This window comes from Bos taurus, chromosome 10 (assembly GCF_002263795.3).
Source record: "Bos taurus isolate L1 Dominette 01449 registration number 42190680 breed Hereford chromosome 10, ARS-UCD2.0, whole genome shotgun sequence".
Lineage (NCBI taxonomy): Eukaryota > Metazoa > Chordata > Mammalia > Artiodactyla > Bovidae > Bos > Bos taurus.
The window spans coordinates 25,195,819-25,339,997 of NC_037337.1; the positions used below are offsets into that span (position 1 = coordinate 25,195,819).

At 40.4% G+C, this 144,179-nt stretch overlaps 2 protein-coding genes, 2 long non-coding RNA genes and 6 gene segments (V, D, J or C); all 10 read right to left on the reverse strand.

Annotated features, from left to right (window-relative positions):
* Positions 1-6,595: 6,595 nt before the first annotated feature.
* LOC527810 (T cell receptor delta variable 1-like) lies at positions 6,596-7,172 on the reverse strand. The segment is given in 1 exon segment: positions 6,596-7,172. A coding segment is annotated over 1 exon segment (489 nt).
* A 5,955-nt stretch (positions 7,173-13,127) lies between these two features.
* LOC104973096 (T cell receptor alpha variable 22-like) lies at positions 13,128-14,004 on the reverse strand. The segment is given in 2 exon segments: positions 13,128-13,639; positions 13,829-14,004. Coding segments are annotated over 2 exon segments (408 nt in total).
* A 2,244-nt stretch (positions 14,005-16,248) lies between these two features.
* On the reverse strand, positions 16,249-17,316 carry LOC112448554 (T cell receptor alpha variable 26-1-like). The segment is given in 2 exon segments: positions 16,249-16,661; positions 17,104-17,316. Coding segments are annotated over 2 exon segments (453 nt in total).
* A 12,628-nt stretch (positions 17,317-29,944) lies between these two features.
* On the reverse strand, positions 29,945-30,814 carry LOC101909777 (T cell receptor alpha variable 25-like). The segment is given in 2 exon segments: positions 29,945-30,330; positions 30,598-30,814. Coding segments are annotated over 2 exon segments (432 nt in total).
* Positions 30,815-50,279: 19,465 nt separating this feature from the next.
* Positions 50,280-52,418, reverse strand: LOC132346350 (uncharacterized). The gene is made up of 2 exons (XM_059890788.1): positions 51,913-52,418; positions 50,280-51,698 (listed from the first exon to the last, which is right to left on the reverse strand). The coding sequence occupies exons 1-2, from the start codon at positions 52,097-52,099 to the stop codon at positions 51,169-51,171; spliced, it is 717 nt and encodes a 238-aa protein (XP_059746771.1). The 5' UTR covers positions 52,100-52,418; the 3' UTR covers positions 50,280-51,168.
* Positions 52,419-57,562: 5,144 nt separating this feature from the next.
* Positions 57,563-58,588, reverse strand: LOC112448574 (T cell receptor alpha variable 23/delta variable 6-like). The segment is given in 2 exon segments: positions 57,563-58,176; positions 58,320-58,588. Coding segments are annotated over 2 exon segments (480 nt in total).
* Positions 58,589-65,194: 6,606 nt separating this feature from the next.
* Positions 65,195-67,055, reverse strand: LOC107131340 (T cell receptor alpha variable 22-like). The segment is given in 2 exon segments: positions 65,195-66,667; positions 66,857-67,055. Coding segments are annotated over 2 exon segments (471 nt in total).
* Positions 67,056-78,479: 11,424 nt separating this feature from the next.
* Positions 78,480-79,984, reverse strand: LOC100296752 (T cell receptor alpha variable 21). The gene is made up of 2 exons (XM_002690588.5): positions 79,669-79,984; positions 78,480-79,471 (listed from the first exon to the last, which is right to left on the reverse strand). Exons 1-2 carry the CDS (start codon positions 79,712-79,714, stop codon positions 79,044-79,046), a joined length of 474 nt encoding a protein of 157 aa, XP_002690634.2. The 5' UTR covers positions 79,715-79,984; the 3' UTR covers positions 78,480-79,043.
* A 14,560-nt stretch (positions 79,985-94,544) lies between these two features.
* On the reverse strand, positions 94,545-96,322 carry LOC101903738 (uncharacterized). Its single transcript, XR_236068.3, has 2 exons — positions 96,034-96,322; positions 94,545-95,772 (listed from the first exon to the last, which is right to left on the reverse strand). It is a non-coding gene; the product is annotated as an uncharacterized lncRNA (long non-coding RNA).
* A 38,126-nt stretch (positions 96,323-134,448) lies between these two features.
* Positions 134,449-139,063, reverse strand: LOC104973098 (uncharacterized). Its single transcript, XR_003036792.2, has 3 exons — positions 138,398-139,063; positions 138,155-138,272; positions 134,449-136,100 (listed from the first exon to the last, which is right to left on the reverse strand). It is a non-coding gene; the product is annotated as an uncharacterized lncRNA (long non-coding RNA).
* Between the last annotated feature and the right edge of the window lie 5,116 nt (positions 139,064-144,179).

Below are 144,179 nucleotides of genomic sequence, written 5' to 3' on the forward strand. Positions count from 1 at the left end.
CAGATCAGGTGGTCTGGTATTCCCATGTCTTTCAGAATTTTCCACAGTTTATTGTGATCCACACAGTCAAAGGCTTTGGCATAGTCAGTAAAGCAGAAATAGATGTTTTTCTGGAACTCTCTTGCTTTTTCCATGATCCAGTGGATGTTGGCAATTTGATCTCTGGTTCCTCTGCCTTTTCTAAAACCAGCTTGAACATCAGGAAGTTCATGGTTCACATATTGCTGAAGCCTGGCTTGGAGAATTTTGACCATTACCTTACTAGCGTGTGAGATGAGTGCAATTGTGCGGTAGTTTGAGCATTCTTTGGCATTGCCTTTGGGATTGGAATGAAAACTGACCTTTTCCAGTCCTGTGGCCACTGCTGAGTTTTCCAAATTTGCTGGCATATTGAGTGCAGCACTTTCACAGCATCATCTTTCAGGATTTGGAATAGCTCAACTGGAATTCCATCACCTCCACTAGCTTTGTTCGTAGTGATGCTTTCTAAGGCCCACTTGACTTCACATTCCAGGATGTCTGGCTCTAGGTGAGTGATCACACCATCGTGATTATCTGGGTCGTGAAGATCTTATTTTGTACAGTTCTTCTGCGTATTCTTGCCATCTCTTCTTAAAATCTACTGCTTCTGTTAGGTCCATACCATTTCTGTCCTTTATTGAGCCCATCTTTGCATGAAATGTTCCCTTGGTATCTCTGATTTTCTTGAAGAATCTCTCGTCTTTCCCTTTCTGTTGTTTTCCTCTATTTCTTTGCATTGATCGCCGAGGAAGGCTTTCTTATCTCTTTTTGCTATTCTTTGGAACTCTGCATTCAGATGCTTATATCTTTCCTTTTCTCCTTTGCTTTTCGATTCTCTTCTTTTCACAGCTACTTGTAAGGCCTCCCCAGTCAGCCATTTCGCTTTTTTGCATTTCTTTTCCATGGGGATGGTCTTGATCCCTGTCTCCTGTACAGTATCATGAACCTCATTCCATAGCTCATCAGGCACTCTATCTATCAGATCTAGGCCCTTAAATTTATTTCTCACTTCTAATGTATAATCACAAGGGATTTGATTTAGGTCATACCTGAATGGTCTAGTGGTTTTCTCTACTTTCTTCAATTTAAGTCTGAATTTGGCAATAAGGAGTCCATGGTCTGAGCCACAATCAGCTCCTGGTCTTGTTTTTGTTGATTGTATAGAGCTTCTCCATCTTTGGCTGCAAAGAATATAATCAGTCTGATTTCGGTGTTGACCATCTGGTGATGTCCATGTGTACAGTCTTCTCTTGTGTTGTTGGAAGAGGGTGTTTGTTATGACCAGTGCATTTTCTTGGCAAAACTCTATTAGTCTTTGCCCTGCTTCATTCCGTATTCCAAGGCCAAATTTGCCTGTTACTCCAGATGCTTCTTGACTTCCTATTTTGTATTCCAGTCCCCTATAATGAAAAAGACATCTTTTTTGGGTGTTAGTTCTAAAAGGTCATGTCAGTCTTCATAGCACCATTCAACTTCAGCTTCTTCAGCGTTACTCGTTGGGGCATAGACTTGGATTACTGTGATATTGAATGGTTTGCCTTGGAAACGAACAGAGATCATTCTGTTGTTTTTGAGATTGCATCCAAGTACTGCATTTTGGACTCTTTTGTTCACCATGATGGCTACTCCATTTCTTCTGAGGGATTCCTGCCCACAGTAGTAGATATAATGGTCATCTGAGGTTAAATTCACCCATTCCAGGCCATTTCAGTTCGCTGATTCCTAGAATGTCGACTTTAAATCTTGCCATCTCTTGTTTTACCACTTCCAATTTGCCTTGATTCATGGACCTGACATTCCAGGTTCCTATGCAATATTGCTCTTTACAGCATCGGACCTTGCTTTTATCACCAGTCACATCCACAGCTGGGTATTGTTTTTGCTTTGGCTCTATCCCTTCATTCTTTCTGGAGTTATTTCTCCACTGATCTCCAGTAGCATATTGGGCACCTACTGACCTGGGGAGTTCCTCTTTCAGTATCCTATCATTTTGCCTTTTCATACTGTTCATGGGGTTCTCAAGGCAAGAATACTGAAGGGGTTTGCCATTCCCTCTCCATTGGACCACATTTTGTCAGATGTCTCCACCATGACCTGCCCATCTTGGGTTGCCCCAAGGGCATGGCTTAGTTTCACTGAGTTAGACAAGGCTGTGATCCTAGTGTGATTAGATTGACTAGTTTTCTGTGAGTATGGTTTCAGTGTGTCTGCCTTCTGATGCCCTCTTGCAACACCTACCATCTTACTTGGGTTTCTCTTACCTTGGGCGTGTGGTATCTGTTCACAGCTGCTCCAGCAGAGTGCAGCCAATGCTCCTTACCTTGGACGAGGGGTATCTCCTCAGCGCCAGCCTTCCTGACCTTCAACGTGGGATATCTCCTCTAGGCCCTCCTGTGCCTGCTCAGCCACGGCTTGGGGTTGGTCCTCCCTCCACCACCCCTGGACTTGGGCATGGGGTTGCTCCTCCTGGCTGCCACCCCTGGCCTCAGGCTTAAGGGCGTGGGGTATCTCGTCCCGGCTGCCGCCCCTGACCTCGGAAATGGGGTAGCTCCTCTCGGCCGTTCCTGCTCCGTCGCAGTCTGGCACTCTTGGCCGCTGCCCCTGACCTCAGACGTGGGGTAACTCCTCTTGGCTGCTGCCCTTTGGGCATGGGGTCCTCCCGGCTTCTGCCCCTGACTTTAGGCGTGGGGTAGCTATATATAGAAAACTATAAAACACTGGTGAAAGAAATCAAAGAGGACACTAATAGATGGAGAAATATACCATGTTCATGGATTGGAAGAATCAATATAGGGAAAATGAGTGTACTACCCAAAGCAATCTATAGATTCAGTGCAATCCCTAACAAGCTACCAATGGTATTCTTCACAGACCTAGAACAAATATTTTCACAATTTGTATGGAAATACAAAAAAAAAAAACTCGAATAGCCAAAGCAATCTTGAGAAAGAAGAATGGAACTGGAGGAATCAACCTGCCTGACTTCAGTCTCTACTACAAAGCCACATTCATCAAGACAGTATGGTACTGGCACAAAGACAGAAATATAGATCAATGGAACAAAATAGAAAGCCCAGAGATAAATCCACGCACATATGGAAACCTTATGTTTGACAAAGGAGGCAAGAATATACAATGGAGAAAAGACAATCTCTTTAACAAGTGGTGCTGGGAAAACTGGTCAACCACTTGTAAAAGAATGAAACTAGAACACTTTCTAACACCATACACAAAAATAAACTCAAAATAAATTAAAGATCTAAACATAAGACCAGAAACTATAAAACTCCTAGAGGAGAACATAGGCAAAACACTCTCCGACATACATCACAGCAGGATCCTCTATGACCCACCTCCCAGAATATTGGAAATAAAAGCAAAAATAAACAAATGGGACCTAATTAAACTTAAAAGCTTCTAAACAACTAAGGAAACTATAAGCAAGGTGAAAAGGCAGCCTTCAGAATGGGAGAAAATAATAGCAAATGAAGCAACTGACAAACAACTAATCTCAAAAGTATACAAGCAACTCCTACAGCTCAACTCCAGAAAAATAAATGACCCAATCAAAAAATGGGCCAAAGAACTAAACAGACGTTTCTCCAAAGAAGACATACAGATGGCTAACAAACACATGAAAAGATGCTCAACATCACTCATTATCAGAGAAATGCAAATCAAAACCACTCCTAGGTACCATTTCACGCCAGTCAGAATGGCTGCAGTCCAAAAGTCTATAAGCAATAAATGCTGGAGAGGGTGTGGAGGAAAGGGAATCCTCTTACACTGTTGGTGGGAATGCAAACTAGTATAGCCACTATGGAGAACAGTGTGGAGATTCCTTAAAAAACTGGAAATAGAACTGCCTTATGATCCAGCAATCCCACTGCTGGGCATACACACTGAGGAAACCAGAAGGGAAAGAGACACATATACCCCAGTGTTCATCACAGCACTGTTTATAATAGCCAGGACATGGAAGCAACCTAGATGTCCATCAGCAGATGAATGGATAAGAAAGCTATGGTACATATACACAATGGAGTATTACTCAGCCATTAAAAAGAATGCATTTGAGTCAGTTCTAATGAGGTGGATGAAACTTGAGCCTATTATACAGAGTGAAGTAAGCCAGAAAGAAAAACACCAATACAGTATACTAATGCATATATATGGAATTTAGAAAGATGGTAACAATAACCCTGTATACGAGACAGCAAAAGAGACACTGATGTATAGAACAGTCTTTTGGACTCTGTGGGAGTGGGAGAGGGTGGGATGATTTGGGAGAATGGCATTGAAACATGTATAATATCATATATGAAACGAGTCGCCAGTCCAGGTTTGATGCACGATACTGGATGCTTGGGGCTGGTGCACTGGGATGACCCAGAGGGATGGTATGGAGAGGGAGGTGAGAGGAGGGTTCAGGATGGGGAACACATGTATACCTGTGGAGGATTCATTTTGATATATGGCAAAACCAATACAATATTGTAAAGTTAAAAAATTAAATTAAATTTAAAAAAAATAAAAAATATTTTACCTTGGTGGCTTCTATTGCTTCTGATGTGAAGTTAGGTATCATTCTTAATGATGTTTCCCAGAATACAATATGGAAAGTGTCCATGGATATTGGCAAGCTTGTTTCCACTTAAATAGATTTTTGAATTTGCCTTCAATCATTGCAGTGAAAGTCGCAATCTTCTGCCAATACCAGAGTGGTGGACTTGCAGAATTTCTGACTCAAATTTATGGCTTTCCTCATAGCATTGCTCCTGAATAAGGAGATTGTTTTATAGGAAGTCAAGTATGGCAGTGAGTGGAAATACTTGCTATGAGCAAAGAGGTTATGGGATGTGTAATAGAAGAGGTAGTTATAAATACCAGCTATAATCATGTGGTCATTTTCAGGAATGAGAACAATAATACTTAGGTGAATTTGTTTTTCATTTTGATATAAATATATGTATGTACTACATTAACCAATTTTAATTCCCCTCTCCCATTTGCCTGCATGTAGTAACGTAAGATATGTTAATATAAGTCTATCTTATATCTTATTATAGCTTAGTAGTGAAGATAAAGGGTTCAATGGGAGAATGTGGCTTAGCTAGAAAAGAAAATAACTTCCCTCCCAAATGGATAAATGAACTTGCTATAATCTTTGCAGGATGAGGTTAAAATCTTTTGGGTTGAATGAGGAATTACTGCATTATATTAGCAAGAACTGTGGTGTTGGAAAAGACTCTTGAGAGTCTCTTGGACTACAAGGAGATCAGGCCAGCCAATCCTAAAGGAAATCAATCCTGAATATTCATTGGGAGGACTGATGCTGAAGCTGAAACTCCAGTAATTTGGCCACTTGATGAGAAGAGTCACTCATTGGGAAAGACCCTGATGCTTGGAAAGATTGAACACAAAAGGAGAAGGGGGCAGCAGAGGATGAGATGGTTAGATAGCATTACAAAATCAAAGGTAATGCTTTGAATTTGAGCAAACTCTGGAAGATGGTGGAGGATAGAGGAGCCTGGCATGCTGCAGTCCATGGGGTCACAAAAAGTCAGACATGACTTAGTGACTGAACAGCAACAACAACATTAGCAAGAAGCATAGTTTTACTTTCTTTATTCAAAAGTTGTTAAGAGAGTACAGATGGATGCCAGGTTAACAAAGAGGGTACTGTAGCAGCTTTGTACTATCTAAACTAACTGGAAATATCTTTCCCAGAAAGTGCTTCCTGTATTGTTCTTGGTTAGGGTTGGCCACAAAAGAAATTTATGTAACATTTGCAAGGTGATTGTGATGAAGTAGCCATAGGTTTTATGTTTTGGCGGTTGGTACAGGGCTCCAGGGACTATGGTTGTTCACTCATATTGCTGCTGATCTGATAGCTCAACTTATTGTTGGCTCACAACTCCTTCACTTCCCACCAAACCTCCTCCTTGTCTTCTCTGTTTTGGGCTGAGTATGCAGGTAGCATGACACCAAATGACACCCACTTCTCCTAAGGTCACCCACTACTGTGAGACTGAAGAAGGTGAAACAGACAAATTTTAGTGTGTCTTGGTGGTTTCCATTTACCTCATGGCTCTAGTTTGTCCTTATAAGTCATAGTTTGTCCAGGCTCTGGTCTATATCCAACTTTCTTCTTCAAATATTACTCTAGCTGACAATGAGTTCAGTCTCAACATCAGATATCAAGATAACAGTTTTGTATACACTCTTCCACCAGATCTAGCAATTACCTGAGTCCTAATCTTTATAACTAATTTCTTATTCCACACCACTGGTGGTTCTGCTTCTCTGATTGTACCTTCAGTGACACAAAACTAAGAATAATGGACTAAGGAAATTATTTTTATGATGATTCCAAGTAACTATACACAGATTTGTGATGCGAGTGTATTTTAGTGAAACTGTCACTTTAAATTATTTATGGAGCAAGTTTAGACAACTTTACACATGTTCTGTATGATTGATTTAAAGTCAAAAATTCAAGAGGAGAATGTTAACAGTAGAAAATTACTCTGGATGTCAAATAACAAGGAAGAAGCTTTTATTTAGAATTAAATTCTATGATCCAGACCACAGATGAAGCAACCACACGATTACCATTTCTTGCTGGGATCTGCAGGTGTGCATCTCAGCTGGAGTCCTGCAGCAGGGAGGCTCTCTGTTATTAAGCTCTGGGGTTTTTGTTCAGCTTTTCCCATTACTTCAACCACTTTGAGTTCACGGAGAGCACAGAAGTACTTTGCAGTATCTTCCAGCTGTAAGGCTGAAATGGTGAGGCTGATGGAGTTATCTGCTTTCTGGAAGTTTACAGAGTAACGACCGTCCCTTGCATTCCCATCTTCTGAATACTGACGAATGAGGTAAGTCATCTGTCCACTGGGAAGCTGCTTGTACCAAAAAATGTAGTGGGTATTTATGTACCAACTGACTTCATACTGACAGTTCAGAGTGACTGACTGCTCCACTTGACGGGTTATGTCTGGCTGGTCTTGAGTAACTTTCTGGGCCACACCAGATCCTGTGGAAAAAATCAGAAAACAGAGATGAAGCAGTGAATAAAATAGTGTAGGAATTAGACTCATTTAGGTCTCCAAAAAGAAAAACTACACTGAAATCTTAAGATGCTTGCTTTTCTCCAGTCCTCCTTTCCTCCCCAAGTCCCGGTGAATCACCACGTGTCTGTGTGCAGGCCTTTCACCCTGAACATGCGCACCCATGTTTGAGAGCATCCCTACCAGAGAAGGTGACGGCCAGGAGCACCCAGAACAGGCTGGAGAGCGGCATAAGGCATGGATTCCCCTACACAAATCTGTTTAATTCTGCCTCAAGCTGAGAGTTGAGTGTCTTTAAGTGCCTGAGAGTACATATACATAGTACCTGGGTTCCTTGTGACTCTCCCCCAAGACAGGAAGTGGGGTTTGTCATGTAGATAAACCACATGGTCTGTGCACAGATGGAAAAAGTCTCAGTTCAGTTCAGTTGCTCAGTCCTGTCCGACTCTTTGTGACCCCATGGACTGCAGCATGCCAGGCTTCCCTGTCTATCACCAATTCCAAGAATTTACTCAAAGTCATATCCATTGAGTCAATGATGCCATCCAACCATCTCATCCTCTGTCATCCTGTTCTCCTGCCTTCAATCTTCCCCAGCACCAGGGTCTTTTCAAATGAGTCAGTTTTTCGCATCAGGTGGTTAAAGTATTGTAGTTTCAGCTTCAGTATCAGTCCTTTCAATGAATATTCAGAACTGATTTCCTTTAGGAGGGACTGGTTTGATCTCCTTGCAGCCCTAGGGACTCTCAAGAGTTTTCTCCAATGCTACAGTTCAAAAGCATCAATTCTTTGGTACTCAGCTTTCTTTATGGTCCAACTCTCACATCCATACATGACTACTGGAAAAACCATAGCTTTAAGTATATGACTACTATCTGGCTCACCCCAAATCTTTACTTTGTCTACCTATTTTTCCCTGGTCATTACGTTCGGCAGATCCTGAAAAGGAGCATGAAGAAAGCAATTAATATTAAAGGTTGGAAGTGAAGGAAACTGAAGATTAAACAAGTTGGCATACATCAGTAATTTTCAGTAAAATGATTTTTCCATCCTGTTTAAGATATAATTTTGTATAGCCTATGAAACATTCTTGTAATCTACTGATTAGTCATTCATTAGCCTTTACTTACTTGTCTCCATCCAGAATCTAGTGACTGTTTTAAAATATTCACAGATCTTAGGCCTTCTGGGTGAAAAGCAATCTTATCCAAAATAATTAATGTATATCTCTCTCTCTATTTTTTTTTTACTGAGTTCCAGGGCTCTACTCAGATTTTTCAATAAATAAAATTACTTCAACATGAAATGATTTTTTAAAAAATCAGTCCATCTGAATTTCAGAGCCTATTCAGTGGTTTGTATTTAAATGAAATTTAACAGGAATAAAATATTCTTTTGAAATCTGATATTGCTTCTTACGTATTAGATTTTGAGGGGGATCAGGGTATTCAATCCTGTTACCTCTAAATGTAGAATTGTACTTATTAGATCATGTGTCCTAGAATTATCATGTCACATTTTCTGTCTCATCGGTCCAGAGTATTCAGTCTCACTTGTTAGTCACTCATTATTATTTCTCTTTGTAAAATAAAGTTAAGATAGACATGCTGGAGTTTTATCTGATGTAATGCTATAATGAACTCCTATGAAACTCAATATCTACAGATTGCAAACACTTAGTACCTGTCAACCCCACAGAAGCTGGTGACTGAAGTTTTGTAAACTGTTTCATGTTCATGTGGAATGCAGCTGTCAACCTTCCATTTGGTTTCATTGCTGTAATACATGAATTAATATAAAAGAACCAAAAGCAAATAGACAAGTAGAAAAGCAAATACAGACAAGTTCTAAAACAGTGCTAGTTCTCATAATTTAAGATCAAATAATTCATGAATAAGTGAAGCAGAAAGGAAAGGTTGTATTTATCTGAGGCATCTACTCTTCTGTCCCATTTCACTTCTGAGTGCTGATTGGCAATGAATGCCTGGACTTGAAATTATTTGTAACTAAGCAGAGGAGATCATGAATGACCACAGCAGCCTGTGCAGCAGCATGATATTATAAAATATAGATATATATTAATACAATAATTACATATATTTTAGGAAACTGATACTGATAAAATTTTTTATCAAAATACAGACCATAATATTATACATCAGTTTTTATATGTGCTCTTTGGTTTTGATATGAAGCTCTATGAAGTTTTATCTCATATATAGGTTCTTGTACCACCACTAAAATCATGACATAGAATTGTTCCATTTCTCTAAAGAAACCTCTTTGCATACCCTCCCTATCCCTGCAATTCTTTATAACCCCAGTAATTACTGATACCCTTTTCATCTCTGTATTTTGTCCTTTTGAGAATGTTGTATAAGTAGAATCATACTAGGTATATAATCATAATAATCCAATAAGTGTAATCATACACCATGTCGCCTCTGAGATTGACTTTTTTTTTCATTCACCATAGCATCCTGAGATCCATCTAGGCTATATTTGTTTAGTAGCTAAGTTCTGTCTGACTCTTTTATGACCCCATATACTGTAGCCCGCCGGGCTCCTTTGTCTATGGAATTTCCCAGGCAAAAATACTGGACTGAGTTGCCATTTCCTTCTCTAGGGAATCTTCCTAACCCACGGAAAAAAAACCCAGGTCTTCTGCATTTCAGGCAGATTCTTTACCACTGATCCACCTAGGAAGGCCCATCTAGGCTACTAAATGTATCAGTAGTCTGTTTCTTTTAATCGCTACAAACTGTCACCAACTTCTGGTATTGATTTCGGTTTTTTGACTTTCCAGTGGTAAGAAAGCGATACACATTCAGTAGAAACCATACTTGGAATTTTTAAATTTGATCTTTTCCCATCCTAGCAACATGTGGCGTATTTTCCAGAATGACTGGACCATTCTGGGTGACTCTGGGCAGCAGCAGTGAGCTGAGCTCCTGGCCAGCCCTGAAATCATGAGCGTAAACAACCGACACGCTTACATTCATTCTGTACTCATGCAACCATTCTGGTTTTCACTTTCAGTGTGTGTGTGCTAAGTCTCTGCTGTCATGTCCAACTCTTTGTGACACTCTGGACTGTAGCCCAGCAGGCTCCTCTGTCCATGGTATTCTCTAGGCAAGAATACTGCAGCGGGCTTCCATGTCCTCCTCCAGGGGATCTTCCCCGTCCAGGGATTGAACCTGTGTCTTTTATGTCTCTTTTATTGGCATGCAGGTTCTTTACCACTAGCATCACCTGGGAAGCCCCACTTTAAGTAAGGTACTCAATAAATTACATGAGATTTTCAATACTTTTGTATAAAATAGACTTTGTGTTAGATTATTTCTCCCATCTGTAGGCTAATGTAAATGTTGAGTACCTTCAGGAGAGGCTGGGTTACGTATATTAAATGCATTTTCCATCTATGATACTCTCAACTGAAAATGGTTTATTGAGGCACAACTCTATTGAAAGTTGAGAAAAATCTGTAAATAAGATGTTATTGTACAGATGTATTACAGTTGCATTTACCCAGTGAAAGATACTTGGCTGATTTCCAGTTTTTGGTGACCACAAATATAGCTGCCATGAATACTCACGTACAGATTTTTGTGTGAATGTTTTTCATTTTTTAAGCATAAATACCCAGGAGTGTGCTTTGCTGAGTTGTAAGGTAAGTGAGTATTTAAGCTTATGCAAAACTCTTGGAATGTTTTCCAGAATGACTGGACCATTCACCCACCAGCAATGTATGAGTGATCCAATTTCTCTGCATCTTTATTGCATCTGCAATATGCATCTGCATATTACATCTGCATCTGTATTGTCAATATTTTTAATTTTAGCATTTATGATAGATGTGAAGTGGTATTGCTTTGTGGTTCTGCTTTATTGACTACGCCAAAGCCTTTGACTATGTGGATCACAATAAACTGTGGAAAATTCTGAAAGAGATGGGAATACCAGACCACCTGACCTGCCTCTTGAGAAACCTGTATGCAGGCCAGGAAGCAACAGTTAGAACGGGACATGGAACAACAGACTGGTTCCAAATAGAAAAAGGAGTATGTCAAGGCTGTATAATTAACTTCTATGCAGAGTACATCATGAGAAATGCTGGGCTGGAAGAAGCACAAGCTGGAATCAAGATTGCTGGGAGAAATATCAATAACCCCAGATATGCAGATGACACCACCCTTATGGCAGAAAGTGAAGAGGAACTAAAAAGCCTCTTGATGAAAGTGAAAGAGGAGAGTGAAAAAGTTGGCTTAAAACTCAACATTCAGAAAACGAAGATCATGGCATCCGGTCCCATCACTTCATGGGAAATAGATGGGGAAACAGTGGAAACAGTGTCAGACTTTCTTTTTTTGGGCTCCAAAATCACTGCAGATGGTGACTGCAGCCATGAAATTAAAAGACACTTACTCCTTGGAAGGAAAGTCATGACCAACCCAGATAGCATATTCAAAAGCAGAGACATTACTTTGCCAACAAAGGTCCGTCTAGTCAAGGCTATGGTTTTTCCAGTAGTCATGTATGGATGTGAGAGTTGAACTGTGAAGAGGGCTGAGTGCCGAAGAATTGATGCTTTTGAACTGTGGTGTTGGAGAAGACTCTTGAGGGTTCCTTGGACTGCAAGGAGATCCAACCAGTCCATTCTAAAGGAGATCAGTCCTGGGGGTTCATTGGAAGGACTGATGCTGCAGCTCAATCTCTGGTACTTTGGCCACATCATGCAAAGAGTTAACTCATTGGAAAAGACTCTGATGCTGGGAGGGATTGGGGGCAGGAAGAGAAGTGGACAACAGAGGATGAGATGGCTGGATGGCACCACTGACTCGATGGACATGAGTTCACGTAAACTCCAGGAGTTGGTGATGGACAGGGAGGCCTGGCGCGCTGCGATTCATGCGGTAGCAAAGAGTCGGACACGACTGAGCGACTGAACTGAACTGAACTACTAACAACACTGACCATCTCTCTATATGCTTATTTCCTTACCACATAGCTCTTTGGTAAAGTGTCTGAATCTTTTGTCCAGTTTTCAACTGGATTGTTTGTTTCCTCCTGCTGAGTTTTGAACAGTTCATTGTATTCTAAGTACAGTTTTTTTATGAAAATGTATTTTGCAAATATTTCCGGCCATTTTGTGGTTTATCTTTTTTCTTCTCTTAACTGTGTCTTTCACAGAGCAAACATTTTTAATTTTGATGAAATCTAAGTTATTTATGTTGTATGGATTGTGTTTTGGTGTCATGTCAAAAATCTTTTTGTCTTACCCTAGGTCATGAAGATATTCTCTTATGTATTTCCTAAAAGATTTAATATTACATCTTATAGTTGGATGTATAGTTCATTGTGAGACTGTACACAATTTTTTGTATAAGATGTAATATTTAGGTCAATTTTCAATTATTTTCCAAGAATGTACAATCATCCCAACCTCATTTGCTCATAAGACTATGTTGTTACCTCTATTGAACTGTCTTTACATTTGTCAAAAAATAAGTTTTCCTGTGTGGATCTACTTCTACACATTTACTCAGTGACATAAACTTGTTAATGATATTCTTTCATTACATTTATAACATTATAGAGCTTGTAGAATGGTTCTCTTTTTTATTACTTATATTAATAATTTGTCTTTTTTCTTTTTTCCCTTGATAATTGTACCTAGGAATATATAGATTTTATTAATCATTTTAACAAAATTAAATTTGTGTTTCATGGTTATTGCTATAGTTTTATTTATATTTCACCAATTGAACATTTTATTATTACATCTTTCATTTTATGTTGGGTTTGCTTTGCTTTTCTATCATTTTTTGCGGAGTCTTCATAACATTGTTTCAACATCTTTCTTTAGTAATATAAGTACTTAAAAAGATAAATTTCCTTTTATGTATTATTTTAGCTCCATCTCATACATATTTATATAATGTGCTCTCACAATATTTACTTTCAAAATATTTTCTAGTAGCCATTGTAATTGCTTCTTTAACCTAGAGTTATTTTAAAGTTAGTGCATATAATCCAAATATTTTGGAGTTTCTAGAGACATCTCTTTGCACTTGATTTTCTATATCATTTCCTTGTTGGTCAAAGAATAAATTCTGTATAATTTCAGTTTTATTAAATATATTAAGACCTGTTATGCACGCACTGATGTGTGTGGGTGTGTTTGTATGTGTTTCATCTACACCGCAAAGTGTGGCTGGAGCCTCGGCTGCAGGTTTGAGTACAGGCTGCAGGTGCCTGGGGAGCACTGTGCTGCACAGCACAGAAGTAAGTGCCTGAGTCTGTGGTCTGCGAAGAGGAAATGTGCAGTGAGCTGCGGCGTTCTGTAGGGACTGTGGTGGCCGTTAATCTTCCATCCTGCTTTGTCCCTGAAGGAATGTAAAACAGCTGTATGATGTGGCCCCCAGAGTTCTGAAGATACCAAATCACACTCTGTGGGGAAGTGGAAAAATTACACAGAATTGTGTAGCTGGCTCCCTCCTGGAGACTCAGGGCTGGGGGACTCTGCTCCACATCCACCCCTCGCACACCTGATGAGGAAAGAGGAACAGTCACTGGTGAGGGTCACTGTAACTCCTACTAAACCCTGAAAGTGCCCTCCCCATCCCCATAGATGAGAAGGATAAAAAGTCTGCAGGACTTGTCAGCTCCTCTCCCTCCCCCAACAATAGAGCAGCGCCTCATTCCTTCAGATCCCCTGTGGGGCAGCCCCAACTCACAGCAAACCTGGGCAAACAGAAGCCCCAGCACATTGCCTGCTAGCCTCTTCATGATGCTTGCTCTTCTTGTTGGGACATTTTCACTGTAAGACACTTAACTAAACCCCGAGGGAGGGAGTGAGTGTCGTAAGTCGTTCCTGCTCCTGCAGCCAATCAGCTCACCCAACAAATCCTGCTCAGGTGACACTGACAGGACGCCCCACCCTCCCACCGCAGCCAACTCAGAATGTGCTGCCAGGGGTAGAGTGAGAGAAGGAAAGAGAAAGATCATTATTTTATGACTTAAGGGATACTTTCTGAGAACATACCTGAGAACGCAGACTCTGGTTTGGAATTTGGGTGAACTTTACGGAAAAGAAAGCAAAAATTAACTGCATAGCCCCATCCTCCTCTCACATGGCATGAATGCAGTAGATTCTTCCGTAATTAAATGCTTTTTCCCAGAAGTGCTAGGATCCAGCTTTTGCTTCTCTTATGCTCTCACTTCTGGTTCTAAAGGGTGCTCATGAATCAGCACAGTATCAGAAGTTGCTCCTATTGGCTTGAATACTTTGCTGTATTAAACAGTATTTTAAATTTTAATTAATTTATTTTTAATTGGAGGATAATTACTTTACAATGGTGTGTTGGCTTCTGCCATAAAATGATGTGAATCAGCCAGAAGTATACATACGTCCCCTCCCTTTGAACCTTCCCCCTATTCCTCTAGGTTGTCACAGAACACCGTGTTGAGCTCCCTGCATCATACAGCAACCTCCCACTAGCTGTCTCTTTTGCAAATGGTAATGTATATGTTTCAATGCTATTCTCAATTCATCCCACCCTCTCCTTCCCCTACTGTGTCCAAAGTCTGTTCTCTATATCTGCATCTCTATGTTTGTCCTACAAATAGGGTCCAGCAACAGATGAATGGATAAAGAAGTTGTGGTACCTATATACATGTGGTACCTATATACAATGGAATATTACTCAGCCATAAAAAAACACATTTGAGACAGTTCTAGTGAGGTGGATGAAACTAGAGCCTGTTAAACAAAGTGAAGTAAGTCAGAAAGAGAAAAACAAATATCGCATATTAATGCATATATATGGATTCTGTAAAAATGGTACTGATTACTTTAAAAGATATATATTTATTTTAGACTAGGGCTGCATAAAGAGCAATATTAGTTATCTTAACCACTAGCTGGACATTGAAAATTTAATTGTAATAGTTTTATTTTTATTAAAGCATCTATAATTTTAATTTTAAAATAAATTATTTTAAATAAAATTTCTATTGTAAATATATTTTTTACTGTTGATTACTAGTTTTGTATTCTGCTTGTTAATTTTAGTAAGCTATTTTAGAGAAAAATAAGTATTTTTGAAGCCATGTGAAGATAATTTTAGATGGTGCTCTTATCTCAGACTCTGTAAATAATATCGATTCTCTGTCAGTAGATTTGGGGGTAAAAAGGATGGAAGATGAGGACCTGTATATTTTCACTGCAGTGAAAGTGAAGTGATCTGCAGGCACTAACATTCAGATGGACAGTTCAAGGATGCTTCAGTAGTAGCAACACGTAAGCCTAGTTGCTCCAAGGCATGCGGGATCTTAGTTGTCCAACCAGGGGTTGAATCTGCATTGGCAGGAAGATTCTTTACCACTGAGCCACCAGGGTAAGCCCCACACGCTGCTTGCATGCCTGCATGCTAAGTCGCTTCAGTCATGTCCAACTCTTTGCAACTCTAGGGTCTGTAGTGTGCCAGGCTCTTGTGTCCATGGGATGCCCCAGGCAAGAATATTGGAGTGGATTGCCATGCCCTCCTCCAGGGGATTTTCCTAACCCTGGGATCGAACCCTCATCTCTCTCCTGCAGCCTCTGCAGCAGGCAGATTCTTTACTGCTGAGCCATGTGCTGCTTAGGGAATATCAAAAATGATGAAAACTCTTTATAGAAGCAGGGTTTCCAGACTTGCCTAGAAAGTGAAAACTTATTATTCACTTAATTTTTGTTTCTTTCAAAAAACTTCTTCATGGGAAATATGAATGTTCTAGACTAGAAACAATAACATTTCAGATTTTTCTCAGAGAAAGAGTAGTTTGTTTCTGGTAAGTGGAACAACTATAACACATCAGAGTCCGGACTTGGCCCTGGATCCAAATGAAAGAAGCCTTTGGTACAAGGAGAATTATTTATATGTTTCCCACTTCTTATGTTGGGACTAGCACACTGAAACCAACATTTGATTGACATGAGGAGGAGCCATAACAAATTATTAACACGTCTTTATTGCTATGCTAAAATTATGATTCTGACATTCCTCAAAATTCTTCTCAGGTACATCAATAAACTAGGTGCTTATCCCTTGTCCTCTTTCTCTTCTTTTCTTTATGTGTCTTCTTCCTTTTCCTTTCCCTTCGTTTTCCCCATCTCTTACTGCTCTCTGACTCTCCTTCTAGATGACTCTAGATTTGCTCTTGTGACTGCTCTCCCCACTCTGTCCTCACTTTTTCCCACCAGAGATACTGCACAGGTGCAGCCCCATCTGTCCCAGTGTGCCTCTCTCAGGGTGCAGTAGTACACAGCGGTGTCTCTCAGGGTGACCTGGGGCAGGACCAAGGTGCTGGACTTTCTGTCTGAAGCTATGTGCAGAGAGGCCATGCTGCTGTTCACTGTGCCTCGTAAGCCATGAATGACATACTGTGGACTCTGACTAGGATTTTGCCGATACCAATGTATATAGTCTTCTCCACCAATTGTAGAGTGGTTACAAGGCAGGTTTACATTTTCTCCTTCAGCACAATCCATGGAGTTGGGCTGTGTGGTCTTAGCATCAACCACAGTCCCTAAAGGGTCAAGAAAATAAAATTAGCCCCTGACCACAAATCAGTGTAATTCTGTGAATCAAGCGTATAATATTCCCATAACTGTCTGAACCTACCCCCTATTCCAGTGTTTTTATCTATGTCTTGCAAAATATCATTGGTGTTTATTATATAGAGACCAAAGACACATGGCAAGAATCTGAGACTCTATAGCCTTTATCTCAGGGTCCTTTGCTCAGTAAACCCAGGGATTTCTTGCAAACTGGTTACTGCTAAGTGCTCTTCTAGGACCATGGCTATGATTTAACCTGTCATGTAGAAGTTTGTGCTCCCTAGCAAATGCATAGATCAGTTCTCAATTCCATTGTTATAATGCTAAATAGAGCACAGGGAGAGCAGAGAGCAAATAACACTTCATGGCCTTTTGACCTCAGGTCATCCCTTATAGACACAGAACACTTACCCAAGGTCAGAAACACAGTTACTACAGTCACCAGCCTCATACTTCAAGGAGAAACCAGGATCATGGGCTCAGAGCTCAGACTTGTGTCTGCTCCTAGGCTTGTTTCCACAAAACAGAAAGAACAACAACTGGTAGAGACTTAGAACCAGAGCAGGTATCAGTGTGTTGTTGCCAGGATCTGTTAGCCAATGATCAAGCAGTTCCTTGTCTAGCTCTTCCTCCCCTGTTTTAGTCATGTCCTCCAAAGAAGGAGAGACATCCCCAACTCACATGGTGTCTGCTGCCATCCTCTGTGAAGTTTAAAGTCTGGCTCTGTAAAAGGAACAATGACTTTTACAATGACTTTTACCAATCACAATGATACGTCTATCCAGAGCCATTGTTGTATCATTTGGTTCCTTAAAGAAATTGGTGTTCTATGAAGCTTATGGAAAACATTAATTAATACCAGAAAACTGTACTGAGCTCTGTGTTTTAAGGAGATGAAAATTTCCATCCACATTCCAGAAAATGTATGTGAAACTCCAGAGCAGGCAGTGATGTTCTCTGGAGGACAGAAAATATTAATAACGTTGAGATGAAAGCTATACAACCTGGAGTTCTAGGCTGCTGTCAAGGTCCTTGAAATCACGTGTCTACCACCATCTAGGTAAACATTTCTCAGTGCATCTGTTCTTGATATAGTAACTGATGACTCAGATGGTGTTCACCTCATTCTTCTTGAAGAGTGATCTTTAATCCTCATGTTCTCTATGCCCTTGCTTGTAGGTGCTGTGCACCAAGGATGCTGAAGCAGAGAGAAAAGACAGGAAGGAATGCAAACAAAGTCGGGTGGAGTGTAGGGTGGATGTAAGTGGCAGAAAAACTCAGAGGAAGGGATAAAAGCATAAGTAGTAGGGAAGGGAAAAGATAATCAGAGGAGGCAAACAGAGAAAGTAGTGTTCAGGAAGGTACATGGAAAGAGCTTAGGCTGTTGGGCTAAGATGTCCAAAATCCTTGACCACAGACACTAAGCCAGGGATTATAAATTACAAGTTGTCAAAAGAGAATAAGATCTTCCCAATGTTGGAATGTTGGGACCACAGTAAAGTCTCTGTCAGGCAAGATCACTCATTCCAACTCCACTAACCACAGAGGGTGGTTCCATCTGAATCCTTCCTTCATCACCTATCTACTCTCATCAACTCAAAAACAGCCTCAGTTCTCCATTCTAGTCTCTGCAAATAGCAAGATAGGTGGTCTATAAACCCAACAACCATCTCCTCCCTCAAAATTGTACTATGTGTAATATATCGCATGTCACCCGTTATGTAAAGGAACAGTATGGGTGGTGGGAAAGTTATGCTCAAACATGGATAGCAGATATTTCTTGTATGCAATGTAGGCAATATACTAAAACACTGAAAGGTGTGTTGGAATAAATACCTTTTCAAATAAAAGCATGCAAAACTGTAGATTTTAAATGTAGAGACAGCCAGCTCAGAAATATCTAAATTGATGGTGGGAAACATAAGAACCTGATATCACAAAATGCACTGAATGAGAGATGCAGCCTTTAGAGGGAATGGCTTCTGCTGGGACTGTGGATGGAATCTACCAGAACATTTTGATCTTACTCTTCCTTACTTTTGGATTTCTATTTCCTTTTTTCTTTCTTTCTTTTTTTTTTTTTTTTTTTTTTTCTGGAACTGTTTCAGAAATAAAACTGACTTTGTAGTTCAGCATAAAGGTATTCTAACCACAGGGTAACTCGTTCTTTTTAACATGAAAATGAATATTTAAACATTCAAAAAAGAGAGAGAGAATGGAAGTATATAATTTTTCCTTTTGCTTTGTCACATCAATGGAAAACACTTTTCCCTTTCCTTCTCCCAGAAAGGACAGCTGTTTTCAGTTGAAGCAGCCCCCTCCAGTGACTGAGTAATTGAACTGCAGAACTAAACCCAGTCCAAAAGTCCGCAAGTATGGCTCAGTGGTAAAGAGTCTGCCTGCCAATGGAGAAGAAGCAGGAGATGCAGGTTTAGCCTCTGAGTCGGGAAGATCCCCTGGAGGAGGAAACGGCAATGCACTCTAGTATTCTTACCTGAAGAATGCCATGGACAGAGGAGCCTGGGAGTCTACAACAGTTCATGGGGTCTCAAAAAGTTGGACACGACTGAGCACTATAGTACTACTATATGATCTCTTAAAAGGGGGCTTCCCAGATGGCTTAGCAGTAAGAATCTGCCTGCCAGTGTAGGAGATGCAGGAGACATGGGTTCGATCCCTGGACGAGGAGGATACCCTGTAGAAGGAAATGACAACCCACTCCAGTATCCTTATGGACTGTAGACCACCAGGCTCCTTTGCCCATGGAATTTCTCAAACTCAAACCCTTCTGAGCATGCAATCTTTTGGAAAGCTCAAATTTGAAGGTGAAAGAAGTAACCTCATTGTTCATTAACAGAGGAGTGTATAAAGAAGATGTGGTGTATATATACAATGAAATATTGCCCAGCCATTAAAAAGAATGAAATAATGCCATCTGTAGCAACATGGATGGACCTAGAGCATTTCATACTGAGTGAAGTAAGTCAGACAGAGAAATATCATATGGCATCCCTTGTATGTGAGATCTAAAATGAAATGATACAAATGAACTTACTTACAAAACAGAATAAGACTCACAGACTTAGAAAACAGACTTATGGTTGTCATAAGGGGAAAAGGATAGTTAGGGAATTTGGGATGGTCATGTATACACTGCTATATTTAAAATAGATAACCAACAAGGACCTATTGTACTACATGGAACTCTGCTCAACATTACGTGGATTGGAGGGGAACCGGGGGAGAATGGATACATGTACATGTATGCCTGAGCCCCTCACTGTTCACCTGAAACTATCACAACATTGTTAATCGGCTCTCAGATCAGATCAGTTGCTCAGTCATGTCCGACTCTTTGCCACCCCATGAATCACAGCACGCCAGGCCTCCCTGTCCATCATCAACTCCCGGAGTTCACCCAGACTCATGTCCATTGAGTCAGTGGTGCCATCCAGCCATTTCATCCTCTGTCGTCCCCTTCTCCTCCTGCCCCTAATCCCTCCCAGCATCAGAGTCTTTTCCAATGAGTCTACTTTTCACATGAGGTGGCCAAAGTACTGGAGTTTCAGCTTTAGCATCAGTCCTTCCAAAGAAACCCCAGGGCTGATCTCCTTCAGAATGGACTGGTTGGATCTCCTTGCAGTCCAAGGGACTCTCAAGAGTCTTCTCCAAACCACAGTTCAAAAGCATCAGTTCTTCGGCACTCAGCCTTCTTCACAGTCCAACTCTCACATTCATACATGACCACAGGAAAAACCATAGCCTTGACTAGACGAACCTTTGTTGGCAAAGTAATGTCTCTGCTTTTCAATATGCTATCTAGGTTGGTCATAACTTTCCTTCCAAAGAGTAAGCGTCTTTTAATTTCATGGCTGCAGTCACCATCTGTAGTGATTCTGCAGCACAGAAAAATAAAATCTTCCACTGTTTCCACTGTTTCCCCATCTATTTCCCATGAAGTGGTGGGACCGGATGCCATGATCTTCGTTTTCTGAATGTTGAGCTTTAAGCCAAGTTTTTCTCTCTCCACTTTCATTTCATCAAGAGGCTTTTGAGTTCCTCTTCACTTTCTGCCATAAGGGTGGTGTCATCTGCATATCTGGGGTTATTGATATTTCTCCCAGCAATCTTGATTTCAGCTTGTGTTTCTTCCAGCCCAGCATTTCTCATGATGTACTCTGCATATAAGTTAAATAAACAGGGTGACAACATACAGCCTTGACGAACTCCTTTTCCTATTTGGAACCAGTCTGTTGTTTCATGTCCAGTTCTAACTGTTGCTTCCTGACCTGCATACAAATTTCTCAAGAGGCAGATCAGGTGTTCTGGTATTCCCATCTCTTTCAGAATTTTCCACAGTTTATTGTGATCCACACAGTCAAAGGCTTTGGCATAGTCAATAAGGCAGAAATAGATGTTTTTCTGGAACTCTCTTGCTTTTTCCATGATCCAGTGGATGTTGGCAATTTGATCTCTGGTTCCTCTGCCTTTTCTAAAACCAGCTTGAACATCTGGAAGTTCACGGTTCACATATTGCTGAAGCCTGCCTTGGAGAATTTTGAGCATTACTTTACTAGCGTGAGATGAGCGCAATTGTGCGGTAGTTTGAGCATTCTTTGGCATTGCCTTTCTTTGGGATTGGAATGAAAACTGACCTTTTCCAGTCCTGTGGCCACTGCTGAGTTTTCCAAATTTGCTGGCATATTGAGAGCAGCACTTTCACAGCATCATCTTTTAGGATTTGGAATAACTCAACTGGAATTCCATCACCTCCACTAGCTTTGTTCATAGTACAAAAGCAAAATTTCAAAAGAAAAAAAAAATCTTAGTTGTAAAACCTTTGTACTCACCTGTGTTTGCTTAGCCATAAATTATTTTTGACTGTTTTATTTCAGTAAAGCCCCTATTATGATTCTCCATTGTTGACATCGCTTTCATTTTTCCATTTGTCTTTAACCTTCCCATATTTAAAGGTTACTTCAAAAGTCCACATAATTCAAGCATTTATAAGAGAGGTTGTTACAGTCTGGAAACTCAAGAATGTTTCCTGAGTCAATAGTTGAATCTTTATTCATGAATTTAGTGAAAGAAAGAAATTGTGCTGAGCCACTATTCTGAAAACAATCTTCCAATTTATGGAAAGCATGTTAAATAAAAAGACTCTAACAGGATAAATAAAAGGTTATAATTATGGGCAAGTTCAACAAAAGGGAAAACACATTCAAAATCTAAGATGGAGGAAAATTATATTTAAGACATGGGAATAAACATCATGGTAATCATGCTTCATTCATTTAACAAATATTCATAAGTATTCACTGGGAGCCTGTTCTGTGGCAAATGACACACACACACAAACACACACACACACACACACATCAGCCAACAAGCACTACTAATGAAAATATAAGAACAAATAAAAATGAATTATTTAAAATAAGTATGAATGTATTTGGAGAAGGCAATGGCACCCCACTCTGGTACTCTTGCCTGGAAAATCTCATGGACGGAGGAGCCTGGTAGGCTGCAGACCATGGGGTCGCGAAGAGTCGGACACGATTGAGCGACTTCACTTTCACTTTTCCCTTTCATGCATTGGAGAAGGAAATGGCAACCCACTCCAGTGTTCTTGCCTGGAGAATCCCAGGGACCGGGGAGCCTGGTGGGCTGCCGTCTATGGGGTCGCACAGAGTCGGCCACAACTGAAGCGACTTAGCAGCAGCATGAATGTACTAGTTTAGTGTCTGCCTGGAATGCGGGAGACCCGGGTTCGATCCCTGGGTGGGGAAGATCCCCTGGAGAAGGAAAATGGCAACCCACTCCAGTACTCTTGCCTGGAGAATCCCATGGAGGGAGGAGCCTGGTAGGCTACAGTCCATGGGGTCGCAAAGAGTTGGACACGACTGAGCGACTTCACTTTCACTTTCATTATATTAGCAAAAAGCAGAAGAAAAGCAATTACTAGTACATTTTTTGTTTGTTGGGTTCTTCGCATTTGTTTTTTAGAAGATGGTAAAAACCACTACCAAACGTCCTTTGAAACAATACTGAAAAACAAAAATTACTCTGTATGACCACGAGGAATCTAAAAATGTATTCTTGCCTATTGGCTCTTTTCAGTTTTTTTTTTTTTTAAACTTTACAATATTGTATTAGTTTTGCCAAATATCGAAATGAATCCACCACAGGTATACCTGTGTTCCCCATCCTGAACCCTCCTCCCTCCTCCCTCCCCATACCCTCACTCTGGGTCGTCCCAGTGCACCAGCCCCAAGCATCCAGTATCGTGCATCGAACCTGGACTGGCGACTCGTTTCATACATGATATTATACATGTTTCACTGCTATTCTCCCAAATCTCCCCACCCTCTCCCTCTCCCACAGAGTCCATAGGACTGATCTATACATCAGTGTCTCTTTTGCTGTCTCGTACACAGGGTTATTGTTACCATCTTTCTAAATTCCATATATATGCATTAGTATACTGTATTGGTGTTTTTCTTTCTGGCTTACTTCACTCTGTATAATAGGTTCCAGTTTCATCCATCTCATGAGAACTGATTCAAATGTATTCTTTTTAATGGCTGAGTAATACTCCATTGTGTATATGTACCACTGCTTTCTTATCCATTCATCTGCTGATGGGCATCTAGGTTGCTTCCATGTCCTGGCTATTATAAACAGTGCTTCGATGAGCACTGGGGTACACGTGTCTCTTTCCCTTCTGGTTTCCTCAGTGTGTATGCCCAGCAGTGGGATTGCTGGATCATAAGGCAGTTCTATTTCCAGTTTTTTAAGGAATCTCCACACTGTTCTCCATAGTGGCTGTACTAGTTTGCATTCCCACCAACAGTGTAAGAGAGGACCCTTTTCTCCACACCCTCTCCAGCATTTATTGTTTGTAGACTTATGGATTGCAACCATTCTGACTGGCGTGAAATGGTACCTCATAGTGATTTTGATTTGCATTTCTCTGATAATGAGTGATGTTGAGCATCTTTTCATGTATTTGTTAGCCATCTGTATGTCCTCTTTGGAGAAATGTCTATTTAGTTCTTTGGCTCATTTTTTGATTGGGTCATTTATTTTTCTGGAGTTGAGCTGTAGCAGTTGCTTGTATATTTTTGAGATTAGTTGTTTGTCCATTGCTTCATTTGCTATTATTTTCTCCCATTCTGAAGGCTGCCTTTTCACCTTGCTAATAGTTTCCTTTGTTGTGCAGAAGCTTTTAAGTTTAATTATGTCCCATTTGTTTATTTTTAATTTTATAGGATTATATCTCTAAGACCATATGAGGTGAAGTTATCTTCCTTTGCTTGATGAAAACCAAAATAATGCCCGTAACTTACTTTCAGAAAATCCAGATGACTTGACAAAAGGCTAATACCTCTGTATGATGAATACTTTTAACAGTCCAGAAATGGAAGAGAAATTCCTGAATCTGATAAAGAGTATCAATGAAAATATCAAAAATCAATATTAGTCTCTAAAGGATCACAGACAAGACATTGCTTCTATTCACTGTCTTCCTGAAGGGCCTGGCATCAAACCAGGAAAGGCAATAAGATGTATTAAGGCTGAAAAGGGAGAAATAAACCATTTTTATTTATAGGTGCATGTAGAAGATGCAAAGGAGTCAATAAGCAAACTACAAGAGCTAGAACTAATAGGGGAATTAATACAGTCACTGCTGCTGCTGCTGCTGCTAAGTCGCTTCAGTCGTGTCCGACTCTGTGCGACCCCAGAGACGGCAGCCCACCAGGCTCCCCCGTCCCTGGGATTCTCCAGGCAAGAACACTGGAATGAGTTGCCATTTCCTTCTCCAATACATGAAAGTGAAAAGTGAAACTGAAGTTGCTCAGTCGTGTCCAACTCTTTTCGACCCCATGGACTGCAGCCCACCTGGCTCCTCCATCCACGGGATTTTCCAAGCAAGAGTACTGGAGTGGGTTGCCATTGCCTTCTCTGATACAGTCACTATAAACACAAATGTAAATTTTATTTCTAGATGCTAGTGAAATCATTAGAAAGTGAAATTTAAATTTCATTTATTAAATACATGGGAATTAATTTAACACAAGGTATACAGTCCTCTACCCCCCCCCAAAAAAATAGACAGGATCTACATAAAAGGGAATAACATAAGACTCCATATATCAAGATGTAAATTGTCCAAAATGAATCCATAAATTCAACACAAGCCCAATCTAACTATTAGCAATGTTTTTTGGTAGACATTGAGAAGCTAATTCTATAAGTTTGGTGGAAATTCAAAGACCTAAAATAAACCTTGAAAAAGAAGAAAGTTTGAATTGCATTTCCAGATATCAAAATGTATATGAAGCCCCACTAATTATGACAGAATGTTCTGTTGAAAAGAGGATAAAATAAAGATGAGTAAGCAGGATCAAATCCAAAAATAGGTCCATATGTACACATCATCAATTGATTTTCTCCAAAACTGTCTACGCAATTCTATGGGGAAAAAGATGGTCTTTCTGGGATAATAGCTAGTGTCAGTTGTTCAGTCATGTCTGAGTGTGTCTGATTCTTTGTGATGCTGTGAACTGTAACTAGTCAGCCTCTGTCCATGTGATTCTCCAAGCAAGAATACTGGAGTGGGTTGTCATGCCCTTCTCCAAGGGATCTTCCTGACCCAGGGATTGAACCCAGGTCTCCCACATAGCAGGTGGACTCTTTACCATCTCAGCCACCTGGGAAGCCCCCACTTGTGCTGCTACCACACAAACACTAGAATGTGCTCTCAGTGATATCTTATTGTGGTTTTAATTGCATTTCTGGCAACTGGCTATTTGCATCTTTTGAAAGAACCTTGACTCCTTCCTCATAACATAAAAAAATTAACTCTAGATGGATACAAGATCTAAATGTGATCAATGAAACTATAAAACTTCTTAAAAATACAGGAGAATTTCTTTATAAGTTTGACAGCTTAGATTCCTTCAAAAGCACACATACAAACTCAATCAGAAAAGGAAAAATATTAAATTTCACTCTTTCAAAATTAAATATATCTGTTCCCAAAACACACTACCTAGAGAATGAAAACACAAATTATAGACTGGGTTAAAATATTTGTGTTATAGTGCATAAATGCTTTGCAGTTTCTGATCTGTTAAAACATACACATTCCAGTCCAACGGGGTCCGTTTTTAGAGCCTGATTTGGTGTGGATAATGAACTAGAAAATTTATACTTGTATAATATGTAATTTGGAGAAGGCAATGGCACCCCACTCCAGTACTTTTGCCTGGAAAATCCCATGGATGGAGGAGCCTGGTAGGCTGCAATCCATGGGGTCGCTAAGAGTCAGACACGACTGAGCAACTTCACTTTCACTTTTCACTTTCATGCATTGGAGAAGGGGATGGCAACCCACTCCAGTGTTCTTGCCTGGAGAATCCCAGGGACGGGGGAGCCTGGTGGCTGCCGTCTATGGAGTCACACAGAGTCGGACACGACTGAAGTGACTTAGCATAGCATATCTGATAAAGGCTTCCCAGGTGGGTCAGTGGGTAAAGAATCTGCCTGAAATGCAGGAGATACAGGAGACGTGGGTTCAATCCCTGGCTTGGGAAGATCCCCTGGAGGAGGGCGTGACAACCCACTCCAGTATTCTTGCATGGAGAATCCCCATGGACACAGAAGCCTGGCAGGCTACTGTCCATAGGGTGGCAAAGAGTAGGATATGACTGAAGTGGACTGAGCGCGTATACATGCACGTATCTGACAAACAACTTGAATACAGAATAACAAACATGCCTATACATTTTAAAATGGTAAAAATAAATAATCTACAACCTAAAAATACATAAGCACATGATGCAAAGTGATACTTCTCAAAAGAAATCACCCAAATGGCCAATAAGCTTAGGAAAATGTGTTCAACACCATTCAGTTCAGTCTCTGTTGTGTCTGACTCTTTGCGATCCCATGAATTACACCATGCCAGGCCTCCCTGTCCATCACCAACTCCCGGAGTTCACTCAAACTCATGTCCATCAAGTCGGTGATGCCATCCAGCCATCTCATCCTCTGTTGTCCCCTTCTCCTCCTGCCCCCAATCCCTCCCAGCATCAGGATCTTTTCCAATGAGTCAACTCTTCGCATGAGGTGCCAAAGTATTGGAGTTTCAGCTTTAGCATCAGGCCTTCCAATGAATACCCAGGACTGATCTCCTTTAGGATGGACTGGTTGGACCGCCTTGCAGTCAAAGGGACTCTCAAGAGTCTTCTCCAACAACACACTTCAAAAGCATCAATTCTTCTGCATTCAGCTTTCTTCACAACCCAACTCTCACATCCATGCATGACCACTGGAAAAAACCATAGCCTTGTCTAGATGGACCTTTGTTGGCAAAGTAATGTCCCTGCTTTTGAATATGCTATCTAGGTTGGTCATAACTTCCCTTCCAAGGAATAAGCATCTTTTAATTTCATGGCTGCAATCACCATCTGCAGTGATTTTGGAGCCCAAAAAACTAAAGTCTGACACTATTTCCACTGTTTCCCCATCTATTTCCCATGAAGTGATGGGACCAGATGCCATGATCTTCGTTTTCTGAATGTTGAGCTTTAAGCCAACTTTTTCATTCTCCACTTTCACTTTCATCAAGAGGCTTTTTAGTTCCTCTTCACTTTCTGCCATAAGGGTGGTGTCATCTGCATATCTGATGTTATTGATATTTCTCCCAGCAATCTTGATTCCAGCCCAGCTTTTTTCATGATGCACTCTGCATATAAGTTAAATAAGCATGGTGACAATATACAGCCTTGACATACTCCTTTTTCTATTTGGAACCAGTCTGTTGTTCCATGTCCAGTTCTAACTGTTGCTTCCTGACCTGCATATAGGTTTCTCAAGAGGTAGGTCAGGTGGTCTGGTATTCCCATCTCTTTCAGAATTTTCCACAGTTTATTGTGATACACACAATCAAAGGCTTTGACATAGTCCATAAAGCAGAAATAGATGTTTTTTCTGCAACTCTCTTGCTTTTTCGATGATCCAGCAGATGTCAACACCATTACTCATCAACAAATGTAAATTAAATCCACCTTGTGCTCCTTCTCTCCTCCCTGAGTCACTCAGTTTTGTCCAACTCTTTGCAACCCCGTGGACTGTAGTTTGCCAGGCCCCTCTGTTCATGGAATTCTCCAGGTAAGAATACTGGAGTGGGTTGTCATTCCCTTCTCCAGAGGATCTTCCAGACCCAGGATCTAACTCAAGTCTCCCACACTGCAGGCAGAACCGTCTCAGCTACCTGGGAAGCCCCCACCTTGTGCTGCTACCACACACACACTAGACTGTGCTCTTAGTGATATCTTCTTGTGGTTTTAATTGTATTTCTCCAGTGATTTATGATGTTGAATATATTTTTATATGCTTATTTGCTATCTGTATACTTCTGTGGTGAAATAGCTCTTTGCCCATGGTCTAAGTGAAATGTTTGCCTTATTTAAATACTGTTTAGCTTTGAGAGTTGTTTATATATTCTAGATATTACTTCCTTGTGGAATATATGGTTTCCAAATAATAGTTTTTCACAGTTGGTAGCTTGTCTTTTCATGCTCTTACAGTTGTTTTGCAGGGCAAAAGATCTTAATTTTGAAGTCTAGCTTGTCATTTTTTAAAAATTTTATAGACTGTTGTTTTGTTGTCAAGTCCAAAGGCTCTTGGCCCATACACATATCAAACTTTTGTCCTGTATTTTTCCCTAAAATTTTTTTATAATTTAACGTTTTACATTTAAGTCTGTGATCCATTTTAAAGAATGTATGGGGGAAAAAAATAAATAAAGAATATATGTATGAAGTGTGAGACCTGAATCAAGGTTAATTTTTCCTACCAATGGATTTCAACTTTCTCCAACACTATCTGTTGAAAGGATTATCCTTCTTCTTTAGAATTTATTTGTCACTTTGCCAGAAAAGGTCAGTTGGGTATATTTGTGTGCATCTATTTATGGGTTCTCTGTTCATTTCCACTGAACTGTGTGTTTATCCCTGCACCAGTACCAAATAACCTCGATGACTCTAGCCTGAAATCAGATTGACCGATTGTTCTGACTTCTTATTTCTTCAAGATTTTAAAAATTATTCCAGTATCTCTTCCTGTTCATATAAATTTTAGAATAATCTTGCCTGTATTTGTTTTTTAAAATCCTGATGTATTTTAGCAGGAGTTTTATAACATGTGTATATAAATCTGGAGAGACTTGTCATGTTTACTGCTTTGAAACTTCCAGTTTGCAAACTCATGATGTCTCTTCATCTGTTTTCTTTAATTTCTTTCATCAGTGTTTTGTAGTTTTCAGCTTAACAATTCTGTACATGTTTTCTGTACAAAAAATACCACTCAGGGTCTTTTTTCAAGTCATTACAAATGGTATTATACTTTTAATTTTGAGGTCCACATGTCCATCGCTAATATGTAGAAATAAAATTGATTAGATACATTTATCTTATTTCCTATGGTGTTGAACTCAATAGGTCTGAGAGTTTTGTGGGGTATGTTCTTTGAGATTTTCTATATAGATAATCATATTGCCTGGCATTTTCACTTCTTTTCTGGTCCAAGACTGTCTTTACATCTGCTTTCTTTATTGCACTGGCTTTGACATTTAGCTCTGTGCTGAAGGAGAGGGATAAGAGTGGATGTACTTGCCTTGTTCCCAGTCTTAGGGAAACATATAAGGAAACATAAGTCTTTTGTTAGTAAGCATACTGCTAGCTATGGAGGAACTTCCCCACTATGCCTGTGTTTCTCAAAGTCTTCACCGTAGTTGACTGTCGAATTTTGGCAAAAGTTTATTCTACATAGATTAATATGATGTAATTTTTCTTCTTTTATCCTGTTAATATGGTGAATTTCATCAACTGATTTTCAATTTGAAGTAATTTGCATCCTTGAAAAAACTCCATTTGTGCTTGGTATATTACTCTTTTAATATAGATGAATTTTACTTGCTAATATTTTTAAGAAATTTTATGTCTGTATTCATGAATATGTTTCTCTGCAGTTTTCTGTTATGATCTTTGTCTGATTTTCATTTCAGGGTAACACTAGCTTCATAAAATGAGTGATGAATTTCTCCTTTTTTTCTGGAAGAAATAGTGTATAATTCATGCTAATACTTCAAAAGATTGGTAGAATTATCTAGTAATACTGTCTGAGTCCAGGGATTTCTTTTTGTTGTTGTTAAAAACTCAATTTCTTCATAGATATCGTGACTTCAGCTTTCTCTGGCCCCTGCCCTGAGGAGAGATGAAGAGGAGAGACCTCTGGAGCCCACAGTGAGGTTTGGGGACAGACAGCAGGTGCTTCCAGAGCACTGTGCCTCTGCACAGAAGTAGGTTCCTGCATCTGAGAGCTGGGCAGCCGCGAGGTGCAGGGAGCCGTGCTTTCTGGTCTCTCCAAATCGACCTGTCAGTCTCTGCTGCGTCTTCACATCCCCATCCTTAGCTAATATCATCAAGAAGACAGGGATTCCCCCAGGGCTCTGCTTATACCACTGTAACCTGTAAAAAGTGCTTGAGGAATTGCAGTACGTGGTGAAGTTCTCTCCTTCTTGTAGAGGCAAGAATTGGGGAATTTGACTTATCTGTTGTCCGTTCACTTCTGTTGAGAAAACAGTGAGAAGTATCAGAGAAAGTCGAATCAGATGTCTATTCTCTCAGCTCCAACGGTCTCTCTCATTCTTCTTGTGTATTTTTCTCCTTCTTTCCATGTCTCCCTGCCCATCTCCCTCCATCTTTCCACTTTTTAGTTTCAGAGTTTTTCCAAACATCCTGCTCTCTATCAGAAAATCTCATTCCTATAGTTTCCTGCAGATAATATTTCACTGTGCAGAATTCTCTGGAAGCAATCAGGGAAACCCCAACTCACGTGGTATTTGCATCCATAAGATCAACACTAGTGCTATGAGCAGCATTTCCCTCTTCTCCCTCGTCAGGAAGAGTTGCTGAATCTGCCTGCTCCTAAAGGGTTTCCCTTGTTCAAGCTTTTCCAGCCCCACACACGTTTCTGTGGTTTACACTGCCTTTTGCAAAGAAAAAAGAAAGGAGTGACTGCCATTTGAGACAGCCAATCAGACTTACCCCTATTTTACTCACACATCTTAAAAAACAGGGCGGGTTTGCGGATGCTGCCCCCCTGTGGCTGGATCTAAAATTGCTGACTTTATAACCAATTCTTCACAGAATGCTTTCTAGTTTACGTGGTATGTATGTTTGTCAAAGCTTGAAAAGAGTTTACTCAAGCTGATATTGTTTGGGGAGAAACAATTTGCCTTTTAAAATGGGATTTTTTTTAATTTAAAACTAGGGCATCAGGGGAAACAATGGAAACCGTGAGAGACTTATTTTAGGGGTCTCCAAAATCACTGCCGGAGAAGGCAATAGCACCCCACTTCAGTACTCTTGCCTGGAAAATGCCATGGATGGAGGAGCCTGGTAGGCTGCAATCCATGGGGTCGCTAAGGGTCAGAAACGACTGAGCGACTTCGCTTTCACTTTTCACTTTCATGTGCTGGAGAAGGAAATGGCAACCCACTTCAGTGTTCTTGCCTGGAGAATCACAGGGACGGGGGAGCCTGGTGGCTGCAGTCTATGGGGTCACACAGAGTCGGACACGACTGAAGTGACTTAACATAGCATAAATTCACTGAGATGGTGTCTGCAGCCATGAAATTAAAAGATCTTTGCTCCTTGGAAGCAAAGCTATGACCAACCTAGACAGCATATTAAAAAGCAGAGACATTACTTTGCCAACAAAGGTCCATCTAGTCAAAGCTATGGTTTTTCCAGTAGTCATGTATGGATGTGAGAGTTGAACAAAAAGAAAGCTGAGTGCCAAAGAATTGATGCTTTTGAACTGTGTTGTTGGAGAAGACTCTTGAGAGTCCCTTGTACTGCAAGAAGATCCAAACAGTCATCCTAAAGGAAATCAGTCCTGAATAGTCATTGGAAGGACTGATGCTGAAGCTGAAACTCCAATACTTTGGCCACCTGATGGGAAGAACTAACTTATTGCAAAAGACCTTGATGCTAGGAAAGATTGAAGGTGAGAAGAAAAGGAAATGACAGAGGATGAGATGGTTGGATGGCATCACCAACTCGATGGACATGAGTTTGAGTAAGCTCCAAGTGTTGCTGATGGACAGGGAAGACGGGCATGCTGCAGTCCTGGGGTCACAAAGAGTCGGACATGACTGAGCAACTGAACTGAACTGAACTGAGGGCATCAGGAGGAAATAAAATGTTTCATTTCGTATTTCCAGTTTCATCAGAATCATACATGTGTGTCTCTGCATGTACTAATAGAATGTATTAGATTATAGACAGTTGATAGAGGTATAGAAAAGACTCATAATTTATTGTTAATAACCTAAGACCATGAAATGGAAGATCAGATCAGTCGCTCAGTCGTGTCCGACTCTTTGCGACCCCATGAATCACAGCACACCAGGCCTCCCTGTCCATCACCAACTCCCGGAGTTCACCCAGACTCACATCCATTGAGTCAGTGATGCCATCCAGCCATCTCATCCTCTGTCGTCCCCTTCTCCTCCTGACCCCAATCCCTCCCAGCATGAGAGTCTTTTCCAGTGAGTCAACTCTTCGCATGAGGTGGCCAAAGGACTGGAGTCTCAGCTTTAGCATCATTCCTTCCAAAGAAATCCCAGGGCTGATCTCCTTCAGAATGGACTGGTTGGATCTCCTTGCAGTCCAAGGGACTCGCAAGAGTCTTCTCCAACACCACAGTTCAAAAGCACCAATTCTTCGGTGCTCAGCCTTCTTCACAGTCCAACTCTCACATCCATACATGACCACAGGAAAAACCATAGCCCTGACTAGACAAACCTTTGTTGGTAGAGTAATGTCTCTGCTTTTGAATATGCTATCTAGATTGGTCATAACTTTCCTTCCAAGGAGTAAGCATCTTTTAATTTCATGGCTGCAGTCACCATCTGCAGTGATTTTGGAGCCCAGAAAAATAAAGTCTGACACTGTTTCCACTGTTTCCCCATCTATTTCCCATGAAGTGGTGGGACCAGGTGCCATGATCTTCGTTTTCTGAATGTTGAGCTTTAAGCCAACTTTTTCACTCTCCACTTTCACTTTCATCAAGAGGCTTTTGAGTTCCTCTTCACTTTCTGCCATAAGGCTGGTGTCATCTGCATATCTGAGGTTATTGAGATTTCTCCTGGCAATCTTGATTCCAGTTTGTGTTTCTTCCAGCCCAGCATTTCTCATGATGTACTCTGCATATAAGTTAAATAAGCAGGGTGACAATATACAGCCTTGACGAACTCCTTTTCCTATTTGGAACCAGTCTGTTGTTCCATGTCTAGTTCTAACTGTTGCTTCCTGACCTGCATACAATAAGTACCTATTTTTCTGTTGTCATACAGATTATTCTGGTTGTGTATTATACAATTTGGAGCTCATATTTATTGTCCATCTGTGTTATTGTACCACCAAGCAGTGATTTTTAAAAATCAGTATAATTTGACAGGAATCCTTATCTATCAGATATGACTTTCTCTAAGACTTCTTTAAGCAAAATTCTCAGATAGAATACATTTGTATGGCTCCACAGAATTTCTCGCTTATCACAGCACTTACCAGCCCATAGTATGATCTGTTAAATGAGAGGGCTGGCCTCATGATCTAGAGGGTGTGTACTGGATCACCTGCAAGAACTGAGCTGTCCTATACAGCAGCTACTAGCCACATGAGGCTACTTAAATTTAAATTAATTGAATTTAAATAATATTAAAATTTTAATTCCTCAATCATACTGGCCATATAACAAGGACTAAGTACTCACACCTGACCAGAGGCTATTGAATAGTGCAGATATAGGGCATTTCCTCCATCTCATAAAGTTCCACTGAATGGTGATTCTCTACAATGTAGGGTCTATGAAAACAAGGAACTTTGCCTGTTTGGTGTCACAATTAAAGGCCTAGATATGTGGTATGCACTTAATAAGTGTTTGTATATTAACATCACCATGTTCCCAGAAACTACTTGAATACCTGATAAACAGTAGATATTCAAGTATTTGTAGTATAACAAATAAATGGATGTGTCTGCATGTGTGAGAGCTTGAACTCAAAATATTCCAAAGATCAGTTTAAAAACACCCTTCCATGACTTTAACCTGGAGTTGCTTGTAACTATTTAGAAATGTTGTTTTTGGAAAATTGTGTTAAAACTCCAGTTCTGTCATAACAATTTATCACAGATTTGATGGCTCTTAAAAAAAAAAAAAAAAGTTGTTCCCTTACAATCTGGAAGGGCTTTCTTGGTATCTCAGTTGGTAAAGAATCTGTCTGCAGTGCAGGAGGCCTGGGTTCCATCTCAGGGTTGGGAAGATTCCCTGGATAAGGAAATGGCAACCCACTCAGTATTCTTACCTGGAAAATCCCATGGACAGAGGAGCCTGGTGGGCTACAGTCCACGGGGCTGCGAGAGTTTTAGTTACTAAACCAATCTGGAGGCCAGAAGTCTGAGACAAGTGTCAACAGAAACATACTCCTTCCAAATGTTCTAGAAGGGAGTTCTTCAGTGCTTCTTCTAGCTTTAGGTGACTCCAAGTGTTCCTTCACTTGTGACTGTATACCTCCAACCTCATACTCCATCGAGAAGACCTCACAAGGCTTTCTCACCTGTGTATTTCTTAAAAGAAAAAATGTCACTGGATTTAGGCCCTACCTGAATAGTCCAGAATGACCTTATCTTTTTATCCTTAACTTTGTTTACTTTTACAAAGTCTCTTTGTCCAAAGAAGTCACTGTGGGAATTTTCTTCCCCGGGACTTGGAAAAGGCGAACCTAAAAGAACAACACTTGGACAGTCTCTGCAAGGACTGACAACTTTATTTCTGTAGTCAAGCCTTTTTATAGGAGCAAGGAACAAAGAGCTTTGAGCATACGGCCAGCAGAGCAGGTACAAGGCTAAGATATAATCAGTAAAAGATACTTCAAGGACCAGCGCATTCTTAACGACCCATGTGTTTATATTACCCATTTTCTCAAGCAACGTCTTTAATCACTAAATTTTGGTGCTGAGCATAGCCAAAGGCAGGAAATGTTTTTCAGCTATCAGTACACAATGCCTGGGTAAACTTCTGGCCCTTTGCCATTTCCCGGAGGACCTTCTCCTTCAAGGCTATTTTGCACTGTGCCTCCCAACATATCCTCCTTTTGTTTTTAGTTTAAGCATGGCAGCTGCTAGTTGGACCCCATTGTGGGAGGCAAGGAGTTTTGAGTAGAGACATCTGTATCCTACAAACAATGACAGAAAAAGCAGAGCAATTAATACATACATAAAAGGTTGCCTCCTGAAAACCAAGTCCTGGGATCCAGAGAGGATAATGTTTTGGTTAAAGTATCATAAAATTGGGTGCTATATAATTCCTTAGGTATTTTAACTTGAAAATTAGCAATTTGTCATTTTAGAAGGTTGATGTCCAAACTGTAGTTATCCGTGAGATCCTGCAAATGTGCTTTAACTTTATCCCAAGGATACTCAGTGCCATTATAGGGCATGTTAGTCAGACAGAAAGAAGTAAAATTTCAGTGACAATGTATATGTGTTTGGAAAGTAAGATGGTGTACTTGATCTCCTATATTAATTACCACTGTTTGAAATTCATTCAGAGAAGGCAATGGCACCCCACTCCAGTACTCTTGCCTGGAAAATCCCATGGATGGAGGAGCCTGGTAGGCTGCAGTCCATGGGGTCTCTAAGAGTCAGACATGACTGAGCGACTTCACTTCTACTTTTCACTTTCCTGCATTGGAGAAGGAAATAGCAACCCACTCCAGTGTTCTTGCTTGGAGAACCCCAGGGACAGGGGAGCCTGATGGGCTGCTGTCTATGGGGTTGCACAGAGTTGGACACGACTGAAGCGACTTAGCAGCAGCAGTATTAATTCGTGTTTGCAATTGCTGAACTATTTGAGCTTGTCAAGTCCAGAGGCCATGGGAATCTTTGTGCCAAGCAGTTATAAAATCATGATTCTGTATAGAATTGTGTAGTGCAATACCAGGATTCCTACTGTAACAATAGATATTAGACTAAGGATGCCAGCAATAATCCATCCTATTATGTGCTTTGACCTCCTTAAGCCATTTTTGAGTAAAACTGAGAGAAATACAGAGTCGGTCCATGGTTCTGTCAGGTTAACAGGAAGCCACAATTCAGATCTCTGCTTGACTATTTCAATGTTGACATTATGATATGAAATAGTATGGTTTAAACACGTATACAAGGCACATGCTATACAATTAACAATCTTAGCAGAAAGATCTATATCAAAGTTACCTACAATAAACATGTATGGAAGGTGCACACAAGATTGGATATAACCTGTACTATTATATAAAAAGGTATAGGTTTGAGGTTTTAAGACTTTCGCAGTCCCATACACACTGGCAAAGCGCTCCAATGCAGCAGGAATCTTCCACACATGCCATTGCTCAGGTCCCACGATAGGGACTATTACTCTGGGTGGAGGTGGAGACAATTCCCCATTATACCAATTTAACAGTATGTCCTTATGAGTCCAAAAGCTAGTATTGGTCTTATGAAATCCCCACACATTGGACTTATTATACCAGGAACAGTTACGGTTCTTTTCTTGTTCCTCAGAGCAGTTCACAAACAATCCGTGGGGCCCCCAGTCAATGAATTTAAATATAGATTGATTTTGCTGAATGATAGAGATTTTCCCAAACTGTCTCCAACAATCTGACCAATATAGAGATTGAATCGATTGCTTCCTTCTCCATGATACAGCATCACATATTGGTTCTTCAGGCCGGAAGAGTGAATTAGTATAGTTAACTATTTGTCCAGGATAATGCCTATCAGAGCCATTTAGCAGGAAGGATGCAGTTGCAAACATTCCTATACGATAGGCAGAAACATTGTGTGCTGAGTAAGCCCACCATTGTTGGAATATGATCATGCATAAAGGGTGAGATCTGAAACATATGGGTAAGGTTTTGAATCCAATAGAAATGTTTATTTTTCTTCCTTCATCTTCTTCATGAACTGGTCTTTGTGTCGACCATTGAGCTGGGAAGTGCAGGTTGTCACTGGTAAATACCATAGGGGCCTTGTCAACCCAATCCACTATGGATAACAAGGGTGGATTAGGTATGTATGCCCAGTAAACACATTCCGCACTTACCCCAGAAGAACAAGAGAGAACAGCTAGCATTGCCAGAAACAGCTTATCTGGAGTCATGGGAGTTCTAGTAATTTTCAGTGTTTGTTCAGCCTGACGAGTCATGTTTTTCACCTGAGCCCATGTCGGGTAGGGGTTCAGACGTTGACGTTTTCTGTTTGGCTCCTCTATGGTCATTGACGAGACCCTTCGCGTCAGCTGCATCACCTGTTGGGCAAGTCCGGTCTCAGGGTCCTTTTTGGTAATGGACATGGCGAAGTGGAACCCAGATTTCTTCTCCATCTGCAATGACAAGACCATAACCTTTGCCTAGGAGTCGTAAGATTCCTGGCAACCATTGATTAAACTGTTTATACCATATTGGTGTGTTGACTTCTAACAGTTTCTTACTTTTTTCCTCTGCAAAATGTCTGTCTGCAAGAGTATCAGAACTATCTTTTATTAAATTTAAAAAAATTTAAGGAATAAAGAGTTAAAGATAATAACACTTGAGGGTTTGTAGGATAAGAAGTGTATCTTCTCTTCCATATTCCCCCTTTCTGTTTTAATAAATGAGTTTTAAGAGTACAATGGGCTCTTTCGATAATTGCTTGACCCTGGGGATTATAGAGTATCCCCGTGATGTGTGTTATATTCCATTCCATAAGAAATGAACGAAACGAGTGAGAGGTAAATATAGGTCCATTACCTGTTTTTAAGACCGAAGGTATCCCAATAACAGGGAAGGTGAGTAAAAGCACAGAAATGGCGTGTTTGCTGGATTCTGAAGAGACAGGCACTGCCCATATAAAACCTGAAAATTTATCAACTGAGACAAGAAGCAAAGAGAACTTTCCTAAGGAGCAATGAGTGAAGTCAGATTGCCAAAGGGAGTTAGGCTGTTGCCCACAAGGATTAACTCCCGAAACTGTGATACGTAAGTGCAGAGGAGCGCAGACGTCACAGGATTTAATGATATGTCTCGCTTCAGTGAGGGGAATATGGTATTTAGAATGCAATCTTTTAGCATTGGTATGAAAATTAGCGTGTTCATCAATAGCAGACGTAAAGACAGGAGCTATGAACCTATCAACAGTACCATTTCCTGCTGCCAGGGGGCCAGGTAAACCTGAATGAGCACGTATATGTGCAGTGAAGAAAGGTTCCGTAAGTGATCGAATTAAGGCTTGAGTCCTTGAAAAGAGAATATATAATTCGTCATCTAGGTTGTATAAAAAGGCGGTAACAAAATTGGGGAAAAGCGAAGCAAGGTATTTGGAATCAGTATATACATTGAAAGATAATGGCTGAAGAGACAAAAGAGCATATAAAGCATACAATTCAACTCTTTGTACTGAAGAATAGGTAGAGGGTAAATTCTCTTTGATATCAGAGCCGACAATCCCAGCTATGCCTTTCTTGTTGCCATCAATGAAATAGGTAGGTGCATTTGAAATAGGCTGGGAGGCAATGATATTAGTTACTACAAATTTAGTAACTTGTAGGAAGTCCCACAATTTTCCTCTCGGCAAATGGAATGAGGTAATGTTCTGAAAATAACTTAATGCTATTTGCATGGTCATGTTATACTGTAAGGCAATTTGTAATTCCTTTTTTGTCAAGGGGACATGTACTGCATATGGATCAAATCCAGTTAAGGTTTGTACACGGCTCCTTCCTAATACAATTAGTTGCCCTATTTTCTCAATGTATGATACGATTTTCTTTGACTGTTTAGTATGTAGATATACCCATTCTATCAGGCTGTTTTGAGCTATGATTGCAGTAGGTGAATGTTTGGTGGGGAATATATATAAATAGACCAGTTGGGTATGATCCAGCCAAGTTGAGAAAGATTGTTGAATGCATTTTTCAACAAATTTTAATTCTTCTTCCGCTTCTTTTGTTAGCTGTCTAGGACTATTAGGGTCAGGAAGTTCCTCTAAAATTTTAAATAAATTTTGTAATGCATAGGTGAGAATGCCAATAGATGGCCAAAGCCAATTAATATCACCTATCAATTTTTGAAAATCATTTAATGTGCATAGAGAATGCACAGAGATTTGAGTTTTTTGAGGTTTTATCTTAGACTCTTCCATAACATGTCCTAAGTAATTAAAGGGTACTTTCAATTGAATCTTACCTGGTGCAACAAGCAGGCCATGATTTTGAAGAGTGGTAGTGACTTCGTCATATAACTGTTGTAAACAGAGTTCAGATTCCATGGAGAGGAGTATATCATCCATATAATGAATTATGAAAGCAGTAGGATATTTATCTCTAATGGATTCTAATAAAACATATGTGAGATATTGGCAAATGGTAGGAGAGTTCATCATTCCCTGAGGTAAAACCTTCCATTGAAATCTTTTAACAGGAGCCATGTGATTTATAGAAGGAACTAAAAAAGCAAAACGTTTTTTTTTATCTTTAGGATGCAAAGGTATAGTAAAAAAGAAGTCTTGTAAATCAATGATAATTACAGACCATCCTTTTGGCACCATGGAAGGGGAGGGCAAACCAGGTTGTAAGGGCCCCATAGGAATCATAGTATTATTAACATTTCTTAAATGTTATCAACATTTAAGATAACATTTCTTAAATGTTATCAGCATTCGCCATTTTCCTGATTTCTTATTTATTACAAAAATGGTAGAGTTCCATGAGGAAAATGAAGGCTCTATATGATTTTTCTGTAGTTGCTCATTTACTAATTGTGTGAGAGCTGCCAACTTTTCTTTAGTCAGGGGCCACTGAGGTGTCCATACTGGGGCATCAGATTCCTAGTAGAGAAGCAGTGGTGTTAACTCAATGGCCCCCATCAAAAAGGCTCATTTAGAGAAATTGTGGCTTTCATTTGTTTGAGAAAATCCCTTATCCACAAATTAATAGGGATACTGGTAATATATGGTTTGATGTAAGCTACAATTTGATCAGGACCATAAGCTTATAAATAGGATGCACTCACGAAAGTTTGTGTAGCATCAGCTTCACCTACCCCCTAACAGTCTGGAAGGAGCCACAGTCTTACACCATTCAAGGGGCTATTCTTCAATTCTAATAATGGAAATGTCAGCTCCTGTATCCAACATACCTGTGAAATTTCTTCCCCGTATCTTTAGAGTAAACATAGGCTTTTGATGTTCCTTTAATAAGGTAGATAGTGCGGAAGTAAGATTGGTGCTACCAAAACCCCCCTGCCTAATTTTATCAGATGCCCTCAATGGTCTGACATATGGCAAAAGTAATAATTGTGCAAAGCGCTCCCCTTTTTGTAAGTATACATTTCCTAATTTTACGACATTCACCATGACATGTATCTCTCCTTCATAATCTTCATCCACAACTCCAGTCAACACTACTAAACCTTTCATGGTACAACTGCTATGTACCAAAATTAGTCCCATTGTTCCGGATGGGATTGGACCGTAATATCCTGTGGGGATTTTATAAGGATTGTATAATTCTATTAACTCCATGTCATAAGGACTAGGTATATCAATGCAAGCACTCTTAGATGTGGCTGCTTGTAGTGTCATAATGTGGGGTCCTCCTTTTGTAGTGGGGCTAGAGGATAGCCCCTTTATTAGTTTCCCTGTTGTGTTTGTTGTGCCTCTGTAGTTAATGCATTTCCATCCTTATCGAATTTGGAATGACATTCATTCAACCAATGGAATCCCTTTTTTACATTTTGGGCAAACTCCTGAGGGTCTTTTTTGTATTAGAAGTAGCATTATTTTTAGCTGTTTGTACTGGCATGCGGCATTGTTTTTTCATATGGCCAGCCTTCCCGCAGTTAAAACATTTAGCATTGGCAGCCTTTTGCACATTAAAAGTTTCTAGTGCCACTAATTTTGCTCTATGGGACATAGATCCGATATCTCTACAAGCTTTCAAATATTCCATAAGAGAACCGGTTTCTCGAATTGGTCTAAGCACGGATTGACATTCCTCATTAGCATTTTCAAAGGCAAGTTGGTTTAAAATAATATTTTGTAAGGTTTCAACTTTGGTAGATTTTTTTATGGCATCCTTTAATTTTCCTATAAATTGGGAATATTCCTTGTCATGTCCTTGAGTAATTTTGACAAATGAACCATCAGAGTTAACACTATCAACCTTTTCCCAAACTCTGCAAGAAATTTCTTTAATGAAATACAACATCTGAGGGGTAATATTAGCTAATTGCGCAGTCATATGGGCCATGGCTCCTGTTCCAGTGACTATATCATAGGTTAAATTGGCAGGGTTACCACGAGATTGCTGGTCAATCATCATTTGTCAGGCCTCATCACCAATCCACATTTGCCACTGAAGTAATTGTTGAGGATTTAGAACCATCTTTGCTACTTGAAAAAAATCATATGGCATCCAATGATCAGAGGAATTCTACACAGTAAGGAGAAGCAGGTCCATACAGAGTGTATGCTTTCTTAAAGCTAGACAACATACCAAAATCTAAACCAGCCTAAGCATTCTGGCCTTGGGCAGGTTGATCAAACTGTATTGGGAAAGCAAAAGCGCAAGCAGGCATCTCCCAAGGAGGAGTGAAAGGGTTAGTACGAGCAAAGTTAGCAACTGCTGTTACAGACAGAGCAGAAGGGAAAACCTCAGATTTGGGCTGTCTGTTGAATGAAATGACCTCTGCTCTAAGTGGTTTCGGCTTCGACACATCCTGTATACATACGTCTCCAAGCTGTTTTTCCAGGGATTGTCTCTGATTGAGCATAACATTATTATATTTCAAAGCACCTTGCATATCTTGTTCCTCAAGCTCGTTTTCATGTAAACACTGAACATTCTCTACTTCCAAATCAACATTATGCCCTTCAATTTTTTCTATGACAGCCCGTATGAGTGACCATGTAACCCACCATTGAGGGGGAACACGGACTCCTTGCCGATATGTTCGCAAAACAGTATTCTTAACCCTTTTCCATATGTCTAGATCGAGCATCCCCTCCTCTGGGAACCACGGATTATGTTCCAGTAAAATACGATAGCAGTTGTTCAACTGATCTCTTGAAATATTAATCCATTTTGTTTAAAAAAGTGATGCATTATAGAAAGAAAGGAATCTTACTGCTATGTTGTCCCAGCCTGCTTACCTCTTTCTGCAGGGCTCGCGGCTTTGTTCAGTCTTCCTATCAAGTCCCTGTTCAGGCGCCACCTGTGGGAATTTTCTTCCCCAGGACTTGGAAACAGCGAACCTGAAAGAACAACACTCGGACAGTCTCTGCAAGTACTGACAACTTTATTTCTGTAGTCAAGCCTTTTTATAGGAGCAAGGAACAAAGAGCTTTGAGCATATGGCCAGCAGAGCACATACAAGGCTAAGATATAATCAGTAAAAGATACTTTAAGGACCAGCACGTTCTTAACGACCCATGTGTTTATCCATGACCCATTTTCTCAAGCAACGTCTTTAATGTTTAATCGCTAAATTTTGGTGCCGAGCATAGCCAAAGGCAGGAAATGTTTTTCAGCTATCAGTACACAATGCCTGGGTACTTCTGGCCCTTCGCCATTTCCCCAAGGACCCTCTCCTTCAAGGCTATTTTGCACTGCACCTCTCAACAGTCACATTCACAGTTTCTGGGATTAGGATGCGGGCATATCATTTGGGAACCCGCTTTCCATCCCACTATAGGGTTTTTAATGTCTTTGAAGAATTGTCATGAAAATATATGAATGACAGAAATCTTAACATTTCTTTCAAGGTCAAAAGTGAATCTGAATCTGAATTACTGCATAATATGGAAGCAGAGAGAGAAGCAAGTTTAGGATGGCTGGAAAATGAAAATACCATGAGATAACAAAGTTTTTTGAAATGCACACTGTTGGGACAACATTTTCTTCTCAGGCATGTGGAATTTGGACACCAAAATGAAGACAAATCTAGCAGGGCTATGTTAATGAAGGCTTCTGCCCGATCCTAAAAGAGTAAGGGGTCTGGAGAGCACTTGGGGTTGCTTTTAAAGTTCCCTGATCTTCGTGCAGATCACAAGCCCTGCTGCAGTTCACACAGAAGGATGCAAGCCAAGACAGAATAGTCACCCACTGGAGAAGGTTCCCCTTTCCCAACTCACACCATCATATTTACTATATGTGATCTCTGGATCTTGGGATGAGAAATAGAAATTTGCTAAATTAAGAGAAAGAGACCTAGCTTTGCTTTGGTTTATGGACAAAAAGTGATCTCAACATGCTTAGTAGGAAAATGACTCTGCAGAATACATGTATAAGATAGCCTTTATTCGCTAATATTCTTGTCAAAGCAATTTTAAAAGAGGACCAGATAGAAGAATATTTATAATAAACTGTTACAATTATTATCCTATGAGATTTTAGATAAGAAACAAATAATGCTGCCTGAACTGACCATGAATAATTAATACAGATGTTCATTTTCACAATTACATGAAAAATTCATTCTAGCCAAAGAGGATAGCATCTGTAAAGTCCCTGATTTAGGAAAGAGCTTAATATGTCTATAAATGGTTAGAATTTTAAAGTGGTTGATGTACATTAGGGAGTATGTGGTGGAAAAGGGGGAATGACAAAACTAGAAGTAATTTAGGGGAAAACTGTACGTTGTCTTTATATCTTAATATAGAATTTTATCTTTATATCTTCTAATGGTTCCTAATTACCCAAAGATGAACAGGAAGTGATACGATTACATATACATTTTATAATAACTTTATGGTCATGTTCAGTTCAGTTCAGTTCAGTCGCTCAGTCATGTCAACTCTGCTGCCCTATGAACTGCAGCATGCCAGGCCTCCCTGTCCATCACCAACTCCTGGAGTCCAACCAAACCCATGTCCATCGAGTCTGAGATGCCACCCAACCATCTCATCCTCTGCTGTCCCCTTCTCCTCCTGCCCTCAATGTTTCCCAGCATCAGGGTCTTTTCAAATGAGTCTGCTCTTCCCATCAGGTGGCCAAAGTATTGGAATTTCAGATTCAACATCAGTTCTTCCAATGAACACCCAGGACTGATCTCCTTTAGGATGGACTGGTTGGATCTCCTCACAGTCTAAGGGACTCTAAAGAGTCTTCTCCAACACCACAGTTCAAAAGCATCAATTCTATGGCGCTCAGCTTTCTTCATAGTCCAACTTTCACATTCACACATGACCACTGGAAAAACCATAACCTTGACTAGATGGACCTTTGTTGGCAATGTAATGTCTCTGCTTTTTAATATGCTGTCTAGGTTGGTCATAACTTTCCTTCCAAGGAGTAACTGTCTCTTAATTTCATGGCTGCAATCACCATCTGCAGTGATTTTGGAGCCCAGAAAAATAAAGTCACCCACTGTTTCCACTGTTTCCCCATCTATTTCCCATGAAGTGATGGGACCAGATGCCATGATCTTCGTTTTCTGAATGTTGAGCTTTAGGCCAACTTTACCACTCTCCTCTTTCACTTTCATCAAGAGGCTTTTTAGTTCTCCACTTTCTGCCATAAGGCTGGTGTCATCTGCATATCTGAGGTTATTGATATTTCTCCCAGCAATCTTGATTCCAGCTTGTGCTTCTTCCAACCCAGCATTTCTCATGATGTACTCTGCATAGAAGTTAAATAAGCAAGGTGACAATATACAGCCTTGACGTACTCCTTTTCCTATTTGGAACCAGTCTGTTGTTCCATGTCCAGTTCTAACTGTTGCTTCCTGACCTGCATACAGATTTCTCAAGAGGCCAGTCAGGTGGTCTGGTATTCCCATCTCTTTCAGAATTTTCCACAGTTTATTGTGATCCACACAGTCAAAGGCTTTGGCATAGTCAATAAAGCAGAAATAGATGTTTTTCTGGAACTCTCTTGCTTTTTCGATGATCCAGCAGATGTTGGCAATTTGATCTCTGGTTCCTCTGCCTTTTCTAAAACCAGCTTGAACATCTGGAAGTTCACAGTTCACATACTGCTGAAGCCTGGCTTGGAGAATTTTGAACATTACTTTACTAGTGTGTGAGATGAGTGCAATTGTGTGGTAGGTTGAGCATTCTTTGGTATTGCCTTTCTTTAGGATTGGAATGAAAACTGCCCTTTTCCAGTCCTGTGGCCACTATTGAGTTTTCCAAATTTGCTGGCATATTGGGTGCAACACTTTCACAACATCATCTCTCAGGATTTGAAATAGCTCAACTGGTATTCCATCACCTCTACTAGCTTTGTTCATAGTAATGCTTCCTATGGCCCACTTGACTTCACATTCCAAGATGTCTGGATCTAGGTGAGTGATCACACCATCATGATTATCATGATTATTCTTCTGTGTATTCTTACCACCTCTTCTTAATATGTTGTGCTTCTGTTAAGTCCCTACCATTTCTGTCCTTTATTATGCCCATCTTTGCATGAAATGTTCCCTTGGTATCTCTAGTTTTCTTAAAGAGATCTCTAGTCTTTCCCATTCTGTTGTTTTCCTCTATTTCTTTGCACTGATCACTGAGGAAGGCTTTCTTATCTCTCCTTGCTATTCTTTGGAACTCTGCATTCAAATGGATATATCTTTACTTTTCTCCTTTGCTTTTCACTTCTCTTCTTTTCACAGCTATTTTTAATGCCTCTTCAGATAGCCATTTTGCTTTTTTGCATTTCTTTTTCTTGAGGATGGTCTTGCTTCCTGTCTCCTGTACAATGTCACTAACTTCCATCCATAGTCATCAGGAACTCTGTCTATCAGATCTAGTCCCTTAAATCTATTTGTCACTTCCACTGTATAGTCATAAGGGATTTGATTTAGGTCATACCTGAATGGTCTAGTAGTTTTCTCTACTTTCTTCAATTTCAGTCTGAATTTGGCAATAAGGTGTTCATGATCTGAGCCACAGTCAGCTCCTGGTCGTGTTTTTGCTAACTGTATAGAGCTTCTCCATCTTTGGCTGCAAAGAATATAATCAATCTGATTTTGGTGTCGACCATCTGGTGATATCCATGTGTAGAGTATTCTCTTGGGTTGTTGGAAGAGGGTGTTTGCTCTGAGCAGTGCGTTCTCTTGGCAGAACTCTATTAGCCTTTGCCCTGCTTCATTCTGTACTCCAAGGCCAAATTTGCCTGTTACTCCAGGTCATGTATAAGTTAGGTTCAAGGAGTTGAGAGCCAGGAAGAAACCTAAGAGGTACCTGCAGTTATACAAGAAAGATGTACCGAATGGCTGAATTAGAAGAGTAGCAAAGAGTTTAGAAATGAGGAAATGGATGTGGGTGCTATACAAGAGATAAGCTGACCTGATCTTGATGTTTACAGAACGTGTATGTGCTTCATTACACTCTGGTACCCATCTGCCATAGACAGTATGTTTATTCTAATAGGGCTATTTAAAAGGGCATGACTGTATCTCTATTAATTATCAAAATTAAACAGACTGTTTCACTTTCAGATCCACTTGAGGATATATATGCAGAACAAAGTAGGTATATTTCCAACAGCCGTGGCATTCCTGCAGCTAGTAAAATAGAATTCTGAAGCATAAAAATTATTAAGTCACTTTCCCAAGGTCACTCAACTAATGAGTGGCAGATCTGGAAATATAACCTAAGTTGTTGTGTTCTGCTAACACAGCACAAAAGTATATAATCTATCATGTTCTTACTGTTAACGGGAAGTTTGTTCATTAGAGTGCTATGTTGAGAGATTGGGTGTATTACTAATATTATAATATTAAATAAATATACAAAGTCATGTTTGCTATGATTGGTTTTTTTCCCACTATTGAGTCCTGCTCCCACTTCTCATCATATTTCTATACTACAAGAAAGACAGAGCAGTAGACAAAATTCACTTACCAGAGGAAAAAACTCCCACCTTGTGCAACAATTCCAAACTTTTTGTCCAAGGTGGCTTATTACTCTCTAGGTTCAATTTGTCATTTGAAGTCAATAAAGTTCACATCTGGCAGGCAAAAGATTAAAAAGCAGCCAGTTCTCCTGAATCCCCTCACTCCTGTTTTCTGCATTGCAAAGTTTACTAATTGCTTCAGCAATGGCAGCTCCTATGGTGACTGGGCTTCTGCACAATTTGACCCACGATCACTGAGGGGAGCAAGGAGGCTGGTGTAGGCCCCACAAAATGTTCAAGTGGTACACCAGGTGGCAGTGCTTCAGCTTTCATGCTTGCTGCATCCACTGTGCTGGAACCTGATTCTCTAGGAGGGAAAACAGAAACATTTAGATAAAGCTTTCACCAAGGGTGACATTCTGGTAAAGATGTAAGGGAAGTTCAGAGATACACCATGTAGGTGTTTTGGGTAATAGCGTTACAGTAGAGAGAGCAAAGGCAAGGGACACAGGTATTGATATAGAAACATGTTTAGAGTGTTTAAGTAATAATATCTCTTCTTTCTCTGAGCCACTTATTCTTCCTAGGACACTATTGCATAAGAAACTTGCTAAAGCATTCAGCTGAATATTCATTGGAAGGACTGATTCTGAAGCTGAAGCTCCAGTACTTTGGCCACCTGATGCAAAGAGACAACTCACTGAAAAAGACTCTGATGCTCGGAAAGATTGAAGGCAGGAGGAGAAGAGGACAACAGAAGACGAGATGGTTGGATAGCATCACCGACTCAACAGACATGAGTTTGAGTAAGCTCTGGGAAACAGTGCAAGACAGTGAAGGCTGGCGTTCTGCAGTCCATGGGGTCGCAGAGTCAGGCACGACTGAGCGACTGAACAAGAACAAAGCATTCAGCACTGTTAACTGGTTAGTGGATGATTTCCTCATATACTGATCCTGGGGCAATTGTATCTATGGTTTGGTATCTTCTTTCCTGGTTCCCTTTAATTTCCAGTTTTAACCAATAATGTCACCACCATTAAGACATCCAGCCACTCTGGCATCAAGTGATTCTCCATAGTCCAAGTCTTTCTCTTCAGGAGCCCTGTAAGATGTTACACACTGCCTGGCAATAAAAATTAGAGATGCTTATCACAGTTAGAAAAGTTATGTCACATTTCTCACAGATTAAAATCTTGGGAACAATAAAATCATAGTTTTGATATTTAAATTAGATAAAGAATCTGAAATGCATCCTACATTGCCTGAAATATAATAAGCATAGTAAATATCAACTTTCTTTTTTCTACTAAAACCTACCTTTCCTTCAATGTCCAGCTCTGTAACCTTCTACTCCTTTTTTTCCCCTCCATATCAGGTCAGTGATGGGAGTTTCTAGAAAGATGCTTAATCACTTATTTTCCTGGAGCCCCATTACTCTTCTCTATACTTTTAGGGTTATATCTACTAGCTACACTGATGCATTGATACTCAGAGTGCAGAAAAGACATTAAAGGAACACCCAGAGGAGGTAGGTATTATTTTGATTTCCCTAATGAATAATAAAATCAAGGTCATTTTTGTATGTTTACTGGCTATTGTATATAACATTTCTAAATTGGATCGCCAAGATTTTTCCATTCTGTTTAACTATTTTCTTTTTGATTTATGAGCTTTTCATATATCCTGCACTTGAGTTCTTTTTTAGAAATATCCATTGCAAATATGGTCTACCAGTCTGGAATTGACTTTCTACCCTCTTGGCAGTTATTTTTTTAATAAAGACTATTTAAAAATACACTTTCATGTTCATAAGAAGCTAGCTTGAAACTTTTGTTTGTTTTCTTTAAGAACTGTACAACTGCTTTCTTTTGGTGACTGCTATTGCTTCTGATAAGAAAACAGGTATCATTCAAATGATGTTTGCCAGAATACAATATATCAATCTTCCATGAGTATTGGCAAGATTATTTCCACTTAAATAGACCCTGGGATTCTTCTTCAATGTCTTGCAAACTTCTACCAAAACCACGATGGCCCTCTTGCAGAATTCCTTATTCATCTTTATGACATTTTACATAACATTGCTCCTGAATAAGGTGCTTGTTGTAGAGGAATTCAATACAGCAGTGAGTGGAGGTGCTTCCTATATATAAGCAAATAGGTTATGGAATGCATAATGGAAGTAGTTATAAATACCAGCTACAATTATGTGGTCATTTGCAGTAACAAAAAAAATGTTATTAATGTTTTTTTCATTTTGATATGAATATATTCACGTATACATTCAGTTCAGTTGCTCAGTCATGTCTGACTTTTGCGACCCCATGAATCACAGCACACCGGGCCTCCCTGTCCATCACCAACTCCCGGAGTTCACCCAGACTCACGGCTATCGAGTCAGTGATGCCATCCAGCCACCTCATCCTCTGTCGTCCTCTTCTCCTCCTGACCCCAGTCCCTCCCAGCATCAGAGTCTTTTCCAATGAGTCAACTCTTCCCATGAGGTGGCCAAAGTACTGGAGTCTCAGCTTTAGCATCATTCCTTCCAAAGAAATCCCAGGGCTGATCTCCTTCAGAATGGACTGGTTGGATCTCCTTGCAGTCCAAGGGACTCCCAAGAGTCTTCTCCAACACCACAGTTCAAAAGCACCAATTCTTCTGCATTCAGCTTTCTTCACAGTCCAACTCTCACATCCATACATGACCAATAGAAAAACCATAGCCTTGACTAGACGGACCTTTGTTGGCAAAGTAATGTCTCTGCTTTTCAATATGCTATCTATGTTGGTCATAACTTTCCTTCCAAGGAGTAAGCGTCTTTTAATTTCATGGCTGCAATCACCATCTGCAGTGATTTTGGAGCCCCCCAAAATAAAGTCTGACAGTGTTTCCACTGTATCCCCATCTGTTTCCCATGAAGTGATGGGACCAGATGCCATGATCTTCGTTTTCTGAATGTTGAACTTTAAGCCAACTTTTTCACTCTCCTCTTTCACCTTCATCAAGAGGCTTTTTAGTTCTTCTTCACTTTCTGCCATAAGGGTGGTGTCATCTGCATATCTCAGGTTATTGATACGTATACATTAATTATTTTTAAATCCCCTGTCTCATTTGCTTGCCTGTAGTAACATAAAATGTGCTGCTGCTGCTGCTAAATCACTTCAGTCGTGTCTGACTCTGTGCGACGCCATAGACGGCAGCCCACCAGACTCCCCGGTCCCTGGGATTCTCCAGGCAAGAACACTGAGTGGGTTGCCATGTCCTTCTCCAATGCATGAAAGTGAAAAGTGAAAGTGAAGTCGCTCAGTCATGTCCGACTCTTAGCGACCCCATGGACTGCAGACTACTAGATACCTCTGTCCGTGGGATTTTCCAGGCAAGAGTGCTGGAGTGGGGTGCCATTGCCTTCTCCAATAAAATGTGCTAATTTAAGTTAATCTTATATCTCATTGTATCTCAGTTATTAAGATACAGGATTCAATTCAAGAATGTGATTCAGCTAGAAGAGGAAAGAACATCACCCAAAAAATGGATAAATGAACTTGGTATAATCTTTGCAGGAGGGAGTTAACTTATATTGGTTGAATGAGGAATTATTGCATCATATCAGCAGGAAGAATAGTTTTCCTGTTGACTTTATGACAAAGTTGTGTTGTTAAAAGAGGTACTGATGGATGGCTAGTTAACAAATCAATTAAATAGTTAAGCTATTGCAGTAACTTTGTACTGCCCCAACCTAACTATCTAAAAATCTATTTGGAAGGTACTTGTCATGAAGTAGCCATATTTTTATATTCTGCTGGTTGGTACAGGGCTCCAGGCACTGTGGCAACTCACACACGTTGCTGCTGATCAACTACATCATCTTATTGATGACACACAACTCTTCCACTTCCCACCAGATCTCCAAATCTTCTGTTCATCCTGGGCCAAGTATGCATGTAGCATAACAGCAGGTGACACTCTTCTCCTCAAGGTCCCTCGTTCTTGTGAGACACTAAAGGAGGTGAGAGACAAGTTTTAGTGTGTTATGCAGGTTCTGTTATCCTCATGGTTCTAGTATGTCCTTATGAGTCACAGTTCGTCCATGCTTTTGTCTGCACCCAACTTTCCCTCAAATGTTACTCTTGCTGGCTAACAGTGAATTCAGTCTCAACACCAGATACAAAGATAACAGCTTTGTATAGACTCCTCCAGCTCTAGCAATTGCCTGAATTCTAATCTCAATAACTGATCTCCTATTCGACACCATTAGTGGTTCTGCTTTTCTGATTGTAACTTCAGTGACACAAAGTCTAAGAGGAAAGGACTAAGGAAATGATTTTCATGATGATTCCAGATAACTATGACTAGACCCATGTTTGTCATGTGAGGGTCTTTAGGTGAAGCTGCCAGTTTGATGTATTATGGGGCAAGTATTCAACTTTAGACAATGCATGTTCCATATGATTGTTTGAAAGTCAAAAATTCAAGACCGAGAATGTATTAGTAGAAAGTTACTCTGGACACCTGTTTCCAAATGACATGGAAGGAGTTTTTGTTTAAAATTAAATCCTCTAATCTAGACCACAGATGAAGCAACCACAGGACTACCATTTCTTGTCTGAGGTCTGCAGGTGTGCATTTCAACTGGGGTTCTGCAGCAGGGGGGCTCTCTCTTATTAAGCTCTGGGGTTTTTGTACAGCTTTTCTCATTACTTCAAGCACTGTGAGTTCCCAGACTGCACAAAAGTACTTTGCAGAGTCTTCCAGCTGTAAGGCTGAAATGGTGAGGCTGATGGAGTTCTGTGCTTTCTGAAAGTTTACAGAGTAGCGGCCGTTCCTTGCATTTGGGCCAGAAGATTCCTGACGAATAAGGAAAGTCATCTCTTCACTGGGAAGCTGCTTGTACCAATAAAGGTAGTGCGTGTACCCACTCCAACTTACTTCATACCAACAGTTCAGAATGACAGATTGCCCTATTTGACTGGTTACGTATGGCTGGTCTTGAGTAACTTTCTGGGCCACACCAGATCCTGTGGAAAAAAATCAGAAACTGAGCTGAAGTAGTGAACAAAATAATGTAACCATTAAACTAATTTGAGACCCAAAGAAAACCCAAATTGAAATCATAATAAATATGCTTTTCCCCAACCCTCCTTTCCTCCCCAAGTCCCTGTGAAGCACCATGTGTCTGTGTGCAGGCCTTTCACCCCAGACACTCACACCCATGATTGGAAGCATCCCTACCAGAGAAGGTGATGGCCAGGAACACCCAGAGCAGACTAGAGAGTGGCATGAGGCATGGATTCCCCTGCACAAATGTGCTCAGTTCTGCCTCAAGCTGAGAGTTCAATGCCTTTGAATGCCTGGCAGCCCAAATACATAGTACCCAGTACCTGTGTGGCTCCCCCCAACAGGAAGTAGGAGTCGTCATGTTTATAGACCACGTGGTCTGTGCACAGATGAGAAAAAGTCTGAATCACCACAAACCTTTATTTTGTCTACTTGTCTTTCTCTGGTCATGAATTACCTGGTCACTAATGACCTATGCATATCTGAAAGGGGCCTGAAAAACACAATCCTCATAAAAGGTTTGAGTTGAGCAGAACAGAAGAATAAACAAGTTGACATGCATTGGTAATTATTCAGCAGAATAACTTTACCAGCCCATTTAAAACATAATATAGTATATGCCATGAACCCTTCTTATAATCTATTTACTGGTCATCACTTAGCCTATGCCTACTGTCCTCCATCCAGAGTCTAATGACTCTTTTAAGAAGCTCATAGACCTTCAGCTTTCTTGGTGAAAGGCAATCTTATTCCAAATAGTATATCTCTTGTTTACTGGGTTCTAGGGCTCTAGTTAGGTTTTCCTGTAAATAAGTTACTTCAAGATCAAACAATAACAAATCAGTCCTTCTGACTTTCAGAATCTATTCCAATATCTATGTTTTTATGAAATTATAACAGGAATAAAATATTTTTTGTACAGCTTTTCCCATTACCTCAAGCACTGTGAGTTCCCAGACTGCACAAAAGTACTTTTCGGAGTCTTCCAGCTGTAAGGCTGACATTGAGTCTTACTTATTAGACTTTGAGAAGGATCAGGGTATTCAGACCTGCTGCCTCCCAAACTAGAATCATACTTCTTAGATCATGTGTCCTAGAGTTGTCCTCATGTCACGTTTTCTATGTCATTGGCCCAAAGAGTTCAGTCTCACTTGTTAGTGGCTCATTATTTTTCTCTTTGTGAAATAAAGTCAATAGAAGCATGCCAGATCTTTCTGTGACACAATGCTATAATGCACTCCTGCCAAACTTGATATCTACAGGCTGCAGACACTTAGTACCTGTCAATACCACAGAAGCTGGTGACTGAAGTTCTGTATACTGTTACAAGATCATATAGAATGTAACTGTCAATCTTCCATCTGGTTTCTTTGTTTTAATGGAAGAATTAACATAAAATAGTCAAAGGCAAATAGACAAGTAGAAAGGAAAGTACAGACAAGTTCTCTAAAACAGTGCCAGTCCTTTAATTTTAGGACAAGATAACTAGTGATGCAGGAATAAAAGTGTATATTTAGTTGAGATGTCTACTCCTCTGTCTCATTTCACCTCGGAGTGCTGACAGGCAGCTGATGCCCTGGTTTGCAATTATTTATAACTAAGTAGAAGAGACCATGATGCCCACAGCAGCCTAGGCAGTAGCATGATAAAATGAAATATATATATATATATATATTAACAGAATAACTACAGATATAAATATAAAGAAATTGATATTGATAAATTTTTATCAAAACACAGAACTTACTCTGATTTTACAGGCACTTTTTTTGATGCATAACTCTATGAAATTTTATCACATGTGTGGGTTCTTGTAACTGTCACAGAAATGACAATACAGAACTTCCATCACTCTAAAAATTGTCCCTTTGCACACGTTCTCACCCCTGCAATCCCTGATCACCCCGGCAACTACTGATCTCCTTTTCATTTCTATATTTTTCCTTTTAAGAATGTCATGTAAGTAGAATTATACCTTATGTATGGGATCATTATGGATCATAACCATACTATCCAATGTGTTATACATCAAGCAGCCTTCTGAGATAGACTTTTTTCCACTCAGCATAACACTCTTGAGATCAGTCTAGCTTATTGCATGTCTCAGTAGTCTGTTCCTTTTAATCACTACAGACTTTTCCCAACTAAGGATGGTTTGACTTGCGCTTATTGACTTTATGGTGGTGAGAAAGCCATATGCATTCGGTTGAGAGCATACTTTGAATTTTGATATTTTCCTGGGCTAGCACCATGCAGCATGATATTCTCAGGTGATGCTGGGAGTGAGCTGAGCTTCTGCTGCTGCTAAGTCGCTTCAGTCGTGTCTGACTCTGTGCGACCCCATAGATGGCAGCCCACTAGGCTCCTCTGTCCCTGGGATTCTCCAGGCAAGAACACTGGAGTGGGTTGCCATTTCCTTCTCCAATGCATGAAAGAGAAAAGTGAAAGTGAAGTCCCTCAGTCGTGCCCGACTCTTAGTGACTCCATGGACTGAAGCCTACCAGGCTTCTCCATCCATGGGATTTTCCAGGCAAGAGTATTGGAGTGGGTTGCCATTGCCTTCTCCGAGCTGACCTTCTAGTCAGCCCCAAAATCAGGAGCATAAACAACCTTTATGTACCCATACAGCCTTTCTGTTTTTCACTCTCAGCTCCGCAGTCAATAAATTACATGAGATTTTTCTATACTTTACTATAAAATAAGCTTTGTGTTAAATGATTTTTCCCAACTCGAAATTAATGTAACTGTTGAGCCTAATAAAGCTAAAATAAGATGTTTGGAGGGTTAGATGTAGTAAATGCTTTTTCTCCTTAATACAATATTTTCAACTTACAGTGGTTTATTAGAACATAACTCCATCATAAGTTGAGGAAGATCCATAAATAATATGTTTATTCATCAGTTTACCCAATGATGATGTTTCCAGTTTAGGGCCATCACAAATAGAGCTACCATGAATATTCATAAGTTTTTTATTTCTCAAGCATTAATACCACAAGTGTGATGGCTGAGCTGTAAGGAAAGTGGATATTTAAGTTTATGTGAAAGTGATGTACCGTCTTCTAATGACTATACCATTCACCCACCAGCAATGCCTGAGTGATCCAGTTTCTCTGCATCGTTGCCAGAACTTGGTATGGTCAGAACTTTTAGTTTTACCCTTTATGACAGTTGTGGAGTGCTATCTCATTGTGTCTCTAATTTACATTCCCTAACTGCTATTGATGTTGAACATTTGTTCATATACTTATTTATATGCTTTTATCCCTACTACATATCCTCTTTGGTAAAGTGCCTGTGTTAGTCTTTTGTTCATTTTGCAATTGGATTGTTTTTCTTCCTGTTGAGTTTAGGAGTCCATTGTATTCTGAATACCACTCTTTTGATGGAAATATAGTCTGCAAACATTTCCTGCCATTCAGTGGTTTGTCTTTTCATTCTCTTAATAGTAACTTTCACAGAGCAATCGTTTTTCATTTTAATGAAATCTAATTTTTTTCATGGATTGTACTTTTGGTGTCATGTTAAAAATCTTTTTGCCTAACCCTACTTTATAAAGATTTTCTCTTATGGTTACTTCTAAAATATTTATAGTTTTACATTTGAATGTATGATCTATTTGGAGACTGAATTCAATGTTTTATATAAGACGTGAGATTTAGACCAAGTTCCAATTATTTGCGTATAAATATCCAATTGTCCCAGTACCATTTCCTGATAAAACTGTCCTCTGTTCAATGGTCTTTGCACCTTTGTCAAAAACAATCAATTTTCCCCACTAGTATGGGTTGACTTCTATACTCTTACTCAGTGACATGAACTTGCCAATGATTTTTTAATTATCCTTTTAGCATCTGTAGCATGGTTTACTTTTTCATTCCTTACATTCATAATTTATGCTTTTGCTTTTTTTGCCTTGATACTTCTACCTAGAAACAGATCAATTTTATTAATCAGCTTTCTCCCTTTGTGAGTCTACTTCTATAGTGTTACCCAGCAGCATAAATTTATTAATAATATTGCTTTATTACCATTTTCACATTTCAGAATCTGCATATGATTTTCTCATGTGTATAATTCGTGTTTTTTTTTATTATATTGATTGTTCCCTTGATGATTCAAGCTAGGAATAGATCAATGTTATTAATCATATTAATAAAATTAACTATATTAAACGGTTATTTCTATTGTTTGCTTTAGAGTTCACCAATCTGAATTTTTAATTTTATCCTTCTTTTAGATTATATTGGGTTTTATTTGTTCCATTTCTATCTTCTTTTGTTGAAAGGTTAGAAATTTTTTTTCAACCTTTTTTCTTTGGTAATCAGTTCAGTTCAATACAGTCGCTCAGTTGTGTCCGACTCCTTGCGACCCCATGAACCACAGAACGCCAGGCCTCCCTGTCCATCACCAACTCCCAGAGTCCACCCAAACCCATGTCCATTGAGTCGGTGATGCCATCCAACCATCTCATCCTCTGTTGTCCCCTTCTTCTACCGCCCACAATCCTTCCCAGCATTAGGGTCTTCCTAAATGAGTTAGCTCTTCGCATCAGGTGGCCAAAGTATTGGAATTTCAGCTTCACCATCAGTCCTTCCAATGAACACCTAGGACTGATCTCCTTTGGATAGACTGGTTGGACCTCCTTGCAGTCCAAGGGATGCTCAAGAGTCTTCTCCAACACCACACTTCAAAAGCACCAATTCTTCAGTGCTCAGCTTTCTTTGTAGTCCAACTCTCACATCCATACATGACCACTGGAAAAACTATAGCCTTAACTAGACGGACCTTTGTTGGCAAATTAATGTCTCTGCTTTTCAACATGCTGTCTAGGTTGGTCATAACTTTCCTTCCAAAGAGAAAGTGTCTTTTAATTTCATAGCTACAATCACCATCTGCAGTGATTTTGGAGCCCAGAAAAATAAAGTCACCCACTGTTTCCACTGTTTCCCCATCTATTTGCTATGAAATGATGGGACCGGATGCCATGATCTTAGTTTTCTGAATGTTGAGCTTTAAGCCAACTTTTTCATTCTCCTCTTTCACTTTCATCAAGAGGCTCTTTAGTTCTTCTTCACCTTCTGCCATAAGGCTGGTGTCATCTGCATATCTGAGGTTATTGATATTTCTCCTGGCAATCTTGATTCCAACTTGTGCTTCTTCCAGCCCAGCGTTTCTCATGATGTACTCTGCATAGAAGTTAAATAAGCAGGGTGACAATATAAAGCCTTGAGGTACTCCTTTTCCTATTTGGAACCAGTCTGTTGTTCCATGTCCAGTTCTAACTGTTGCTTCCTGACGTGCATACAGGTTTCTCAAGAGGCAGGTCAGTTGGTCTGGTATTCCCATCTCTTTCAGAATTTTCCACAGTGTATTGTGATCCACACAGTCAAAGGCTTTGGCATAGTCAATAAAGCAGAAATAGATCTTTTTCTGGAACTCTCTTGCTTTTTCGATGATCCAGCGGATGTTGGCAATTTGATCTCTGGTTCCTCTGTCTTTCTAAAACCAGCTTGAACATCTGGAAGTTCACATTTCATGTATTGCTAAACCTTGGCTTGGAGAATATTAAGCATTACCTTACTAGTATGTGAGATGAGCACAGTTGTGTGGTAGTTTGAGCATTCTTTGGCATTGCCTTTCTTTGGGATTGGAATGAAAACTGGCCTTTTCCAATCCTATGGCCACTGCTGAGTTTTCCAAATTTTCTGGCATATTGGGTGCAGCACTTTAGAAAGTACTTAAAAAATATAAATTTCCTTCTATGTATTATTTTAGCTGTGCCTCATACATATGTTTGTGTTCTCTCTATATTTTCTTTCAAATACTTTTTAATAGTCATTGTAATTGCTTATTAAACATACATATGAGTTGTTTTAAATTTAGTGCCAAAATTCCAAATGTTTGGGAGTTTTTAGAGATATCTTTTCACAATTGATTTTCTATATCAACTCCATTTTGGTGAAAGAATAAATTCTGTATAATTTCAATTTTCTTATATTAAGACTTTTTATGCACAAACAAACTGTGTGTGTCTGTGTGTATATTTCACCTGCACTTCAGAGTGTGTCTGGAGCCTCAGCTGCAGGTTTTGGTACAGGCTGCAGGTGTCTGGGGAGCACTGTGCACTTGCTGCACAGAAGTAGGTGGCTGAGTCTCCAGGCTGGGAAGTTGCGATGTGCAATGAGAGCTGTTTGGCACTCTTATTGAGGAAAATTGTGAGTCTTCCATCCTTCATTTCATTCACAACTGAATGTATGGCTATCAAGAATGCAGGGCCTTTACCAGGATATTGCCGGTACCATGGGAAGTAGTCAAATGCACTCTTCTCATAACTACAGTTCAGAATGGAAATCTCTCCTTCCTGGACTGTCAAAGGTTGAGGGCTCTGTTTCACCTGCTCTTGGTCACTTTTTTCCTTCTGTTGTCCACTCACCCCTGCTTAAAGAGATAAAAAGTCATTAGGTCCACAAACTGATATTTCCTTCTTAAAGTTTCTATCTGCATGAATTTGTCCATACTCCAATTTTCTCATTCCCTCAAATTATGAGATATCCTAGGGTTTCTCCATCATAACTCACAGTCTACTTGAAGACACAGAATTAAGAATGATGCTTCCAATATCTTGTTCATTGTTCCTGGCACCAAAGTTCAATGACAGCTCAGGTTCTTCTTCTGGTCTACTCAGCCAGCTAGAACTCTGACTTAAGATTCACATGAGCTTTAATTCTTTCAAGAGGCCCCACCTTCTCACAAGTACTTTCAACTAAAGCTATTTTTTTCAAAGCAAGCACTTCTCAATTTTCTCTATCTTAGACTTGCTCAAAATTACTTTCATTGAAAAGCAGAAATCCCCTCCTTACACATGGAATATGATTAGTTTAGAATTTCTCTCCTCTATTCCTCATCTTCTTTTCCTTCACATTTCCAAGAAGGTTAAAAATCATGTAGCAGGACAACTTGATATCTTAACAGGGATTACATTATTTTACAATGGAGAAGAGAGGGGCTCCCATGAAATCACAAGATGAGCATTTCTCTTTTTTTAATTACAAATACAAATTAAAGTTTATTGAAGATATCAGTTCAGTCACTCAGTCATCTCCATCTCATTGCAACCCCATGGACTGCAGCACACCAGTCCTCCCTGTCCATCACCAACTTCTGGAGTTCACTCAAACTCATGTCCATTGAGTCAGTGATACCATCCAACCACCTCATCCTCTGTTGTCTCCTTTTCCTCCTGCCTTCAGTCTTTCCCAGCATCAAATGAATCAGTTCTTTGCATCAGGTGACCAAAGTATTGGAGTTTCAGCTTCAACATCAGTCCTTCCAATGAATATTCAGGACTGATTTCCTTTAGAATGGACTGGTTGGATCTCCTTGAAGTCCAAGGGACTCTCAAGAGTCTTCTCCAACACCACAGTTCAAAAGCATCAATTCTTGGGTACTCAGCTTTCTTTATAGTCCAACTCTCACATCCATACATAACTACTGAAAAAACCATAGCCTTGGCTAGATGGACCTTTGTTGGCAAAGTAATGTCTCTGATTTTTAAAATTCTGTCTAGGTTGGTCATAACTTTTCTTCCAAGGAGTAAGCATCTTTTAATTTCATGGCTGCAGTCACCATCTGCAGTGATTTTGGAGCCCCAAAAAATAAAGTCTGACACTGTTTCCACTGTTTCCCCATCTATTTGTAAAGTTAAAATAAATAAGGAGCACATGTTTTTGAAGCCCAGAATTTTGTCTCTGTATTTGATGTCATCTCAAATTCAATCAAAGAAAACATCATTACAGTCCAACAGGAGAAATAATAAAGGTTCTCATTCCTCAGTCTAATCCCATCTACCCCATCATTCTAAGGGGAACTTTTATTGTTTGTTAGACTTCTGATGTTTTCTTTTTAATTTTTTCATTCATGAATGCATCTGAATATATATTTAATGAGTGCTGCTAAGTGACTCAGAGAAGGCAATGGCACCCCACTCCAGTACTCTTGCCTGAAAAATCCCATGGGTGGAGGAGCCTGGAGGCTGCTGTCCATGGGGTCGCAAAGAGTCGGGCACGACTGAGCGACTTAACTTTCACTTTTCACTTTCATGCATTGGAGAAGGAAATGGCAACCCACTCCAGTGTTCTTGCCTGGAGAATCCCAGGGATGGGGGAGCTTGGTGGGCTGCCGTCTATGGGGTCGCACAGAGTTGAACACGACTGAAATGACTTAGCAGCAGCAGCAGCAGCAGCAGCAGCTAAGTGACTACTTAATATTCAATACTTGGATCTCAAGAAGGAAAGAGACAGTTCCCATCTTCAGTCAACTGAGGCCCAATACTCAAGTACAATCAGGTAAAAGCTACTAAGGAGAAATGTGTATCTCTAAGATATGACAAAGAAAAAAGTAATAAACTCTGCTTCTTAACTCAGCCAGATAACAGTTTTAATGGAGGCGATACTTGAACTGGAACTTACACCACTACTACATTTCCCATAAAGATGGAGGACATGAACTCTAGGCACAGATTAACTAAGTGTGGTATATATTTATATTAGAGAAACTAAATGTGGCCATATCCTTGAGGACAACATGTATCATTAAGAGAAGTGTTGATTTTCAAACCCATATTTTCAAACTATTAGACTACAATACATATAGATACTACCTAGGTAGAGGGATGAATAGATAGAAACATACATACATTCATACAGGATTGATAGATGTAAACAGAACCGTAATAGGAGATAATAATTTAGTAGATTTTTAAGGGATCCTTTATGGCTACTTGAAGAATATGTGTTTGTGGGACAAGCATTACAGTAATCTCCGAAGCAGCATTGCCCCTTTGTGGCCATAGAAAGAAGTTACCCAGAAAAAATGTATATAGCTTCTTAAAAATTCATGTTCATCACCTATGAACATCAATCAGAGCACTGAAATAAGTAAGCAAGTCTTCATCTTGAACCAGTGATTTCTTGAGACAGAAGGAGATTTTGCCTTGTTGAAATATTGACCCTCAGACTGAGTCAGTGTAAGGAGCTGTCTTTCTTCCTGTAATGGCAACATCAAATCAAGAAGAGCCCTTTATACTGAAGAGATCATGTCTTTAAATAGATTCTAAATTAATACTGCTTAATACACACTTAATACTGCTGTCTTTTTATTTTTTGTTTGCACACTGATGACATGAGTTTAGCTTGTTTTTGTTTTTGCATTATTTATTGAATCTATTATTGAGACAGCAACTGTACAGAAATATTTAAGACCCCAACAGAATGAAACAATAAGCAAGTGAACTAGAACTATTCTAAAAAGACCCTTTGTAATCATACATCATGATCATCTAGGATTTATTCCAGGCATGCAAGGATGATTCAGTATCCTCAGATCAATCAATGTGATACACCGCAACAACAGAATGAAAGATAAAAACCACATAGTTACTTCAGGAGATGCAGAAAAAGCATTTGACAAAATTCAATATCCACTCATGATAAAAGCTCTCAATAAACTTGATATGGGGAAAATGTACTTCAAAATAATGAAGGTTATTTATGACAAACCAACAGCTAACATCACAATCAATTGTTTTAAAAAATGAAAGCTTTTTCTCTAAGAACTTAAACAAGACAAGTCTGCAAATCTCACCACTTCTATTTAACATAGTACTGGAAGTCCTAGCCATAGCAATCAGATATGAAAAAGAAAGAAAAGGCATCCAAATTTGAAGAAAGAAACTGCCACTATTTGCAAATGACATGATGTTGTGTATAGAAAATTGTAAGGTACCATCAAAAAGCTATTAGGATAAATAAATTAAAGTAAAGCTCAATAAAGTTGCAGAGTATGAAATTAATATATAGAAATCTTTTGCATTTCTATATACTAATAATGAATTATAAGAAAAAGAATTTAAGAAAACATCCAATTTACAATTGAATCTAAGAGAATAAAATAATTAGCAATAATTTCAACAAAGGAATTGAAAGACCTGTAACTTTTGAAAAGAACTGATTTCTGGGTCAGTTTCAATCCCAAAGACATTATTAGACTTGATGAAACTTGACTGTATATTTATACTCCTTCTGTTAGAATAGGAAAAAAAGAGTCCCAATTAGCAGTGGCTAAAAGACAAAGAAAGGGGGGGAAAAAACCACAAAAATAGAACAAAGGAAGGTTTGAGGACCAGACTGAGAACCTCAGGTGAAACAAACAGTACTCTTGGCTAGCCCAATTTACATAGGGCAGGCTCAGGGGGAGGAGAAAAAATAAAAAGAGGAGCCAAAATTGAGCTGTTTGCCCCTTTTGGATCAGCCCGCCCTCATGCCTCAAGGATGTATTTTTCCTTTGCTTGCCAAATAAAGCTGAGCTGTAACAGGGCTGTAACACGGGTCCACCAGTTCGAATTTTTGCTGCAGCGAGACAGAACTGAGGAAATTACACAATCTCCCGACATATCTGGTGCCATTTCTTGGATTTAACCTGGGTGAAACAATCTCAGATTGGCCCTTGAGAGGCAGAGGCTAAGCACGGCAGAAGCACAGCTTGGCAAAAGCTCATTCAGTGGAAGCTAAATGGAAAGAAAACCCAGTGCAATGGAAGTGACAAGAAGCCTGCTGCTGCTGCTGCTAAGTCGCTTCAGTCGTGTCCTACTCTGTGCGACCCCATCGACGGCAGCCCACCAGGCTTCTCCATCCCTGGGATTCTCCAGGCAAGAACACTGGAGTGGGTTGCCATTTCCTTCTCCAATGCACGAAAGTGAAAAGTGAAGTCACTCAGTCGTGTCCAACAATAAATAAATGAAAGTAAAGCTCAGTAAAGTTGCAGAGTATAAAATTAATATATAGAAATCTTTTGCATTTCTATATACTAATAATGAATTATAAGAAAAAGAATTTAAGAAAACATCCAATTTACAATTGAATCTAAGAGAATAAAATATTAGCAATAATTTCAACAAAGAAATTGAAACACCTTACTTTGAGAACTGTAAGAATTGGTAAAAATGATTTAAGACAATACAAATAAATAGAAAGATATCTTGTGTTCATGGACTGGAAGAGTTAATATTGCTAAAATATCCATACACCCAAAGCAATCTACAGATTCAATGCAATCCTCATCAAATTACCCATGGCATTTTTCATAGAACTAGAAAAAATAATCCTAAAATTTGTATGGAACCATAGAAGACCTCAACAACCGAAGCAATTTTGAGAAAAAAGAGCAAAGTTGAAAATACTACACTCTCTGATATGAAAATATGCTACACAGTCATAGTAATCCAAAATTGTATGGTACTGGCACAAAAACAGACATAGATAAATGGGACAAAATAGAACCAAAATAAACCCATGCACCTATGATCAATCAATCTATGACAAAAGAGGCAAGAATGTACAGTGGGGGCAAAGACAGATTCTTCAATAAGTAGGTTTTGAGCAAACTGAACAGCTACATGTAAAAGAATGAAACTAGGAATTTTCTCACACCATGAATAAAAATAACTCAAAATGTTTTAAAGACTAAAATGTAACAGCTGAAATCATAAAACTCCTAAGAGAAAATACAGACAGTATGCTCTGTGACATTCATCTTTATAATATTTTTTTCTAATCAAACTAAACTCTTGCACAGAGAAGAAAACCATTAACACAAAGAAAAGGAAATCTGAAAGGGAAAAGATATTTGCAAACAACATGTCAACAAGGATTTAATATCCAAAATATATAAAGAACTTGTTCATTTAATATGAAATACATAATCTTATTTTAAATTAGGCAGAGGACCTGTATAGGCATTTTACCAAAAAAGGTATACAGATGGCCAACAGGCACATGAAAAGATGCTCAATGTCTTTAGTCATCAGTAAAGTGCAAATCAGAACAACAAATGAGCAAATCACCTTACTAGGGCTGTCATCAAAAAGGCAAGAAATAATAAGGGTTGGTGAGGATGTGGAGAACAGGGAATCTTTGTGCACTGCTGGTAGTAATATAAGTTGGCAGCCTCTGTGGAAAGCAGTATGGAGATTCTCCCGCTCTGCCCTCCCTAGATTAAAAGTGGAATGATGCCTGCGACCTGGAGTCTTATCCTTCCTCAGGTGCTTAGAAAGGAGGCAGCACCTCTGCGGGGTGGGAGAGATAGCCACTGGGATCATATCTAGTTTTGGTGGCTGTGGTGGGAAAGATAACAGCAAACTGACTGACAATTTTTTTATAAAAATTAAAACTAGAACTACTACATGATCCAGAACTTCCACTCCTGGGTATTTATCCAAAGAGAACAGAAGAGCTACTTTAAAACTAGATAGGCATCCCAATGCTCACAGAAACATTATTTACAATAGTCAAGATCTTGAAGACACCTCAGTGTTCATTCGTATCATAGACGAATGGATAAAGAAGATCTAAATGATAGATAGATCAATATAGTGGCAGATTCACTTTGATATATGGCAAAACCAACACAATATTGTAAAGTTAAATAAAATAAAATTTAAAAAATATAGATATAAATAGTGAAATATTACCATAAAAAAGTAAAATCTTGCCATTTGGGACAAATGGATAGACCCAGAGGGTATTATACTTATTGAAATAAGTCAGAGTGAGACAAGTAAACTGTATGTTTTAATACATATATGTGGAATCTGAAAAACAAAACAATAACAAACAGAAACAGACTCACAGACATAATGAAACAACTAGTGGTCACTGATGGGAGAGGAGTGTAGGCGTGAACCAGGTGAGAGGAATCAAGAGGCACACACTCTGTTATAAAATAAACAAATTGCAAGTTTGTAATGTACACCAAAGGAAATATGATCAATATTTTAAAGTAATTTTGTATGGTATGTAATTTATCAAAAATAGCAAATGACTATGCTGTACATCTGAAACTAATATAGTATTGTAAGTCAACTATGTTTCAATTTTAAAAGTTTTTAGATTAAAATGTGGCAAAGTAGACTTTGGGTGTGGGATTAGTTGAAGGATCTTGATATGAATTATTCTGGATTATCTGGGTAGGTCCTATACATAACCATGCATCCTTTGCTGACATGAAAAAAAAAAAAAAGACTATCAGATATTTCTCTAGAAAGATGAGTTTATTTGGGATCAGCAAAGGATTGCAATTTGGGGTCTGCAACCATGGCAAGCCTCATGCAAGTCCCCACAGGACAAGAGAAAAGAAAAGGAAGTTGGGAGGGCTACTGTAAACAGACGTTTACATCTGTTTACTTTGGGATGTCCCTGGTGGTCCAGGGCTTAAGAATCTGCCTTCCAATGCAGGGGATGCGGTTCAATCCTGGTAGGGACCTAAGATCCCACAGGCCACCAGGCAACTAAGCCCATGTGCCATAACTAGAGAGCCCATGTGCTGCAACTACTGAGCCCATGCACTCTAGAGACAGTGCTCGCAACAAGAGAAGCCCCTGCACACACATACACACACACACACACACACAAAGTGAACAGAGTCCATGGTTTTTCACTGGCCCAGTGTTTGCCTGGAAAAGAGGTGGCATATTTCTTCAGCCCTTTAATCCTGTTATCTTCACAGAGTATGAGAGCTCCCCCTGTCTCCCAACTCTATTTAAATGAGTTTCTGTTTATTTACTAATTTCCTACACCTTAGAAGCAGAAGAGTATTTGACTCCAGAAGAGAAAGGAGCTGAGGTGGTAGAAGTAAGAGGTTGCAGTGATTCAAGGAAGGGCTATGACCCAAGGAATCCAAGTGACCTCCAGAAGCTAGAAAAATGCAAGGAAATGGATTCTTCCTTAAAGCCTCTGCTACTGCTGCTGCTAAGTCACTTCAGTCGGGTCCGACTCTGAAGGAACCAACCAGCCAAGATCATGACTGTAACCAGTAAAATTGATTTCATACTTCTTCAACCCAGAATTATAAGAGAATTCATTTGTTTTAACTTATCAAGTTCATATTAAACATTGAGCAAACATTTTTTCTTTGCTTTCCACAGTAGTAGGATGGCATGTAAATATTTGCAGTTGTCTGTTGGAACACTTCATGGTGAGCAGATGTGAACATTCTGGAGAAGGCAACTAAGCTAGATAATATCTTTATTGGAGTGATTTCATTTAATTCCTTTCACTTTTTAACATTTTTGAGTTCAGCAAGCATGCTCTGTCACTCAGTCATGTTCAACTCTTTGAGACCCCATGGACTGTTAGCCTGCCAGGCTCTTCTGTCCATGAGATTTCCCAGTATTTCCCAAGAATACTGGAATGGGTTACCATTTCCTCCTCCAGAGGATCTTCCCCACCCAGGGATCAAACCCATGTCTCCTGCGTCTCCTGCATCAGTAAGCAGATTCTTTATCACTGAGCCACCTGGGAAGATGTGGTTAAATATTTATTTTAATTCTATCCTCTTATCAACTACTCTGATGGTTCCCAGTTAGAAGTTTCTAGTGCAGAAGGAGACACAGATTGAGAAGGGAAGATAAAGACTAAAGTCCGTAATCTGTAGGGCCAAAAAGTATCTGTGGTTTAAACTGTACTGATGTAGGTGAGTAACGTTAAGCACTGCAAATGCCCTGTGGTGGCCTCACGGTGTGACTGTGGCTGGAGGAGGGGCTGAGCCCCGCGGAGGGTTTGTGTAGAGGCTGCAGGTGCCTGGGGAGCACTGTGCTGCACAGCACAGAAGTAAGTGCCTGAGTCTGTGGTCTGCGAAGAGGAAATGTGCAGTGAGCTGCGGCGTTCTGTGGGGACTGTCGTGGCGTTTAATCTTCCATCTCGCTTTGTCCCTGAAGGAACGTAAAACAGGTGGATGAGGCGGCCCCGGGGGTTCTGAAGATACCACTGCACACTGTCTGCGAAGGTGGAGAAGTTACACCGCAGAGTAGAGCTGGCTCCCTCCTGGAGACTCAGGGCTGGGGGACTCTGCGCCACATCCATCCCTCTCACACCTGATGAGAAGGAGAGAAACAGTCACAGGTGAGGGTCACAGAGCTCCTGCAAAACCCGGAAAGTACACCCCCAACCCCATAAATGATAAGGATAGAAAGTCTGCAGGACTTGTCAGCTCCTCTCCCTCCTTCAACAAAAGAGAAGCTGCTCATTCCTTCAGATTCCCCTGTGGGGCAGCCCCAACTCACAGCAAACCTGGGCAAACAAAAGCCCCAGTACAGTGTCCACTAGCCTTTTCATGACTCTTTGCCTTGTTGCTGGAAAATATTCACAAAATACATAGCAAACCCAGGGTGGTGAGTGTCATGACTTGTCTGGATGTTTCACCTCCTGCAGCCAATCAGCTCAGCCAACAAACCCTGCTCAGCTGACACTCTGTGACAGGAAGCCCCACCCTTTGGTCTCAACTGAACTAAAAACAGATTAAAGAGGGGTGAGAGTGGAGGAAAAAGGTGACATTCAATGTTTTATACATAATTTTGAACTTGTGAAATGGACGTTCATATTTTCTCCTGATATATATTAATAAATAAATCTTAGGCAATAAAAGTGGAAAAAAGTCAGAAAAAGCTGATATCTATACTTCAAAATTTTCCATCTAATCTTTTGTTTATGAGTCCCTGTTTGATCCAGGGGACTTTCCTGAGAGCTATGGATAAAGATAATGACATAGATAAAGATAATAACAATCAATACAAATATAGATATTTTGCATTGTGGTCATAAATGTCTAGTGCTTGAATCAGGAATAAGGCAGAGCTATTAACTGAAAGGAATATTCATCAAAAAGCATGCTTCTTATATGCCGATAATGATTTAGCTTTCCTTCACACAAAATTATTCTCTATTATTACTAACCCCCATTTGAAAGAGTTTTCCAGGGGATGGAGCGGTAAAGAATATACTTGCCAATGCAGGGGACGAAACAGATGGGGGTTCAATCCCTGAGTCTGGAAGATCCCCTGGGAAATGGCAACCAGCTCCAGTATTCTTGCTTGGAAAATCCCATGGCCGAGGGAGCCTGGTGGGCTACAGTCCACAGGATGGCAAAGAATAAGACCCGACTGAGCGACTGAGCACTTGAAAACTCAGGATGAGTTTCGGAGGCAGGAGGTAGATGGGCCCCTGGGCTAGACAGCTGGTATGTGTCAAGCAGAGTAAAATTCAAGCTTTGTTTTTCCTACACACTCCAAGCACTGAGGGAAGAACCAATTCTACCTGTTGGAACTGTTCCTTTGACTTGCTTTTCATTGCTTTTGTTATTATAATCATACATAATGGGCTGCCTCAGAGAATCAACCCCTCTGCCTGACTGCTAAAGTGCTTTTGTTCATGGCCTGTCCACCTGTGGATGGTAGGAAAGAAGAAATTAATACATCCCCTGCCTGAGGCTTGCCATTCTAGGAGATGTTTGCCAGATTAATTTTGCCTTTTTGTTTCCTCACCTTCCCCTTCCCTGTTCTGTAAAAGAACCTGGCATTCAGACCCAGACAAGATGATTATTTTGAGACATTAGTCTGCCATCTTCTTGGTCAGCCAGCTTTCCAAATAAAGTCCTTGCCCCAACACCTCGTCTCTCAGATTCATTAACCTGTCATGCTAATTAGACTCAGTAACGAAGACAGTTGGGTGTTAGTTCTAAAAGTCTTGTAGGTCTTCATAGAACCGTTCCACTTCAGCTTCTTCAGCATTACTGGTTGGGGAATAGACTTGAATTACTGTGATATTGAATAGTTTGCCTTGGAAATGAACAGATATCATTCTGTAGTTTTTGAGATTGCATCCAAGTACTGCATTTCGGACTCTTTTGTTGACCATGATGGCTACTCCATTTCTTCTAAGGCATTCCTGCCCACAGTAGTAGATATAATGGTCATCTGAGTTAAATTCACCCATTCCAGTCCATTTTAGTTCGCTGATTCCTAGAATGTCGACATTCACCCTTGCCATCTCCTGTTTGACCACTTCCAATTTGCCTTGATTCATGGACATAACATTCCAGGTTCCTATGCAGTATTGCTCTTTACAGCATCAGACCTTGCTCCTATCACCAGTCACATCCACAACTGGGTATTGTTTTTGCTTTGGCTCCATCCCTTCATTCTTTCTGGAGTTATTTCTCCACTGATCTCCAGCAGCATATTGGGCACCTACCGACCTGGGGAGTTCCTCTTTCAGTATCCTATCATTTTGCTTTTTCATACTGTTCATGGGGTTCTCAAGGCAAGAATACTGAAGTGGTTTGCCATTCCCTTCTCCAGTGGACCACATTCTGTCAGACCTCTCCAGCATGACCCGCCTGTCTTGGGTGGCCCCACACAGCATGGCTTAATTTCATTGAGTTAGACAAGGCTGTTCTCCATGTGATTAGATTGACTAGTTTTCTGTGATTATGGTTTCAGTGCGTCTGCCCTCTGATACCCTCTCGCAACACCTACCATCTTACTTGGGTTTCTCTTACCTTGGACTTTATTTTGGGGGGCTCCAAAATCACAGCAGATGGTGATTGCAGCCATGAAATTAAAATATGCTTACTCCTTGGAAGGAAAGTTATGACCAACCTAGATAGCATATTCAAAAGCAGAGACATTACTTTGCCAACAAAGGTCTGTCTAGTCAAGGCTATGGTTTTTCCAGTAGTCATGTATGGATGTGAGAGTTGGACTGTGAAAAAAGCTAAGCACCAAAGAATTGATGCTTTTAAACTGCGGTGTTGGAGAAGACTCTTGAGAGTCCCTTGGACTGAAAGGAGATCAGTTGGGGTGTTCTTTGGAAGGAATGATGCTAAAGCTGAAACTCCAGTACTTTGGCCACCTCATGCAAAGAGTTGACTCATTGGAAAAGACTCTGATGCTGGGACTGATTGGGAGCAGGAGGAGAAGGGGACGACAGAGGATGAAATGGCTGGATGGCATCACCGACTCGATGGACATGAGTTTGAGTAAACTCTGGGAGTTGGTGATGGACAAGGAGGCCTGGTGTGCTGCGGTTCATGGGGTCACAAAGAGTCAGACACGACTTAGTGACTGAACTGAACTGAACTAAGACAATTAACAGCAAGAGCTGAGCTCTGCTAGAGTAAAAAAGTGACGACTTCTGAGGTCAAGAGGTCAAGGAAAACTGCACAGGCACAGAAATACTCCATGGTGCTCAAAAAGGAGGTGGCACCACCTCATAACAGACAATGCCAAGCATCCCACAAAGCTCTGTGCTGGGATCCAGCACAAGATGCAAAAGATGCCCATGCATCTTTCCAGAGTGTCCTAAAACAGGTCTGATGTGGGAAAAGGAGAGAGATATCTGGCCAAAGATAAACACAGACCCAGAAGAACTGCCCCATAAAGATGATTTAACCACCTCTTCACTGCACTCCTCATCTTCCTCCTCATTAGGGAGGATGCCCTTGTGTCTCCTGCATTGGCAGGCAGATTCTTTACCACTGCACCACCTGGGAAGCTTATTATTGGGGACTGATAAATAAAGGAAGCCTTTTATTGTTTCACACTATACTGTTTTTGGAAAGGTCACTGATATACATTCTTTAGTGCCAGCAGTAATTAGCTGCACCAGTCCCAAATGCTTAGTCAAAGAGTTGAAGTCCTTTAAGGAAAGAAGCCTCTAAGGATACTAGAAAAATAGTCTGGAGATAATGCAGTTAGAAATAAGCCATTGTCCTGGGTTTTTTGTTTGCTTGAGAGATGAGATCAATATTGTAAAGCAAATTTTCTGACTTGTGTTATATCAACTCACATGGCCAATCTCAAACTATTATAACTCAGCCCATCACTATTCCAAATGACACCAGAGTAAGTAACTTTCTCCAGCTTGTTGAAAATTCTATGGCTTCATTTTCCTTAGAATTCTGATTCTGGAGGACAAAAATTCCAAATTTCAGAAAATAGGAGTCCTTCCTTTGTAAAATGATAAAGAAAAAAGAATAGAAAAAAAAAAAAAAAGAAAAAATGAAGAAAAGAAAAATCTAAGATGCCCATGGGAACCAAACACTTCCAGGATTCTGTATTGTCTGTACTGTTTGCCTTCACAGAGCATGCCAACTTCCTAAATATAACAAAGACTGAGCTACAGTGTCCCAGGAGGTTTGTGTTCAGCTCCTCCTGCAGTCCCAGGCACTGTGTCACTCAGAGCACAGAAGTACTTGGCCGAGTCTTTCCAATGAGCTGGTATTTTCCTCAGGTGGAAGGACGTCTCACTGTTCCTAAATTCAGCCTCAAAACCTTTGATGCCTGAAACAAGATTGTCTCCAGACACGTACTTCAGGAGAAGCTGGAGTCCTTGGTTGGGGTACTGCATGTACCAGAAGAGATACGGTGAAACAGAAGATGAGTAGTTGCACTTCAGCTCCAGACGGGCTCCTTCAGAGACAGCAATGTGGTCATCAGGCTGGGTCACTGACTGGGCTCCAGCTCCTGCTGAAACATCAATGCTGAATCAGTGAACTCAGCTAAAACAAAAAGTCTCTATTCAACACGGAGCAATATTCCACGTGTGGACAAAGGAGTAAAATGGAGTAGTACTCACTCAGAAACAGGAGCATCTCAAGCATCAAGGTGAACACCAAGGTCATAGTAGAGCAGTGAAGCGGCAGTGAGCTCCTTTCTAACAGGTTCCCCACAAATAAGTCTGAAGACTGGCTGACTTGAACCCAGGTTTCTCTGAATAAGAATGACAAAGGATTTATATTTCTTCTGATGGAGGTTGTAGGGAGGTTGTTAGGAAGAGAAGCTGTCTTAACAAAATGCCTAACTCTGGTGTCTGAGATGCTTTACCTCTCACTGTGTAAAAAATGATCAGAATATCTCTTTAAACCATAGGGGTTTTGTGAGGTTCTTATGATCTTTTACAGAAAAGCAATTTCCAATTTAAGCAGCAGTGCCCTCCAGAGGCCAAATAGAGAACTACGGAGAAGTTCACTGTTTTCATTAACACGCCCCACCTTTTTATTTCCCTTCTGTGGTTGAATTCCAAAGCATTATGATTATGTACAGAAGAGGATTTATATGTTGTCAGCCTTGAACTGTATTAAATTTGGCTTTTTTAAAAAACACAGAATTGTGATTTTAAAATTCCCTGTGTTACTGGATAGCACAGGGAACTATATTCAATATCCAGGGGTAAACCATAATGGAAAAGAAAATAAAAAAGAAAGTCTATATATGTATAACTGAGTCACTTTGCTCTACAGAAGAAATTAGCATAACATTGTCAATCAGCTATACTTCAACTTTTAAGTGTTGGATACAAAATAATTTTTAGAATGAAACATAAAATCACAATGTTACAATTTTTTTAGTTTCCAGATTTAACTATGAGTCAGAAGGAAATACCATTAATCCAGAAGCCTTCACTAATAAAGGTGAAATTGAGACATTCTCAGATGAAGGAAAACTAAGAAAAGTGGTCACCAGAAGACCTATCCTAATAATGTCTAAAGGAAGCTCTATAAACAGAAATAAAATTATAAAAGAAGGAGTCTTGAAACAACAAGAAAGAATAAAGAATACAATAAGCAAATTATGGATAAATACAATAGACTTTTCCTCTTGAATTTCCTCAATTATATTTGGTGAAAATACAGCATATTATATATATATAATAATATAATTATATATCTGGTATAAATTATAACACTGTCTAATGAGGCTCTAAACATACATGGAGGAAATAATAAAGAAAATTATTTTGACAATCAGATCAGATCAGTCGCTCAGTCGTGTCCGACTCTTTGCGACCCCATGAATCGCAGCACACCAGGCCTCCCTGTCCATCACCAACTCCCGGAGTTCACTCAGACTCACGTCCATCGAGTCAGTGATGCCATCCAGCCATCTCATCCTCTGTCGTCCCCTTCTCCTCCTGTCCCCAATCCCTCCCAGCATCAGAGTCTTTTCCAGTGAGTCAACTCTTCGCAGGAGGTGGCCAAAGTACTGGAGTTTCAGCTTTAGCATCATTCCTTCCAAAGAAATCCCAGGGCTGATCTCCTTCAGAATGGACTGGTTGGATCTCCTTGCAGTCCAAGGGACTCTCAAGAGTCTTCTCCAACACCACACTTCAAAAGCACCAATTCTTCGGCGCTCAGCCTTCTTCACAGTCCAACTCTCACATCCATACATGACCACAGGAAAAACCATAGCCTTGACTAGACGAACCTTTGTTGGCAAAGTAATGTCTCTGCTTTTGAATACGCTATCTAGGTTGGTCATAACTTTCCTTCCAAGGAGTAAGCGTCTTTTAATTTCATGGCTGCAATCACCATCTGCAGTGATTTTGGAGCCCAGAAAAATAAAGTCTAACACTGTTTCCACTGTTTCCCCATCTATTTCCCATGAAGTGGTGGGACCGGATGCCATGATCTTCATTTTCTGAATGTTGAGCTTTAAGCCAACCTTTTCACTCTCCACTTTCACTTTCATCAAGAGGTTTTTGAGTCCCTCTTCACTTTCTGCCATAAGGGTGGTGTCATCTGCATATCTGAGGTTATTGATATTTCTCCCGGGAATCTTGATTCCAGCTTGTGCTTCTTCCAGTCCAGCATTTCTCATGATATACTCTGAGCACAACTTAAATAAGAAGGGTGACAATATATAGCCTTGAGGTACTCCTTTTCCTATTTGGAACCAGTCTGTTATTCCATGTCCAGTTCTAACTGTTGCCTCCTGACCTGCATACAGACTTCTTAAGAGGCAGGTCAGGTGGTCTGGTATTCCCATCTCTTTCAGAATTTTCCACAGTTTATTGTGATCCACACAGTCAAAGGCTTTGGCATAGTCAATAAAGCAGAAATAGATGTTTTTCTGGAACTCTCTTGCTTTTTCCATGATCCAGCTGATGTTGGCAATTTGATCTCTGGTTCCTCTGCCTTTTCTAAAACCAACTTGAACATCAGGAAGTTCCCGGTTCACATATAGGGGAGAATAAATAGGTGTAACGGGAGGCAATATTTATACATTTCATTCAAATAGGTAAAATAATATTACCAATAGACTGTGTTATGTAAATTCAGTAACTGAAGCAACCATATAAAAACAGCTATACAACAAGACACAGCTAAATGTTATAGGAGCTTCCCTTGTGACAGACCGTAAAAGAATCTTCCTACAATGCGGGAGACCTGGGTTCAGTCCCTGGGCAGACAAGATGCCCTGGAGAAGAGAATGGCTACCCACTCCAATATTCTTGCTTAGAGAATTCCATGGTAAGGCTACAGTCCATGAGGTCACAAAGAGTCAGACACAACTGAACAACTCACACACACACACACAACACTGCAGATAAATTGAAGTATAATCCTAGAAAATGTTGAATAACTCACAGGAGGTTAGAAGGAAAAACATAGGGGACCAAAAAAAAAAGCACAAACAAAAAATCAAATGGAAGGTTAAGACCTAAAATATCAAGACATTAAAAGCAAGTGATCTACACACAAAAACTAAGACACAGAAGTTGATCTGAACACACCAGTGACAAAACAGATCAGACAAAAAGTGGATTAAGAAACATGACCCAACTATAACTGTCTGAAAGAAATTCATTTCAAATAAAACATACTCAACTTGAAAGTAAAAGGATGGAAAAAGACGTATTATGCAAACATTAATCAAAGCCTCAGAAGAAATATAGGCTGTGCTGCTCACATTTTTTGGAGGCTTTGTGAGGTGGACAAAGCCAAAAAAAAAAAGAAGGAAGTATAATGGCTATATTAGTATCAGATAAATTAGACAGGCTGCTGAACAAAGAAAATTACCAGAGACAGAGAAATATTATCTACTGATGAAGAGGATAATTTACCAAGAAGACATAGCAATCCTAAATGTATATGTACCAATTAACAGAGCTGAAAAATAAGTGGAACAAAAATTAGAACTAAAAAGAAGAGACAAATCTAGAAACATAGTTAAATACTTCAATATTCCTCTCTCAACAACTGATAGAATAACTTGCCAGAAAATCAGCAGATGTATAGGAGAACTCAATAACACCATTAACCAGTAGGATTTAATAGTCAGCTATACAACACTCCACCCAACCAGAGCAGAATATACTTCTTTTCAAGTGTCCATGGAATATATACCAGGTACTTTGGCCACCTCATGTGAAGAGTTGACTCACTGGAAAAGACTCTGATGCTGGGAGGGATTGGGCGCAGGAGGAGAAGGGGACGACAGAGGATAAAATGGCTGGATGGCATCACTGGCTCGATGGATGTGAGTCTGAGTGAACTCTGGGAGTTGGTGATGGACAGGAAGGCCTGGCATGCTGTGATTCATGGGGTCACAAAGAGTCGGACATGATTGAGCGACTGAAATGAACTGAACTGAACTGAAGTCCAAATCTTGGGACCTAAAAAAACTCAATAAATCTAATGTAAAAAGCTGAAATAGAAAGAGTATGTTCTCCAACCACAATGAAATAATAGTATAAATAAATAACAGAAAGATACAGGAAAATTCCCAAACATTTGGCAACCAAACAACACACTTCTTAATAATCTATAGGTCATAGAGACTGTCTCAAGGGAAATCATTGAATTTCTCATTAATTGAGTAAAAATGAAAATACACATACCAAAATTGGGGAGACAGAGCAAAGAAGTATTGAGAGTGAAATTTTAGCACTACATGCAAATATTAAAAAAGAATAAATCTAAGCTTCTACCTGAAGAATCTATACAAGGAAAATATAAATTAATCCAAAACAAGCATAAGAAAATAATAAGGATTAAAGGAGAAATAAATGAAATTTAAAAGAGATAAACAATAGAGAAAATCAATGAAACAAAGAGTTGGTTCTTTAAGAGAATCAGTAAAACTGACAAACTTCTAGCAAAACAGACGGGTGGAGGAGGGTGTGAAGAACCGGGACAATGTCAGCCGGCTAATTAGCAGTATGGCATCCTATGTAATTGGTTAAGGATGAACATTTGTCTTTCTCCAGTTGGTCCTGGGCTTCCTTCATTACCGGGTCCAGCCCCGATTGGGTCCAGGGATTCCCTCGGGAGGACGGCGTTGGCGATTAAAAGATAAACAATAGATAAAAGGAGAGAGAGATAAGGAAAGAATTTTGCAGTTAAGAAAATAGAGGAAAGAAAAGAGGCTGATATTCCTTGGTTTACGCAGAAAGCCAATAAAGCCCCAGCACGGGACTTGCTCTGTTCACATAGGCTGCAGGCGCCCTCTCGAATAGCTGAAGGTGCCCCACCTTAGGCACCTTCTCGAGTGGGTCTTAGAAGCCCAGGTAGGAAAGTGAACACAGAGGGCGCCTGTGCTCCAGGGGATCAGCCTGAAAAGGAAAAGGAAAGAGAAAGAACAACATGGGGAGACCAAGCTTCGGTGAGCAAGGCCCACGCTTTCATTTTCCAAAGTAGTTTTTATACCTTAAGTTGTGCATAGAGGATAATGGGGGGAGGGGTAGAGTCATGCAAGGTCAGCAGTCCTTGATCCTTATCGAAGCCAGGCTTTCTTTCTGCAAACTTATCATATGCAAAAGCTTTAGGTGATTTACATCATCTTCTGGCCAGGAGGCCTGTTAACATTTTATGACCCTGTCTTCAGAAAACTTTTTTTTTCTCTAAAGGTGATTATTCTAAAGTCAGGCGCCACCCTCCGAAAGCATTAGATAACATTGCATTCCTATAGAGCAAAAGTGTGGTGGGATATAACAAGAAAAGAATTAACTCAAGGGTCCAAGATTACAAGCATTAAAGCTACTACTTCCATTTCTATACACCAACTATATTAATCAATACACTCCCAGGGACACAGTAGGTAAGGGATATGGAAACTTGGCAGCAAGCATTAGCTCAACAAAGAAATCTCTACTAGTCCTATTCTAAGAATTTTAACTATCTGAGAAGCTCTGCATTGTTAGAATATCTTAAGCTTCCCGTGCCTCTCGTGGTTGGGAGGCTGTGAATCTGAACAAACCTGTCAGGCAAGCTAGAAAGTCATCAGGGGGGTTTGAATTGAAATACTCCTATTATGCCTAGGAGACTTATTAACTAGAGTTTTAAGTTGATTTTCTTCAGAGAAAGGTGATCGGGGATAGCCCCCCCTTAATGTCAGAAGAGTTGGTGAAAGTCGTAAAATAGTAAAAACAGACAGATTCTGATTTGAGGGTAGACGCTCAGGCAGATCCAGGGGGGGGGGGGGGGCGCCTTGAGCCCTGACTCACCTTGCCCATCAGGGCTCTCCCGCATGACCTTGTCATGGGTGGGAACTCGCATGCTTGCTCCCAGCACTTCATCGCTCAGTTGGTAAAGAATCCACCTGCAATGCAGGAGACCCCAGTTCAATTCCTGGGTAGGAAAGATCCACTGGAAAAGGAATAGGCTACCCAGTATTCTTGGGCTTCCCTTGTGGCTCAGCTGGTAAAGAATCCCCCTGCAATGCAGGAGACCTGGGTTTGATCCCTGGGTTGGAAAGATCCCCTGGAGAATTGAAAGGCTACCCACTCCAGTATTCTGGCCTGGAGAATTCCATGGACTGTATAATCCATGGGATCACAAAGAGTTGGACACAACTAAGAGACTTTCACTAACTAACACTAACAGTTGGTCCTGAGTTGAATGAACTTCCGAAGTATTATGCTAAGTAAAATAAACAATGCAAAAATGCCATGGATTGTGTGATTCTGTTCGCATGAAATACATAAAATATGGAAATCCATGGTCAGAAAGCAGGTTGGTGGCTTCCAGGGACATGTGCATGGGGAGCATGGGGAGTGACTGTTTTGTGGGTATGTGGTTTCCTTTTGGGGTGATGAAAAGGTTTCAAATCTAGGTAGAGGTAGTGATTGTGCATGTTGTGAATATACTAGATGCACACTTAGTTGTTCATTTAAAAGAGTGAACTGTGTGAAATGTTACTTAATCTCAACAAAACTACTGTTTTTTAACTTTTCATTTTACATTAGAAAAAAGCAGGTTAACAATGTTGTATTAGTTTCAGGTGTACATCAAAGTGATTCTGCTATACAATCAGATCAGATCAGTTGCTCAGTCATGTCTGACTCTTTGCAACCCCATGAATCGCAGCTAGCCAGGCCTCCCTGTCCATTACCAACTCCCGGAGTTCACTCAGACTCATGTCCATCGAGTCAGTGATGCCATCCAGCCATCTCATCCTCTGTCGTCCCCTTCTCCTCCAGCCCCCAATCCCTCCCAGCATCAGAGTCTTTTCCAATGAGTCAACTCTTTGCATGAGGTGGCCAAAGAACTGGAGTTTCAGCTTTAGCATCATTCCTTCCAAAGAAATCCCAGGGCTGATCTCCTTCAGAATAGACTGGTTGGATCTCCTTGCAGTCCAAGGGACTCTCAAGAGTCTTCACCAACACCACAGTTCAAAAGCATCAATTCTTTGGTGTTCAGCCTTCTTCACAGTCCAACTCTCACATCCATACATGACCACAGAAAAAACCATAGCCATGACTAGACGGACCTTTGTTGGCAAAGTAATGTCTCTGCTTTTCAATATGCTATCTAGGTTGGTCATAACTTTCCTTCCAAGGAGTAAGCGTCTTTTAATTTCATGGCTGCAGTCACCATCTGCAGTGATTTTGGAGCCCAGAAAAATAAAGTCTGACACTGTTTCCACTGTTTCCCCATCTATTTCCCATGAAGTTGTGGGACCGGATGCCATGATCTTTGTTTTCTGAATGTTGAGCTTTAAGCCAATTTTTTCACTCTCCACTTTCACTTTCATCAAGAGGCTTTTGAGTTCCTCTTCACTTTCTGCCATAAGGGTGGTGTCATCTGCATATCTGAGGTTATAGAGATTTCTCCCAGCAATCTTGGTTCCAGCTTGTGTTTCTTCCAGTCCAGCGTTTCTCATGATGTACTATGCATATAAGTTAAATAAACAGGGTAACAATATACAGCCTTGACGTACTCCTTTTCCTATTTGGAACCAGTCTGTTGTTCCATGTCCAGTTCTAACTGTTGCTTCCTGACCTGTGTACATGTGTCTATTCTTTTTCAAATTCTTTTCCCATTTAGATTGTAAAACTATTATTTAAATTGAAGTTGATGAAAATCTAATGATCAAAGTATTCATAGTATAATTTTAGATCATTTTATCAGATTTTTAAAAAACTAATTTATTTATTTTAATTGGAGGATAATTATTTTACAATATTGTGATGGTTTTTGCCATACATCAACATGAATCAGCCACAGGTATACCTGGGTCCCCACCATCCTGAACACCCCTCCCACCTCCCCTGCCACCCTGTCCCTCTGGGTTGTCCCAGAGCATGGGCTTCGGGGGCCCTGCTTCATGCATGGAACTTGCACTGGTCATCTATGTTACCTATGGTAATGTACATGTTTCAGTGCTATTCTCTCAAATCATCCTACCCTTGCTAATTGCCTCTATCTGGAAGGAAAGTCAATGTAGAAAACCCCTTAATGGAAAAAGTTTCCTCAGCGCCAAGACAGGACGTGGTTGGAGCCCCATCTGCAGTTTGAGTACTGGGAACAGGTTCCCTCTGTGTACTGTGCCTCACAGCACAGAGGTAGGTGGTCGAGTCACTGTGCTGAGAAGTTGCAATGTATAAAGCACTGTGTCTTGATGATTTATCCAACGAGACTGTAATTCTTCCACTTGCTTGCTCTTTCTGATTCGCCTGAATTGACAGTAGAGATGTGAGCCCTTTCCCGGGATCCTGCCGGAACCACTGAAGGAAGTACAGAGCGCTGTCAGTGTAACTGCAGTTAAGAACCACGCTGTCTCCCTCTCTCACGTTCAGAGCTTCAGGACTCTGACTCACGTCCTGTTTAGTGCTCACCCCTGTTCAGAAAGAGAAAACAGACAGGCTGGTTAGTGGCTGATTATTCTTTGAAAACTAATTTTAAGTTTACTTTTTTGCTATCTACAGGAACTCCCAGAAACCATGCAGGTACAACTCCCAGACTTCCTCTCTTCCCTGGGGAGGAATATCCGGGAGTTGCCCATTCTTTGCCCATTTCCAAATCCCTTTAACTCACAGTCTAGTTGTAACCAAAGGATGAGCAGGCTTAGGGATTTGTCCATTCCTTCTGTTATGTAGACTCACTGAGAACTGAGTTCTTGTGTCTGTAAAATGTTCAAGGACTCACAGGATAAAAGATCTACTTTGCTGCCTCTTGTTTTCAAAACTTTCTACAGGAAACACAGCGTCAGCCCAGCCAATCAGAGCAAGTCACATAGGCATGGAGGAGGCCGGCGCCAGAAGCCCATCTGCCAAGAGTGGGAGGTTGCAATGGAAACACCACCATCTCAGGACCAAGCCCAGCCTTGCCAGACAAATGCTTATCTCTTTCCCTCCTCTTTCCCTCCTCCTAGGGAAAACAATTTTTAACACATCAGATTTGTAGAATGTGGTTAAGTATGTACATAGAGGGGCTTCTCCGATGGCTCAAACAGTAAAGAATCTGCCTGCAATTCAGGAGACCGAAGTTCGATCTCTGGGTGGGGAAGATCCCCTGGAGATAGGAATGACAACCCACTCCAGTATTCTTGCCTGGAAAATTCCATGGACAGAGGAGCCTGGTGGGCTACAGTCCATGGGGTGGCAAAGACTCAGACACTAATGAGTAACTAATACACACAGGTACCTAGAGAGAAATGTAAGCGTAGGTACAGGGAGGGAGGAGAGAGGGGGGTTCGGGATGGGGAATATGTGTATACCTGTGGCTGATTCATGTTGATGTATGGCAAAACCAATACAACATTGTAAAGTAATTAACCTCCAATTAAAATAAATAAATTTATATTTTTTAAAAAAAGAAAAAAATTACACAGTAAAAAAAAATAAGTTTGCAATTTGAAGTTAAAAAAAAAGAAAAGAAGAAATCATAGGTTTTACTGCACAGCTGTAGCTGAACCTCTTCAGATTCCTGTAACTGCTCCCTCCTCTTGCCACTTCAGTTCTTAAGAATTATTTTCTTTAATTCACACTTTCTTGAAAATCCCTTTCTATCATTTCTCAGCCATCAAGTTGCAAAAAGAGTTAAGAATCATAATATTCACATTCAATGTGTGTGATAAATCAGGAAATGGGCACTTTCACATTCTATAGCTGAAGCACAATAAACTGTGGAAAACTCTGAAAGAGATGGAAATACCAGACCACCTGATCTGCCTCTTGAGAAACCTGTATGCAGGTCAGGAAGCAACAGTTAGAACTGGACATGGAACAGCAGACTAGTTCCAAATAGGAAAAGGAGTAAATCAAGGCTGCATATTGTCACCCTGCTTATTTAACTTAGGTACAGAGTATATCATGAGAAACGCTGGGCTAGAGGAAGCACAGCTGGAATCAAGATTGCTGGGAGAAATATCAATAACCTCAGATATGCAGATGACACCACCCTTACGGCAGAAAGTGGAGAACTAAAGAGCCTCTTGATGAAAGTGAAAGTGGAGAGTGAAAAAGTTGGCTTAAAACTCAACATTCAGAAAACTGAGATCATGGCATCCTGTCCCATCATTTCATGGGAAATAGATGGGGAAACAGTGGAAACAGTGTCAGACTTTATTTCGGGGGGCTCCAAAATCACTGCAGATGGTGATTTCAGCCATGAAATTAAAAGACGCTTGCTCCTTAGAAGGAAAGTTATGACCAACATAGACAGCATATTAAAAAGCAGAGACATTACTTTGCCAACAAAGGTCCATCTAGTCAAGGCTATGGTTTTTCCTGTGGTCATGTATGGATGTGAATGTTGGACTATAAAGAAAGCTGAACGCAGAAGAATTGATGCTTTTAAACTGTGGTGTTGGTGAAGACTCTTGAGAGTCCCTTGGACTATGAGAAGATCCAACCAGTCCATCCTAAGGGAGATCATTCCTGGGTGTTCATTGGAGGGACTGATGTTGAAGCTGAAGCTCCAGTACTTTGGCCACCTGATGCAAAGAGCTGACTCATTTGAAAAGACCCTGATGCTGGGAAAGATTGAGGGCAGGAAGAGAAGGGGACAACAGAGGATGAGATGGTTGGATGGCATCACTGACACAATCGACATGCGTTTGGATGGACTCCGGGAGTTGGTGATGGACAGGGAGACCTGGCATACTGCAGTTCATGGGGTCGCAAAGAGTTGGACATGACTGAGCAACTGAACTGAAGTATAAGCTAAATAAGATTCATAGGTGTTATTTACATATCATTGGCCAGAAATTTCACTTGTCTGAGAATTTTTTAAGAAATAGCCTAATAAATACATTATGAAATTGCATATTGTATGCAGCAAGGATATTTAAATATCCTTCAATACAAATATTCAATACATTATGATAGACTGATCCCAGTGGGCAGTGGTGGGGCTGAGGACACAGAGGAGGAAGGGATGGATTCCAACAGAGGGACCAAACTTTTGCCAGCTGTGGGTATGAGAACAAGAAGGCACTGCCCAGGGACAGAGCTGCCATTGGCTGACATGGGGCAGGCAGAGGCAGAAAAGGCTTGGGGCCAGTCAGAGGCTGGGTTTGGGTGATGCCAAGGGAGAGGGGCCTGTGAGAGTCCACGTGGAGTGTAAGGGAGGCAGCTGGGAAGTTACAAGAGACTGGTGTTCAGGACTGCTCTCTGGGCAGGGTTATGAACTGGGGATTCATTGCTTTGTGGTGGTGTTCCAGGTCTAGTGGGGGCAAGATACTGTATAGTTGTCAAAAGAGTAAGTAGACTTATTTCTGACTTGCAAAGATTTGGGGCACTTATTCAAACTGGTTATTTAAATTTTAAGTTAATTCTTGTTGGAGTATAGCTGATTTACAATGTTATGTTACTTTCTGCTGTACAGCAGAAATACTTTCAAACTGTTTAATTCTGGAGTTTTTTTTTTTTTTAATTCTCATTTTATGTTGCCTGCCACATTTATCTCAGAAATCCCTTCATCTTTAAACATGTTTAAGGCTAAGTTTCCTTACCTGAGGATAGATTAATATTACTTTGTGGGTTTTAGATTACAGAAGGAGTATCTAAAGTGCTGAGCAATGGACTTGACATATGGTAGTGGTTCAATAAATGATAATAAAGACTCTGATGTTGAAGATGAGAATGACAAAAAGTCAGGTAGAAATAAGAATCTCATGATAATTCTCTGATCTATTCCACTGAAGACATTGGGCAGACTATAAAGCTATAAACCCAAAAGATTAAAACTGAACAAAACCAGATGATATGGATAAGAATACCTGTGTCTCTCTCCATGAATCAGGAAGCTTCCACTTCTTCTTCCCTTCTTTGTAAACCTCCTCTCTTCTTCTACCCACAAAGGAAGAGTGAGGAGGGCTGATTCTGTCATTCAGAGTCCATTTATGAGTAGGATATTGAAAAAAAAGTGAAAATGCTAGTCGCTCATTCATGTCAACTCTTTGCGACCCCATGGCCGGCATCCTGCCAGGTTCCTCTGTCTATGGAATTCTCCAAGCAAGCATACTAGAGGGAGTAGCCAATCCCTTCTCCAGGGGATCTTCTTGACCCAGGGATTGAACCCGTGTCTCCTGCACTGCAGGAGGATTCTTTACCATCTGAGCCACCAGAGAAGCCCAGGAGATCAGTTCTCAGTCTAACTTAAAACATAGGACTCCAGAGTCCACTTATTCTGCTAATAGCTCCTGCATTTTGAAGTCTTTGCCTACCTGTGATAGTGCATTTCTATAGAGGGCTAATTTAGTGCCCTGGGAATGGCTGCCTCTTCTTTCTCTTTCAGCCCAGATGCCTGAAAAGTAAATCAACTCTTGGCCAATTTGAGGTGTGTCCTATCTTTCCACCTCATCCTTATAGGAATTCTGAGCTTGCTATTCTGGATTCAGAAGAAAGTAAGAAACTCTACTTAGGCATGAACCTCAAACCCACCTTTCCTAGAGGTAATCAGAGGACCAGTGATATTAGGTCCTGGAGGAAATTAGGTCCAGGGGTCAGCTAAAAGTCCTTCTTCACTTTCTGTTTGTATTAAGCCTATATATACAGCATCTTCAGGAATCTTCCCAGTGGTGAGCAGGGCAGGGTTTGGCCATTCTTAGGTCCCTGACAATATCCCCATAGGATATTAAATCCCCACTTCAAATGGAAATATTTTAGTTGAATAATAATTAATATATGACATCAAAACATGCAAGATGCAGCAAAAGCAGTACAGAAAGTCCCTGACTTATGGCTTTCCAACTTTACAATGGCACAAAAATAATATGGATTCAGTAGAAACTGCACTTCTAGTTTTGAATTTTGATCTTTTCATGGGCTAGTGTGATGCTGTCTTTTAATGCTGAACATCAGCAGCAACTTGCAGCTCCCAGTCAGTGACTCGATCACAAAGGTAAACAAGCAACATACAACCATTCTGAACCTAGACAGCCACTCAGCTTATCATCTTCAGCACAGTGCCAAATAAATTACATGTGGTAGCCAGCATCAAATTATAAGATAGGCTTTCTATTAGATAATTTTGCCCAACTGTTGGCTAATATAAGTGTTCTGAAGATGTTTAAGGTAGGCTAGGCTGAGTTATGATGTTCAGAGTTCAGGTGTATTAAATGAACTTTTGACTAAAGATATTATCAGCTTATGATCAGTTTTTAGCACATAACACCATTGTAAGTCAAGGAATATTTGTAATTAGAGACAAATTTATTAATTTAAATTATATTTTTCAGAAAAGAAGAAATGTTGAGAATTAACAGGCAAAGTTGCAACTAAAAGAACTAGAAAAAGTAGCAAGTTAAAATAAAAGAAAGTAATGGTAGCAAATAATAAAACATGAGCAGAAAAAAACACAGTTTATCAACCATCATAAGAGAAAAATAAATATATAAATAACCCTTTATCTGTTAGACTAACTGAATCCAAAATAAGGATTATTAAGTTTCTCCCATAAGGCTATGCTTACATGACCTCACTATAGTGAACTTTCTGAAAATTGTTTCTAAATTAATTCTAAATTAAAAACCCTACACAAATTCTTCTATAGGTAGAAGAGAAGCTTTAAACTGCAAGTTACCTAATGAATCATTACAATCTTGATACCAAAATCTGACATTAACATGGAAAAGAAAAAGTTGAATACTAATATCATTCAGGAAAATGGGGGGAAGAGCTCAATAAAATATTAGCAAATCAATGTTTCATTATGTGAAACAGACAAAACAACATTCCTAAGAGCATTTAACTCTAGAAGTGAAAGTTGGTTTCACATTTAAAAATCAATTTAAATAAATAAAGAATATTTATCAAAAACACTATAATTAATAGTCACAGTGAAATAGTGAATGCTTTACCTCTGAGTTTGGGAATAAGAATTCTATTCAACATTTTATAGGTGATCTTAGCCAGTTAAGTAGGACTTGCTACATCCTTTGTGGGGTGCAGTTAAAATGAAAATGCAGAAAGCCAAGTAGGCTGGGGAGTCATCTCGTAGGACCACTGCCCAAACCCCAGACCTACTGAAGAGCTTTCAGTCAGTGAACACACAGAGGTGCTAGGCAAGTGGTCCCTGGAGAGGACACGGAAGCTCTACAGTTCCACTCACAAACCTGACCCTACATGCCTCTGCCATCTGGATATTCACCTGTATCCTTTATCATAGCCTTTTATAACAAACAGGTGAAAATAAGTGGAATATTTCTCCTAGTTCTGTGAGTCACTCTAGTGAATTAATTGAGCCCAGGGTTTTGTTTTGTTTTGTCTTATCTTGATTTGGGAATCTTCTACCTACAGTCTTTTGTTCAGAAGCACAGTTGATCCCTTGGGCTTGTGACTGTCATGTTTTTTTCAAGTAGAAAGTGTCAGAACTGACTAGAATGATAGGATACTCGGGTGGGATTGCAGAGAATTGCTTGGTGTGGGAAAATACACATCTGTTGATCAGAAATGTTTTGTGCAAGGAGTAAAGGAGACTCATAGGAAAAAAAGACATAATAGGGCAGAACTGGATTTTTCCCTACACAAGAAGGAAAAAAAATGTTTTTTTTTTCCCCTCACACACAGCTTTTTTCACAATAGCACAAAACTGTAATCAATCCAAACAACCCAAATATCTACTTTTGGGAGGATGGATAATTAAATTGTTAGATATTCATATAGAGGAACTCTACACATCAATTAAAAAAAGAACAAATAAGACATAAGCAAAGTGACACCAATGAATTGCAAAGATATTATTTTGAGTGAAGAAAACCAGATATAATATATACTATGCATGTAGATATTAACAAGTGTAAAATTTCATTGAGTTCTAAGCTTCAGTTTTGTACACTTTATTATATGTATTGTAAGAGTTGGACTGTGAAGAAAGCTGAACGCCAAAGAATTGACGCTTTTGAACTGTGGTGTTGGAGAAGACTCTTGAGAGTCACTTGGACTGCAAGGATGTCCAACCAGTCCATTCTAAAGGAGATCAGCCCTGGGTGTTCTTTGGAAGGAATGATGCTAAAGCTGAAACTCCAGTACTTTGGCCACCCCATGCGAAGAGTTGACTCATTGGAAAAGACTCTGATGCTGGGAGGGGTTGGGGGCAGGAGGAAAAGGGGATGACAGAGGATGAGATGGCTGGATGTCATCACCAGCTCGATAGACATGAGTTTGAGTGAACTCCGGGAGTTGGTGATGGACAGGGAGGCCTGGCGTGCCGTGATTCATGGGGTTGCAAAGAGTTGGACAAAACTGAGTGACTGAACTGAACTGAACCTCAGTTACAGACAGAGAGAGAAGAGAAAGCCAAGAATCATTTTGAATGTTGAGATAAATGTCAGTGTCATCACCTGAGAATAAAAAGTGGTTCCTCTGGGGAGGCAAAAATAAACTATGTAGAAGAGTGGGAAGAAAAAGAGAGCGCTATTTGATTTTGTAAATAAATGAGAGTATTATTTTGATTAAAAAAAGAAATTTTACTTTTAAAAAGGATGAGAAAGTGAGAATCTCAGATGAGACAAGGTTGAAAAATAATCATTGGCTTTATCACCACCAAAGCCACTGGTTTAAGTGAGAGCATCTCTCAGAGTAATGCTCACAGAAGTCAGGTTCAAGGAGGGGAGGACTGGACTTGAAGAAATGGAGACAGTAAGTCTATACAGTCAGCTAATTTGATTATTAAGGAGAAGAGAAATGTAGTAATAGGGCTGGTGGAGATATGACCTTCGAGAATGTATTAAAATGGGAAAGATTCTCTTACACACATGTGGCCAGATTATCATAAGAGAATGCAAAAAAAAATTATTTCAGGGAAGAAGGTACATTCCTGTGGCGTCTTTTCAAGGGGCCCAAGACTGGAAACCAAGACTCCATACCACCACTATCCCTTTTGAATCTACACGAGGGAAGCTCTGGACTATTTAAAAGAGCAGACTGATCCATGGACACACAGGGGGCACTGTCTAGGATCCTGGACAGAATGCCCAGTAATCTCTGCTGTCTGGCTGCGTCACAAGACTTCGTTCTCCAGAGGACCACTTGGGAAGAGGCTCTGGGTGCTCAGGAGGAAGGAAAACAGCAAAGACGCCCTTATTCTAGAGCCCCAGCTTCAGGGTTTGGGTACAGTCTGCAGGTGCCTGGGGAGCATTGTGTCTGCACAGCGCAGAGGTAAGTGGCTGAGTCTTCAGGTTTTGGGGCTTCGATGTGCAGAGAACTTCCTTTCTTTAACAAGGTGGCTCTCAGTCTTTCTTTCTGCTTTTCATCCCCAACTGAGTAAAGAAGGAAGAGGAGTTCAGGGCCCTTCCCGAGATCTTGTCTGTACCACTGTAGCCCTCTAAAACTGCTGTAGCTGCAGTTGAGACTGAGACTGTCCCCCTCCTGGATTCTCAGGGTCTGAGGACTCTGCTCCACTTGGTCTTCACCACTCAACCCTGTTCAGGAAAACAAAATCAGAAACAATACAAAGCTTTCAGTTCAGCAGTACTTAAAAATTCCAACACAAAGCCTGGGATAAGCAGTGTCTAAACTCCTCTCTCTCCTCCCCATCTTTGGGAAAATGTGCCCATAGGGTCTCATCTCTTAACCTGCAACTTACATCCAAGGTGAAGCCACAAGACTATGAATGCACATTCCAGCATGTTCTCCATCCTGCCATCTCACTCTTGATGCAATCTTAATGATTCCAAATCTTCTCCCCTGAAGAGCTCCTCCTGTGTCTTAGTTCTTCTCTAATGCACAGGAGAGCCTTTCTGTTCCAGGCTCAGCCAGTCACGAGCAAATCCTCTAGTAGCTGTCGTGCTTTTGACTTTTAAGGCACTGGAAAAATGAAAAGAATGGAATCACTGCCACCTGGTGGCCACAAACACAAACATTTCACAGGACCAACTATGCCACCCACAAAGACATATATTCAGGGAAGGACATCTTTTATGTTGGTGGCCATAGTACATAGGAGGTCTAACAGAGTAATCAGAAAAGCCTTCTCTGCCTGCAATTTTAATCATGTCATTGTTCCTTGAATGTACTTTAAAGCTAAACTGCTACCAAGGGTTATAGGAGTTTAGCTCAAGCATCAGTGTAATGGGGCTTACCAGGTGGCACTACTGGTAAAGAATCCATCTGCCAGTGCAAGAGGTGCCAGAGACATGGGTTCAGTCCCTGGGTCAGGAAGGTCCTCCAGAGGAAGGCATGGCAGACCACTCCCATATTCTTGCCTGGAGAATCCCATGGACAGAGGAGCTTGGCAGGCTACAGTCCATGGGGTCGCACAGAGTCGGACACGACTGAAGGGACTTAGTAGCAGTGGCATTGGTGTAATGGATTGTGTTTCCCTCTACAGTACACAAGAATCTCAGCAGGTGAGACCTTAAAAAGACTAGAGTGCTGAGAGAAGCAGAGGGATAGAATAGTTGTGCATCTGACTGGAAACCTCTTTGACAGAGAATTGGGAGCATAAATTAAGAAATCTATTTCTTCAAATAATTTTATGCCTGGCTTCAGGGACCAAGCATAACTAAAACTCAGGGTCAAGAACTCGATAGATCTTAGGAGGACAGAACAGGCGACCATGCAGAAGGAAAGAAAAGCTCTCCAATATAGACATCAGACAGGTCAGAAAGCCACAGGGCAGAGTGGGTAGCAGAAGATAAGTACAGCAAAACTAGCATTGCTCGATGTGCCTGGTTCTATGACACCCCGTTGGATTTTGTCACTGAACGTGTGTCTCTGTTGTGGAGTTGACCACCATTTTTAGGAGCTTTCTTAAGACTTGTCTGAATGGCACACTCTGCCCCAACCCCATTAGCTTCAATGTGGAAAAAGAGCATCAGCTCTCAGCTGCACTGTTTTGATGTCACCTTATCCTTTACCCACTCAGTGACAAGAAAGAATAAGCAGCACAGAAGTTCTTACACTAACAGTGTTTGGAGTTTGTTGTTCTTGGACTTTTTATTTGAAAATTTGGTAATTTCTCAGTGATTTAAAAGTCACTGAACTAACATATCCATTGTAGCATCCTTTGATTTAATTCATTTTAACCACACTTAGCAAGCTCTCTTACAATCATATTTAGAAGGCAGCTTTTCTTTGCTTTTGGATGTGTATCTCAGAAAGAAGATGAGAAAGATAACTGCAAGATAAATGCAGGAGCTCTTTGTAGAATAGACACTAAATGAATCCACGAGCTGGATGAGGGATGTGTAACAAAGCTCAAGAGATGATTTACAGTTGTGAACTTTATGAAAATTGCATGTCATTTTAAAAATACTTTTAATCTGAAATCACTATAGATTCATGGAAGTTTCCAAAAATGTACAAGGAGGCTCTGTGTACTCTTTACTCGGTCTCCTTCATGGTATCTACACCAGGAAATTAACATTAGTAAAATCTACAGGTTTCAATTTTTAGATTTCCCCAGTTTTGCATGCAGTCATGTGTGTGTGTGTGTGTGTGTGTGTGTGTGTGTTGCTCTATTCAATTTACACATGTAGATTCATGTATTCATGTATATCACATGTATAGGCTCATCACCACAATCAAGATGCACAACTGTTTCATCATAACAAGGTTTCCCTAGGCCACGCACACCTTTGTAGCCACACTGACCCCCTTCCCTAATCATTAACCCCAGACAATCACTAATCTGTTCTTCATCCATACAATTTTGTTGTTTAGTAATGTCATAGAGTGGCTTCCTTGGTGGCTCAATGGTAAAAGAATCTGCCTGCCAAGGCGGGAAATGCATATTTAATCCTTGGGTCAGGAAGATCCTCTGGAGAAGGAAATGGCAATCCACTCCAGTATTCTTGCCTGGGAAATCTCTTGGAGAGAGGAGCCCGGTGGGAGTCCATGGGATTGCAAAGAGTCAGGCATGACTTATCGACTAAACAACAACAATGTCCTAGAAATGGAATTATACAGAAGTAACCAATGAGATTTTTTTCACTTAGCATAAGTAGTAAAATCATGAGATCTATCCAAATTACTGTATGTGTCCAACTTGTTGGTCTTCTTATTTCTGAATAGTATTCCATGGTATAGATGCGCCACAGTTTGCTTAGCCAATAACCCCTGAGGGACACTGGGTTGAATCCACATTTCGGCTGCTGTGAATAAAGCTGTTATGAATATTCAGGCACGAGTTTTTATGTGAATAAAATCTTTTATTTATTTAGAATAAGTGTCCAAATGTGTGACTGCATGTTTAGTCTTATGAGAAACTGCCAAGCTATTTTCCAGAATGCCCATATCATTTTATATCTTCATCAGCAATTTGTGAATGATTGAGTTTTTCCCACACGTTTGCCAGAATTTAGTGTTATCACTATTTTTTATTTTAGCCCCGCTGAGATTTGTGCAGTGATATTTCACTGTGGCTTTAATTTGCATTTCTATGATGGCTAATATTGTTGACCATCTTTCAGGTGCTGATTTGCAATCTGCATATCCCCTCTTTGGTGAAACACCTGTTCGAATCCATTGCCCGTTTTCTTCCCTCACAGCTCAGTTGGTAAAGAATCCACCTGCAATGCAGGAGACCTAGGTTCAATCCCTGGGTTGGGAAGATATACTGGAGAAGGGAAAGGCTACCCACTCCAGTATTCTGGCCTGGAGAGTTCCAGGGACTGTGTAGTCCGAGGGGTCGCAAAGAGTCGGACATGACTGAGCGACTTTCACTTTCACCCCCAGTCTGTAACTTTAACAGGGTCTTTTACAGAGGAAAGGTTTTTAATTTTGATTCAGTTTGGTGTGTGCATGTGTGTGTGAGTGTATCATGCTTCAGTGTCAAATCTAAGATTTACTTAGCTGCAAGCCTGAAGTTTTTATCTTATGTTTTTTTTTAAGAGTTGCAGTTTTATATTTTAAATTTAAGCCCATGATCCATTTTGAGTTAACTTTTATAATGTATATATATTTTAATATTTTTTAAAAGGGCTGTGTCATCATCTTTGTTTCAGCCTTTACCTATTTGTTGTTATCAAGTAACTAGTTCAAAGCAACATAACCAAAATGTGGATTGAAGACTTCTCATAGGGGAGCAGAAAAAAAAAATTTGTTCTTTGAGCCTGTGACTTTCCCTTTTTATACTTACTGTGATTTCTCTACCTAAAGAGTAAAGTCAAAACTGTAGTAAAATGCCAAGCCCTTCTTGATTCATCACCTCTGAAATCCTCTTTCATGTATTATAGGGCAATGCTTTCTAGTATAGATTCAGAAAAGGGTTACATCTGTCTTATGACTGAAGATAACTGTAATCTCTTCTAACATTCACATTTCAAAGTTCTCTGAGAAAAATGCCTATCAATATTTAAGTCATCAAACTGAGCTAAAAGTCAGAATCTCCTTTATTGTCTATAACTTCTTTCCTATAATTGAGCATGTGTTTCTTGAAGAAGAGACTACTTTTTACAAATTGTCTCAAGAATGAAAATTCCCTCTTACTGTTATTGCTTTTTGAGAAAATTACAGGCTTCCATGGACCTTGTTTTCACAGACAGCATTCCAAGGTCAAACAGCTCATTTCTCCAAGGATGTAGTGATTCTTCTTTCTACTGTCCCAGGGGCAGAGTCTTTTAAATACCAACTTTTTTTAATACAAATATTACAATTGAGGATAACACTTTCTAAAAATGTTCTTAAGGGTTGTGAATCCAGGAGCTTAAAATTGTTCTTGATCAAAATAAGTCAGCCCTTGAAAACAGAAACTAGAAAAACAGACAAGGCATTTTTCTTGTCTTAGGCTAGGACTCTCAATGGTAGGAGTATTTATCCCTAAACTAGGTCTTTAGATTTGAAAGAAAAAATATACAAAGAGGCAGCAAAAGTCATGGCAATGGTAAAGGTAAATAGAAACAGATAGTTTGACACCATCCAGTTGTACTAATGGCAATATCTAGTGTATGGAGAACACCTGTTATACAAGGGTCATTTCCTTTGAACCCTAGAAATTAGGATGGAAAGGGAAAGTATTGGGACTCAAAGGGAACTAAGGTAGCCATGACTTTCTTTCAGTCAGGACCACTGCTCCTTCCTTGCCCACTACCATCCTTAGCTTAATAGGACCCATATCTTTAGCCACAGCAAGTAAATATTTGAGGCTAAAATCCACAGATTAAAAAGTCTAGAGATGAAAGCAGAAAGGAGATACTACAGGGGTACATTAACATTGGCTGAAACCTAGAAGAATCACTGATAAGAGGGACTTCCAAGTTTACAAGAGAACAAGTCTATATACCTTACTATAGACTCACTCAGGTGATTAAGATGGCTCTGTCTATGCCAACACGAGGGAGACCATTTAATTTAATTGCAAGCCTGAAAACAGTACCATATGAAGAAAATCTGTTCAAACAGAAAGAGAACTTATGACACATATAAACAGAAGTATTCTTAAGGTGATGAGAAATGAACTACAAGAAATAATAGATCTGCAATTACCTAACAGCATCCAAAGGGTAGAAGCTCTACATCTGTTGATTTTGTGAATTAATTCTTCTTCAGTCAACCAATATTTAAGGTGTAACCACTATGTGCTCTGTACTGTGTAATGTACAATGCATTCATGTTTCCTGACCCTGTGGAGCCCACAGTTATAGTCATAACAGAGACATTACTTTGCAAACAAAGGTCCATATAGTCAAAGCTATGATTTTTCCCGTAGTCATGTATGGATGTGAGAGTTGGACCATAAAGAAGGCTGAGTGCCGAAGGATTGATGCTTTTGAAGTGTGGTGTTGGGGAAGACTCTTGAGAGTACCTTGGACTGCAAGGAGATCAAGCCAGTCCATCCTGAAGGAAATAAGTCCTGAATATTCATTGGAAGGATTGATGCTGAAGCTGAAGCTCCAATACTTTGGCCACTTGATGCAAAGAACCGACTCGTTGGAAAAGACCCTGATGCTGGGAAAGATTGAAGGAGAAGGGGATGACAGAGGATGATGGTTGGATGGCATCACTGACTCAATGGACATGAGTTTGAGCAAGCTCTGGGAGATAGTGAAGGACAGGGAAGCCTGGTGTTCTGCAGTCCATTGGGTCACAAAGAGTCGGACATGACTGAGCAACTGAAAAATACAATACATAATTATAGATAGAGATGTAGATGTAGATACATAAAAGCATATTAATTGCAACATCCCTTTTGTCTTGGGCTTTGAAGACAGCCTGAAATACATGAGAACACATGGAGAGAGACTATAATACAAGCTTGAAGACACTTGCAAAACATTTGTAAGCCCACTTTTTAACTTTCCTTAGCCTATTCTGCACAATAATGATATATGAGAAAACTGATAATTCACTAAAGAGTTAGAATAAATAGGGACTTCACAGGTGGTGCAGTGGCTAAGACGCTGAACCCCCAATGCTAGGGACCTGGGTTTGACCCCAGACAGAGAATTAGATCCCATGTGCTGCAACTAAGAGCTGGCACAGCCAAATAAATTTTAAAAATATTAAAAACAAAAGAGAAAAAAGTGAAGCTGTGGTGGTATGTGTTTTTTTCAATCTTCCTCAAGTTAGAGGAGATTCAAAGGATTGACTCAGAGAGTTTGACATATTCCCCTGGAGTCTGGAGGATTTTGAAGTTCACGTAGGGTTGCAATGACAACTTCTCTCACTTTACTGCGGTAAAGAATCTGACTGCCAATGCAGGAGATGCGAGTTCAATCCCTGGGTCAGAAAGATTCCCTGGAGAAAGAAATGGCAACCCACTCCAGTATTCTTGCCTGGGAAATCCCATGGACAGAGGAGCCTGGTGGGCTACAGTCCATGGGATTGCAAAGAGTCAGTTCTAGGATACATTTTTCTTCTTTCACGTGTTTGATTTATTCCTTGAAATTGCTTACATCTATTTTCTTCATTAAAAGTTGATCTCTAGATAACTTTCTTCTTTCCAATACGTTTTACAAAATTCAACTCTTTTAACTAGTTAATTACTTGATGAATTGGCTATGTAAGTCTATTGTCTCTCTCTCTCATCTCTCTCTCTCCTTCACACACATGCGCGTCACACACACACACACACACACACACACACACACACACACACACTCTTAAACTTTCTTTTCTGGAAAGTTGCTCTTTATTGGGGTCATTGTTATTTGTGCAATAGGGATAGAAAATCCTTACACAAGGAAGAGTATCTTCCTTTTTGGAATTCCAGACGAAAGCAAACCCACTAGGTTAATTCCCACCTAATATCACAGCAATAGTGCAGAGACTGAACTCTTTAGGATGTTGTATGACAGCTACTCTGCACACACATGGTGCGGACATCCAAAATTGAAGCCATCTGAAGTTAATTGGGACTAAAGTATAAAGCAAAGCCTTCGTATAAAAGAATTTTGTGAAACAAGGAAAATATGACTGTTTAGTAATTGCAGAGTGAAAATGCTCTATTCTCCAGGGTCACAGAAATGAGCAGGGAGCCACATCAGAAAGATTTAATGGTAAACTCCTATTAAACTCCTAGGACTCGTCAAGAAAACCACCAAATACCTTTGTGTTTATTCCAGTATTGTTTACTATAGTGAGTAAAACAATCTTAAAAGCTAGTAAAATGGAATTAGCCCAAAAGTATGATAAAATCACACATTGGAATATCACCATTAGAATGTGTGATGTTGACCTGTAAATAATGTTGTGAAATAATTATTTCACAATATACTGTCAGGTAAAAATTCTGATTAGAAATATCCTATAAGGTATGAATCTCTAATAGAGTTTTTTTTTTTTTGACTAGTAAAATTGGTGAGTTATTTTGTTTTTAGCTTTCCTTCTTTGCATATTGTATTTTCTACATTAAACATACATAGCTTTGTAATCACACATAGGGAATGTGACCAGGTGATGACGTTAGTTCTGAGCAAACAGTAGGGTTTCATTTCTCCTTGGGGTGAAGATCTGTGGTAACAGTTATTCTATGCACATCATTCCAAGTCATTCATGGCACGGGTGAGGCAGGGCACAGGGAGGGTCCAAGAAGTGTCCTTTCATAGATATTTCAGATCCACAATGATGGCCAGACTTAGCAATGCATAAATATTTGTGCAGTGAACCTAAAACTCTGACAACTCAGGTGCAGATTTAGTCAAATACTATTGAATTTTTTAAAGCCAAATTTCATACTTTAATAAAATCACTACTTCAAAGTTTTTTTTTTAATTGGCAAACAATCTTCTGCAAGATAAAGAATTGAAGATAAAGGTATTTTTGATGAATTACACTTTAAGATATGCACTCTGAGCCAAAGATAGCATTTTCCTTACAGTGAGGTTTTCACTTCTAACCCCCATACCTTCTCCTGACCTTACCAAGAATCTCACTAAGGTGTTCATAGCTGGGGGACTCCACATGTTGACATATGAGGCTTCTGTGGGGCTCCCTCAGGCAGTGGCATCACTGTGGTCTCTCAGAGCACAGAAATACACAGCTGAGTCCTCGAGCTGTGAGTCTGAGATGGTGAGGCTGATGGAACTCGTTGCTTTATGGAAGTCCAAAAAATACTGACCTTTTGTTGTATTCAGCTCATTGTAAGACTCCTGATGAATAAGGAAAATCATTTCCCCACTTGATGGTTGCTTGTACCAGAATAAATAATAAGTATAGCTATTAGCTTCATATGCACAGTTCAAGGTTACATCCTCCTTCTCCAGCACAGAAATTTCTGACTGATTTTGAGTTACTTTCTGGGCCATGAGGGATCCTATAGAGAAGAAAAAAAAATCATATATATATATATACATACATACATATATGAGAGAGAAAGAGAGACAGAAAGAAGAGGCTGATTCTCCTGGTGGAACTCAGAGGGCTTCAAGGAACAAACAGAGGATTAAGAGTTCTAATTCCTCTGCCAGTTAACCAACTCTCCTAAACCCCAACAGACAATAATAACCTGCCCTACCTCTAAACATGGGAGCTGAGCAGAGCTGAGTCTGTTTGCGGTCATCCTTACCAGCCTTACCAAGGCAGACAGAGCCTATGACAGCTCTGAGCAGGCCAGGGAGCCCCATGCTGGATGTTCTTCCTCTGAGTGAAATGCTCTGTGGTCTCTCTCAAATTCGGTCGAGATGCCTGACCTGTGCCTGCCAGGGCACATGCACAGTGACTGAGCTGTGAGATGCTTCTGCATCAGAACAGGAAATGTAACTGGCTGGTATCAGTTTGCCTGTGTCATGCCATGGCTTGTGGATGTGGTTGGTGATTGTAACCTGCCTATTTAGACTTGAAAGTCACTTGGTCATATCTGACTCTTTGTGACTCCATGGACTGTAGCCCACCAGGCTCTTCTGTCCATGAGATTCTCCAGGCAAGAATACTGGAATGGGTTGCCATGCTGTAATTAAATTAACAACAGTTACATCAGGGCTGCATGCATATTCTGTCAATGCATCTAGGATAGACATACGTTCTGTGACAAAAACAATTTATTATGATTACAGTGACCTCTGAGAACAAATAGTCATCCATTTTTGTATAGCTCCTTTTGGGGGAGGGATCTGCAGTCAAATCTACAGTGAAATAAGCTCGCAGCTTTTCTTTCTACAGGAAGATAAACTGTTTATTCTCAATCATCACAACTTCTCTTCCTACACTCCAAGGCATAGGTTTCTGGGGAAATTTATGCTGGATAAAGGTCCTTTTCTGTTTAATGCAATCATAGCAAGTTTCCTGGTGGACAAAATTTGTCCAGCTTTATGTGTCTAACAGTAATCAATAATGTGTGCTAAAATAATCTTGCTTTTAAATATCCACCCTATAGTCAAAATGAGGACAAGCTCACCAGACCATACATTCTTATTTCCTTATATCAGAAATGTAGCCCTAGAGGCTGCGTGCCACAACTCCTGAGCCCGTGCGCTGCCACTACTGAAGCCCGTGCGCCTGGAACCTGTGCTCTGCAACGAGAAGCCACCGCACTGAGAAGCCCACGCACTGCAGTGAAGAGTGACCTCCACTCACTGCAACTGGAGAGAGCCCAAGTTCAGGAACAAAGACCCAGCTGAACCAAAAATAAAATAAACAAATAAATAATAAAAGAAACATAGCCACTCAAAAGTCACAAATGCTTTCTCATCCCACGGCTGCAGCAGCTCCAGTTCTAGGAAGATCCACTGGAGAAGGAATTGGTACCCAGTATCTTGGGCTTCCCTGTGGCTCACTGCGTAAAAGAATCCCCCTGCAATGCAGGAGGACCTGGGTTTGATCCCCGGGTTGGAAAAGATCCCCTGAGAATGAAAGGCTACCCACTCCAAGTATTTCTGGCCTGGAGAATTCCATGGACTGTATAGTTCCATGGGATCACAAAGAGTTGGACCATGACTAAGAGACTTTTCACTAACTAACACTAACAATTGGTCCTTAGTTGAATGAACTTCCGAAGAGTAGTATTATGCTAAGTAAAATAAACACAATGCAAACATTGCCATGGATTGTATGATTTCCATTTGAATGAAATACATTAAAATAAGTAAATCCATTGGTCAGGAAAAGCAGGTTGGTGGCTTCCCAGGGCATGTGCCATGGGGAGCATGGGAGCATGGGGTAGTGACTGTTTTCATGGGTGTGTGGTTTCCTTTTTGTGGTGATGACAAGGTTTTCAAATCTAGATAGAGTATTGATTGTTGCCATGTTGTGAATATACTAGAGCACACTTAGTTGTTCATTTGAAAGAAGTGAACTTGTGTGAAATGTTACTTAATCTCAACCAAAACTACTGTTTTTTTTAACTTTTCATTTTACATTAGAGAAAAAGCTGGTAACAATGTTTGGTTGTTCGGTCTTCAGGTGTACATCAAAGCAATTCTGCTATACATATCAAGATCAGATTCAGATCAGTCGGTCAGTCGTGTCGACTCTTTGGCGAACCCACATGAAATCAGCAGCACGCCAAGGCCTCCCGTCCATCACCAAACTCCCGGAGTCACCCAGACTCACGGCCATCGAGTTCAGTTGATGCCATCCAGCCATCGCATCCTCTGCCGTACCCCTTCTCCTCCTGCCCCCAATCCCCCAGCATCAGAGTCTTTTCCAATGAGTCAACTCTTCGCAATAGGTGGCCAAAGTACTGGAGTTTCAGCTTTAGTATTATTTCCTTGCCAAAGAACATTCCCAGGGGCCTGATCTCGCTTCACAATGGACTTGGTTTGGATCTCCTTGCCAGTCCAAGGGACGCTCAAGAGTCTTCTTCCAACACCACAGTTCAAAGCATCAATTTCTTCGGCCAACTCAGCCTTCTTCACAGTCCAACTTCACATCCATAACCTGACCCACAGGGAAAAAAAACCATAGCCTTGACTAGACTGACCTTTTTGAACAAAGTAATGTCTCTGCTTTTCAAATATGCTATCTAGGTTTGTCATAACTTTCCTTCCAAGGAGTAAGCGTCTTTAATTTTCAAGGCTGCAGTCACCATCTGCAGTGATTTGGCAGCCCATAAAAATAAAGTCTGACACTTTACTTCCTAAGTGATTCTTTGACATGGGACAGATGCCCATGATTTCTATCGTTTTCTGATAATGTTGAGCTTAAGCCAACTTCCTCACTCTCCAACTTTCACTTTCATTCAAGATGCTTTTGAGTTCCTCTGTCACTTTCTGCCATAAGGCTGGTGTATCTGCATATCTTGAGGTTATTGAGATTTTCTCCCCGGCAATCTTGATTCCAGCTTGTGTTTCTCCATTCCAGCGTTTTCTCATGATGTACTCTGCAAATAAGTTAATAAAACAGGGTGACAATATACAGCTTGAAAATTCCTTTTTCCTATTTGAACCAGTCTGTTGTTCCATGTCCAGTTCTAACTGTTGCTTCCTGACCTGGCAACATGTGTCTATTATTTTTTAAATTCTTTTCCCATTTAGATTGTAAAACTATTATTTAAATTGAATTGGGAAGCGGTCGAATTGAAAACGGGTGGCGGTCGCGGGCGGCTTTCAATTGCCCTCTGGGCTCCAGTCTCACGGAGCTGGACAAGGACTCGCCTTTCAATTTTAAAAAAAATAAAAATTAAAAATAAATTGAAGTTGATGAAAATCTAATGGTCAAAAGTATTCATAGTATAATTTATAGGACATTTTATCAGATTTTTAAAAAATTTATTCTATTTATATTAATTGCGAGGATAATTATTTACAGTATTGTGATGGTTTTTGCCATACATCAACCATGAATTCAGCCATAGGTATACCTGGGTTCCCCACCATCCTGAACACCCCTCCCACCTCCCCTGCCACCCTGGTCCCTCTGGGTTCGTCCCAGAGCATGGGTTCAGGGGCCCTGCTTCATGCATGAACTTGCACTGGTCACTCTATGTTAGCCTATGGTAATGTTACATGTTTCCAGTGCTATTCCTCAAATCATTCCTACCCTTGCCAATTGCCTCTATCTGGGAAAGAAAGTCAATGTAGAAATCTTCTTTAATGGAAAAATTTCCTCAGCGCCAAGACAGGACATGGTTGGAGCCGCCATCTGCAGTTTGCAATACTGGGACAGGTTCCCTCTGTTACTGTGCCTCACAGCACAGAGATAGGTTCGGTTCGATCACTGTGCTGAAAGAAGCTGCAATGTATAAAGCACTGTTGTCTTTGATATGATTTATCCAACGAGGACTGTAATTCTTCCACTTGCTTGTTTCTTTCTGATTTGCCTTAATTGACAATAGAGATTGTTGAGCCCTTTCCGATCCTTGCCGGAACCACTGAAGGAAGTACAGAGCGCTGTCTAGTGTAAGTGCCAGTTAGAGAAACCACGCTGCTTTCCCTACTCTCACGTTCAGAGCTTCAGGAACTCTGGACTCACGTCCTGTTTTAGTGCTTCACCCTTGTTCAGAAAGAGAAAACAGAGACAGGCTTGGTTAGTGCTGTTATTCTTTGAAAACTAATTTTAAGTTTACTTTTTGCTCTCTAACAGGAAACTCACGAAACATGCAGGTACAACTCCCAGACTTCCTTCTCTTCCCTGGGGAGGAATATCCAGGAGTTGCCCTTCTTTGCCATTTCCAAATCCCTTTAACTCACAGTCTAGTTGTAACCAAAAGATGAGCAGGCTTAGGGATTTTGTCCATTCCTTCTGTTATGTAGACTCCAACTGAGGAACTGAGTTCTTGTGTCTGTAAAAGTTCAAGGACTCACAGGATAAAAGATCTACTTTCTGCTCTTGTTTTCAAACCTTTCTACAGGAAACACAGCCCAGCCAAATCAGAGCAATGGTCACATAGGCATGAGGGAGGCCGGCGCCAGAAGCCCATCTGCCAAGAATTGGAGGTTGCAATGGACAACACCACCATCTCAGGACCAAAGCCCAGCCTTGCCAGACAAATGCCTATTCTTTCCCTCCTCTTCCCTCCTCCTAGGGAAAACAATTTTTAACACATCAGATTTGTTAGAATATGGTAAGTATTACATAGAGGGGTTTCTCCATGGCGTCAAACAGTAAAGAATCGGCCTGCAATTCAGGAGACCGAAGGAAGTTCGATCCTGGGTGGGGAAGATTCCCCTGGAGATAGGAATGACAACCCACTCCAGTATTCTGCCTGGAAAATATCCATGACAGAGGAGCCTCGGTGCTACAGTCCATGGGCCCAAAGACTCAGAACTAATGAGTAACGAATACACACAGGTACCTAGAGAGAAAATGTAAGCGTAGTACAGGGGAGAGAGGAAAGAGGGGGGTTCGGATGGAATATGTGTATATCTGTGGTGGATTCATTTGATGTATGGCAAAAACCAATACAACATTGTAAGTAAATTAAACCTCCAATTAAATAAATTTTATTATTTTTAAAAATGAAAAAAATTACACAGTAAAAAAAAGTAAGTTTGCAATTGAGTACAAAAAAAGAAAAGAAGAAATCATATGTTTTACTGCACAGCTGTAGCTTGAACCTTCTTCAGTTCCTGTTAACTGCTCCCTCCTCTTGCCAACTTCAGTTCTTAAGAATATTTTCTTAATTCACCACTTTCTTGAAATTCCCTTTATATCATTTCTCAGCCACAAGTTGCAAAAAGAGTTAAAGAATCATAATATTCACATTCAATGTGTGTGATAAATCAGGGCAAATGGGCACTTTCACATCCGTATAGCTGAAGCACAATTAAACTGTGAGAAAACTTCTGAAAGAGATGGGAAATTACCAGACCACTGATCTGCCTCTGAGAAACCTGTATGCAGCGTTCAGGAGCAACAGTTAGAACTGGACATCGAACAAGCAGACTAGTTCCAAATAGGAAAAGGAGGTAAATCAAAGGCCTTGCATATTGTCACCTGCTTATTTAACTTAGGTACAGAGTATTATCATTGAGAAAACGCTGGGCTAGAGGAAGCACAGCTGCGAATCAAAGGATTGCTGCGGAAGAAATTATCAAATAACCTCAAGATATGCAGATGACCACCACCCTTACGGCAAAAGTGCGAGAACTAAAGAGCCTCTGATGAAAGTGAACAAGTGGAGAGAAAAAGTTGCTTTAAAAACTCAACATTCAGAAAAACTGAGATCATGCATCCTGTCCCATCATTTTTCATGCGAAATAGATGGGAAACAGTGGAAACAGTGTCAGACTTTATTTCGGGGGCTCCAAAATCACTGCAGATGGTGATTTCAGCCAGAAATGAAAAGACGCTTGCTCCTTAGAAGGGAAAGTTAATTGAACCAACATAGACAGCATATTAAAAAGCAGAGACATACTTTGCCAAACAAAGGTCCATCTAGTCAAGGCTATGGTTTTTCCTGTGGTCAGTATGGATGTGAAGTTGACTATAAAGAAAGCTGAAAACGCAGAAGAATTGATTGCTTTAAACTGTGGTGTTGGTGTGAAGACTTCTTGAGGTCTCCTTGGACTATGAGAAGATCCAACCAGTCCATCCTAAGGGAGATCCATTTCCATGGGTGTTCATTGGAGGGACTGATGTGAAGCTGGAAGCCAGTACTTTGGCCACCTATGCAAAGAGCTGACTTCATTGAAAAGACCCTGATGCTGGGAAAATTTGAGTGCAGGAAGAGAAGGGGACAACAGAGGGATGAGATGGTTGGATGGCATCACTGACACAATCGGACATGCGTTTGCGATGGACTCCGGGAGTTGGTGAATGGACAGGGAGACCTGACATACTGCAGTTTCATTGGGGTCGCAAAGAGTGGACAATGACTGAGCAACTGAACTGAAGTATAAGCTAAATAAGATTCATAGGTGTTATTTACATATCCATTTGGCCAGAAATTTCACGTGTCTGAGAATTTTTAAGAAAATAGCCTAATTAAATTACATTATGAAATTGCATATTGTATGCAGCAAGGATATTTAAATATCCTTCAATACCAAATATTCAATACATTATGACTAGACTGATCCCAGTGGGCAGTGGTGGGGCTGAGGACACAGAAGGAGGAAGGATGGGATATCCAAACAGAGGGACCAAAACTTTTGCCAAGCTGTGGCGTATGAGAACAAGAAGGCATGCCCAGGGACAGAGCTTCCATTGGGCTGACATGGGGCAGGCATTAGGCAGAAAAAAGGCTTGGCCAGTCAGAGGCTGGGTTTTGGGTGATGCCAAGGGAGAGCGGCCTTTTGAGATCACGTGGAGGGTAAGGGGAGGCATGGGAGTTACAATGAGACTGGTTTCAGGACTTGCTCTCTGGGCAGGTATAAAACTGGGGATCATTGCTTTGTGGTGGTGTTCCAGGTCTAGTGGGGCAAGATACTGTTTATAGTTGCAAAAGAGTAAGTAGACTTAATTTCTGACTTGCACAAATTTGGAGCACTTATTCAAACTGGTTATTTAAATTTTAAGTAATTCTAGTTGGAGTATAGCTGAATTTTACAATTTATGTTACTTTCTTGCTGACAGCAAAATACTTTTTCAAACGTTTAATTCTGGAGTTTTTTTTTTTTTTAATTTCTCATTTTAATGTTTGCCTGCCACATATCTCAGAAATCCCTTCATCTTTAACATGTTTAAGGCTAAGTTTCCTTACCTGAGGATAGATAATATTACTTTGCTGGGTTTTTAGATTACAGAAGGAGTATCTAAAGTGCTGAGCAATGACTTTACATATTGGTAGCTGGTTCAATAAATGATAATAAAGACTCTGATGTTGAAGATTGAGAATGACAAAAAGTCAGGTAGGAAATTAAGAATCTCATGATATTCTTTCTGATCTATTCCACTGAAGACATTGGCAGACTATAAAAGCTATAAACCCAAAAGATTAAAAACTGAACAAAACAGATTATGGATAAGAATACCGTGTCTCTCTCCATGAATCAAGGAAGCCTTCCACTTCTTCTTCCCTTCTTTGTAAACCTCCTCTCTTCTTTCTTCCCACAAAGGAAGAGTGAGAGGGCTGATTCTTGTCATTCAGAGTCCATTATGAGTAGGATATTGAAAAAAAAGTGAATGCTAGTCGCTCATTCATGTCAAACTCTTTTGCGACCCCATGGCCGCATCCTGCCAGGTTTCCTCTGTCTATGGAATTCTCCAAGCAAGCATTACTAGAGGCGAGTACCAATCCCTTCTCCAGGGGATCTTCTTGACCCAGGGATTGAACCCGTGTCTCCTGCACTGCAGGAGGATTTCTTTACCATCTGAGCCACCAGAAGAAGCCCAGGAGATCAGTCTCAGTCTAACTTAAAACATAGGACTCCAGCAGTCCACTTATTTCTGCTAATAGCTCCTGCATTTTGAAGTCTTTGCCTACCTGTGATAGTGCATTTTTCATATAGAGCGCTAAATTTAGTGCCCTGGGAATGGCTGCCGTCTTCCTCTTTCAGGCCCAGATGCCTGAAAAGTAAATCAACTCTTGGCCAATTGAGGTGTGTCCTATCTTTTCCAACCTCATCCTTATAGAATTCTGAGCCCCCGTGCTATTCTGGATTCAGAAGGAAAGTAAGAAGAAACTCTTACTTCAGGCCATGAACCTCAAACCCACCTTTCCTAGAGGTAATCAGAGGAACCAGTGATATAGTCCTGGAGAAATTACGGGTCCAGGGGGTCAGCTAAAAGTCCTTCTTCACTTATCTGTTTGTATTAAGCCCTATATATACAGCATCTTCAGGAATCTTCCCAGTGTGAGCAGGCAGGGTTGCCATTCTTAGGTCCCTGACAATATCCCCATAGGATATTAAATCCCCACTTCAAATGGAAATATTTTAGTTAATAATAATTAATATATGACATCAAAAACATGCAAGATGCAGCAAAAGCAGTACAGAAAGTCCCTGACTTTATGGCTTTTCCAACTTTACAATGGCAACAAAAAATAATATGGATTCAGTAGAAGAAACTGCACTTCTAGTTTTGAATTTTGATCTTTCATGGCTAGCTGTGATGCTGTCTTTTAATGTGAACATCAGGCAGCAACTTGCAAAGCTCCCAGGTCAGTTACTCGGATCACAAAGGGTAAACAAGCAACAGTACAACCATTCTGAACCTAGACAGCCACTCAGCTTATCATCTCAGCACATGCCAAATTAAATTACATGTGGTAGCCAGCATCAAATTATAAGATAGGCTTTTCTATTAATAATTTTGCGCCCAAATTGTTTGGCTAATATAAGTGTTCTGAAATTGTTTAAGGATTAGGCTAGTGCTGAGTTATGATGTTGTCAGAGTTCAGGTGTATTAAATGAACTTTTGACAAAGATATTATCAGGCCTTATGGGGGAATCAGTTTTTTTAAGGGGGCAACATAAACACCATTGTAAGTCAAGGAATATTTGTAATTATGAGACAAATTATTAATTTAAATTATATTTTTCAGAAAAGAAGAAATGTTGAGAATTAACAGCAAGAGGTTTGCAACTAAAAGAACTTAGAAAAATAGCAAGTTAAAAATAAAAAGAAAGTCAATGGTAGCAAATAATTAAAACATGAGCCAGAAAAAAAACCACAGTTGTATCAACCCATCATAAGAGAAAAATAAATATATTAAATAAACCCTTTATCTGTAGACTAACTGAATCCAAAATAAGGATTATTAAGTTTCTCCCATAAGGCCTATTGCTTTACATGACTCACTATAGTGAACTTTCTGAAAATTTTTCTTAAATTAATTCTAAATTAAAAACCCTACACAAATTCTCTCTATAGGTAGAAGAGAAGCTTTAAAACTGCAAGTTACCTAATGAATCATTACAATTCTTGATTACCAAAATCTTTGACATTAACATGGAAAAAGAAAAAGTTAATTTACTAATATCATTCAGGAAACATGGCGGGAAGAGCTCAATAAAATATTAGCAAATCAATGTTTCAATTAATGTGAAACAAGACAAAAACAACATTCCTAAGAGCATTTAACTCATAGAAGTGAAAAGTTGGTTTCAATTTAAAAAATCAATTTAAATAAATAAAGAATATTTATCAAAAACACTATAATTAATACACATGAAATAGTGAATGCTTTTTACCTCTGAGTTTGGGGAATAAGAATTCTATTCACTTTTATAGGTGATTCTTAGCCAGTTGAAGTAGACTTTTGCTAATCCTTTGTGGGGTGCATTAAAATGAAAATGCAGAAGCCAAGTAGGCTGCGGGAGTCATTCCGTAGGACCACGTGCCCAAACCCCAGAACTACTGAAGAGCTTTCACGTCAGTGACACACAGAGTGCTAGGCAAGTGGTCCCTGGAGAGGACACGGAAGCTCTACAGTTCCACTTCACAAACCTGACCCTACAATGCCTCTGCCATTCTGGATATTCACCTTGTATCCCTTTATCATAGCCTTTTATAACAAAACAGGGTTGAAAATAAGTGGGAAAATATGTTCTCCTATGTTCTGTGATCACTCTAGTGAATTTAATTGAGCCCAGGTTTTGTTTTGTTTTGTCTTATCTGATTTGGGAATCTCTTCTACCTACAGTTCTTTTGTTCAAAAGAAGCACAGTTGATCCCTTGCTTGTGACTGTTCATGTTTTTTTCAAGTAGAAAGTGTCAGACTGACTAGAATGATAGACTTAGGATACTCGGGTGGATTGCAGAGGAATTGTTGTGTGGAAAATACACTTGTTGACCAGAAATGTTGTGCAAGGAGTAAAGGAGAACTCATAAAAAGACAAATAGCAGAACTGAATTTCCTAACAAAAGGAAAAAAAATGTTTTTTTTTACTCACACACAGCTTTTTTCACAATACGCACAAAACTGTAATCAATCCAAACAGCCCAAAACTTTGGGAGGATGAAATTAAATGTTAGATATCTAAAGAGAACTGCTACACATCAATTAAAAAAAGAACAACATAAAGACTATAAGCAAATGACACCCATGAATTGCAAATATATTATTTTGAGTGAGAAAACCAATATAATATATACTATGCATGTAGATATTAACAAGTGTAAAATTTCACTTGAGTCTAAGCTCAGTTGTACAACTTTTAATGTATTGTAAAGTTGGATGTGAAGAAACTGACGCCAAAGAATGACGCTTTTTGAACTGTGTGTTGGAGAAGACTTCTGAGAGTCACTGACTGCAAGGACGTCCAACCAGTCCATTTCTTAAGGATATCACCCTGGGTTCGTTCTTTAGGAATGATGCTTAAAGCTGAAACTCCACTACTTTGCCACCCCATGACAAGAGTTGACCATTGAAAAAGACTCTGATGCTGGAGGGGGTTGGGGCAAGGAAAGGATACACAGAGGATAGAGATGGCGGATATGTCACACCACCTCGATAGACATGATGTAGTGAACTCCGGGAGGGGTGATGGACAGGCGAGGCCTGGATGCGTGATCATGCGGGTGCAACAGAGTTGACAAAAACTGAGTGACGAACTGAAGAACTGAACCTCAGTTAGACAGAGAGAGAAGAGAAACGCAATAATCATTTGAAGGTTGAGATAAATTCCATGTCATCACCGAATAAAATGTTCCGGGAGCCAAAAATAAACTATGTAGAAGGAGAGGGAAAAAGAAGAGGCTATTTGATAAATTGAAATAAATAGAGTATTATTTTGATTAAAAAAAGAAATTTTATTTGTAAAAAGGATAGAAAGTAGAACTCAATAACAAGTTTGAAAAATAATCATGGCTTTACACCACCAAGAGCCAGTGTAAAGTGAGAGCATCTCTCAGAGTAAGCTCACAGAAGTCAGGTTCCAAGGAAGGAGGACGGACTTGAAGAAATGGAGACAGTAAGCTACAGTCACGCTAATTTGATTATCAAGCAAGAGCAAAATGTAGTAATAGGCTGGTGGGATATGACCTTCAGAAGTATTAAAATGGGGAGCATTCTCTTCACACATGTGGCCGATGATACGAAAGAGAATAGCCAAAAAAAAGTTATCAGGAAGAAGTAATTCCAATGGCGCCTTTCAAGGCGCCAAAGACGAGACAAGGAAGCGCCATACCACCACTATCCTTTTGATCAACGAGGGAAGCTCAGGCGAATCTAAATAAGCAGACGATCATGGACACCAGGGGGCACTGTAGGATAACCTGGACAGAAGCCCCATAATCTCTGCTTGTCGGCTGCGTCACAAGACTTCGTTCCCCAGAACCACTTTGAAGACTCTGGGTGCTCAGGAGAAGAAACAGCAAAGACGCCCTTATTTCTAGAGCCCACCAGCTTTCAGGTGGGTACAGCTGCAGTGCTGGGGGAGCATTGCTGCACCACGCAGAGGTTAATGGCGATCTCTCGGTTTGGGGCTCGATTTGCAGAGAGAATTCCTTTCTTAACAAGGGGCTTCCTCAGATCTTTCTTTCTGCTTCACCCCACTGAATAAAGAAGGAAGAGAGATTCAGGGCCCTTCCGAGATCTTGTCTTGTAACTCACGTACCCTCTAAAAACTGCTGTAGCTGTTGCAGTGAGACTCGAGACTGTCCCCCTCCGTTCTCATCTGAGACTCTGCTCCACTTGTTCTTGCACCACTCAGACCCTTTCAATGAAAACACGAAAATTAAAAAACCATCACAAAGCTTCATTCATGCAATACTAAAACCAACACAAACCTGTGGATAAAGCAGTGTCCTAAACCTTCTCTCTTCCTCCCCACTTGGGGATAATGGCCCATAGGGTCATCTCGCAATAACCCAACTTACATCCAAGGTTGAAGCCACAAAACATGAATCACATTCCAGCATGTCTCCATCCTGCCACTCACTCTTGAGAATTTAAGATCCAAATCTTCTCCCCTGAAGAAGCTCTCACTGTTGTCTAGTTTTCTCAAGCCAAGAAGCCTTCTGTTCCAGTCAGCCAGTACCGAAGCAATCCTCTAGAGCTGTTCCGCTTTGACTTTAAGCACTGGATAAAAATGAAAAGTAATGGAATCACGCCACCGTGTGGCACAAAACAAAACATTCACAGACCACTATCCACCTACAAAGACATATAGTCAGGAGGAATCTTTTATGTTGGGCCCACATTACATAGAGAATCAAGAATCAGCCAAAAAGCCCCCTCCTGCAATATTTAATTCAGTCATTTTCCTAATTACTTTAAAGCTAAAACTCGTACAAGGGTTGATGGAGTTTAGCCAAGCATCAGGTAATAGCTTTACGAGTTGCACTACTGTAAGAATCCACTGCCAGTGCAAAGTGCCAAGAACATGGTTCAGCCTGTCGCGAGGTCCCTCAGAGAAGGGCAGGCAGACCACTCCCATACTGTGCCTGAGAATCCCATGACAGAGGAAGCGGCAGCTACATCCATGGCGCACAAGTTCGACATCGTACTGAGGACTTATAGCAGTGCATTTGTGAATGATTGTGTCCTCTACAGTGACACAAGAATCTCAAGCATGAACCTTAAAAACTAAGGCGGAGTAAAGCAAGGGAACATAGATTGTGATCTCGACTGGAAACCTCTTACGAGGAATTGGGAGATAATATAAAAATCTATTTCTCAAAATAATTTTATGCCGGCTTCAGGGACCAAGCATAACTAAAAACTCAGGGGTCAAGAACTCATAGATCTTAGGAGTAACAGAACAGGGCTACCAGCAGAAGAAAGAAAAAGCTCTCCATATAACATCAAACAGGTCCAGAAAGCCACAGGGCAGATGGTACAGAAGATAAGTACAGCAAAACAGCATTGCTCGAATGTGCCTGGTTCTATGACACCCCGTTGGTATCTGCCTGAACGGTTCTCCGTTGTGGATTGACCACCATTTATTAGGAGCTTCTTAAGACTTGTCTGAAGCACACTCTGCCCCAACACCCATTAGCTTCAATGGCGAAAAAGACATCACATCTCACTGCACTGTTTTTGGAGTCACCTATCCTTTACCACTCAGGAAAAAAGAAAAGCAGCACAGAATTCTTACACTAACAGGTTGAGTTGTTGTTCTTCACTGTTATTTATTGAAAATTTGTAATTCCAGTGATTCAAAAGTCACTGAACTAACAAACCATGTAGCACCTTTGATTTAATTCATTTACCACCACACTTAGCAAGCTCTCTTACAATCATATTATCAAGCAGCTCTTTGCTCTGATGTGACCAGAAAAGAAAGAGAGAAAATAACTGCAAATAAGCAGATCAATCCTTGTAAATAACACTAGAAGAATCACAGCGGACTGAGGTGATGGTAACCAAAAGCTCAAGAAGATTACAGTTGTGAACTTGAAAATGCATGTCATTTTAAATACTTTAATTGAAATTCACTAAGATCATTGAAGTTGCCAAAAATTACAAGAGCCTTGTTACCTTATCGGTCTCCTCATTGGTATCTACACCATGGAAATATAACATAGTAAAATATCCATCAGTTCAATTTTTAGATTTCCCCATTTGTGCAGTTGCATTAGTTATGTGTGTGTGTGTTGTTGTGTGGCTTGCTCACTATTCAATTACCAACCATTAAGAGCATGTATGCAGTATACATCACATTATTATGTCATCACCACAATGCAAGATGCACAACTGTTCATGCATAAACAAGTTTACCCTAGGCCACGCCACCTTGACCACACTGAACCCCCTTCCCAATCATACCCAGGACAATCACAATCGTTCTTCATCCATACAATTTGTGTTTAGTAAGTCATAGAGTGCTTTCCCTTGGGTGGCCCAAGGAAAAGAACTGCCTGCCAGCTGTGGAAAATGCAGCTATTAACCACTTGTCGGCGAAACCCTGAAAGGAAAGCAATCCCACTCCAGTATTCTGCCTGGGAATCTTCTGTGAGAGAGACCGCGGAGTCCATTGGATTGCAAAGAGCAGCATGATCTATGATACAAAACACACAATTCTCAGGAATGGAAAAAGAAGTTACCAATAGATTTTCACTTAGCATAAGAGAAAATCATGAGTATTTATCCAATTACGTATTCCAACTGTTGGTGCTTTGTATTTCTGAATAGTAACCACTGGAAGATGCCCCACAGTTGCTTAGCCAAGAGCCCCTGAGGGACACTGGGGTGATCCACATTCGGCGCTGATAAGCTGTTATGAATATTCAGGCCGAAGTTTTCAGGAATAAAATCTTTTTATTAGATAAGCCCAAATGGTGTGACTGCATGTTAGAACTTATAGAAACGCCAACTATTTTCCAGAATGCCCGTATCATTTTATATCTCATCAGCAATGTGAATGTGAGGTTTTCCCACAGTTCAGAATTTAGGTTATACACATTTTTATTTTACCCCGAGATTTGTGTAGGAATTTCACTTGTGGCTAATGCATTTCTACTGAGCGCAAATTGTGACCACTTTCCAGGCTGCTTGATCTGCAATCTGCATACCCCTTTGGTGAAAACACCGTTGCGACATCCATTGCGCCGTTTCTTCCCTCTACAGCTCAGTTGTACAAAGAATCCAACTGCATCAAACGAAACCTACGTCAACTCCCTGGTTGGGAAGATATACGTGAAAGAAAGCTACCCCACTCCATATGCCTGGAGAACCAGGACTGTGCATCCACAGCGCCAAAAGAGTCGGACAGACAGCGACTTTCCACTTTCACTCCCCAGTCTGTAACTTACATACCAGGTCTTTTACAGAGGAAAGGTTTAATTTTGATTCAGTTTGGTGTTGCATGGTTGAGGTATCAGCTTCATTCCAATCTACAGATTTACTAGCTGCAAGCCTGATTATCTTTTATTCTTTTGTAAGATTGCAATTATATTTAAATTAAGCCCTGATTCCATTGATTAACTTTTATAATGTATTAATTAAATATTTTTTAAAGGCGTGTCATCATCTTGTTTCAGGCCTTTACCTATTGCTGTTATCAAGTAACTTAGTTCAAAGCAACATAACCAAAAGTGACGAAAAGACTTCCATAGGGAGCAGAAAAAAAAATTTGTTCTTGAGCCGTGACTTCCCTTTTTATACTCACTGGATTTCTTACCTAATAGATAAAGTCAAAACGTTAGTAAAATGACCAAGCCCTTCTTGATTCATACCTCTGAAATCCTCTCAGTATTATAGGGCAAATCTTCAGTATAGATTACAGAAAAGGGTACATCTGCTAGACTGAAGACACTGTAATCTCTTCTAACATTCACAAAGTTACAAAGTCTCAGAAAAAAATGCTAATCAATTTTAAGTCACAAACGGAGACAACATCAAACTCCTTTATTGTCATAACTCTTCCTATAATTGAGCATGTGTTCTTAAGAATGAACTACTTTACAAATGTCCAAGAAAAAAATTCCTCTTACTGTTATTACTTTTTGAGAAATTACAGGCTTCCATGACCTTGTTCAACAGACAGATCCAAGTCAAACAGCTCATTTCCTCCAAGGGAGTAGGAGGTTTCTTCACGTCCAGGGCAGAGTCTTTAAATACTAACTTTTTAATACAAAATACCAATTGAGATAACACTTTCAAAATTTCATTAAGGTGTGAATTCCAGGACTAAAATGTTTCTTGATCAAAATAAGTCAGCCCTTAAACAGAAACTAAAAAAAACAGACAAGGCATCTTTTCTGTCTTAGGCTAGGATCGCTCAATGGTAAGGAATATTTCCAAAAGCGTCTTAGATTTGAAAGAAAAAAATATACAAAGAGCAGCAAAAGAGGCAACGGTAAGGTAAAAGAAAACAACAAAGTTGCACCACCAGCTCTGTACTAATGCAAATCATAGTGTATGAGAACCCAACACTGCTATGAACTCATTGCTTGAACACTAGAAAGGATGGAAGGGAAGTACTTGGGACTCAAAGAACAAAGACATTACTTTCTCAATCAGTGACCACTGCTCCCCTTGCGCACTACCATCCTTAGACTAATAAGGACCATATCTTGTAGCCACAGCAAGTAAATATTTGAGCAAAATCCACAGATAAAATAGTCTAAGATGAAACAGAAAAGACGATACTACAGGGTGAACATTAACTTGGCTAAACCAGAAGAATCACTGATAAAGGGACCCAAGTAATTTACAAGAGACCAATCTAAGCTTCCAAACACTTTCATAGGATCGACAAGGTGCGTATCACATGGGTCATGCACGGAGGAACCATTTAATTATATTCAAGCCTGAAAAACAGTACCATATAAGAAACTGTTCAAACAGAAGAGAACCTTATGACACATATGAAAACAGAAGTATATCTTAAGGTATAGAAGATGAACTTATCAAAAATAAGAGACTGCAATTACCTAACAGCATCCAAAGGTTAGAAGCTCTAATCTGATGATTTTGAATATCTCTCAATCAAACCAATATTATGTAACCACTATGTGCTCTGCTACTTGTAATGACAATCATTCCAAGTTCCTTGACCTCGGTGGAGCCCAACAGTAAGTCATAAACAGAGACATACTGTGCAACAAATGGTCCATATAGCAAAGCTAGGATTTTTCCATAGCATGTAGGAGGAGATATGACCATAAGAAGCTATTCCAAGGACTGATCTTTTTGAAGTGTGATTTGGAAGACGTCTTGAGAGTACCTTGACTGCAAGGAGCTACCAAGCCAGTCCATCCTGAAGAAATAACAGTCCTGATATCCATTGAAAGATGAGCTGAACTGAAGCTCCAATCTTATGGCACCTAGTAAAAGAACCGACTCCTTGGAAAAGGACCGCGAGCGGAAAATGAAGGAAAGGATGGGACAGGATGATGGTTGGATGCATCACGGACTCAATGGCATCGAGTTTGAGCAGCTCTGGGAAGATATGAAGACATGGGGAAGCCTGTGATTCGCATCCATGTGGTCACAAAAGATCGACATGACGAGCACTGAAAACACAAACATAATATATAGATAAGATAGATATCAAAGCATATATCACACATCCCTGTGCTTGGGCAATGTTTTGAAGACAGCCGAAATACAGAGAACACATGGAGAGAGACTATCAATACAAGCTTAAGACCTACTTGCAAAACAGTTTAATTAGACCCACTTTTTTACTTCCTCAGCCTATTCTGCAAATAATAACTATGAGAAAACTGATTAAGCACTAAAAGTAAGTATAGACTCACAGTCGTTGACAGTGGCTAAGACGACTGAACCCCCATCTAGGGGACCTGGTGAACCCCAGACAGAGAATTAAAGCCCATGTGCAGCAACTAAGCAGCGCACAGCCAAATAAAATTGAAAAATATAAAAAACAAAAGAGAAAAAAAGGAGCATCGTGGTGTATGTGTTTTTTTCAATCTCCTCAAGTAGAGAGATCAAGGATTACTCAAGTTTGAACATATCCCCTGGAGTCTGGAGGATTTGGCAAGTCTCACGTAGGTTCAATGACACTCTCTGCACTTACTACGTGGTAAAGAATCTGACTCAAAGCAGAGATGCAAGCTCATCCCTGGGTCGGAAGAATTCCTTGGACGAAAGAAATGTCACCTACTCCAGATTCTGCCTGGGAAATCCATGGACTAAGAGGAGCCGTAGGCTACAGTCCATGGGATTTGCAAAGAGTCAGTTCTAGCATACAGTTTTCCTTCTTTCACGTTTGATTTTATTCCTGAAATTGCTAACATCTATTTCTTTCATTAAAAGTTGACTCTAAGATAACTTCTTCCTTCTACCAATACGTTTAACAACATTCAACTCTTTTAATTAGTTAATTACCTGGATGAATTCCGGCCTATTAATCTAGTACTCAGTTCTCTCTCCCACTCTCCCTCCCACACACATGCGACGTCACACAACACACACACCACACAACAACACACACACACACAACATCTAAAACATTTCTTTTCTGGAAAGTTGCTCTTTATGGGATCATTGTATTTTGTGCAATAGGATAGAAAATCCACACAAAAGAGTCACTTCCTTTTTGGAAATTCCAGGAACGGAAAGCAAACCCCACTAGTTAATCCCACCTAATTATCACAGCAATAGTGCAGAGGACTGAAACTCTTTAGGATGTCTGTATGGACAGCTTACTCTGCCACCACACATGGTGCGACATCCGAAAATTGAAGCCATCTGAAGTTAATGGGACTAAATTAATAAAGCAAAAGCCTTCGCTATAAAAAAATTTTGTGAAAACAAGGAAAATATTGACTGTTTAGTAAATTGCAGAGTGAAAATGCTCTATTCTCCAGGGTCACAGAAATGAGCAGGGAGCCACATCAGAAAGATTTAAATGGTAAACTCCTATTCAAACTCCTAGGACTCGTCAAGAAAAACCACCAAATACCTTTGTGTTTATTCCAGCTATTGTTACTATAGTGAGTATAAAACAATCTTAAAAAGCTAGTAAAATGGAATTAGCCCAAAAGTATGATAAAAAAATCACACATTGGAATATACCAATAAATTAGAAGCTAAAAATAAGTGGAACAAAAAATTAGAACTAAAAGAAGAGACAAATCTAGAAACATAGTTAAATACTTCAATATTCCTCTCTCAACAACTGATAGAATAACTTGCCAGAAAATCAGCAGATGTATAGAAGAACTCAATAACACTATTAACCAGTAGGATTTAATAGTCAGCTATACAACACTCCACCCAACCAGAGCAGAATATACTTCTTTTCAAGTGTCCATGGAATATATACCAGGTACTTTGGCCACCTCATGTGAAGAGTTGACTCATTGGAAAAGACTGATGCTGGGAGGGATTGGGGGCAGGAGGAGAAGGGGACGACAGAGGATGAAATGGCTGGATGGCATCACTGACTCGATGGATGTGAGTCTGAGTGAACTCCAGGAGTTGGTGATGGACAGGGAGGCCTGGCATGCTGCGATTCATGGGGTCGCAAAAAGTCGGACACGACTGGGCGACTGAACTGAACTGAACTGAACTGAACTGAAGTCCAAATCTTGGGACCTAAAAAAACTCAACAAATCTAATGTAAAAAGCAGAAATAGAAAGAGTATGTTCTCCAACCACAATGAAATAATAGTATAAATAAATAACAGAAAGATACAGGAAAATTCCCAAACATTTGGCAACCAAACAACACAATTCTTAATAATCTATAGGTCATAGAGACTGTCTCAAGGGAAATCATTGAATTTCTCATGAATTGAGTAAAAATTAAAATACACACACCAAAATTGGGGAGACAGAGCAAAGAAGTATGGAGAGTGAAATTTTAGCAGTACATGCAAATGTTAAAAAAGAATAAATTTCAGATAGATTATCTAAGCTTCTACTTGAAGAACCTATACAAGGAAAATATAAATTAATCCAAAACAAGCATAAGAAAATAATAAAGATAAAAGGAGAAATCAATGAAATTTAAAAGAGATAAACAATAGAGAAAATCAATGAAACAAAGAGTTGGTTCTTTAAGAGAATCAGTAAAACTGACAAACTTCTAGCAAAACTGACGGGTGGAGGAGGGTGGGAAGAGCAGGGACAATGTCAGCAGGCTAATTAGCAGTATGGCATCCTATGTGATTGGTTAAGGATGAACATTTGTCTTTCTCCAGTTGGTCCTGGGCTTCCTTCATTACCGGGGTCCAGCCCCGGTTGGGTCCAGGGATTCCCTCGGGAGGACGGCATTGGCAATTAAAAGATAAACAATAGATAAAAGGAGAAAGAGATAAGGAAAGAATTTTGCAGTTAAGAAAATAGAGGAGAGAAAAGAGGCTGATATTCCTTAGTTTACGCAGAAAGCCAATAAAGCCCCAGCACGGGACTTGCTCTGTTCACATAGGCTGCAGGCGCCCTCTCGAATAGCTGAAGGTGCCCCACCTTAGGCACCTTCTCAAGTGGGTCTTAGAAGCCCAGGCAGGAAAGTGAACACAGAGGGCCCCTGCGCTCCAGGGGATCAGCCTGAAAAGGAAAAGCAAAGAGAAAGAACAACATGGGGAGACCAAGCTTCTGTGAGCAAGGCCCACACTTTATTTTCCAAAGTAGTTTTTATACCTTAAGTTGTGCATAGAGGATAATGGGGCGGGGAGGGGTAGAGTCATGCAAGGTCAGCAGTCCTTCATCCTTATCGAAGCCAGGCTTTCTTTCTGCAAACTTACCATATGCAAAAGCTTTAGGTGACTTACATCATCTTCTGGCCAGGAGGCCTGTTAACATTTTATGACCCTTTCTTCAGAAAACTTGTTTTTCTCTAAAGGTGATTATTCTAAAGTCAGGCGCCACCCTCCGAAAGCATTAGATAAAGTTGCATTCCTATAGGGCAAAAGTGTGGTGGACTATAACAAGAAAAGAATTAACTCAAGGGTCCAAGGTTACAAACATTAAAGCTACTACTTCCATTTCTATACACCAACTATATTAATCAATACACTCCCAGGGACACAGTAGGTAAGGGATATGGAAACTTGGCAGCAAGCATTAGCTCCAACAAAGAAATCCTCTACTAGTTCCTATTCTAAGAATTTTAACTATCTGAGAAGCTCTGCATTGTTAGAATATCTTAAGCTTCCCGTGCCTCTCGTGGTTGGGAGGCTGTGAATCTGAACAAACCTGTCAGGCAAGCTAGAAAGTCATCAGGGGGGTTTGAATTGAAATACTCCTATTATGCCTAGGAGACTTATTAACTAGAGTTTTAAGTTGATTTTCTTCAGAGAAAGGTGATCGGGGATAGCCCCCCCTTAATGTCAGAAGAGTTGGTGAAAGTCGTAAAATAGTAAAAACAGACAGATTCTGATTTGAAGGTAGACGCTCAGGCAGATCCAGGGGGGGGGGGCGCCCTTGAGCCCTGACTCGCCTTGCCCATCAGGGCTCTCCCGCATGACCTTGTCATGGGTGGGAACTCGCGTGCTGGCTCCCAGCACTTCATCACTCAGTTGGTAAAGAATCCACCTGCAATGCAGGAGACCCCAGTTCGATTCCTGGGTAGGGAAGATCCACTGGAGAAGGAATTGGCTACCCAGTATTCTTGGGCTTCCCTTGTGGCTCAGCTGGTAAAGAATCCCCCTGCAATGCAGGAGACCTGGGTTTGATCCCCGGGTTGGAAAGATCCCCTGGAGAATTGAAAGGCTACCCACTCCAGTATTCTGGCCTGGAGAATTCCATGGACTGTATAGTCCATGGGATCACAAAGAGTTGGACATGACTAAGAGACTTTCACTAACTAACACTAACAATTGGTCCTGAGTTGAATGAACTTCCGAAGTATTATGCTAAGTAAAATAAACAATGCAAAATTGCCATGGATTGTATGATTCCATTTGCATGAAATACATAAAATAAGTAAATCCATGGTCAGAAAGCAGGTTGGTGGCTTCCAGGGACATGTGCATGGGGAGCATGGGGAGCATGGGGAGTGACTGTTTCATGGGTGTGTGGTTTCCTTTTGGGGTGATGACAAGGTTTCAAATCTAGATAGAGGTAGTGATTGTGCCATGTTGTGAATATACTAGAGCACACTTAGTTGTTCATTTGAAAGAGTGAACTGTGTGAAATGTTACTTAATCTCAACAAAACTACTGTTTTTTAACTTTTCATTTTACATTAGAGAAAAGCTGGTTAACAATGTTGTGTTCGTTTCAGGTGTACATCAAAGCAATTCTGCTATACATATCAGATCAGATCAGATCAGTCGGTCAGTCGTGTCCGACTCTTTGCGACCCCATGAATCACAGCACGCCAGGCCTCCCTGTCCATCACCAACTCCCGGAGTTCACCCAGACTCACGGCCATCGAGTCAGTGATGCCATCCAGCCATCTCATCCTCTGCCGTCCCCTTCTCCTCCTGCCCTCAATCCTCCCAGCATCAGAGTCTTTTCCAATGAGTCAACTCTTCACATGAGGTGGCCAAAGTACTGGAGTTTCAGCTTTAGCATCATTTCTTCCAAAGAAATCCCAGGGCTGATCTCCTTCAGAATGGACTGGTTGGATCTCCTTGCAGTCCAAGGGACTCTCAAGAGTCTTCTCCAACACCACACTTCAAAGCATCAATTCTTCGGCACTCAGCCTTCTTCACAGTCCAACTCTCACATCCATACCTGACCACAGGAAAAACCATAGCCTTGACTAGACTGACCTTTGTTGACAAAGTAATGTCTCTGCTTTTCAATATGCTATCTAGGTTGGTCATAACTTTCCTTCCAAGGAGTAAGCGTCTTTTAATTTCAAGGCTGCAGTCACCATCTGCAGTGATTTGGCAGCCCATAAAAATAAAGTCTGACACTTTACTTCTAAGTGTCTGACATGGGACCAGATGCCATGATCTTCGTTTTCTGAATGTTGAGCTTTAAGCCAACTTTCTCACTCTCCACTTTCACTTTCATCAAGATGCTTTTGAGTTCCTCTTCACTTTCTGCCATAAGGCTGGTGTCATCTGCATATCTGAGGTTATTGAGATTTCTCCCGGCAATCTTGATTCCAGCTTGTGTTTCTTCCAGTCCAGCGTTTCTCATGATGTACTCTGCAAATAAGTTAAATAAACAGGGTGACAATATACAGCCTTGACAAATTCCTTTTCCTATTTGGAACCAGTCTGTTGTTCCATGTCCAGTTCTAACTGTTGCTTCCTGACCTGCATACATGTGTCTATTATTTTTTAAATTCTTTTCCCATTTAGATTGTAAAACTATTATTTAAATTGAAGTTGGGAAGCGGTCGAATTGAAAACGGGTGGCGGTCGCGGGCGGTTTGAATTGGCCTCTGGGCTCCAGCTCACGGAGGCTGGACAAGGACTCGCCTTTCAATTTAAAAAAAAATAAAAATAAAAATAAATTGAAGTTGATGAAAATCTAATGGTCAAAGTATTCATAGTATAATTTTAGATCATTTTATCAGATTTTTAAAAAATTTATCTATTTATATTAATTGGAGGATAATTATTTTACAGTATTGTGATGGTTTTTGCCATACATCAACATGAATCAGCCATAGGTATACCTGGGTCCCCACCATCCTGAACACCCCTCCCACCTCCCCTGCCACCCTGTCCCTCTGGGTTGTCCCAGAGCATGGGCTTCAGGGGCCCTGCTTCATGCATGGAACTTGCACTGGTCATCTATGTTACCTATGGTAATGTACATGTTTCAGTGCTATTCTCTCAAATCATCCTACCCTTGCTAATTGCCTCTATCTGGAAAGAAAGTCAATGTAGAAATCTTCTTAATGGAAAAAGTTTCCTCAGCGCCAAGACAGGACATGGTTGGAGCCCCATCTGCAGTTTGAATACTGGGAACAGGTTCCCTCTGTGTACTGTGCCTCACAGCACAGAGATAGGTGGTCGAGTCACTGTGCTGAGAAGCTGCAATGTATAAAGCACTGTGTCTTGATGATTTATCCAACGAGACTGTAATTCTTCCACTTGCTTGTTCTTTCTGATTTGCCTGAATTGACAATAGAGATGTGAGCCCTTTCCCGGGATCCTGCCGGAACCACTGAAGGAAGTACAGAGCGCTGTCAGTGTAAGTGCAGTTAAGAACCACGCTGTCTCCCTCTCTCACGTTCAGAGCTTCAGGACTCTGACTCACGTCCTGTTTAGTGCTCACCCTTGTTCAGAAAGAGAAAACAGAGACAGGCTGGTTAGTGGCTGATTATTCTTTGAAAACTAATTTTAAGTTTACTTTTTTGCTCTCTACAGGAACTCCCAGAAACCATGCAGGTACAACTCCCAGACTTCCTCTCTTCCCTGGGGAGGAATATCCAGGAGTTGCCCATTCTTTGCCCATTTCCAAATCCCTTTAACTCACAGTCTAGTTGTAACCAAAGGATGAGCAGGCTTAGGGATTTGTCCATTCCTTCTGTTATGTAGACTCACTGAGAACTGAGTTCTTGTGTCTGTAAAATGTTCAAGGACTCACAGGATAAAAGATCTACTTTGCTGCCTCTTGTTTTCAAACCTTTCTACAGGAAACACAGCCCAGCCAATCAGAGCAAGTCACATAGGCATGGAGGAGGCCGGCGCCAGAAGCCCATCTGCCAAGAATGGGAGGTTGCAATGGAAACACCACCATCTCAGGACCAAGCCCAGCCTTGCCAGACAAATGCTTATCTCTTTCCCTCCTCTTTCCCTCCTCCTAGGGAAAACAATTTTTAACACATCAGATTTGTAGAATATGGTTAAGTATGTACATAGAGGGGTTTCTCCGATGGCTCAAACAGTAAAGAATCTGCCTGCAATTCAGGAGACCGAAGTTCGATCTCTGGGTGGGGAAGATCCCCTGGAGATAGGAATGACAACCCACTCCAGTATTCTTGCCTGGAAAATTCCATGGACAGAGGAGCCTGGTGGGCTACAGTCCATGGGGTGGCAAAGACTCAGACACTAATGAGTAACTAATACACACAGGTACCTAGAGAGAAATGTAAGCGTAGGTACAGGGAGAGAGGAAAGAGGGGGGTTCGGGATGGGGAATATGTGTATATCTGTGGTGGATTCATGTTGATGTATGGCAAAACCAATACAACATTGTAAAGTAATTAACCTCCAATTAAATAAATTTATATTTTTTAAAAATGAAAAAAATTACACAGTAAAAAAAAGTAAGTTTGCAATTTGAAGTACAAAAAAGAAAAGAAGAAATCATAGGTTTTACTGCACAGCTGTAGCTGAACCTCTTCAGATTCCTGTAACTGCTCCCTCCTCTTGCCACTTCAGTTCTTAAGAATTATTTTCTTTAATTCACACTTTCTTGAAAATCCCTTTATATCATTTCTCAGCCATCAAGTTGCAAAAAGAGTTAAGAATCATAATATTCACATTCAATGTGTGTGATAAATCAGGAAATGGGCACTTTCACATCCTATAGCTGAAGCACAATAAACTGTGGAAAACTCTGAAAGAGATGGAAATACCAGACCACCTGATCTGCCTCTTGAGAAACCTGTATGCAGGTTCAGGAAGCAACAGTTAGAACTGGACATGGAACAGCAGACTAGTTCCAAATAGGAAAAGGAGTAAATCAAGGCTGCATATTGTCACCCTGCTTATTTAACTTAGGTACAGAGTATATCATGAGAAACGCTGGGCTAGAGGAAGCACAGCTGGAATCAAGATTGCTGGGAGAAATATCAATAACCTCAGATATGCAGATGACACCACCCTTACGGCAGAAAGTGGAGAACTAAAGAGCCTCTTGATGAAAGTGAAAGTGGAGAGTGAAAAAGTTGGCTTAAAACTCAACATTCAGAAAACTGAGATCATGGCATCCTGTCCCATCATTTCATGGGAAATAGATGGGGAAACAGTGGAAACAGTGTCAGACTTTATTTCGGGGGGCTCCAAAATCACTGCAGATGGTGATTTCAGCCATGAAATTAAAAGACGCTTGCTCCTTAGAAGGAAAGTTATGACCAACATAGACAGCATATTAAAAAGCAGAGACATTACTTTGCCAACAAAGGTCCATCTAGTCAAGGCTATGGTTTTTCCTGTGGTCATGTATGGATGTGAATGTTGGACTATAAAGAAAGCTGAACGCAGAAGAATTGATGCTTTTAAACTGTGGTGTTGGTGAAGACTCTTGAGAGTCCCTTGGACTATGAGAAGATCCAACCAGTCCATCCTAAGGGAGATCATTCCTGGGTGTTCATTGGAGGGACTGATGTTGAAGCTGAAAGCTCCAGTACTTTGGCCACCTGATGCAAAGAGCTGACTCATTTGAAAAGACCCTGATGCTGGGAAAGATTGAGGGCAGGAAGAGAAGGGGACAACAGAGGATGAGATGGTTGGATGGCATCACTGACACAATCGACATGCGTTTGGATGGACTCCGGGAGTTGGTGATGGACAGGGAGACCTGGCATACTGCAGTTCATGGGGTCGCAAAGAGTTGGACATGACTGAGCAACTGAACTGAAGTATAAGCTAAATAAGATTCATAGGTGTTATTTACATATCATTGGCCAGAAATTTCACTTGTCTGAGAATTTTTTAAGAAATAGCCTAATAAATACATTATGAAATTGCATATTGTATGCAGCAAGGATATTTAAATATCCTTCAATACAAATATTCAATACATTATGATAGACTGATCCCAGTGGGCAGTGGTGGGGCTGAGGACACAGAGGAGGAAGGGATGGATTCCAACAGAGGGACCAAACTTTTGCCAGCTGTGGGTATGAGAACAAGAAGGCACTGCCCAGGGACAGAGCTGCCATTGGCTGACATGGGGCAGGCAGAGGCAGAAAAGGCTTGGGGCCAGTCAGAGGCTGGGTTTGGGTGATGCCAAGGGAGAGGGGCCTGTGAGAGTCCACGTGGAGTGTAAGGGAGGCAGCTGGGAAGTTACAAGAGACTGGTGTTCAGGACTGCTCTCTGGGCAGGGTTATGAACTGGGGATTCATTGCTTTGTGGTGGTGTTCCAGGTCTAGTGGGGGCAAGATACTGTATAGTTGTCAAAAGAGTAAGTAGACTTATTTCTGACTTGCAAAGATTTGGGGCACTTATTCAAACTGGTTATTTAAATTTTAAGTTAATTCTTGTTGGAGTATAGCTGATTTACAATGTTATGTTACTTTCTGCTGTACAGCAGAAATACTTTCAAACTGTTTAATTCTGGAGTTTTTTTTTTTTTTAATTCTCATTTTATGTTGCCTGCCACATTTATCTCAGAAATCCCTTCATCTTTAAACATGTTTAAGGCTAAGTTTCCTTACCTGAGGATAGATTAATATTACTTTGTGGGTTTTAGATTACAGAAGGAGTATCTAAAGTGCTGAGCAATGGACTTGACATATGGTAGTGGTTCAATAAATGATAATAAAGACTCTGATGTTGAAGATGAGAATGACAAAAAGTCAGGTAGAAATAAGAATCTCATGATAATTCTCTGATCTATTCCACTGAAGACATTGGGCAGACTATAAAGCTATAAACCCAAAAGATTAAAACTGAACAAAACCAGATGATATGGATAAGAATACCTGTGTCTCTCTCCATGAATCAGGAAGCTTCCACTTCTTCTTCCCTTCTTTGTAAACCTCCTCTCTTCTTCTACCCACAAAGGAAGAGTGAGGAGGGCTGATTCTGTCATTCAGAGTCCATTTATGAGTAGGATATTGAAAAAAAAGTGAAAATGCTAGTCGCTCATTCATGTCAACTCTTTGCGACCCATGGCCGGCATCCTGCCAGGTTCCTCTGTCTATGGAATTCTCCAAGCAAGCATACTAGAGGGAGTAGCCAATCCCTTCTCCAGGGGATCTTCTTGACCCAGGGATTGAACCCGTGTCTCCTGCACTGCAGGAGGATTCTTTACCATCTGAGCCACCAGAGAAGCCCAGGAGATCAGTTCTCAGTCTAACTTAAAACATAGGACTCCAGAGTCCACTTATTCTGCTTATAGCTCCTGCATTTTGAAGTCTTTGCCTACTTGTGATAATGCATTTCTATAGAGGGCTAATTTAGTGCCCTGGGAATGGCTGCCTCTTCTTTCTCTTTCAGCCCAGATGCCTGAAAAGTAAATCAACTCTTGGCCAATTTGAGGTGTGTCCTATCGTTCCACCTCATCCTTATAGGAATTCTGAGCTTGCTCTTCTGGATTCAGAAGAAAGTAAAAAAGTCTACTTAGGCATGAACCTCAAACCCACCTTTCCTAGAGGTAATCAGAGGACCAGTGATGTTAGGTCCTGGAGGAAATTAGGTCCAGGGGTCAGCTAAAAGTCCTTCTTCACTTTCTGTTTGTATTAAGCCTATATATACAGCATCTTCAGGAATCTTCCCAGTGGTGAGCAGGGCAGGGTTTGGCCATTCTTAGGTCCCTGACAATATCCCATAGGATATTAAATCCCCACTTCAAATGGAAATATTTTAGTTGAATAATAATTAATATATGACATATCAAAACATGCAAGATGCAGCAAAAGCAGTACAGAAAGTCCCTGACTTATGGCTTTCCAACTTTACAATGGCACAAAAATAATATGGATTCAGTAGAAACTGCACTTCTAGTTTTGAATTTTGATCTTTTCATGGGCTAGTATGATGCTGTCTTTTAATGCTGAACATCAGCAGCAACTTGCAGCTCCCAGTCAGTGACTCGATCACAAAGGTAAACAAGCAACACACAACCATCCTGAACCTAGACAGCCACTCAGCTTTCATCTTCAGCACAGTGCCAAATAAATTACATGTGGTAGCCAGCATCAAATTATAAGATAGGCTTTCTATTAGATAATTTTGCCCAACTGTTGGCTAATATAAGTGTTCTGAACATGTTTAAGGTAGGCTAGGCTGAGCTATGATGTTCAGAGTTCAGGTGTATTAAATGAACTTTTGACTAAAGATATTATCAGCTTATGATCAGTTTTTGGCACATAACACCATTGTAAGTCAAGGAATATTTGTAATCAGAGACAAATTTATGAATTTAAATTATATTTGTCAGGAAAGAAGAAATGTTGAGACTTAACAGGCAAAGTTGCAACTAAAAGAACTAGAAAAAGTAGCAAGTTAAAATAAAAGAAACTAATGGTAGCAAATAATAAAACATGAGCAGAAAAAAACACAGTTTATCAACCATCATAAGAGAAAAATAAATATATAAATAACCCTTTATCTGTTAGACTAACTGAAACCATAATAAGGGTTATTAAGTTTCTCCCATAAGGCTATGCTTACATGACCTCACTATAGTGAACTTTCTGAAAATTGTTTCTAAATTAATTCTAAATTAAAAATCCTACACAAAGTCTTCTATAGGTAGAAAAGAAGCTTTAAATTGCAAGTTACCTAATGAATCATTACAATCTTGATACCAAAATCTGACATTAACATGGAAAAGAAAAAGTTGAATACTAGTATCATTCAGGAAAATGGGGGGAAGTGCTCAATAAAATAATAGCAAATCAATGTTTCATTATGTAAAATGGACAAAACAACATTCCTAAGAGCACTTAACTCTAGAAGTGAAAGTTGGTTTCACATTTAAAAATCAATTTAAATAAATAAAGAATATTTATCAAAAACACTATAATTAATAGTCACAGTGAAATAGTGAATGCTTTACCTCTGAGTTTGGGAATAAGAATTCTATTCAACATTTTATAGGTGATCTTAGCCAGTTAAGTAGGACTTGCTGCATCATTTGTGGGGTGCAGTTGAAATGAAAATGCAGAAAGCCAAGTGGGCTGGGGAGTCATCTCGTAGGACCACTGCCCAGACCCCAGACCTACTGAAGAGCTTTCAGTCGGTGAACACACAGAGGTGCTGGGCGAGTGGTCCCTGGAGAGGACACAGAAGCTCTACAGTTCCACTCACAAACCTGACCCTACACGCCTCTGCCATCTGGATATTCACCTGTATCCTTTATCATAGCCTTTTATAACAAACAGGTGAAAATAAGTGGAATATTTCTCCTAGTTCTGTGAGTCACTCTAGTGAATTAATTGAGCCCAGGGTTTTGTTTTGTTTTGTCTTATCTTGATTTGGGAATCTTCTATCTACAGTCTTTTGTTCAGAAGCACAGTTGATCCCTTGGGCTTGTGACTGTCATGCTTTTTTCAAGTAGAAAGTGTCATTTCAAGTAGAATGATAGGATACTCGGGTGGGATTGCAGATAATTGCTTGGTGTGGGAAAATACACATTTGTTGACCAGAAATGTTTTGTGCAAGTAGTAAAGGAGACTCATAGGAAAGAAGGACATAATAGGGCAGAACTGGATTTTTCCCTATACAAGAAGGAAAAAAAATGTTCTTTTTTTTCCCCTCACACACAGCTTTTTTCACAATAGCACAAAACTGTAATCAATCCAAACAGCCCAAATATCTATTTTTGGGAGGATGGATAATTAAATTGTTAGATATTCATATAGAGGAACTCTACACATCAATTAAAAAAAGAACAAATAAGACATAAGCAAAGTGACACCAATGAATTGCAAATATATTATTTTGAGTGAGGAAAACCAGATATAATATATACTATGCATGTAGATATTAACAAGTGTAAAATTTCATTGAGTTCTAAGCTTCAGTTTTGTACACTTTATTATGTGTATTGTAAGAGTTGGATTGTGAAGAAAGCTGAGCGCCAAAGAATTGATGCTTTTGAACTGTGGTGTTGGAGAAGACTCTTGAGAGTCACTTGGACTGCAAGGACGTCCAACCAGTCCATTCTAAAGGAGATCAGCCCTGGGTGTTCTTTGGAAGGAATGATGTTAAAGCTGAAACTCCACTACTTTGGCCACCCCATGCGAAGAGTTGACTCATTGGAAAAGACTCTGATGCTGGGAGGGGTTGGGGGCAGGAGGAAAAGGGGACGACAGAGGATGAGATGGCTGGATGGCATCACCAGCTCGATAGACATGAGTTTGAGTGAACTCCGGGAGTTGGTGATGGACAGGGAGGCCTGGTGTGCTGTGATTCACAGGGTTGCAAAGAGTTGGACAAAACTGAGTGACTGAACTGAACTGAACTGAACTCAGTTACAGAGAGAGAGAGAAGAGAAAGCCAAGAATCATTTTGAATGTTGAGATAAATGTCAGTGTCATCACCTGAGGAGGCAAAAATAAACTATGTAGAAGAGTGGGAAGAAAAAGAGAGTGCTATTTGATTTTGTAAATAAATGAGAGTATTATTTTGATTAAAAAAAGAAATTTTATTTTTAAAAAGGATGAGAAAGTGAGAATCTCAGATGAGACAAGGTTGAAAAATAATCATTGGCTTTATCACCACCAAAGCCACTGGTTTAAGTGAGAGCATCTCTCAGAGTAATGCTCACAGAAGTCAGGTTCAAGGAGGGGAGGACTGGACTTGAAGAAATGGAGACAGTAAGTCTATACAGTCAGCTAATTTGATTATTAAGGAGAAGAGAAATGTAGTAATAGGGCTGGTGGAGATATGACCTTCAAGAATGTATTAAAATGGGAAAGATTCTCTTACACACATGTGGCCAGATTATCATAAGAGAATGCAAAAAAAATTATTTCAGGGAAGAAGGTACATTCCTGTGGCGTCTTTTCAAGGGGCCCAAGACTGGAAACCAAGACTCCATACCACCACTATCCCTTTTGACTCTATACGAGGGAAGCTCTGGGCTGTTTAAAAGAGCAGACTGATCCATGGACACACAGGGGGCACTGTCTAGGATCCTGGACAGAATGCCCAGTAATCTCTGCTGTCTGGCTGCGTCACAAGACTTCGTTCTCCAGAGGACCACTTGGGAAGAGGCTCTGGGTGCTCAGGAGGAAGGAAAACAGCAAAGACGCCCTTATTCTAGAGCCCCAGCTTCAGGGTTTGGGTACAGTCTGCAGGTGCCTGGGGAGCATTGTGTCTGCACAGCGCAGAGGTAAGTGGCTGAGTCTTCAGGTTTTGGGGCTTCGATGTGCAGAGAACTTCCTTTCTTTAACAAGGTGGCTCTCAGTCTTTCTTTCTGCTTTTCATCCCCAACTGAGTAAAGAAGGAAGAGGAGTTCAGGGCCCTTCCCGGGATCTTGTCTGTACCACTGTAGCCCTCTAAAACTGCTGTAGCTGCAGTTGAGACTGAGACTGTCCCCCTCCTGGATTCTCAGGGTCTGAGGACTCTGCTCCACTTGGTCTTCACCACTCAACCCTGTTCAGGAAAACAAAATCAGAAACAATACAAAGCTTTCAGTTCAGCAGTACTTAAAAATTCCAACACAAAGCCTTGGGATAAGCAGTGTCTAAACTCCTCTCTCTCTCCTCCCCATCTTTGGGAAAATGTGCCCATAGGGTCTCATCTCTTAACCTGCAACTTACATCCAAGCTGAAGCCACAAGACTATGAATGCACATTCCAGCATGTTCTCCATCCTGCCATCTCACTCTTGATGAAATCTTAATGATTCCAAGTCTTCTCCCCTGAAGAGCTGTTCCTGTGTCTTAGTTCTTCTCTAATGCACAGGAGAGCCTTGCTGTTCCAGGCTCAGCCAGTCACGAGCAAATCCTCTAGTAGCTGTCATGCTTTTGACTTTTAAGGCACTGGAAAAATGAAAAGAATGGAATCACTGCCACGTGGTGGTCACAAACACAAACATCTCACAGGACCAACTATGCCACCTACAAAGACAAATATTCAGGGAAGGACATCTTTTATGTTAGTGGCCACAGTACATAGGAGGTCTAACAGCAGTAATCAGAAAAGCCTTCTCTGCCTGCAATTTTAATCATGTCATTGTTCCTTGAATGTACTTTAAAGCTAAACTGCTACCAAGGGTTATAGGAGTTGAGCCCAAGCATCAGTGTAATGGGGCTTACCAGGTGGCACTACTGGTAAAGAACCATCTGCCAGTGCAAGAGATGCAAGAGACATGGGTTCAGTCCCTGGGTCGGGAAGGTCCCCTGGAGGAGGGCATGGCAGACCACTCCCATATTCTTGCCTGGAGAATCCCATGGACAGAGGAGCTTGGCAGGCTACAGTCCATGGGGTCGCACAGAGTCGGACACGACTGAAGGGACTCAGTAGCAGTGGCATTGGTGTAATGGATTGTGTTTCCCTCTACGGTACACAAGAATCTCAGCAGGTGAGACCTTAAAAAGACTAGAGTGCTGAGAGAAGCAGAGGGATAGAATAGTTGTGCATCTGACTGGAAACCTCTTTGACAGAGAATTGGGAATATAAATTAAGAAATCTATTTCTTCAAATAATTTTATGCCTGGCTTCAGGGACCAAGCATAACTAAAACTCAGGGTCAAGAACTCAATAGATCTTAGGAGGACAGAACGGGCTACCATGCAGAAGGAAAGAAGAGCTCTCCAATATAGACATCAGACAGGTCAGAAAGCCACAGGGCAGAGTGGGTAGCAGAAGATAAGTACAGCAAAACTAGCATTGCTCAATGTGCCTGGTTCTATGACACCCCGTTGGATTTGTCACTGAACGTGTGTCTCTGTTGTGGAGTTGACCACCATTTTTAGGAGCTTTCTTAAGACTTGTCTGAATGGCACACTCTGCCCCAACCCCATTAGCTTCAATGTGGAAAAAGAGCATCAGCTCTCAGCTGCACTGTTTTGATGTCACCTTATCCTTTACCCACTCAGTGACAAGAAAGAATAAGCAGCACAGAAGTTCTTACACTAACAGTGTTTGGAGTTTGTTGTTCTTAGACTTTTTATTTGAAAATTTGGTAATTTCTCAGTGATTTAAAAGTCACTGAACTAACTTATATCCATTGTAGCATCCTTTGATTTAATTCATTTTAACCACACTTAGCAAGCTCTCTTACAATCATATTTAGAAGGCAGCTTTTCTTTGCTCCTGAATGTGTATCTCAGAAAGAAGATGAGAAAGATAACTGCAAGATAAATGCAGGAGCTCTTTGTAGAATAGACACTAAATGAATCCAGGAGCTGGATGAGGATGTGTAACGAAGCTCAAGAGATGATTTACAGTTTGAACTTTATGAAAATTGCATGTCATTTTTAAAATACTTTTAATTTGAAATCACTATAGATTCATGGAAGTTTCCAAAAATGTACAAGGAGGCTCTGTGTACTCTTTACCCGGTCTCCTCCATGGTGTCTACACCAGGAGATTAACATTAGTAAAATCCACAGGTTTCAATTTTAGATTTCCCCAGTTTTGCATGTAGTCATGTGTGTGTGTGTGTGTGTGTGCTTGTGTGTCACTCTATTCAATGTTACACACGTACAGATTCCTGTATTCATGTATATCACATGTATAGGTTCATCACCACAATCAAGATGCACAACTGTTTCATCATAACAAGGTTTCCCTAGGCCATGCACACCTTTGTAGCCACACTGACCCCCTTCCCTAATCATTAACCCCAGACAATCACTAATCTGTTCTTCATCCATACAATTTTGTTGTTTAGTAATGTCATAGAGTGGCTTCCCTGGTGGCTCAATGGTAAAAGAATCTGCCTGCCAAGGCGGGAAATGCATATTTACTCCTTGGGTCAGGAAGATCCTCTGGAGAAGGAAATGGCAACCCACTCCAGTATTCTTGCCTGGGAAATCTCTTGGAGAGAGGAGCCCGGCAGGAGTCCATGGGATTGCAAAGAGTCAGGCATGACTTATCGACTAAACAACCACAATGTCCTAGAAATGGAATTATATAGAAGTAACCAATGAGATTTTTTTCACTTAGCATAAGTAGTAAAATCATGAGATCTATCCAAGTTACTGTATGTGTCCAACTTGTTGGTCTTCTTATTTCTGAATAGTATTCCATGGTATAGATGCGCCACAGTTTGCTTAGCCAATAACCCCTGAGGGACACTGGGTTGATTCCACATTTCGGCTGCTGTGAATAAAGCTGTTATGAATATTCAGGCACGAGTTTTTATGTGAATAAAATCTTTTATTTATTTAGAATAAGTGTCCAAATGTGTGACTGCATGTTTAGTTTCATGAGAAACTGCCAAGCTATTTTCCAGAATGCCCGTATCATTTTATATCTTCATCAGCAATTTGTGAATGATTGAGTTTTTCCCACATGTTTGCCAGAATTTAGTGTTATCACTATTTTTTATTTTAGCCCCACTGAGATTTGTGTAGTGATATTTCATTGTGGCTTTAATTTGCATTTCTCTGACTGGCTAATATTGTTGACCATCTTTCAGGTGCTGATCTGCAATCTGCATATCCCCTCTTTGGTGAAACACCTGTTCGAATCCATTCCCCGTTTTCTTCCCTCATAGCTCAGTTGGTAAAGAATCCACCTGCAATGCCGGAGACCTAGGTTCGATCCCTGGGTTGGGAAGATCTACTGGAGAAGGGAAAGGCTACCCACTCCAGTATTCTGGCCTGGAGAATTCCATGGACTGTGTAGTCCAAGGGGTCGCAAAGAGTCGGACATGACTGAGCGACTTTCACTTTCACCCCCAGTTCTGTAACTTATCTTTTCATATTTTCACAGGGTCTTTTACAGAGGAAAGGTTTTTAATTTTGATTCAGTTTGGTGTGTGCATGTGTGTGTGAGTGTATCATGCTTCAGTGTCAAATCTAAGATTTACTTAGCTGCAAGCCTGAAGTTTTTATCTTATGTTTTTTTAAGAGTTGCAGTTTTATATTTTAAATTTAAGCCCATGATCCATTTTGAGTTAACTTTTATAATGTATATATTTTTTAATATTTTTTAAAAGGGCTGTGTCATCATCTTTGTTTCAGCCTTTACCTATTTGTTGTTATCAAGTAACTAGTTCAAAGCAACATAACCAAAATGTGGATTGAAGACTTCTCATAGGGGAGTGAAAAAAAAATTTTTGTTCTTTGAGCCTGTGACTTTCCCTTTTTATACTTACTGTGATTTCTCTACCTAAAGAGTAAAGTTAAAACTGTAGTAAAAAGCCAAGCCCTTCTCGATTCATCACCTCTGAAATCCTCTATCATGTATTATAGGGCAATGCTTTCTAGTATAGATTCAGAAAATGGTTACATCTGTCTTATGATTGAAGATAACTGTAATCTCTTCTAACATTCACATTTCAAAGTTCTCTGAGAAAAATGCCTATCAATCTTTAAGTCATCAAACTGAGCTAAAAGTCAGAATCTCTTTTATTGTCTATAACTTCTATCCTATAATTGAGCATGTGTTTCTTGAAGAAGAGACTACTCTTTACAAATTGTCTCAAGAATGAAAATTCCCTCTTACTGTTATTACTTTTTGAGAAAATTACAGGCTTCCATGGACCTTGTTTTCACAGACAGCATTCCAAGGTCAAACAGCTCATTTCTCCAAGGATGTAGTGATTCTTCTTTCTACTGTCCCAGGGGCAGAGTCTTTTAAATACCAATTTTTTTAATACAAATATTACAATTGAGGATAACACTTTCTAAAAATGTTCTTAAGGGTTGTGAATCCAGGAGCTTAAAATCGTTCTTGATCAAAATAAGTCAGCCCTTGAAAACAGAAACTAGAAAAACAGACAAGGCATTTTTCTTGTCTTAGGCTAGGACTCCCAATGGTAGGAGTATTGATCCCTAAACTAGGTCTTTAGATTTGAAAGAAAAAATATACAAAGAGGCAGCAAAAGTCATGGCAATGGTAAAGGTAAATAGAAACAGATAGTTTGACACCATCCAGCTGTACTGATGAGCAATATCTAGTGTATGGAGAACACCTGTTATACAAGGGTCATTTCCTTTGAACCCTAGAAACTAGGATGGAAAGGGAAAGTATTGGGACTCAAAGGGAACTAAGGTAGCTATGACTTTCTTTCAGTCTGGACCACTGCTCCTTCCTTGCCCACTACCATCCTTAGCTTAATAGGATCCATATCTTTAGCCACAGCAAGTAAATATTTGAGGCTAAAATTCACAGATTAAAAAGTCTAGAGATGAAAGCAGAAAGGAGATAATACAGGGGTACATTAACATTGGCTGAAACCTAGAAGAATCACTGATAAGAGGGACTTCCAAGTTTACAAGAGAACAAGTCTATATACCTTACTATAGACTCACTCAGGTGATTAAGATGGCTCTGTCTATGCCAACAGGAGGGAGACCATTTAATTTAATTGCAAGCCTGAAAACAGTACCATATGAAGAAAATCTGTTCAAACAGAAAGAGAACTTATGACACATATAAACAGAAGTATTCTTAAGGTGATGAGAAATGAACTACAAGAAATAATAGATCTGCAATTACCTAACAGCATCCAAAGGGTAGAAGCTCTATATCTGTTGATTTTATGAATTAATTATTCTTCAGTCAACCAATATTTAATGTGTAACCACTATGTGCTCTGTACTGTGTAATGTACAATGCATTCACATTTCCTGACCCTGTGGAGCTCACAGTTATAGTCATAACAGAGACATTACTTTGCCAACAAAGGCCCATATAGTCAAAGCTATGATTTTTCCAGTAGTCATGTATGGATGTGAGAGTTGGACCATAAAGAAGGCTGAGTGCCAAAGGACTGATGCTTTTGAAGTGTGGTGTTGGAGAAGACTCTTGAGAGTACCTTGGACTGCAAGGAGATCAAACCAGTCCATCCTGAAGGAAATCAGTCCTGAATATTCATTGGAAGGATTGATGCTGAAGCTGAAGCTCCAATACTTTGGCCACTTGATGCAAAGAACCGACTCATTGGAAAAGACCCTGATGCTGGGAAAGATTGAAGGAGAAGGGGATGACAGAGGATGATGGTTGGATGGCATCACTGACTCAATGGACGTGAGTTTGAGCAAGCTCTGGGAGACAGTGAAGGACAGGGAAGCCTGGTGTTCTGCAGTCCATTGGGTCACAAAGAGTCGGACATGACTGAGCTACTGAAAAATACAATACATAATTATAGATATAGATGTAGATACATAAAAGCATATTAATTGCAACATCCCTTTTGTCTTGGGATGATGTCTTTGAAGACAGCCTGCAATACATGAGAACACATGGAGAGAGACCACAATACAAGCTTCAAGATACTTGCAAAACATTTATAAGCCCACTTTTTAACTTTCCTTAGCCTATTCTGCACAATAATGATATATGAGAAAACTGATAATTCACTAAAGAGTTAGACTTCACAGTTGGTACAGTGGCTAAGACACTGAACTCCCAGTACTAGGGACCTGGGTTGGACCCCAGACAGAGAATTAGATCCCATGTGCAGCAACTAAGAGCTGGCACAGCCAAATAAATTTTAAAAATATTAAAAACAAAAGAGAAAAAAGTGAAGCTGTGGTGGTATGTATTTTTTTCAATCTTCCTCAAGTTAGAGGAGATTCAAAGGATTGACTCAGAGGGTTTGAAATATTCCCCTGGAGTCTGGAGGATTTTGAAGCTCACGTTAGGTTGCAATGACAACTTCTCTCACTTTACTGTGGTAAAGAATCTGACTGCCAATGCAGGAGATGCAGTTCAATCCCTGGGTCGGGAAGATTCCCTGGAGAAAGAAATGGCAACCCACTCCAGTATTCTTGCCTGGGAAATCCCATGGACAGAGGAGCCTGGTAGGCTACAGTCCATGGGATTGCAAAGAGTCAGTTCTAGGATACATTTTTCTTCTTTCACGTGTTTGATTTATTCCTTGAAATTGCTTACATCTATTTTCTTCATTAAAAGTTGATCTCTAGATAACTTTCCTTCTTTCCAATACGTTTTACAAAATTCAACTCTTTTAACTAGTTAATTACTTGATGAATTGGCTATGTAAGTCTATTGTCTCTCTCTCTCATCTCTCTCTCTCCTTCACACACATGCGCGTCGCACACACACACACACACACACACACACACACACACACACACTCTTATACTTTCTTTTCTGGAAAGTTGCTCTTTATTGGGATCATTGTTATTTGTACAATAGGGATAGAAAATCCTTACACAAGGAAGAGCATCTTCCTTTTTGGAATTCCAGACGAAAGCAAACCCACTAGGTTAATTCCCACCTAATATCACAGCAATAGTGCAGAGACTGAACTCTTTAGGATGTTGTATGACAGCTACTCTGCACACACGTGGTGCGGACATCCAAAATTGAAGCCATCTGGAGTTAATTGGGACTAAAGTATAAAGCAAAGCCTTCGTATAAAAGAATTTTGTGAAACAAGGAAAATATGACTGTTTAGTAATTGCAGAGTGAAAATGCTCTATTCTCCAGGGTCACAGAAATGAGCAGGGAGCCACATCAGAAAGATTTAATAGTAAACTCCTATTAAACTCCTAGGAGTCGTCAAGAAAACCACCAAATACCTTTGTGTTTATTCCAGTATTGTTTACTACAGTGAGTAAAACAATCTAAAAAGCTAGTAAAATGGAATTAGCCCAAAAGTATGATAAAATCACACATTGGAATATCACCATTAGAATGTGTGATGTTGACCTGTAAATAATGTTGTGAAATAATTATTTCACAATATACTGTCAGGTAAAAATTCAGACTAGAAATATCCTATAAGGTATGAATCTCTAATAGAGTTTTTTTTTTTTTGACTAGTAAAATTGGTGAGTTATTTTGTTTTTAGCATTCCTTCTTTGCATATTCTATTTTCTACGTTAAACATACATAACTTTGTAATCACACATAGGGAATGTGACCAGGTGATGACGTTAGTTCTGAGCAAACAGTAGGGTTTCATTTCTCCTTGGGGTGAAGATTTGTGGTAACAGTTACTCTATGCACATCATTCCAAGTCATTCATGGCACAGGTGAGGCAGGGCACAGGGAGGGTCCAAGAAGTGTCCTTTCAGAGATATTTCAGATCCACAATGATGGCCAGACTTAGCAATGCATAAATATTTGTGCAGTGAACCTAAAACTCTGACAACTCAGGTGCAGATTTAGTCAAATACTATTGAATTTTTTAAAGCCAAATTTCATACTTTAATAAAATCACTATTTAAAAGTTTTTTTTTAATTGGCAAACAATCTTCTGCAAGATAAAAAATTGAAGATAAAGGTATTTTTGATGAATTACACTTTAAGATATGCACTCTAAGCCAAAGATAGCATTTTCCTTACAGTGAGGTTTTCACTTCTAACCCCCATACCTTCTCCTGACCTTACCAAGAATCTCACTAAGGTGTTCATAGCTGGGGGACTCCACATGTTGACATCTGAGGCTTCTGTGGGGCTCCCTCAGGCAGCGGCATCACTGTGGTCTCTCAGAGCACAGAAATACACGGCTGAGTCCTCGAGCTGTGAGTCTGAGATGGTGAGGCTGATGGAACTCGTTGCTTTCTGGAAGTCCAAAAAATACTGACCTTTTGTTGTATTCAGCTCATTGTAAGACTCCTGATGAATAAGGAAAATCATTTCCCCACTTGGTGGTTGCTTGTACCAGAATAAATAATAAGTATAGCTATTAGCTTCATATGCACAGTTCAAGGTTACATCCTCCTTCTCCAGCACAGAAATTTCTGACTGATTTTGAGTTACTTTCTGGGCCATGATGGATCCTAGAGAGAAGAAAAAAAATATATATATATGAGAGAGAAAGAGAGACAGAAAGGAAGAGGCTGATTCTCCTGGTGGAACTCAGAGGGCTTCAAGGAACAAACAGAGGATTAAGAGTTCTTTCTAATTCCTCTGCCAGTTAACCAACTCTCCTAAACCCCAACAGACAATAATAACCTGCCCTACCTCTACACATGGGAGCTGAGCAGAGCTGAGTCTGTTTGCGGTCATCCTTACCAGCCTTACCAAGGCAGACAGAGGCTATGACAGCTCTGAGCAGGCCAGGGAGCCCCATGCTGGATGTTCTTCCTCTGAGTGAAATGCTCTGTTCTCTCTCAAATTCGGTCGAGATGCCTGACCTGTGCCTGCCAGGGCACATGCACAGTGACTGAGCTGTGAGATGCTTCTGCATCAGAACAGGAAAGGTAACTGGCTGGTATCAGTTTGCCTGTGTCATGCCATGGCTTGTTGATGTGGTTGGTGATTGTAACCTGCCTATTTAGACTTGAAAGTCACTTGGTCATATCTGACTCTTTGTGACTCCATGGACTGTAGCCCACCAGGCTCTTCTGTCCATGGGATTCTCCAGGCAAGAATATTGGAGTGGGCTGCCATGCTGTAATTAAATTAACAACAGTTACATCAGGGCTGCATGCATATTCAGTCAATGCATCTAGGATAGACATACGTTTTGTGACAAAAACAATTTATTATGATTACAGTGACCTCTGAGAACAAATAGTCATCCATTTTTGTATAGCTCCTTTTTGGGGGAGGGATCTGCAGCCCAAATCTACAGTGAAATAAGCTCGCAAGCTTTTCTTTCATACAGGAAGATAAAACTGTTTACTCTCAATCATCATAGCTTTTCTTCCTACATTCCAAGGCATGGGTTTCTGGGGGAATTTACGCTGGATAAAAGTCTTTGTCTGTTTAATGCAATCATAGCAAGTTTCTGAGTGGACAAAATTTGTCCAGCTTTATGTGTCTAACAGTAATCAATAATGTGTGATAAAATAATCTTGCTTTTAAATATCCACCCTATAGTCAAAATGAGGACAAGCTCACCAGACCATGCATTCTTATTTCCTTATATCAGAAATGTAGCCCTAGAGGCTGCGTGCCACAACTCCTGAGCCCATGCGCTGCCACTACTGAAGCCCGTGCGCCTGGAACCTGTGCTCTGCAACGAGAAGCCACCGCACTGAGAAGCCCACGCACTGCAGTAAAGAGTGACCTCCATTCACTGCAACTGGGGAGAGCCCAAGTTCAGGAACAAAGACCCAGCTGAACCAAAAATAAAATAAACAAATAAATAATAAAAGAAACACAGCCACTCAAAAGTCACAAACGCTTTCTCATCCCACGGCTGCAGCAGCTCCAGTTCAAAGGTTTTCACTGAAAACAGCCCCTCAACAGCGTTACGTCTCAGCCACATGCAGGCTGGTATGTGATTTGCTTGGTGCCTCTGTGTTGGTTTATGATTATGATTCAGGTGATGCAGCTTTTAATCATCTATTTCTTTTCTCTAAATGAATTATTAATTCTGTGGCATCTAATATCCATCTTACATTATGAGAAAAACAGATTTTTTTTAAAGTCAGTCTAGAGAAGAGAGGAATCTTTCTGGCTGAACAGGGGTGCTTCTGGGGATTGGAGCTTGGGTCTTCTTTAAGACTGACATTCGCCCTATTTTCCCTGTAGAGCAATTTCCAACCTCCTGGGTTTCTAGGATTAGACCTGAGTTTGACTAGTTTTCCTGAAAAACTCTAAAAGTAAACTAAACTCTGATCAAGGAGAGAATATACCTCTTTCTGCCTTCAGTCTCCTGCTCCCCTTGGGTTTGTGCTCAGCTCCCCCGCAGCCCTCTCTCACTGTGTCATTCAGAGCACAGTAGTACACAGCCGAGTCTGATGCTTGCACTGCCCATTTCTGCAGGTGGAAGGAGCTGTCACTGTTAACAAGAGTGGCCTGAAAACCTTCATGCTCTGGCCTCTGGTTTGTCATTGAGCCCTTCAGGAGGAGTTGAGGAGCTTTGTTAAGATGGTGGACATACCAAAAATGATAGGAATCTGAATATGTGGTCTGGTAAGTGCAGTTCAGGGTCAGGAGAGCCCCCTCTGAGAGAGTCACTGGGCCTTCTGTCTGGTTCACTGAGTCACCATTGGTCCCTCCTACAAGAGAATCACTTTGTTATAGTAGAAATGTACAGGAGGAGATTTCAGCCAGAGAAGAAAAATAAAACTTACCTGTTATCATAGGAAAATGAAAAATCATTTTAGGACAAAATGCTACTTACCAAGTATTAAGAAGATGACAAGAACTGAGTGAGTGGCAGAAAACATTCTGGCAACAGTCCTTGTTCCCTAGAAACATCAAATCTAACAAAGTTAGTCTCTGGTCGGATGTTATAGAAGCTCCTCACTCAGAAACTGGGAACCTCTTTCTGCACAGCAGCAGTCATCTGTCTTGTGGCTACAGAGTAGGCAACTCAAACCAGCTCCTGAATACAATGAGGAATCGCATCTGAAGGAAACCCTGCCCTCTGGTGGTGATTTTAAAGATTCAGTTCAGTTCAGTCACTCAGTCGTGTCCGACTCTTTGCCACCCCATGAATCGCAGCATGCAAGGCCTCCCTGTCCATCACCAACTCCTGGAGTTCACCGAGACTCACGGCCATCGAGTCAGTGATGCCATCCAGCCATCTTATCCTCTGTCGTCCCTTTCTCCTCCTGCCCCCAATCCCTCCCAGCATCAGAGTCTTTTCCAATGAGTCAACTCTTCGCATGAGGTGGCCAAAGTACTGGAGTTTCAGCTTTAGCATCATTCCTTCCAAAGAAATCCGAGGGCTGATCTCCTTCAGAATGGACTGGTTGGATCTCCTTGCAGTCCAAGGGACTCTCAAGAGTCTTCTCCAACACCACACTTCAAAAGCACCAATTCTTGGGTGCTCAGCCTTCTTCACAGTCCAAATCTCACATCCATACATGACCACTGGAAAAACCATAGCCTTGACTAGACGAACCTTTGTTGGCAAAGTAATGTCTCTGCTTTTCAATATGCTATCTAGGTTGGTCACAACTTTTCTTCCAAGGAGTAAGCGTCTTTTAATTTCATGGCTGCAATCACCATCTGCAGTGATTTTGGAGCTCAAAAAAATGAAGTCTGACACTGTTTCCACTGTTTCCCCATCTATTTCCCATGAAGTGATGGGACTGGATGCCATGATCTTCGTTTTCTGAATGTTGAGCTTTAAGCCAACTTTTTCACTCCCCACTTTCACTTTCATCAAGAGGCTTTTCAGTTCCTCTTCACTTTCTGCCATAAGGGTGGTGTCATCTGCATATCTGAGGTTATTGATATTTCTCCCGGCAATCTTGATTCCAGCTTGTGTTTCTTCCAGTCCAGCATTTCTCATGATGTACTCTGCATAGAAGTTAAATAAGCAGGGTGACAATATAAAGCCTTGACGAACTCCTTTTCCTATTTGGAACCAGTCTGTTGTTCCATGTCCAGTTCTAACTGTTGCCTCCTGACTTGCATACAGATTTCTCAAGAGGCAGGTCAGGTGGTCTGGTATTCCCATCTCTTTCAGAATTTTCCACAGTTTATTGTGATCCACACAGTCAAAGGCTTTGGCATAGTCAATAAAGCAGAAATAGTTTTTCTGGAACGCTCTTGCTTTTTCGATGATCCAGCAGATGTTGGCAATTTGGTCTCTGGTTCCTCTGCCTTTTTTAAAACCAGCTTGAACATCAGGAAGTTCACAGTTCACGTATTGCTGAAGCCTGGCTTGGAGAATTTTAAGCATTACTTTACTAGCGTAAGATGAGTGCAATTGTGCGGTAGTTTGAGCATTCTTTGGCATTGCCTTTCTTTAGGATTGGAATGAAAACTGATCTTTTCCAGTCCTGTGGTCACTGCTGAGTTTTCCAAATTTGCTGGCATATTGAGTGCAGCACTTTCACAGCATAATCTTTCAAGATTTGAAAGAGCTCAACTGGAATTCCATCACCTCCACTAGCTTTGTGCGTAGTGATGCTTTCTAAGGCCCACTTGACTTCACATTCCAGGATGTCTGGCTCTAGGCCCATGATCACACCATCGTGATTATCTGGGTCGTGAAGATCTTTTTTGTACAGTTCTTCTGTGTATTCTTGTCACCTCTTCTTAATATCTTCTGCTTCTGTGAGGTCCATACCATTTCTGTCCTTTATTGAGCCCATCTTTGCATGAAATGTTCCCTTGGTATCTCTAATTTTCTTGAAGAGATCTCTCGTCTTTCCCATTCTGTTGTTTTCCTCTATTTCTTTACACCACAATCATATCTGACCTCAGTTCAGTTCAGTCGCTCAGTCGTGTCCAACTCTTTGCGACCCCATGGACAGCAGCAGGCCAGGCTTCATTGTCCAACACCAGCTCCCGGAGCTTGCTCAAAGCCATGTCCATTGAGTCGGTGATGCCATCCAACCATCTCATCTTCTGTCGTCCCCTTCTCCTCCTGCCTTCAATCTTTCCCAGCATCAGGATCTTTTCCAATGAGTTGGCTCTTCGCATCAGGTGTCCAAAGTATCGGAGCTTCAACCTCAGCATCAGTCCTTCCAGTGAATATTCAGAACTGATTTATTTTAGGACTGACTGGTTTGATCTCCTTGCAGTCCCAGGGTCTCTCTTTTGAAGACCACAGTTCAAAAGCATCAATTCTTCATCACTCAGTTTTCTTTTTGGTCCAACTCTCACATCCATACATGACTACAGGAAAAACAATAGGTTTGACTCTATAGACCTTTGTCAGTCAAGTAATGTCTCTGCTTTTTAATATTCTGTCTAGGTTGGTCATAGCTTTTCTTCCAAGGAGTAAGTGTCTTTTAATTTCATGTCTGCAGTCACCATTCACAGTGATTTTGGATCCCTAGAAAATAAAGTCTGTCACTGTTTCCATTGTTTCCCCATCTATTTGCCATGAAGTGATGGGACGGGATGCCATGATCTTAGTTTTTGAATGCTTAGTTTAAAGCCAGCTTTTTCACTGTCCTCATCCTGACCTGCTCCTGACCTAGTCCTCCTGATGATAGTTTGTGGGGTACACACAGGAGACTGGGACAGGACTCTAAGAGGAGAGCTCTAAACACAAACATGCTTTGGGAAACGTTCCATTATTACATCCATCATTTTCTGTGTGGTATGGTATCTCTAGCTTTGCAAATAATGCCAGTTAACAATTTTCAGGAGGAATGGTCAGAGGGTTTCTTCTTTCCGTATGTCTCCATGATTCCCATGGGTCAGGAAAGGCCCCCTCTGCATGGAAAGCACTCCCTCCTCTCCCTAGACCTTCACCTGAATTCGCTCTATTCATCCCCAAGACACAGCCCACACGCTGCTGGAATGCTGGAATGTTGCATAATGTTGGAAACATTATCTCAGTCAGGTCTCAAATAATGTGTGGCTGAGTGACCAGTAACTACCCCTGTGCCGTGTGCTCTGCTCAGCTGCTCAATCGCGTCTGACTCTTGTGGCCCTAAAGACTATAGCCTGCCAGGCTCCTCTGTCCCTGGGATTTCCAGGCAAGAATACTAGAGTGGCTTGCCATGCCCTCCTCCAGGGTATCTTCCCAACACGGGGATTAAGCCAGAGTCTCCTGCATTTCCTGCATTGCAGGTGGGCTCTTTACACATCTGAGCCACCAGATCATTTAAGGCAGATCTCATCTAATGTGTGGTTGAATGAGCAGGTTATTACCCCTATCCATCATAAAATGACATATTTGTAAAATTAAAAAATAAATTGCTTTTACTTCTTTTTACTGATAAAAGTAGAGTTGACCTTCCAACTAGAAAACTGGGCAAAATATATGAAACAAGTTGTGGATCTTGGACATCAGGTGGCACAGAGATAAGGAAAACAGGTGAGATGAGCCAGGACATCGCCCAGCTCTCTTCACGGAGGCAGCTTCTAGGCACCAGTGCATGAGGGATTTAACAAAAATGGCCCAACTATCTCACTGTGAGATGGAATAATATTTTGGGGATCCTGAGGAACCTAGAATTTTGTGGACCAGTATACCAGAGAGGAGGGATGTGGGCAAAAGAGAAAGAGGGAGAGAGATGAGGGCAAAGAGGTTGGGGAGGAGTCACTGTGAATCTTGGACTGAGTACTGATCTGTAACTAAAGAGAGAAGACACCATGAGTTTGGTAAACCTCCCTGAAGGGGCCTCCTCTGGGGTCCTGGACCCTACTTGGATGACAAGCCACCTTACACCTTTAGCCTCATGAGAGACAGGTGACCTTACTTAGGTAACCTGGTTCTTGAAACTAAGTAATTCAACTAAGTATCTTTTTTCAGAATGTCAAGTTTAGATGGTAAATATATTAGCCAGGCACTCTTCATTCCTGAGGCATATGTGTGGTATTGATCTCTCTTCTGTTTGTTTGTTTGTTTTATTAGGGATTCAGGGATCTCAGTGGAAAGAACTGCTGGCTCAGTGTCTGTCAGCCTGTTTGCATAGTTTCTTGTGCAATTATTTGTGCCAGTGAAGTGAACTCAACAGAAGATTTAATGGGGTCATTTCATAGCTTGTTCTTTTCTCTAGGATTGGGTTTATTTTATGCAAAGTCTGACTATATTATGGTAAGAATTGTTGCCATTGTTCTTTGCTGACATAAACCATTTTAAGGCATGGGAACGTGCGGCTGCAGACAGCTGTGAGGTTGCCTTACACGGGCTCTCAGGGCAGCGTTGTCAATCCAGTAACAATGGCTGTGACTAAGTCAGTTGAACTCAAGAACAATCTTCTTCAAATGTGCCTTTTTCACCTACTGAGATTTTCTCACCAGTTAAAATGAATATTGTTAGTTCTTACCAAAAGTGGGATCATTTTTAATGCACATCTGTTTGCTGAGCTGTCTGTGCCAGGTCTTAGTTTAGGCTTGTGGGATCTAGTTCCCTGACCAGGGATCGAACCTGGGCCTCCTGCAATGTGAGTGCAGAGTCCAGTCACTGAACCAACGCTCCCCCTAAAATTAGAATCTTGAGTTGAAGTTATCAAGCTGGCAGGACTCTCTGGCTCAGCAGATCACCTAGATTCTCTTAAACTCTTGTGCATTTTCAGGAATCCCTAGCTTTCAGCATTCATTCTGGAAATATACAGGATTGTCTACAATGTGGAAACAAAAATCAGACACAATTTCTATCTCAAATTGCTTTCAGTTGATTGAGAAGCAGGTAAGCAAAAAAAAAAAAAAAAAATCCTATGCCCAGTCTGTACTCCCACTAGCCTGGACCCCAGTATGTGAAATGAGGGATCAGACCAAAAGCAGAGAACTGATGCAGTTACCAACAGGAAATAAAACCTGCTAGAATACTTTTTTTCCCACCGTTAAGATTTATTTTTGTTCCTTCATCTCCCTCTCCATTTCTGTGGCCTCTTTATTAAGCTGTTGAGCCCCCAGTGCTCAGGTGGCCAGCACCCAGTGTGCAGGACTCTAGGATGTTAGGGAGGAAGACAGTGCTTACCTTCAGGTGGGTGTCCAGATTCACCCTAAGTGATGATGGTGACTACATCTGCCAAGACCATAACTATTAAACCCTGCATGTAAGTAGTTGCACCAATAAAATGGGTTTCCCAGGTGCTAAGTGATAGAGAATCTGCCTGCCAATTGAGGAGATGAGGGTTCAAACCCTGGGTCAGAAAGATCCCCTGGAGAAGGGAGTAGCAACCCACTCCAGTATTCTTGCCTGGAAAATTCCATGGACAAAGAGCCTGGTGGGCTACAGTCCACGGGGTCACAAAGAGTCAGACACCACTTAGCGACTCACACATGCATATAAATTATGAAATGACAATGTTTCCATATCCTGGCCACATCTCACAGACTGCCCAGCAGTAAAACACACATCTCTTCCCACCTGCTGTGCCCACCAGTGTCCTTCCAGAAAGTCTGCTCCTTGAAGTTGCAGACAGGAATTCAGCCTGCAGAGATGCAGAGGGGACTCTGTGCAATGGGCATGATTGTATCAGGGATGCAGAGCAGTGACCCAAGTGGCTCCACATCCTGCTCATGAGCAGAAGAGTATGGAGATG

Excerpts from the sequence above, each read along its gene's own strand:
- LOC100296752 (XM_002690588.5), bottom strand. The coding sequence starts at position 79,714 with ATGGACAAATCCCTAAGCCTGCTCATCCTTTGGTTACAACTAGACT. Across the intron at positions 79,472-79,668 it reads CCTTTGGTTACAACTAGACT|GGGTGAGCACTAAACAGGAC; the intron begins GTGAGTTAAAGG and ends CTTTCTGAACAG.
- LOC132346350 (XM_059890788.1), bottom strand. The coding sequence starts at position 52,099 with ATGACGACTCCTACTTCCTGTTGGGGGGAGCCACACAGGTACTGGGTA. Across the intron at positions 51,699-51,912 it reads CCTGGCCATCACCTTCTCTG|GATCTGGTGTGGCCCAGAAA; the intron begins GTAGGGATGCTT and ends TTTTTTCCACAG.